The 144,179-nt window shown below is 40.1% G+C and overlaps 1 protein-coding gene across 2 annotated transcripts; it reads left to right on the top strand.

Annotated features, from left to right (window-relative positions):
• The first annotated feature begins 26,493 nt into the window (after positions 1-26,493).
• TMEM250 (transmembrane protein 250) lies at positions 26,494-109,719 on the top strand. 2 transcript variants are annotated; one of them, XM_053696111.1, is made up of 2 exons: positions 26,494-26,537; positions 109,053-109,719. In XM_053696111.1, exon 2 carries the CDS (start codon positions 109,179-109,181, stop codon positions 109,596-109,598), a length of 420 nt encoding a protein of 139 aa, XP_053552086.1. In that variant the 5' UTR covers positions 26,494-26,537; positions 109,053-109,178; the 3' UTR covers positions 109,599-109,719. The 2 variants fall into 2 exon arrangements, with proteins under 2 accessions (XP_053552086.1, XP_053552084.1); XM_053696109.1 differs by lacking the exon at positions 26,494-26,537 and adding an exon at positions 101,074-101,191.
• The last annotated feature ends 34,460 nt before the right edge of the window (positions 109,720-144,179 follow it).

A 144,179-nucleotide genomic window follows, 5' to 3' on the forward strand; every position in this document is an offset into this window, starting at 1 on the left:
TAGATCCTCTTTAAGTTACTCCTCTGAGCACTGCCTTGGTCGTTTCCCAAAAAAGGAGTGGGTCATTATTATGTTATGCGTTAACAGTTTGATACGTCTGCCAGTGTTGTGTTAGGTAACGATATAGGTTGACATCTTTGTATAGATAGTTGGGAAATCTCCATTTGACAGTAGAGGAAGTTTGTTTGGCTGTAGAAATTTGGAGGGATATTGGGGCATGATCGGAAAGGGTGATTGGGTGCATTTTGGTATCTCTGATTCTATTGCATATCTTGGCTGAAACTAGGAACATGTCTATTCTTGAAAGAGTATCTTTGGATGAGGTGAGGCATGTAAAGTCCCTGCTATCTGGGTTTCTTTCCCTCCATATGTCTTTTAGACAAACGGTATTAAGGAATTTGTTAAGGAGTCTGGTTTCTTTTTTATGATATTGGGGTCTTAGAGTCGGTTTCACCCTTCCGGGTCGCTGTCTATGTTGGAAATTGTGTAGTTTAAGTTTTTACGAAACAAAATAGCTACCCCTATAGCTCTACGGGTTTCATAAGAGGTGTGAATTACCTCTGCTACCCACATCTGCTTCAATTTTTGGTGTTCTTGTGTATTTAGGTGGGTTTCCTCTAGTATTGCTATATCAGCTCTTTGTGATTTTAAATAATTTAGGATGGCTTTCCTTTTTATAGGCGAGGTGATACCCCCAACATTCCAAGCCATTATCTTAAGCGTGTGTTCTGCCATAAGGTGGTGAGGGTATAGAACTCATGTAAGCATGGGTGTCAAAGTATCTATTTTGTGGTGTAATAGACCTTACATTTAGATGGAGTGATGCCTTTTTCTTTTTAAATGTGAAGTATATGCCATAAATGAAGGGTTAACTAACTGAGGATCCACCCCTTGGATGAGAACCTCAGGTGCCTGTTATATTGTTTAATTGATATGATTGGTAAGTTTGGTGTGTATATATATATATATGAGAGCTATGATCAGTATGCCTTATATGCCTGATGAAACAGCACTGCAGCTGAGAAACGCGTCGCATGTAAATAAGGAGGGTACATGTATGCCCTACCTTTTGGTTCCTGTTTTTAACCTTTTTTAATGTTTTAATAAATCCAATTTTTAACTTGATATTGGAACTGCTACTGATCATTACTACTAATTCCATCACCTTCTACCTATCATCTACATTGGGATTGATTCTGCATTGTGTGGGAGTCCCTGGTATTACTATCACCACTTGCCCTGACCTGTGGAGCTGCTCTGTTTGGCAGCCTGTTTTCCAGCTCTGGGAGGAGAGAGCTCAAGGTGTTCCTGGTGACACGTCGGATGTTTCAGAAAGCTGGGTTGCTGTTGAGTACCCAGTCTGCGCCTAATAGCACTGTCTGAGTGCTCCACTAAAATGTGAGTACCCTGTTGTGGGTGAACTTAACCTTATCATTGTCTCTAATGGTACACACAAGCGCCTTTCTTTGTTTTCTTTCTCTTCTGTGTCTACCAGTTTAGGTTTGATTTTATTTGCTGGACCTGCTGGGGGTTTTATATACTGTGGGTCTGCACTGAGGGATACCGTAGTGAAAGAAAACTTTTGCCCTTAGCAGGCCCTTACTCCACGTGTGAGAGTCCAATTGAAAATTGCCCCCATCCGACTCCTTCCAGAATACTATACAGTTTCTACCGCCTTGGATGTAAAAGAGCTGCAACATGTAGTTGTCTGTCTTGGAGGTCGTCTGTGCTGCGTGACATTATTACCACCTGAGTAGTAGTTGTAGCCTAGTCGCGGCGTTCCACATGTGTCGTTCCGGTGAGGGAGGCAGATTAGCTTGCCTCCAGCTATACAACCGGGTGATTCCCGGAGTCCCGGTACAGTCTTGCACATAGGGAGGTGTCGCTGGGCTTGTATGGAGCAGCTAGCAATGATTTTGTGGAGGATGAGAGCGGAGCTCTTCTCTCTCGCTGCCGCTTCTTAGGCCCGCCCACCGGAAGTTTCTAAAAAATATATAATTTTAATATTAATAAAATGTTTTAAAATGGTTAGAAGGAATATGGTATAAGGAATATGGGATACACACACAGCTATCAAAAAAATTCGCTCACCATCTAAAATTCCAATGCTTAATTTGGTACAAATTAAAATAGAAAAATTCAGTTTTATTTTAAACATGATGGTTGAATAAAAATGTATTAAACACAAGCCATATTGTAAGAGTTAATTGAGTTGTTTATTTTATACCTGTATATTGTGCATTCATGGTCATTACTTGCATATTGTGTCCTGCTGATCATTACCTGTATACTGTGCCTTCATTGTCATTAGCTGTATACTGTGCCTTCATTGTCATTACCTGCATATTGTGTCCTGCTGGTCATTACCTGTATACTGTGCCTTCATTGTCATTAGCTGCATATTGTGCATTCATGGTAATTACCTGTATACTGTGCCTTCATTGTCATTACCTGCATATTGTGCCTTCATGGTCATTACCTGTATACTGTGCCTTCATAGTCATTAGCTGTATACCCTGCCTTCATAGTCATTACCTGCATATTGTGTCCTGTTGGTCATTACCTGTATACTGTTCCTTCATTGTCATTAGCTGCATATTGTGCCTTCATGGTAACTACCTGCATATTGTGTCCTGCTGGTCATTACCTGTATACTGGGCCTTCATGGTCATTATCTACTATACATATTGTGTTCAGTTGGCCATTACCTGTATACTGTGCCTTCATGGTCATTTGTTGCATATTGGGTCCTGCCGGTCATTACCTGTATACTGTGCCTTCATGGTCATTTGTTGCATATTGTGTCCTGTTGGTCATTACCTGTATACTGTGCCTTCATGGTCACTACCTGCATAGTATGTCCTGCTGGTTATTACCTGTATACTGTGCCTTCATGGTCATTACCTGCATATTGTGTCCTGCTGGTCATTACCTGTATACTGTGCCTTCATGGTCATTACCTGCATTTTGTGTCCTGCTGGTGATTACCTGTATACTGTGCCTTCATGGTTATTACCTGCATATTGTGTCCTGCTGGTCATTACCTGTATATTGTGCCTTCATGGTCATTACCCGCATATTGTGTCCTGCTGGTGATTACCTGTATACTGTGCCTTCATGGTCACTACCTGCATATTGTGTCCTCCTGGTCATTACCTGTATACTGTGCCTTCATGGTCACTACCTGCATATTGTGTCCTCCTGGTCATTACCTGTATACTGTGCCTTCATGGTTACTACCATATTGTGTCCTGCTGGTCATTACCTCCATTATGTGTCCTGCTGGTCATTACCTGTATACTGTGCCTTCATGGTCATTACCTACATATTGTGTCCTGCTGGTCATTGCCTGTATACTGTGCCTTCATGGTCATTATCTGTATACTGTGCCTTCATGGTCATTACCTGCATATTGTGTCCTGCTGGTCATTACCTGTATACTGTGCCTTCATGGTCATTACCTACATATTGTGTCCTGCTGGTCATTGCCTGTATACTGTGCCTTCATGGTCATTACCTGTATACTGTGCCTTCATGGTCATTACCTGCATATTGTGTCCTGCTGGTCATTACCTGTATACTGTACCTTCATGGTCATTATCTGTATATTGTGTCCTGCTGACCATTACCTAAATAGTGTATCTCACTACCTATTACCATCAATATATGTCTTTTTGGCTATTACCTGTATATTGTATCATGTTGGCCATTTCCTGTATAAAGTTTCTCTCTGGCTATTGCTTACTTTCATTACTGTGCTGGTCATTACCTGCATACTGTTCCTTAATGGCCAATACCTGTATACTGGGTCCTGCTGGCTATTATCTGCTCACTGCATCCTGCTTACCAGCTCCTTCCGAAATGTATCCCACTGCCTGCTACTAGCATACTTTGTCTCGCTGGCCATTACCTGTAAGCTTTGCCTCGCTGGTCATTACCTGTAAGCTGTGCCTCGCTGACCATTACCTGTAAGCTGTGCCTCGCTGACCATTACCTGTAAGCTGTGACTCGCTGGCCATTACCTGTAAGCTGTGCCTCGCTGACCATTACCTGTAAGCTGTGCCTCGCTGGCCATTACCTGTAAGCTGTGCCTCGCTGGCCATTACCTGTAAGCTGTGCCTCGCTAACCATTACCTGTAAGCTGTGCCTCGCTGACCATTACCTGTAAGCTGTGCCTCGCTGACCATTACCTGTAAGCTGTGCCTCGCTGGCTATTACCTGTAAGCTGTGTCTCACTGGCCATTACCTGTAAGCTGTGCCTCGCTGGCCATTACCTGTAAGCTGTGCCTCGCTGGTCATTACCTGTAAGCTGTGCTTCTCTGGCCATTACCTGTAAGCTGTGCCTCACTGGCTATTACCTGTTAGCTGTGCCTTGCTGGTCATTACCTGTAAGTTGTGCCTTGCGGATGGATAGATGATAGATAGATAGATTGTTATAATATATATATATATATATATATATATATATATATATATATATATATATATATATATATATATATATATATATATATATATATATATATATATATATATATCAGAAAGATAAATAGATAGATATAAGATAGATATATACAAGATAGATTAGATAGATAGATATAAGATAGATATTAGATATGATAGATATATACGATAGACAGATAGATATGGCAGAAAGATAGATTGATAAATAGATAGATAGATATAGATAGATAGATAGATAAATAGAGTGAAAAATCTCAAAATAAGTAAAATATATGAATCCCCCATATGTTTGCTGATTGCACCACCTTGTGGCAGAATGTGACAATTTCATCTACTGTTTCATTCAATTACGCTCCTGCAAACTAAAACACTCCCAGGCTAAGTGGATGTACCTATTAAGCACAGTGTTCAGGTTTAAGTCCTTTAGTTTATGAAATCTATGCACACTATAGACAAAGACTTGCAGACAGAAAACAGTATAGCAAATGCAGTTTGTATGCAGACACTGGCCATGACAGATAAACAGGTCAGTGAGGATAAATAACTGGTATGTGGGGTCATCAAGAGGGCGGTAGGTTATTTATTTACATGTTATTGATTCCCTATCTTTCTTCACTCACTCCCTATTCATTATTTTCCCCTTTATGTCTCTATTTCTATTTATCTTATAAGATTTGCCTCCCCTTTCCTCCTATTCACTTTTTTTGCTGTATTCACTCCTATTTCTTGATTATATCTCTATAACCCATTGCATGACCTAGATGCAGCAAGCACATGATCTCATTGGTATAAAGCAGCATTGTGTGTAGTAGATCTTCCCTCACCTGTGATACAAACTTCCACGAGACGTGCATTTTATAGAGAGGAACTGCTTGGTCAACAAAGCTTCTGACTGACTACATTGGCTTGGCCTAATTCAGAATGATAAAAATACTAAAAAGTTAACAATGAATTTATATTAATAAACTTACTTTGTTCTTATGGTATTCTTTGTTAAAGAGTATACTTAGATAGGTAGAGTGCATGTGTCTGGAGATCTATCTGGCAGCAGTTTTGCAAGAAAGCTTTCTAACACTAGATGGCAGCAGAGATTTTACATTATTACATATTTGTGCAATACTGCTGTCATCCAGTGCTCCAGACAGGTGCATGACCCTGAGCCTACTTACTTGTCAGCTTAGGATATCAAGATCACAAAGTAAATCTGATAATAATAATGGATCAAAAAAAAATCTGTGGTTTCCTGTTCCTTTAAGGTTAATTGACCATTGCAATGTTTCTTTAAAGGATAACTGCATCTGTAGGAATTTTAAGAGTGTTTTTTTTTTAACCATATAGAAGCTACACACATTTTGCTCTTGTTTTTATTTGTCAATATAATCTGTAAATGGGTATAAAGGTTATGAGAAACGAGAACTGAAAACACATCTGCATATGTATGTGTTATTGCAACTGTTTATTTCTGTTTATCATATTGTTATACACATACGGCTAGATTTAGAGTTCTGCGGCCAAAGGGGTGCGTTAGCTACACGTGCTTTTTTTCCCCCGCACCTTTTAAATACCGCTGGTATTTAGAGTTCACAGAAGGGCTGCGTTAGGCTCCAAAAAGAGAGCGTACAGGCATATTTACCGCCACTGCAACTCTAAATACCAGCGGTGCTTACGGACACGGCCAGCTTCAAAAACGTGCTCGTGCACTATTCCCCCATAGGAAACAATGGGGCAGTTTGAGCTGAAAAAAACACCTGCAAAAAAGCAGCGTTCAGCTCCTAACGCAGCCCCATTGTTTCCTATAGGGGAAAAAAAATATGTCTGCACCTAACACCCTAACATGAACCCCGAGTCTAAACACCCCTAGCCTTACACTTATTAACCCCTAATCTGCCGCCCCCGCTATCGCTGACCCCTGCATATTTTTTTTAACCCCTAATCTGCCGCTCCGTACACCGCCGCAACCTACGTTATCCCTATGTACCCCTAATCTGCTGCCCCTAACACCGCCGACCCCTATATTATATTTATTAACCCCTAATCTGCCGCCCCCAATGTCGCCTCCACCTGCCTACAATTATTAACCCCTAATCTGCCGACCGGACCTCGCCGCTACTATAATAAATGTATTAACCCCTAAAGCTAAGTCTAACCCTAACCCTAACACCCCCCTAAGTTAAATATAATTTAAATAAATTATTCCTATTTAAAGCTAAATACTTACCTGTAAAATAAATCCTAATATAGCTACAATATAAATTATAATTATATTGTAGCTATTTTAGGATTAATATTTATTTTACAGGCAACTTTGTATTTATTTTAACCAGGTACAATAGCTATTAAATAGTTAATAACTATTTAATAGTTACCTAGTTAAAATAATTACAAAATTACCTGTAAAATAAATCCTAACCTAAGCTACAATTAAACCTAACACTACACTATCAATAAATTAATTAAATAAAATACCTACAATTATCTACAATTAAACCTAACACTACACTATCAATAAATTAATTAAATACAATAACTACAAATAAATACAATTAAATAAACTAACTAAAGTACAAAAAATAAAAAAGAACTAAGTTACAAAAAATAAAAAAATATTTACAAACATTAGAAAAATATTACAACAATTTTAAGCTAATTACACCTACTCTAAGCCCCCTAATAAAATAACAAAGCCCCCCAAAATAAAAAAATGCCCTACCCTATTCTAAAATTAAAATAGAAAAGCTCTTTTACCTTACCAGCCCTTAAAAGGGCCTTTTGCGGGGCATGCCCCAAAGAAAACAGCTCTTTTGCCTGTAAAAATAAACACAATACCCCCCCCAACATTACAACCCACCACCCACATACCCCTAATCTAACCCAAACCCCCCTTAAATAAACCTAACACTAAGCCCCTGAAGATCTTCCTACCTTATCTTCACCACGCCGGGTATCACTGATCGGTCCAGGCTCCGATGTCTTGATCCAAGCCCAAGCGGGGGCTGAAGACGTCCATCCTCCGGCTGAAGTCTTGATCCAAGCCCAAGCGGGGGCTGAAGACGTCCATCCTCCGGCTGAAGTCTTGATCCAAGCGGCGGCTGAAGAAGTCCATCATCGGGCAGAAGTCTTCATCCTATCCGGGCAGAAGAGGAGATCCGGACCGGTAGACATCTTCATCCAAGCGGCATCTTCTATCTTCTTCCATCCGATGACGAGCGGCTCCATCTTCAAGACCTCCGGCGCGGATCCATCCTCTTCTTCCGACGTCCTTTAAGGGACGTCATCCAAGATGGCGTCCCTCGAATTCCGATTGGCTGATAGGATTCTATCAGCCAATCGGAATTAAGGTAGGAAAATTCTGATTGGCTGATGGAATCAGCCAATCAGATTCAAGTTCAATCCGATTGGCTGATCCAATCCATTGTCTACCGGTCCGGATCAAGACATCGGAGCCTGGACCGATCGGTGATAACCGGCGTGGTGAAGATAAGGTAGGAAGATCTTCAGGGGCTTAGTGTTAGGTTTATTTAAGGGGGGTTTGAGTTAGATTAGGGGTATGTGGGTGGTGGGTTGTAATGTTGGGGGGGGTATTGTGTTTATTTTTACAGGCAAAAGAGCTGTTTTCTTTGGGGCATGCCCCGCAAAAGGCCCTTTTAAGGGCTGGTAAGGTAAAAGAGCTTTTCTATTTTAATTTTAGAATAGGGTAGGGCATTTTTTTATTTTGGGGGGCTTTGTTATTTTATTAGGGGGCTTAGAGTAGGTGTAATTAGCTTAAAATTGTTGTAATATTTTTCTAATGTTTGTAAATATTTTTTTATTTTTTGTAACTTAGTTCTTTTTTATTTTTTGTACTTTAGTTAGTTTATTTATTTGTATTTATTTGTAGGTATTTTATTTAATTAATTTATTGATAGTGTAGTGTTAGGTTTAATTGTAGATAATTGTAGGTATTTTATTTAATTAATTTATTGATAGTGTAGTGTTAGGTTTAATTGTAACTTAGGTTAGGATTTATTTTACAGGTAATTTTGTAATTATTTTAAATAGGTAGCTATTAAATAGTTATTAACTATTTAATAGCTATTGTACCTGGTTAAAATAATTACAAAGTTGCCTGTAAAATAAATATAAATCCTAAAATAGCTACAATGTAATTATTTGTTATATTGTAGCTATATTAGGGTTTATTTTACAGGTAAGTATTTAGCTTTAAATAGGATTAATTTATTTAATAAGAGTTAATTTATTTCGTTAGATTTAAATTATATTTAACTTAGGGGGGGGTTAGGGTTAGGGTTAGACTTAGCTTTAGGGGTTAATACATTTATTAGAGTAGCGGTGAGGTCCGGTCAGCAGATTAGGGGTTAATAATTGAAGTTAGGTGTCGGCGATGTTAGGGAGGACAGATTAGGGGTTAATACTATTTATTATAGGGTTATTGAGGCGGCAGTGAGGCGGATTAGGGGTTAATAACTTTATTATAGTAGCGGTGAGGTCCGGTCGGCAGATTAGGGGTTAATTATTGTAGGTTGGTGGCGGCGACGTTTTGGGGGGCAGATTAGGGGTTAATAAATATAATATAGGGGTCGGCGGTGTTAGGGGCAGCAGATTAGAGGTACATAGGTATAATGTAGGTTGCGGCGGTGTGCGGTCGGCAGATTAGGGGTTAAAAAAAATTATTAGAGTGGCGGCGATGTGGGGGGGCCTCGGTTTAGGGGTGCATAGGTAGTTTATGGGTGTTAGTGTACTTTAGAGCACAGTAGTTAAGAGCTTTATGAACCGGCGTTAGCCCAGAAAGCTCTTAACTCCTGGCTTTTTTCTGCGGCTGGAGTTTTGTCGTTAGAGTTCTAACGCTCACTTCAGCCAAGACTCTAAATACCGGCGTTAGAAAGATCCCATTGAAAATATAGGATACGCAAATGGCGTAGGGGGATCTGCGGTATGGAAAAGTCGCGGCTGGAAAGTGAGCGTTAGACCCTTTCCTGACTGACTCTAAATACCAGCGGGCGGTAAAAACCAGCGTTAGGAGCCTCTAACGCTGGTTTTGACGGCTAACACAGAACTCTAAATCTAGGCGATAGTTTTTAGGCATTTTTATCTCCAAATCTAATTAATAAAAGTCCACAATTCTATAAGAACCATCTCCTTGCCAAACATGATTTGCAGTAGTTTTGGCTATAGCTTTGACTTAAAAATAACATTCTCCTATCTCCTAGATCAAAAATGTAAAGCTTAATATGTTAATAACTCAACAATACTGAACTAATTTACATCAAAATTTCAGAATTTGCAGAGATAGGGGTGCCAAAGCTGTTAAACGTATTCTTCTAGTCTAAAGTTACAAAGGTTAGAGCTGCATTGCAGGTAAGCAATATATATTTACAGTTTAGACCCACAGCCAATTGTATAACACAAAGGCACATTTCTAATGAGTTACATTGTTGATATTTTACATCAGACATTTGATATATGGAGGATCATGTAGCATATTATTTTTATGAGAATCTCTACTCCCTGAAAAAAAAAACTTAAATGTTTTTAATTTAAGACAAAGGGGCCTATTTATTGTGCGAGCGGACATGATACGATGTAGCGTATCCTGTCCGCCCCACATTGATAAATGCAGACAGCATACGCTGTCATCATTTATTATTGCACCAGCAGTTCTTGTGAACTGCTGGTGCAATGACGCCCCCTGCAGATTCGTGGCCAATCGGCCGCTAGCAGGGGGTGTCAATCAACCCGATCGCAGCCTCAGAGCAGGTGGATAAGTTATTGAGCAGCGGTCCATTCGGAGCTTGATAATTCGGCCCCAAAATATTGTCATAGAATTACTTGCTCATCAGTTTTATTTATCTAAACTTGGTCCACTGGACTCAGGGGTATATTTAACATATGTTTGTGAACTGCTGGTGCAATGCTGCCCCCTGCAGATTTGGGTGTCAATCAACCCGATCGTATTCGATCGGGTTGATTTCTGTCCGCGGCCTCAGAGCAGGCGCACAAGTTATGGAGCAGCGGTCTTTAGACCGCTGCTTCATAACTTCTGTTTCCGGCGAGCCTTCATACGGAGCTTGATAAATCGGCCCCTTAATATTTACTATTTTCTTCCTAATGGGAAAGAGTCCACAGCCGCATTCATTACTTATGGGAAATAAGAACCTGGCCACCAGGAGGAGGAAAAGACCCACCACCCAAAGGCATAAATACTCCTCCCACTTCCCCTACCCCCCAGTCATTCTTTGCCTTTTGTCCCAGGAGGTTGGCAGAGATGTGTCAGAAGTTTTGTTTTAAAATTATTTTACTTTTATTTCTTTTTCATATGTCTCTTATAGAGGGTGCTACCTTTCGACATGGGATGGGAGTTTTAAGTAGTCCTGTCAGTCTCTCGTGAAGGGCCTGGGCGAAAGTGAGAGTCCGGAGATGCAGTGGGAACTTCCCCTGCGACACCATCCCGACCCGTATTCACAGCTCTGTTTCAGCACTTGGTGTTGCCGAACTTCGTTTCGCTACATGCTGTCTTCTCTCAAGTCCATGACGGAGACAATGCTACTATTCGTCACACTTGAAGGGCCGTGTTCCTGTTCCATGGCGTAGATTCCGGTAAGATCATTTAATTTTATTCCGTTAAGTATGGGCCTCGCTGAGGCACCTTCTGCTCCGATCTGGGAATCATGGAATAATTCCTCCTTAGGGTGGATTAGTGAACGGGGAAGGTTTTTTTGTTTATCATGTTTCTTATGTGATTCAACCTGCTTGTGTATGTGCATAGTTGCTCTGCGGCCGAGACATATGCCTATGTGGCACATATTGGCTTGTTCTTTTGGTTGTGCCTATTTTATCAGACTTGCTTAACTTTTTCTGTGGGCCTAGTTTTGCTGCCCTTTAGTGGCACGCTTTTTGGGATTTTGCGGGGCATCTGGTGACCAGGCGCGTTTTTACGCTTGGTTGGGTCCCCTTCCGCATTCCTGGTGACGGGGGAAAGAGTCGGATACGCTGAGGTCTGGTCATAGGAGGTGGTGAGTGCCCCCAGCCATTGTGGGTGTCAGGTGCCAGTCGCTTTTTGTAACGCAATCTCTGTTTATCTTGTGCAGTCTTCAGCCATGGAGGATTCCAATGCCGGGACTATTTTTATATCTGATTCTGAGTCGTCCTCGGATGAGGATTGTAATTCTGAGTCGTCCTCGGATGAGGACCGTAATTTGGCCCTGTTGTCGCAAGTCTGCCAATCTTTTCTCACATGCCTGGATAGTTTGCCGGGTCCCTTGGGCTCAGGGGACCCTGGGCCTTTCCGAGCCATCAGCCTCTGGGGGCTCTGCTCCTCAGGAGGCGCCTTCCCAATCGCATACTCCTTTTACTGTTGAGGTTGGCCCCAATGTTAATGTCCCCTCTGCGCAGGGTGGATTGTTTCCCCCGGAGATGGCGGGACATTTTCAATTTAATATTTTAATGGTGCTGATTCGCTTGCAGGACCCTGAAGTTTCCTTGCAGTTATGTGCCTGCCTATTCCGGGTGTTCAGACCGTCTATAATATTCCCTCCGGCAGTGTTTGTTCCCCCTTGTTGTTCTTTTTGGTATAGGATTGTGCGGCTGCGTGTCCTATTACGACAACTTTTTGACTTATTGGGGGATCCTTTCCTTTATGGTCCGAGGACTTCTCAGTTCTCGCAAGGTTCTTCGAGATAGGCTAGAGGGGATGTGTCTCTCCCCGGTCGGTCTACTGTGAGCTTTCCCAGTCTTTTTTTCTGGAGGTTACGGTTTCCGTTTGGCAGGTCCTGTGGAGACATAGTTCCTTCTGGGCGGATGCCTGCGGGTGCCCTTGTTTTTCTTTTATCCAGCCCGTATTATTTTTCTTTCTGTTTTCCCTATGGGAATTCTGGGATTGCTTGATTTAAGTTCTTCTATGGAAGTTGTTTCCGGATATCTTCCGGAGTTTGTGTGTGACCAGTTACTTGTTAGTGATGCATGTTGTGCCTGGCTGGTCCGGCAGGACCTACTGATTCTCTTGTTCAGTTATTTGTTTTTATTACACTATCTTCTGGACCTTTGGATCTGGATGTCGGAAATGCTTGGGCTGGCCCGTGTCAGTCCGCACCCGACGTCGGGACCGGTGGTATCTCACCGCGTCCTTTCACATCCCTGATCAGAGGGATGTGGTCCTTACCTTGTGGAGTGGTTATGTCCTTTTGAGCTGCTGTTGATGGTTCTCCTAGAGTCTTTGCCATCGTGTAGTTTAGGCTGTCATGCGGAGGTGGCCAGTGTCCTCTACCTCCGCCCCTGGGAGCTTTTTAGGTTCCGGTGGGATTTTTGATTGACTTCTCCGGTGTTGTCACTGGTGCCCTGGTCGTCTTTATCGCCCCTTGGGGGTTTGGGCCCATGGTGGGCTCTGTTCTTGGAGTCCTGTGCCTCGAGGCTACTAATTAGTTTTTATTTTCCCTAATGGACTTGTGCTGCAGGTGTTTTTCGCAGTATCTCTTGTGTCCTTCTTGGATTTTGATTCAAGGTTCCTTTTCCTCGTTGAGATAGCCTGACAGCTGGTCCGGCTTGGGGCGTGTTGCCTTGGGGGCTGAGTTATGGAAGTCTGGTTTCCTCCTTTATAATTCCGTCATGGATCTCGGGGGGAGAGTCTAGGGTTCTGGCAGTCTAGCTCTATCCTATCTGTATGTCCCTGTTATGCCCTTGGGATTTGGGGTTGGGTCAGGATGGGTCCTATTGTCTCCCTTTTAGGGAGTCTGGGGTATTTTCGGTTTGTGGAGGATGGGCTCTGGGCCTTTTTGTTAAGGGGTTCCCTTTTCTTATTCCTCTTTCATGTCTAGGACTAGCTGTAGCTCGGTTTGACCTCTTTTTCCCCTTTGCACGGCGCATGGGTTGGGCTTGTTGGTCGCCTTGCTACTTGTGTTAAGGGGGCTCGAGCGGTTGCTCTCAGTCTTGGCCCTTTTGTTGGGTTCTGGCCTGGGAGGTCTGTATTCCTTTCTGTCCTAGGATTTGCGCTGGTCACTCAACTCTTTGGGCGTTCTGTGCCTGTACAATCATTTGTAAATTGGTTGGGTGCCCGGGGGACACGTGCTCCCTGTCTCACGTTTTTCTGTGGGATGCGTGTCTTTTGGATTAGCTTTGCTGCCTAGTAAGCGGAAGGTTATTTTATTTTACCTTGTCTGCTGGCAAGCTATTGAGCCTAGGTGGCCTAGTGGTTAGCTTGTCTGTCTAGCAAGCTGCAGTTCTTGAGTTTGTACTCAGCTGCGATTACTTGCTATTTTATATCTGATGCCTGTAGGCTTGCCCTTAGGAATTGTGTCCTCAGGTCTCTGGGGTTTTCCCGGGGTCTGGTCACTTTTCTCAAGCATGTCTGGTGGTCCTTCCCTTCCTTTTGTGTAGGGGTGGGGTTCTGTTGGTCAGCTATTTTGGCCTACGGTTAGCTTTGCTACCCAGCTTGCAGAAGGTTGCTGTTGTCTCCAGGGAAACTGTTGCTCCTTGAACGCTAGCATGCACTTTAGGGTCCCTTGTGAGGTGTTTTTCTGAACCCTCTGGGGGAGTTGGATCCTTGGCATCTCTTTGTTCAGAAAGGTTGATTCAGGAAGGATGTTCCACTGTTCTGCGGTCTATAGTGGTGTAGTGTTCTGCACAGTTTCAGTTGCGCAGGAGCGGGATGTTTCGTATCCATTTTCAGATGGGGGCTCAGCTTATTTTTGTGCCACTAGATTTTGTCATCCTTTTCCTGTCTCTCTCCTGAGCTTTTCTCCGGCTACGGAAATTTTTCCTTGCTTGTGAGGCATCCTCAGTCTCTTGTGGTCTGGGGTATGGGACTTGGTCTGTTTTCCCCTGCTCACTGGGGCGGAGGGTTTTCTTTCACATCCTCGTTTTAATAGTGACGGGTGCTCACGCTGTCTCGCTGTTTTTGCGTTTGTTGGTCCTTGAGATTTGTTTGCTTCTCTTCTGGTCCTTTCCTGACTTTTCATATAGTATGTTCTGGTGTAGCCTACTGAATGGCTCCGGGTTGTCTCCTCGTCACCCTGGACATTGTTCCTTTTCTTCTGTCTTGTATCTTCCCTCTGGGAATTTTTAGTAGGGGTTCCCCCGCTTGGTTGAGGGGCTGTGGTGTGGTTGTTGCCCCTGACAGATGCTGTCTTTGAGGGGGTGCTCTCGGTTGGGCCCACTCATGGTTCTATCTAGGTTCTTTGAACTGTTGGTAGATTTGTGTTTCTGGGACCGCTTTTTTCAAAATGTTTGTTGATCACTGTTTTGGACGAACTGGGACTTTGTTTACTTGGGAATGTGTTTTTAGGTTGGTGCCTTTATTGGTCCACCTCTTACCCTCCCACTTTGGCATTCTGTGTCCTCTTTGGCTTGGGTATACATTTCCCATAAGTAATGAATGTGGCTGTGGACTCTTTACCATTAGGAAGAAAAACATAAATTATGCTTACCTGATAATTTCCTTTTCTTCCGTGGGAAAGTGTCCACAGCCCCCCGCCCGCTTTATTTTTGAGGCGTTGTTGTTTTTTATCTTCTGGCACCCTTTCCCCTTGATGCTTCTTCCACTGTTCCTTGTTCCTCGGCTGAATTACTGGCAGATAGGGGAAGTGGGAGGAGTATTTATGCCTTTGGCTGGTGGGTCTTTGCCTCCTCCTGGTGGCCAGGTCCTGGTGGCTTTACCATTAGGAAGAAAAACATAAATTATGCTTACCTGATAATTTTCTTTTCTTCCGTGGGAAAGTGTCCACAGCCCCCCGCCCGCTTTATTTTTGAGGCGTTGTTGTTTTTTATCTTCTGGCACCCTTTCCCCTTGATGCTTCTTCCACTGTTCCTTGTTCCTCGGCTGAATGAGTGGCAGATAGGGGAAGTGGGAGGAGTATTTATGCCTTTGGCTGGTGGGTCTTTGCCTCCTCCTGGTGGCCAGGTTCTTATTTCTGATAAGTAATGAATGTGGCTGTAGACTCTTTCCCACTGAAGAAAAGGAAATTATCAGGTAAGCATAATTTATGTTTTTCCATTACAAGCTAGTCATTGTTTGTTGACTATAGCATATCGGCCCCAAACTGGCCTCAGCAGGGGTAATAAGATAATATACTACAAAATTATGCAAGCTGCCTAGCAAAATGAAAGTTACCCAACTATAGGGTTAATCACAATCTATCATCTTAACGCTCCCGAAAATGCTTTCTAATTACTGGCCGAATTTGTATCTGAGTTTCTCTGGTGATCAAAATGCTCTATCATATTGTTTGTTATAAAACGAAAAAAACTATTAAACTTGTAATATGGAACAAGTATTTGTGATCGTGAGTTCAATAATATATGCACTTTTGTGAAATCATTTTGACTTAGCCTGCATCATGGAGGCTGGTCCCCTATAAAAGCGGTTCACGATTGTGCAATCTCATTTAAATGTCTCTTAGAAAGATACTAAGCAGCAAGGAAGCAAAGTTGCAATTTACAAGTGAAAATTCTTTAAAAGAAGATAAATAGATGAAAAGCACAAAAGCGCAACTACGATTCAAAGTAGCATAAAAGAACTTTTAATATCGCTTCTCATGCAGAATAAGAAATGCACTTACAAGATAAATATAAAACCATTCATATTAATGGGTTACTCGTTTCGTCCTCACAGCTAAGGAAAGTCTACAACTACGAAAGTCCACTACTCTGCAGTCACTATTTCACCGATTTTTCCCTTAATCTGTTTCCTCTATGCAACCGGCGTCTGCTTCTGAAACATCCGCGATCCCTAGTAGGAAGTTGCGTAGGTGGTGAAGTCAACAGGTGTGATCACGTGGACCTTCCACATTGACAACCATACACACCAGTCACAACAGGACTCCTCACCTGGAATACCACTGTTAGCAGGCTTGAAGACCAGTGTCAAAGTGCAAGGGTCCACCTGATCACACCTATTGACGTCACCACCTACGCAACTTCCTACCAGGGATCGCTGCAGTTTCAGAAGTAGATGCTGGTTGCATGGAGGAAACAGATTAAGGTAAAATTGGTGAAATATTGATTGTAGATTGGTGGACTTCGGTAGATGGAGACTTGAGTAACCCGCTAATACGAATGTTTTTTTATTTATCTTGTAAGTACATTTCTTACTCTGCATGAGAAGCGATATTAAGTTATTTTATGCTACTTTGAATCGTAGTTGCGCTTTGGTGTTTTTCAGCCATCTCCTTTCCTGGTAGAACTTGTGGAAGTGGATCTACCTTACTCTAAGTGGTATTTCTTTTCAGAAAAACTTTGGACAATCAATTGAAAAATGTTTATATATTTCTATTGTGTGGGATATCCAGATTGATTATATTTTGGTTGATTTTTAGCACATACTACATATTTGTGTATCTACGTATGCCTATTACTGTGTATTGAATGGTTTATACAGGATTTTAAATAAGCATTTATATTAATCCTTTCAAAGTAGTAGTTCAAGTTCCATTTTTTTGGTTTTTGAGCACTTGAGAATTTCTCTGTTTCTTTTTAAAGAAGATAAATAATGGAAGTTTAAAAGAATCTTTGTGAAAGTTGCCAAACACCCACAAAGCAATAGAAAGCAGTGCATACTCTACCCATCCAGATAACATAATAGATGCACTTAGTTGGGTTAGCAGTGGTGCGGTTGGAAACGGATTACAATAGTTAACACTTAAAGCCGCAACTAAGCAAACTCCTTTAAAAACACCTGTACAGTTTGTGACAATCACATTAGTGTGAGTGAGAAATACAATCAGATATGAAATATGAAATCACACCATGGGGTCAATTTACTAATGTGCGAGCAGACATGATACAATGTAGCGTATCATGTCTGCTGCAAATCGATTATCATTGCACCAGCAGTTCTACCGCCCCCTGCAGATACGTGGCCAATCTGCCGCTAGCAGGGGGTGTCAATCAACCCGATCGTATCTGATCGGGTTGACTTCTGTCCGCCGCCTCAGAGCAGACGAACAGGTTATGGCGAAGCGGTCTTTAGTTTCCGTACGGAGCTTGGTAAATTGACCCCCATATGTTGATGTACAGTAGGTGTCCTGAAATGAGTTTTCCTGCAGATCCCGTAGTTGTGCATGATATTATGTAGTCATCACATTTACATATCTATATATCCACCCTGTTTACTGTATGCAGCCTCTACCATAGAGATACATGTACCTCTAATACATCATATGTTGACAAAAACCTGTAGAATGTCTCCAGTGGCCATTTCAGAGTGTTTAATATAGATGCAAGCTAAAAGAGTGCTTGGAAATAGCTGTGAAATAGTCTAACAGGTGCCTGAAAAGCCCTCTTGAGGACTAGAGGTACCAAATTCAATTAGCCAAAACTGAAGTTGAAAAGTAGTTGTAAAGTAAGCCGACAAGCTGTTTACGAGTATCAGCCATTGTGATCGCGACAAATCCAAAAGTAGCCTTTTCGGGACAAAAAACGTGGCTCCCAATAGATTCTGATCGAGGCCAAAAATGTACAACCACCCCTCTGTATAATGAATGTGAAATTGGGTAATTTCTTACACTTTTGATATTGTTTCCAATATATCTTTATTATATCAAGTCAATTACGAAAATAGAAAGTATTTTTTTTTTTTTTTTTTAAATATTTTTATTGAGGAGAGAAAACATACAATATTTATAAACAGTATGCAATATAATATCTACATTTTATAGCAAGAGTGAATATTTTGCTTTAGAGTCCTCATTTTCCTTCCCCGTCTGTAATATATTAGGTCACTCTTGGACCTTTCAGGTGATATAGCTAGAGTCCAGGGGATATTATGACGCAAAGAACAAAAAGTATCTTACATTGACAAAATCATTACAAGTATGACATTAACAAGTTGTATTCCAGATACTTAGACCTGAGCTGAACATAATGTATGGGCATAACATCTTGACACATTCTATTAACCATTGAACAGCTTCAATATAAATTTAATACAATAGACTATTGTGACCTGGTAGTGTAAAAATTAGAAACTGTGCCTACTGTATTTATCCTAAGAAAGTTGTACAAAACCCTTTGGAAAAAACAAAACTTCCCTTTTATGCAAGTTTATCTGTGGGGTCAGTCTGGAGGTACAAATTGAGGTACCATATTTGAAGAGAATGAACATTAAAGGAAAAAGAGAAAGGTGGTTAACTATGGGCGGTTTACTATCCTATTAAAGTTTATGTATGTGCCTAAAGTTGATAGTGTCATCATGGATGCCAAATGCTATGTGCATTGTGTCTGTCTCGCGGTCCCGGCCGCGGACCGCCCGACAAGACAGTTTATGTGAGTCTGCACTACCTGATGACTTAGCTTTTCGTAGGGTCTAGTGCCTCTCCTTCTATATGACTTGAGCAGTGTCTGCTTAGGGGCCCCCCCTTAACCCCCACGACACACACCTATTTACCTAGTTTGAGGAAGGATGATAACACTTCACCCAGCAACATACTATTTGAAAACTCCCATTAAAATAAATATATGTGATACAGACATCCCACTGGTGGTTCTACTTTCCTTTAACTAATTATTGTGCATATGAAGCTATAGAGGGTTTATGTACATAAGAGTTGAAGTATGCTGGTTATATCATATAATGCTGCATGAACGAATTTGAGCCCTATGTGCATAATGAATAACATTCCTAAACAAAACATCTACAAAGAGAACCATATTCTCAAACAGAACAAAACTTTCTTTAACTTAAGGCATAGTAAGATCGTAATATTTAGCTATAGTCCTAGTGGACTTATCCCTGCTTGACTCTTACAGAGGTTGTTAGGTAACAGCGAGACCCCCTATTAAATGTCCTGCCTTTGATCTTGATCCCGGCGCGGCCAGAGTAATGCTGAAGTGCTTACCCAGTGGGCCTGTTCGGTAGCTGGTTCTTTGATCGCTGTGCGATGCTCCATTTTGCAAGGTATATGTAACGGTACCAACCGGATACCAAGGGTTAACACCAGGGAACAATGTCCTGCATAGGGAATCAGCAATTCACAACCCAGCCAGTTTTCAGGTTTAAACAGAATGACGTTTATTAAAAGGCTATGCCTAGTATTTATGCAGGTTTGACCCCCCCCCAGATCGGGGGGGTTGAAAGAATGCTGTACATTAGATGAAGGGAACACACCCTTGACATGATACAATAGATTTACCTTGCTTAAGCTGATAACAATTTAAACACAAGACACATTTGGCTTTTCTTATCACCTAAGCATTTGCTCTCTGAGGGTGATTAAACAATGGACTGTTTATCAATAACATTAATGACAGTGCACAATAGCTGAGGCTAAAGCTGAACACAGTTAACTCTTTCAGTGCTGACAGAAGGGTCTGTCACATCTACATAGCACAATATACAGCCTATAGACAACCTTTCTTACGTTATAGTCCAGAAGTGGCTAGGTTTGCCACAATGCTCCCCCAGAACCAAGCCGGCATACACAGTCTGATCCCAACGGATCGGCTTGGGGATGTCCGGGGCAACAACTTTCGGCTCAAGTAAGCTACGGGGTGTTCTCCGCCATCTGCTCCAACTTGGCTCAGTACTGCCCCCACCCCAAACATGGAAGCGTCTCTTCCCGGAGGGACTGGGCTTGGGTAGTCACAGGGTTAACATCAGCGGGATCCATGGGAGCATAGGCAGAAACAAGGGGGGCCAAGTCATTTCCAAGGAGAACATCAGCAGGTAAGTCCTTCTTGACCCCCACATTCACAAGTCTAGCGCCCACTCCCCAATCCAAATGTACCCTGGCAATGGGTAGGCGGAACACAGTGCCCCCTGCTACCCTCACAGCCATAGTGTCTCCAGTGTGCTGTTTCTCAGACACCAAGTTCTTTTGAAGCAAGGTCATGGTAGCACCAGTATCCCGTAGACCACTGACCTCCTTCCCATTCACTTTAACCCGCTGCCGGTTATTCCGGTGGGCAGCTTGCACGGGGTCTGCTTCATGTAGGCTGCCCCAGCATTCTGGCGCCTCTACGTAGCGGGCCGCAGGCTGAGGATTATGTGGGATTCCGCCGGCGGGTCTTCTCCAGGACTGTGCTTGATTTGCTGCGTTTAGGGGACACTCTGGTCTTTTGTGCCCTAGTCGCTTACATCCAAAGCACCGAATAGGTTGTGAGTAGCCCCGCGAATTGAACCGGCCTCTCTGAGGGTAGTTTGTGGCCGGAGGCCGTGTGGTATAGCGGTGCGCCGGGGGTTGGTAACTGGCAGCTGCTGGGGTGACTGGGGGTCTGTACTCCACTCTAGCAGTGGGCAATCGGTATACTGCTCCCCCTGCCCCTCGTACTGCCACGGATCCGCCAGTGGGTGCTGTATCCGGCACCAAATGGGGAGCTATCAGGGTTAAAGTAGCTCCCGAATCCCGAAGTCCCTGGACCGACATCACCTCATGCAGAATTCCCAGGGGTTCCTCGGCTTGGGTGCTCAACACCTCATGAGCGGCTGGCTCCGTTTGGTAATGGTGAGCAGCCGCCCTTGGGGCCTGGTTCTGTCTGACCTGGTTCCAAGCTTGTCTGCTCCGATTTTGGGTGCACTCACGTGCCATATGTCCCCACTGCTTGCAGGTGTGGCATTGTATATTAGCCCGTCCGTTGTTAGGCTGTAGTCCATGGTGCCTCCTGGCATCAAAATGCTGGTCTGCTAATCTGGCTGCTTCGGTTAAGGTGAGGGGTTTTCGATCTCTCACCCATTCTTGGGCTTCTGGGGACAAGCCGTTAAAGAATTGCTCCAACAGCATCAGTTGTCGCAATTCTTCCATGGTGGTAGCTTGGCTGGCCTGTATCCACCCTTGAGATGCTTGATCCAGCTTGTGGGCCCACTCTGCGTGTGAATCTCTTTCTGGCTTGCGCAGGCCTCTAAACTTGCGCCAGTATGCCTCTGAGGTAATGGCATATCTTTCCAAGATCGCTCTTTTCACTTTAGCGTAATCCTTGCTGTCCTCCCTGGGTACAGCGCGATACGCTTCCGCTGCCCTACCAGCTAGCTTGCCTGCTAGCACCGGCACCCATACGGACTGCTCCAAATCATGTAACTCCCACAGTCTCTCAAAATCCTGTAAATACCCATCAATCTCATCCTTCTCCTCACAAAACATTTTAAATGCATGGTATGGGATTTTGGGTCTTACTGGGTTGCTGAGTGCGTCCAAAATGGATTCTGCTCGGGAGGATGCATTCCGCGGACTGTGTGCCATCACGTACTCCTGCACATCTGCCATTACCACGGATAGCATATCCCGTGGTACAGGTTGGGGTAAAAATTCCAGCCTGGTCCTCATTTCCCTCTGGTATAGGGTCTCCTCCATGGCTGCTGGAGGCGTAGCGCTGCGAGCTCTGTCTCCCTCCATCAGCTCAGCAATTAATATAGCCTTGGGTTTGCTGCTGCCTATCTTTCCCCTGGCTTCTAGCAGTTCCTTTTACGTTTGTCTCTTTAGCTTAGAATAATCCATCTCCATTCACTTCGGTCCCTGGTACTCCTTCCATCTTAGTCAGTATTGTAGTAATCCCCCTCTTCCTGAGGTTACTGGCTTGTGTAGTTGCTCTTCTGGGCGATAACGTTCATTCCGTCGCTTGCCACCAATTGTAACGGTACCAACCGGATACCAAGGGTTAACACCAGGGAACAATGTCCTGCATAGGGAATCAGCAATTCACAACCCAGCCAGTTTTCAGGTTTAAACAGAATGACGTTTATTAAAAGGCTATGCCTAGTATTTATGCAGGTTTGACCCCCCCCAGATCGGGGGGGGGTTGAAAGAATGCTGTACATTAGATGAAGGGAACACACCCTTGACATGATACAATAGATTTACCTTGCTTAAGCTGATAACAATTTAAACACAAGACACATTTGGCTTTTCTTATCACCTAAGCATTTGCTCTCTGAGGGTGATTAAACAATGGACTGTTTATCAATAACATTAATGACAGTGCACAATAGCTGAGGCTAAAGCTGAACACAGTTAACTCTTTCAGTGCTGACAGAAGGGTCTGTCACATCTACATAGCACAATATACAGCCTATAGACAACCTTTCTTACGTTATAGTCCAGAAGTGGCTAGGTTTGCCACAGTATAGGTCTTGGAGATTTCTGGAGAATCACCGTTTAGTGAGGGATTTAGGATCTCTGGAGACACGGACCTTCCGGAGTCACCCCCCAGGCCCAGAGGTAACCCCAGCGGTCCCGGCCAGTGCCCGCTCAGGTGTAATAGCTGAGCTGTCATCGTGCGATAATAAGGTGGCTCCTTCGCGCCTTCTTAGCGGCCTCCGCCACCGCTACTCAATGCTTCTATTTTACCAGGCGCCATCTTAACTTGAAGGCCATGCTGTTTTAGCCCGTCTCTCCGCGCCGGGAAAAGCCGCTTTGCACCAGGAGAGCCCCGCTAAGCTTTGTCTGCCCAGTCGTTCTGCTCTGTTGGTAGAGATGTGTAAAGTAGAGTATCAGCTCGTTGAGAAGGCTCCCTCTTTATCTGAGTGCTAAGGGTTTCAACTTTCATGGGCCTCGTGTAAGATTCAGGTCTGTGGGCAATAGTTTGCTGCGTAGTTTTCATCGTTGATATAGTCTGTGGTAATCTATCTATAAGAAGCTGCAGTTCACTCTCAGATAGCGCTTTCTCAATGAGAGGTTGGAAGAGGCTCTCTAGCCTTGTAAGAAATACGTCCCATTTGTCTAGAAGGGGATTACCTCTCATGGTAGTAGTTATGGTGTTCGGCAGCCTTTCTATCTTCTAATATTTTGCATAGTTGTCCACTGTCAACAGCAATGTTGTATAAAGTTACGAGCACTCTCGTGTGTCAGCAATAAGTAGTTGTATGAACAGCTCTGGTCAAACACCCCAGAGAAGCTGGGGGGGAGGCGCTACCTGTAAGTTTGCCACGACTACAGGCCTCAGGTGTCCTTTTCCGACCCTGGGGTCATTAATACAGCAAACAAGTATAATTTTTGTTAAAGTTCAGTAATATTCACGAATCCAGTCGTGTGGGCTCTTGATGCTGTGTAAATCAAGCAATAACTGGCATATTATTAGCTCTTCTCCCAGGAGCACTAGAAAAATGCGACCGCTCAGAGTCACTTCATGGACACGCCCCCGAAAATAGAAAGTATTTAACAAAGCAGGTTATAATTTGAAACATTACATTTTTGCCTGACATATTAGATGTCTAAACTTTAGAAATCTCTTATTTTGTCATTGCACAAGCTATGAACTATCTGTACTGCAAAATAAATGTTTTCTAAACTCCATATTTTTCATGTGCAAAAGGTTTAGGCTGTGTTACATTTTGTGGTCATTTTCAAATGCTATTGTTCTTTTATATTTATAACTTAAATCAGGGCTCAAGTCTTACAAAAAAATAAATGTGGGAACTCACCAATACATCCTTCAACCCCCCCCCCCCCTCACAATTAAAGGGCCATAATACCCAATTGTTTAAACACTTGAAAGTGATGCAGCATAGCTGTAAAAAGCTGATTAGAAAATATCACCTGAACATCTCTATGTAAAAAAGAAAGATATTTTACCTCAAAAGTTCCTCAGTAGCCACCTCCCACTGTAAAGGATTTCTAAGCAGCATTTTAGTGTGTCTGTCCTGGGACATCTGAAGGGACTAGCATTGTGCACTCTCATATTATTTCACCAATCAGGTAAAGGAAGCTTACTATGGCTGCGTTCGGGCAGCGCTCCAAGCGAACTGGAACTCGCTTGGAGCGTTTTTCTCACACTTGCAAGTGAGATGGCTGGCGTTTTTTGAGCGCTCTGGTGTTGTAAGTCCCAGCGCTTCCAGTGTGCTGGAAAAGCTGGGACTTTTCAGAGCAAGCTCAGACGCTTGGAAACATGGCAGCCTCCACACACATGTTGCTGTGGAGGCTGCCATGTTATTTATACATATATAATATGATTTTTTCTGAGCTCTAGAGAATGTAGCCCATTTCTTTTCACTTCATACGTAGCGTATGAAGTGAAAATAAATGGGCTACATTATCTAGAGCTCACAAAAAATCATATTATATATGTATATCACAAAGACCTGACGTTCAAGCATTATGTGTAATTATCTGTATTTCCCTTTTATTTCATGAGTATTTCCCGATCGTTGTGTGGGCGGGTTAAAGATGTGTTGGCGGGGTCCCGGAATTGCCGATTTTGATCCCCACCCCAGAGCCAAGAATGATTTCCCCAGTCTCTCTTCGCAAACATCGCAACTCTGACCCACCTCTATTCAGTGCAGGATAAGCTATAGGGGCTGAGCTGAGAGCAGCTGAATGGAGGTGGGTCAGAGTTCCGTTGTTTGCGAAGAGACTGGGGAACTCATTCTCGGCAGGCACTGGCAGCCCAGCAACAATACAAGGGAGCTTAGTAAAAACGTTCGCATGCGCAGTTCATTATTGTGCATGCAAACGTTTTTTCGAAGCTCCCTTGCTTGTGACGTCACCTAGCGCCACGTCATCGCTGGGAGTGAAGCGCTTCCACTTGCTCCTGAGCGCTGCCCGAACGCGGCCTATGAAATCTCATGAGAGTTAAGTCAAATCTCATGAGATCACAGTAAGAGTTCATGACCTCAGCACTGCTGATGCTGATTGGCTGCTGTTCATTTCTTCATTTTTTTTTAATTTTTTTACCTGCAGCTGGGAGCAGCTGAGTATAACTTTTTACACAGAACTTACTCTGTTGAGCTGAGGAAGTTGTGCGGTAAAATATCTTCCTTTTTTACATAGAGATGCCCAGGTGATATTTTCCTGTCAGCTTTTTACAGTTATACTGCATCAGTTTCAAGTGATTTAGCATATGAGTATTATGTCCCTTTAATATAGTTTTATACTTGTTTATTACTTTTGTTTTGTTTTATTTAAATTCCCCCCCTTCTGCCACTTATCTCTCTCCTTGTCCTGGGTAGGTTAAAGGATGTATAAAAAGATATTACTTTTGATACCTTTATAAAGAGTTTGTTGCAATATTGGTTTCTGGGTGAATATAGTATTCATCAGCACCCCAGTAAAATCATAACTGCATGAAACCATGTATTACAGTACCCAGCTGTTCCACATCTTATGAGACTGTCAAAATTTGGGAGCGCAAAATTGAAACCATAGACTGTCTAGCCACACCCTGGAAAGCACTGACTCCTCCCACTGCAGAGCAACACCATTAAAGCACCATCTGTGGCCTAACCTCTGCCCATAATGACTCCGCCTTCAGATACAGTTTAAAGTGCCTCACTCCTGGATTAGAATAATTAAATCTTTGCAGGTATAATATTGGTCTAAATGAAAAATAAAATATAAAACAGTATTATTGCCACTGACTCATATATTTTGGCAATTCCACTTGAACCTTTATTTTAAAAACTATAGAAAACCATTAAAGGAACATGAATAGCATTTTATTTTTTATTTTTTGATTCAGATAGAGCGTGTGATTGTAAACAACTTTGCAATTTACTTCTATTATCTAAATTGTTTTGTTCTCTTGGCATTGTTTGTTGAAAGAGATACCTAAGTAGGCTCAAGAGCTGCTGATATATGCCTCATGTTATTGGCTCACCCAATGCATTAACTAGCTCCCAGTAATGCATTGCTGCTTCTTCAACAAAGAATACCAGGAGAAAGAAGCAAATTAGATAATAGAAGTAAATTGGAAAGTTAATTAAAACTGTATTCTCTAGCTGAATGAAGAAAGAAAAAATGTGGGTTTTATGTCCCTTTAATATAGCACACAGTGTACATATACAATACCAGTCGTTCTGCAAAGTGCACACAGTAAAAGAGAAAGATAACATTACAGGGCAGAATTTGCTCTAAGAATAAAATGAGAGATAAGGAAAATTGCTCAGCCAAAGTAGTAAAGATGACAGTGCAAAAAACAAATAGCATGACTGGTTATAAAAATCGCCATAAAACTGCAATAGTAAATGCCAGACCGTATTACAAGAAAACTGACGGTGCAAAACAATCTGCAATGGGTTGACACACAGTAAGCATTTCAGCCTTTTTAAACAGGAAATCATTTAAAGGGACACTTAACTTAAAAAAAGTCTTCCGTATATAAAAGGGGAGCAACTAAACCTGCAGATTTGCAAGGGGATCTACAGAAATTTGAAAAATGGGCTGGTAAGTAGCAAATGAGATTTAAATGAGACTAGACATAGCAAAATAGCGGAGGATAATGAGTGTGCAACGCAAGGGAGCGGCTTCTATATAGTAGTATATATTAAAAGAGGTACGGATGCATAATTCTGTTGCTGTATAAATCCCTGGTAAGACCTCACCTTGAGTATGGAGACCAGTTTTGGGGACCAATTTAAAAAAAGGACATTGCAGAATTAGAATAAATTCAGAGAAGGTTAGCCAATTTGGGTCTGTTTTCTCTAGAAAAATGCACTTGACAAGTTATATGATTACTTAATATAAATATATTCAACTACAGAGTTGGTGGAAGCACTGTTTATTACAAGGCTGGAGGGAAGGAGATTTAATCTACAGCAACGTAAACGTTTTTTTCATGGTAAGAGCAATCAAATTGTGGAACTCATTGCCTAAGGAGGTAGTGAATGCCAATACCAGAGATACATTTAAAAATGGCTTAGATATACTGTATATCAGGCTAAAATTCAGGGATATGATTTCTTGTGTTAAATGGGTCAGCTTTCTAATTGTTTAAGATCAATTGTCAGCTTCTTTAGCGTATAATATAGTCTCTAGGTTGAACTTGGTGGACTTCTGTCTTCTTTTTTTTTAAATGCAGATCTCTTGCAATACAGTAATTAATTTCTGATAAATATTTTATAAAATGACTTTAAAGGGACATGAAACCCAATATTTTTATTTCATGGTTCAGATAGAACATGTAATTTTAAACAACTTTCTAATTTACTTCTATTATCAAATTCTCTTGGTATCTTTTGTTGAAGTCCCAGATACAGAGTTGGTGGCAGCACTGTTTATTACAAGGCTGGAGGGAAGGAGATTTAATCTACAGCAACGTAAACGTTTTTTCATGGTAAGAGCAATCAAATTGTGGAACTCATTGCCTAAGCAGGTAGTGAATGCCAATACCACAGATACATTTAAAAAGGGCTTAGATATATCTCAGGCTAAAATACAATTTTAAACAACTTTCTAATTTACTTCTATTATCAAATTATCTTGGTACTTAAGCTCAGGCAGTGTGCACGTGTCTGCAGTAATATATACCAGCAGTTTTTTAAGAATGTTATTCATTAGAAAGACCGCTAGAGGGCAGTACTATTTCCTAGCATGCAGTGCTGCAGACACCTATCTAAGTATCTATTTAACAAAGAATAACATGGGAACAAAGCAAATTTGATAATAGAAGTAAATTGGAAACTTTTTTTAAATTGTATTCTCTGTCTGAATCACATAAGAACATTTTTAGGTTTCATATCCCTTTAATGTCCTTTTTAAGATTCTCTGAGTAAAAGCTAAGTGACAAAGCACATTCTATTGTGCACAAATATAGTTATGTGCTGTGACTTAGATGACAGGGCAAACTAAACATATTGCTGAGGGCAAGTACTTGAAATCCTACAACGTAAAAATAATGACTGAGCAAAACATATAAAAGTGTCACGAGTATATCGCTCTCACACGTTATTACAACAGCGTTTATAGAAGAGGAAAACACAGAATAAATGTCATAATGTTTTTTTATAGGTTGTAAAATCTGTGTTGTTATCATGGTGCAAATCCCACAAGCCATTCAGTGGAAGAGAATTTTTTTTTATAGTCTTGTGACATACGGTCACATGCTGAAATCATACAGGTGCATGGAGAGACATCAGAAATGAATCAGTATCTAATCACAAATGATTATTATCATCATTGTAAAGCACCACTGAATTCTGTAAGCACTGTTTACATGAGAAGGGTTACACAATGGTCTACATTCAGGGAAAACCCTTCATAAAACTAATTTCTTGCAGAAAACACTCGCCCCAACTCGAAAAACTGCACAATTCAAGAAATTGGTGCCCGTCCTTCCTCACATCCTTGAGTTTAGAGTTATATTACAGTTAAGGGAGCAGCATCTGTCTTGCAACCGTTTTCTTCTCGGCACATAGAACGAGATCCATTGTGAAGGACACAGTATTATGAAAACAAAATTGAAACATTTCAAACCATATGAAATAAAATGAAAAACAAAACACCCTGGATAATAATAAAATGTAGACAACCTCGTCATCTTTGAAATAGCAAGACACAATACTTCACAGGTGCAACAGAGAGGTTATGTTGCAAGTTTGGATAAAGTGTAGGTAAAAAAATCAAGATCTTGATCACGATCCTAGAATGCCTCTTTTCTGTCTGAGAGGTTTCAGAGGCATTTTTTGCTATATCCAGCCAGATTACTTTTCTATAACAAAACAAACCTGTGGACTCTATTCACAAAGAGATGAATTGCAGGTGAATTGTTGGTGATTTGAAATCTTTAATTAACTATGCATCATGAAGGGTCAAACCCAATGAGTATCTCCTGCAAGAAGAGCTGTGTTAGCCCTATACAATGTATAGTTAAAGTGAATGTTAACTTACAATGTTTCGAAGTCTCCTAAGCATTTATGTACTGTCTCCTAGTGTAACCGCAAAGCAAATTTTAAATATCCAAAATAAGCTTTCTGAAATATAAATAAAATAACTTTTACCCCGTCTGCGTTGAGACTCCTCCCAGACGCTACTTCCTAGTTCAGCACTGTTTGACGTATAGAGCGCTCCCGTCCGCTCTATAACTATCTTTGAAGCACACTCCCAAGAAAAACTTTTTCTGCGCAGGCGCTAATCTACACTCATAAATGAATATTGGATGTATTTTCCTTTATTGCCAATGAGAGCGATATAGAGCATGCGCGTCGCGTGACCACGCATCTGGACTCAATGGAAAATATTAAGTTTAGCGCATGCGCGTAACCAACACGTGACGTTTAAGAAAAGGGGTTGAACGCCCTGGGGGGGGGAACAATGATTGGGAGATAGAAATTACATGAACTGTCAATCAAGAAGGCAGTATGGCGGGAGAAGGACAGGCGCAAAAATAGACAGGATTAAAAAGTAAAAATTGGCATAATTATTTATAGATAAATAAAACGATGAATTAAAGTATACCTCATTTTAATAAAAGATTACTATGGCGTTACCGGATGCACTAGCGTTTACATTCACATTAAAGCTGCATACAATTCACCTGCATTTCTCTTATTTTAGTTGAATTGTACACACCATTAACTATGCAATGTGCTAAGTTACAATCAATTATATTAATCATTGCAGGTAGAAATATAGACAAGCTCACCAAATACAAATGTCCACAGAATGTTCCTGAGTGGGTGCAGACACTTTCAAAGCATACTCCTTGCTTAATAATGCATCATTGGAGAAAGGAGGAAGCTGCACTCATTGGTGGAAAGTGAAAACATCTTTATTAGACCAACAGAAACATTTCAGAGCTCCTGCCCCTTTGCCAAGCTTGAAGAAGGGGCAGGAGACCGAAACGTTGCTGTTGGTCTAATAAAGATTTTTTCACTTTCTAACAAAAGAGTGGAGCTTTCTCCATTTTTGCTGTTGTAATTGTTTTAATCGCTTAGTAAAAGGTTCTCGTTTCATGTGCGAGATAACAGAATTTATACTTACCCGATAAATTACTTTCTCCAACGGTGTGTCCGGTCCACGGCGTCATCCTTACTTGTGGGATATTCTCTTCCCCAACAGGAAATGGCAAAGAGTCCCAGCAAAGCTGGTCACATGATCCCTCCTAGGCTCCGCCCACCCCAGTCATTCGACCGACGGACAGGAGGAAATATATATAGGAGAAACCATATGGTACCGTGGTGACTGTAGTTAGAGAAAATAATTCATCAGACCTGATTAAAAAACCAGGACGGGCCGTGGACCGGACACACCGTTGGAGAAAGTAATTTATCAGGTAAGCATAAATTCTGTTTTCTCCAACATTGGTGTGTCCAGTCCACGGCGTCATCCTTACTTGTGGGAACCAATACCAAAGCTTTAGGACACGGATGAAGGGAGGGAGCAAATCAGGTCACCTAAACGGAAGGCACCACAGCTTGCAAAACCTTTCTCCCAAAAATAGCCTCCGAAGAAGCAAAAGTATCAAATTTGTAAAATTTGGCAAAAGTGTGCAGTGAAGACCAAGTCGCTGCCTTACATATCTGGTCAACAGAAGCCTCGTTCTTGAAGGCCCATGTGGAAGCCACAGCCCTAGTGGAGTGATCTGTGATTCTTTCAGGAGGCTGCCGTCCGGCAGTCTCATAAGCCAATCGGATAATGCTTTTAAGCCAAAAGGAAAGAGAGGTAGAAGTCGCTTTTAGACCTCTCCTTTTACCAGAATAAACAACAAACAAGGAAGATGTTTGTCTGAAATCTTTAGTAGCCTCTAAATAGAACTTTAGAGCACGGACAACGTCCAAATTGTGTAACAAACGTTCCTTCTTTGAAACTGGATTCGGACACAAAGGTACAACTATCTCCTGGTTAATATTTTTGTTAGAAACAACTTTAGGAAGAAAACCAGGCTTAGTACGCAAAACCACCTTATCTGCATGGAACACCAGATAAGGAGGAGAACACTGCAGAGCAGATAACTCTGAAACTCTTCTAGCAGAAGAAATTGCAACCAAAAACAAAACTTTCCAAGATAGTAACTTAATATCTATGGAATGTAAGGGTTCAAACGGAACCCCTTGAAGAACTGAAAGAACTAGATTTAGACTCCAGGGAGGAGTCAAAGGTCTGTAAACAGGCTTGATCCTAACCAGAGTTTGAACAAAAGCTTGAACATCTGGCACAGCTGACAGTCTTTTGTGTAGTAAGACAGATAAAGCAGAGATCTGTCCCTTTAGAGAACTTGCAGATAATCCTTTCTCCAAGCCTTCTTGAAGAAAGGAGAGAATCTTAGGAATTTTTATCTTATTCCATGGGAATCCTTTGGATTCACACCAACAGATATATTTTTCTAGTTACAGGTTTTCTGGCCTGAATCAGAGTATCTATCACCGAATCTGAAAACCCACGCTTTGATAGAATCAAGCGTTCAATCTCCAAGCCGTCAGTTGGAGGGAGACCAGATTTGGGTGTTCGAATGGACCTTGAACAAGAAGGTCCTGTCTCAAAGGTAGCTTCCATGGTGGAGCCGATGACATATTCACCAGGTCTGCATACCAAGTCCTGCGTGGCCACGCAGGAGCTATCAAGATCACCGAGGCCCTCTCCTGATTGATCCTGGCTATCAGCCTGGGAATGAGAGGAAACGGTGGGAATACGTAAGCTAGGTTGAAAGTCCAAGGTGCTACTAGTGCATCTACTAGAGTCGCCTTGGGATCCCTGGATCTGGACCCGTAGCAAGGAACCTTGAAGTTCTGACGAGACGCCATCAGATCCATGTCTGGAATGCCCCATAATTGAGTTATTTGGGCAAAGATTTCCGGATGGAGTTCCCACTCCCCCGGATGAAATGTCTGACGACTCAGAAAATCCGCTTCCCAATTTTCCACTCCTGGGATGTGGATCGCAGACAAGTGGCAGGAGTGATCCTCCGCCCATTGAATTATTTTGGTCACTTCTTTCATCGCCAGGGAACTCTTTGTTCCCCCTTGATGATTGATATAAGCAACAGTCGTCATTATGGAACCTTATGAATTTGGCCTTTGCTAGTTGAGGCCAAGCTCTGAGAGCATTGAATATCGCTCTCAGTTCCAGAATGTTTATTGGGAGAAGAGACTCCTCCCGAGACCATAGACCCTGAGCTTTCAGGGATTCCCAGACCGCACCCCAGCCCACTAAACTGGCGTCGGTCGTGACAATGACCCACTCTGGCCTGCGGAAGCTCATTCCCTGAGACAGATGGTCCAGGGTCAGCCACCAACGGAGTGAATCTCTGGTCTTTTGATCTACTTGAATCATTGGAGACAAGTCTGTATAATCCCCATTCCACTGTTTGAGCATGCACAGTTGTAATGGTCTTAGATGAATTCGTGCAAAAGGAACTATGTCCATTGTTGCAACCATCAATCCTATTACTTCCATGCACTGCGCTATGGAAGGACGAGGAACAGAATGAAGCACTTGACAAGAGCTTAGAAGTTTTGATTTTCTGACCTCTGTCAGAAAAATCCTCATTTCTAAGGAATCTATTATTGTTCCCAAGAAGGGAACTCTTGTTGACGGGGACAGAGAACTCTTTTCTTTGTTCACCTTCCATCCGTGAGATGTGAGAAAGGCTAGAACGATGTCCGTATGAGCCTTTGCCTTTTTACAGGGACGACGCTTGTATTAGAATGTCGTCCAAGTAAGGTACTACTGCAATGCCCCTTGGTCTTAGAACCGCTAGAAGGGACCCTAGCACCTTTGTGAAAATCCTTGGAGCAGTGGCTAATCCGAATGGAAGAGCCACAAACTGGTAATGTTTGTCCAGAAAAGCGAACCTTAGGAACTGATGATGTTCCTTGTGGATAGGGATATGTAGGTACGCATCCTTTAGATCCACGGTAGTCATAAATTGACTTTCCTGGATGGTGGGTAGAATCGTTTGAATGGTTTCCATTTTGAACGATGGTACCCTGAGAAATTTGTTTAGGATCTTCAAATCCAAAATTGGTCTGAACGTTCCCTCTTTTTTGGGAACTACGAACAGATTGGAATAAAATCCCATTCCTTGTTCCTTTATTGGAACTGGGTGTATCACTCCCATCTTTAACAGGTCTTCTACACAATGTAAGAATGCCTGTCTCTTTATTTGGTTTGAGGATAAGTGAGACTTGTGGAACCTTCCCCTTGGGGGTAGTTCCTTGAATTCCAGGAGATAACCTTGAGAAACTATTTCTAGCGCCCAAGTATCCTGAACATCTCTTGCCCAAGCCTGAGCAAAGAGAGAAAGTCTGCCCCCCACCAGATCCGGTCCCGGATCGGGGGCTACTCCTTCATGCTGTTTTGTTAGCAGTGGCAGGCTTCTTGGCCTGCTTACCCTTGTTCCAGCCTTGCATTGGTTTCCAGGCTGGTTTGGGTTGTGAGGCATTACCCTCTTGCTTAGAGGATGCAGAATTAGAGGCTGGTCCATTTCTGCGAAAGGGACGAAAATTAGGTTTATTTTTAGCCTTAAAAGACCTATCCTGTGGAAGGGCGTGGCCCTTTCCCCCAGTGATGTCTGAAATAATCTCTTTCAAATCAGGTCCAAATAAAGTTTTACCTTTGAAAGGAATGTTAAGCAATTTTGTCTTGGATGACACATCCGCTGACCAAGACTTTAGCCAAAGCGCTCTGCGCGCCACGATAGCAAACCCTGAATTTTTCGCCGCTAATTTTGCTAATTGCAAAGCGGCATCTAAAATAAAAGAGTTAGCCAATTTAAGTGCGTGAACTCTGTCCATAACCTCCTCATATGGAGTTTCTCTACTGAGCGACTTTTCTAGTTCCTCGAACCAGAACCACGCTGCCGTAGTGACAGGAACAATGCATGAAATTGGTTGTAGAAGGTAGCCTTGCTGTACAAAAATCTTTTTAAGCAAACCTTCCAATTTTTTATCCATAGGATCTTTGAAAGCACAACTATCTTCGATAGGAATAGTAGTGCGTTTGTTTAGAGTAGAAACTGCCCCCTCGACCTTGGGGACTGTCTGCCATAAGTCCTTTCTGGGGTCGACCATAGGAAATAATTTCTTAAATATAGGGGGAGGAACAAAAGGTATGCCGGGCTTTTCCCACTCTTTATTTACTATGTCCGCCACCCGCTTGGGTATAGGAAAAGCGTCGGGGGGCACCGGAACCTCTAGGAACCTGTCCATCTTGCATAATTTCTCTGGAATGACCAAATTGTCACAATCATCCAGAGTAGATAACACCTCCTTAAGCAGTACGCGGAGATGTTCTAATTTAAATTTAAATGTCACAACATCAGGTTCAGCTTGATGAGAAATTTTTCCTGAATCTGAAATTTCTCCCTCAGACAAAACCTCCCTCATGGCCCCTTCAGATTGGTGTGAGGGTATGACAGAACAATTATCATCAGCGTCCTCTTGCTCTTCAGTGTTTAAAACAGAGCAATCGCGCTTTCTCTGATAAGTAGGCATTTTGGATAAAAGATTTGCTATGGAGTTATCCATTACAGCCGTTAATTGTTGCATGGTAATAAGTATTGGCGCACTAGATGTACTAGGGGCCTCCTGCATGGGCAAAACTGGTGTAGACACAGTAGGAGATGATGTACTATCATGTTTACTCCCCTCATTTGAGGAATCATCTTGGGCAATATCATTATTTGTGGCAGTACTGTCCTTACTTTGTTTGGACGCTATGGCACAATTATCACATAAATTTAAATGGGGAGACACATTGGCTTTCATACATATAGAACATAGCTTATCTGAAGGTACAGACATGTTAAACAGACTTAAACTTGTCAACAAAGCACAAAAAACGTTTTAAAATAAAACCGTTACTGTCACTTTAAATTTCAAACAGAAAACACTTTATTACTGAATATGTGAAAAAGTATGAAGGAATTGTTCAAAAATTACCAAAATTTCACCACAGTGTCTTAAAGCCTTAAAAGTATTGCACACCAAATTTCAGAGCTTTAACCCTTAAAATAACGGAACCGGAGCCGTTTTTCAATTTAACCCCTATACAGTCCCAGATATAGTCTTTGCTAAGACCCAACCAAGCCCTGAGGGGAATACGATACCAAATGACGCCTTCTAAAAGCTTTTTCAGAGATTCTTAGATCCTCACACATGCATCTGCATGCCCTGCTCTCAAAAAAACAATTGCGCATTAATGGCGCGAAAATGAGGCTCAGTCTATGACTAGAAAGGCCCCCTGACTGAAAAAGGTGTCCAATACAGTGCCTGCCGTTTTATAAACGTTCCCCAAGATTATAAATGCCAATTATTAGCCTAAATCTGAATAATATGCACAAATAAAGCAATCGATTTAGCCCATAAAAATGTCTACCAGTTTTTTAGCCCATAATAAGCCCTTTATTCTGTTTGTTTTTGACTAAGAAAATGGCTTACCGGTCCCCATGAGGGGAAATGACAGCCTTCCAGCATTACACAGTCTTGTTAGAAATATGGCTAGTCATACCTTAAGCAGAAAAGTCTGCTAACTGTTTCCCCCAACTGAAGTTACTTCATCTCAACAGTCCTATGTGGAAACAGCAACCGATTTTAGTTACTGTCTGCTAAAATCATCTTCCTCTTACAAACAGAAATCTTCATCCTTTTCTGTTTCAGAGTAAATAGTACATACCAGCACTATTTTAAAATAACAAACACTTGATAGAAGAATAAAAACTACATTTAAACACCAAAAAACTCTTAACCATCTCCGTGGAGATGTTGCCTGTGCAACGGCAAAGAGAATGACTGGGGTGGGCGGAGCCTAGGAGGGATCATGTGACCAGCTTTGCTGGGACTCTTTGCCATTTCCTGTTGGGGAAGAGAATATCCCACAAGTAAGGATGACGCCGTGGACCGGACACACCAATGTTGGAGAAATCATGTATTGCGCGCTTCACGCAACTATAGATGTGAATTTTGAACATTATCTCCCCTTCATAGGCCCTTTGTCTATGAGTCTGGGCAATTATTTCATATTGGATGTTAAAGGGATACTAAACATGGTTTCTTTCATGATTCGGATAGAGCAGTACTTTCAAGCAACTTTCTAATTTACTCCTGTTATCAATTTTTCTTCATTCTCTTGATATCTCTATTTGAAAAAGCAGAAATCTATACTTACGAGCCTGCCCATTTTTGGTTCAGAACCCTGGGTAGCGCTTGCTGATTGGTAGCTACATTTAGCCACCAATCAGCAAGCGCTACCCAGGTGCTGAACCAAAACTGGACCAGCTCCTAAGCGTACATTCTTGCTTTTCATATAAAGATACCAACAAAGAAAAATGTATGTTACGGTTGCCTCCAGGCTGGCTGGAAGTCGGACCGTAGAAAAGGATGCTCCTAGCGCTCACCACAGGAGCAGCAGCACCGTGGACACTATAACTACTGCGTAGCCACCATCAGTAATGCAGACTCTATGAACCACCGCTGCTGGGCTGGTATCTTGCCATCTGCTCTGCGCCCTGGACCTATGACCAGGCTCCAGTAGGTGAACCTCTTCCTTCTGTAGCAATCCCTGTAGCTAAGGGAGTATGAAAAGCATAGCAATCCCTGTAGTGATATAGCTGTCCCCTACAAACATGAGTCAAAGCTGCAAGTTAGAGGGTCAAAATAGGTCTGATGTGCTGGAGCACACAGCCTGCTTTTTATTGAGGTTACATGCAAACAGGACACTCTCAGGGGGAGGCATAAAATCCCCCATCACACATTTGATATTAGATAGAGAGACACTCCCTTTGACAGGCCACAACATTACTTCAGCAGATAACAAGTTACACACAATAAAACAATGCAGTCCACCCTATCACTAGCAGTCTGATTAGACAATGGTAAGGTTTATCACTAAACCTAATTAGAGCTGATCCCAGCAGGGAAGCAGGGCAATTTTACATTTAAAGGACCAGTTACAAATAGCAGTTTGTAACATATCTCACCTTTTGGAGGGAGACTAACCAGGCACCTGACCTTCTGTCGGTCAGTGCCTAAGTTAGTCTCGCAACCCACACACAAATAAACATTAGCAGCAAAGTAGCCCCCCCACAATAAGTAGTACTGGCCTGTAGGTTCCAGGTTGTAGGATGAAAGTGTAGCATCCTCGGCCTTCCTGGCGCAGCTGGGCAAATAGCTGATGGTACTTGGGGGGCAGAGGCCAGCGGCACTCTGCCCTGGTGCCAGCGCTTCTGCTGGGGTGAGGGGTTTGCAGGCCAGTCCTGTAACAAGGGGGTCTGTAGGGCAGAGGCCAGCAGCGCTCTGTCCTAATGCCAGCTCTTCTGCTGGGGGCATTGGGGCATAGTCCTGCCCGGTGGCAAAGGGAACGTGGGGGTCAGTGGGGGTTAACATCTCCACTGTTAACCCTGGGCCCAAGTTAGGAGCTGGAGAATGGAGACTGGGCTCCCAATCCACTGCATCTCACTCTGCTGATGGTGGACAGGAGCAACTGTCTCTGCCCCCTGTGCTGTAAGTGCAGAGACCACGGTCCCATCTGCACGGTTGTGGGGCTTACTGTCTCCCCCTGGTGCGTTAAGCTGCCGCTGGGGAGAGGGGGTAACAAGCTCCTCTCCCATACATACTTCCAGCCGCTGGGGAATGGAGTCTGGGCTCACAATTCCCTGCATATTCCTCTGCTGCTGGGGGACAGGACCAACTGTCTCTGCCCCCTGTAACTCAGCCTGCCGCTGGGGAATGGAGTCTGGGCTCCCAATTCCCTGCAATTCACTCTGCTGCTGGGGGACAGGACCAACTGTCTCTGCCCCCTGTAACTCATTTTCTCGCTGGAGAGCAAGTGTCCATACCCCCAAACTCCACAGTTGGCGCTCAAAGGCTCGTGCCGCTTCGTTCTCAGTAGCCAATTTTCGGATGATTCGACTGACTACCTCCTGTGCAGGGTCTGGACCATATCGGACTAGCCGCCTCTTTACCTCTGGAACGAAATCAGCGCCCTCATAGCGACGGATCAGGTTGAGGTGCTCTTCACAGGGTTCTGACCAGTGTCTTGTCAGCTCCATGCTGCTGTAGGTAGGGACGCTGCGCAGTGGCTAGCGTTGCCCTCAATAACTCTCCTACGATACCAGTGCTGTTGGGGTGCTGCTCCTTGCGCTAGGACGCTATCCCACCGCTGCCGCCAAATGTTACGGTTGCCTCCAGGCTGGCTGGAAGTTGGACCGTAGAAAAGGATGCTCCTAGCGCTCACCACAGGAGCAGCAGCACCGTGGACACTATAACTACTGCGTAGCCACCATCAGTAATGCAGACTCTATGAACCACCGCTGCTGGGCTGGTATCTCGCCATCTGCTCTGCGCCCTGGACCTACGACCAGGCTCCAGTAGGTGAACCTCTTCCTTCTGTAGCAATCCCTGTAGCTAAGGGAGTATGAAAAGCATAGCAATCCCTGTAGTGATATAGCTGTCCCCTACAAACATGAGTCAAAGCTGCAAGTTAGAGGGTCAAAATAGGTCTGATGTGCTGGAGCACACAGCCTGCTTTTTATTGAGGTTACATGAAAACAGGACACTCTCAGGTGGAGGCATAAAATCCCCCATCACACATTTGATATTAGATAGAGAGACACTCCCTTTGACAGGCCACAACATTACTTCAGCAGATAACAAGTTACACACAATAAAACAATGCAGTCCACCTTATCACTAGCAGTCTGATTAGACAATGGTAAGGTTTATCACTAAACCTAATTAGAGCTGATCCCAGCAAACTTGTATTTAGAATTGAACAAAATTAACTCTTAATGGCACACAATGAAACTGAACCAAGTGGGAGAAAGCCAGGGACAAGTCACCTCACAGGTCTGAGGACACAGTCCCAAAGGCGCATTGTTCACCAAAGTCACAACATGTCCCCAGACGGTTCCCAAAGGGCCACACACACCCAACAAAAGTTAACATACTCTCAGGGGCACAATCCTCCAGGGGCCACAGTCATGAGGAAGGAGGCTGGCAAATAGGCCTCTCCAAAATCCAGGGAAGCAGGGCAATTTTCCATTTAAAGGGACAGTTACAAATAGCAGTTTGTAACAATGTATAAAAGGTGTAAATTAGAAAGCTGCTTAAAATTGCATGTTCTATCTGAATCATGAGAGAAAAAATTTGGATTTAGTGTACCTTAAAAGAAATGTGAAACCAAGAATTTGACTTTCCTGATTCATTTTTGAAAAAAGAAAAGTCACTTTTCAGGTAGGTAGGGTCAGGAGTGTCCACCTATCTGGAGCACTATATAGCAGCAGTTTTGTAGAAATACTTCTAAAAATGTTATACATTTGCAAGAGCATTAGGTGCTAGCCATGCCGTGTTCCAGACACGTGCACACTACATACTCAGGTATCCTAGTCAACAAAGAATACCATGAGAACGAAGCAAATTTGATCATAAAAGTAAATTGGAAACTTATTTTTAGAACTGTATGCTTTGTCTGTATCAGGAAAGAATGACATTTAGAAAGTATAGGAACACCTGTTTTTGTAAAATAATAATAATTTAAAAAAAAATACATTCTTTATGTTTAAATTATTTTTATTGATTTTATAAATAAAAGACAAGACAGAAATCAATTGGAATGAATACAACATAGGTCTTCGTAATTCAACCATAACAAGAAAAACGGATTGGTCAATGCAGATGACGTCATGTGGTATAGTGCCTGGGTTTCTGAACTATTCCAGACTTCAATATGTATCATCTAACATTTATTCAGAACTAACCTGGGATGCTCTGCATAGCCCCATCTACATTCCCACTTCTATTTGATCTTCCAAGCCGTTCATCATTGTAAGAGGTGCCTAGGGTATCAGGTCCCCTATTAACCCTTGATACTAATAGTTAGATAATAAGACCAAACCATCTTGAGAAGATATAATATTAAGACCAGATAACTATAAGTTCTTGTGTCAAGAAAAAGGAATAAGAGGTAGGGTAAGAAGAAAGATGAAGAAATAGAGAGCGATAGATATAGAGTGTAGTTATACCCGTTGTTTTTGTTTATGATTCTAATCAGGTAGTCCGAAGTTATATCGGGTAAATACACGGAGAGTAAAGCATAAGACAGAAGGCAAGAAAGGGTAAGACAAGGTTAGATTAGGACATCCGGGCCCCCCCCCCCCCTCCTGATCAATGTGGTTACTATGTTCTTTGTTTCTGTGAGATCTCAAGAAAAATAATTATATAGCTAAGTTCTTGTTTAATGTCCAGTAGAACCAGACTTTCTCAAATTGTGCTTGTGTATCTAGGATGTGTGATGCAGACTCATACATACGATGGGTTAGCGAAATTTTCTTCCTCACTTCCTCCCATGGGGGGGCATTCGTTTTCCAGTATTTTGCAATACTCATTCTAGTCACCGTACAGGTGATCTTAATGAAGGTGTTTATGTATTTATTGAATCGGGGCAGGGGTTCGTGGAGGAGTGCTTGTGCCGGACTAAGTTGGATCCTCTCCTCTAGGATCGTACCCAGAAGGGAGGATAGATGGGCCCATGTGGGCTGGATTATATTGCAGTCCCACCACATTTGGCTGTATGAACCGATTTCCCCACATCCTCTGTAACAGAGTCTATTGTTGGTGAGGGACATGTGTTGAGTTCTAATCGGGGTTAGGTACCATCTATACATAGTTTTAATAGTGTTTTCTCGTAAGTTTGCGCTTAAAAGGCCCGAGCAGGCTGAGTGGAATGTTTCATCCCATGCGTCTTTGTGTTTGTTTATATCTAGGTCAGCTTCCCATGTTGTGACTATTGTGGGTTTAGTAGCATTGTTTAGTGCTTGAATCTCTAGGTACAGTCTGGAAAAAGTCTTTTTGGGTCTATATGTCGATCGTATTAAGTTTTCTGTGGCCGTGAGTGTGTTGGATCTATTTGGTTTCAAATATTGTTGAATAGCTAAATTAACCTGGAGATACTGGAACCATAAAAGTTTTAGTGGGGCTAGTTGTTCCTGAATTTGTGTGAATGTCTTAGATTTACCCCCTTCCAGCCAGTCTGCTACCCTATACAGTCCCTTGTTTGCCCACTTATCCACTACAGTACGGACTTCGCTAGAAAGGAGGCATCTGAGTGGGTACATAATTGTTTGAGTAGGTAATATCTTCTGTTGTTTTGTTAGTAGAGACCATAAGTGTTTAGTGTGATCCAGTATGTGTGAGCGATATCTGTTGGAGGTGTGTCCGGGGTGAGGTTTTTGCCATAAAATGTCATCTGCATGAGTGGATCCCCCTAGATCGGCCTCCAATTTGGTCCAGAGGACCAGTTTCTCTCTGATTCCTAGGAGTAGTGTTTGTGCTAGTCTTGATGCTCTATAATATTCTAATAGGTTGGGGGCTCCTATTCCTCCTAGTGTCCTGTGTTTTGTAATTAATGAGGTTGGGATCCTGGCTGTTTTCTTCCCTCTAATAAACGCAATTAGTTCCGCTTGTAGCTTTTTTAAATCTAGTGTCGGGACCTCTATGGGAAGTGTCCTGAAAAGATATAGAAGGCGGGGTAAAACAGTCATCTTTACTGTCGCTAGTCTGCCCATCCACGAAAAATTATATGTCTTCCACTTGTTCAGATCTTTCCTGGTATTTCTATATATGACTTCATAAAATATATTTATATAATTGGTTGATTTGGGGAGTCAGATGGATCCCCAGATATTTAAGGGAATGAGTGGTCCAGGAAAGGTCGAAATTGGATTCTATTAATTTTTTGGTGTGTTGTGGGAGACCTAGCGACATCGCTTCACATATATCAAGGTTAACTTTATAACCTGAGATCTGGGAGAATTCCTCTAGGGTTTTATATAAATTGGGTAGGGGGATGAGAGGTCTAGTTAGTATAAGTAAAATATCGTCTGCGAAAAGTGTTAATTTATATTCTTGGTCTTTAATCGTGACTCCTGAGATATCTATTGTCTGTCTAATTTTGGCTGCTAAGGGCTCTATGCAGAGTGCGAAAATAAGGGGAGACAGGGGGCACCCTTGCCTTGTGCCATTTAATATAGGGAATGAGTTAGATTTATAACCTGATATAGAGACCTGAGCTGAGGGGGTTGAGTAAATCATATTTAATGCTTTGATAAATGCACCTCCGAATCCCATTCGAAGTAAAACTGCTTTCATGTAGTCCCAATCTACTCTGTCGAATGCCTTCTCCGCGTCCAACGAAAGGAGCAGAGAAGGCACTCGATTCACTCCTACATAATCTATGATGTTCAGAAGCCTACGTACATTGTCAGGAGCTTCCCTATCTTTGACAAAACCCACCTGGTCTAAATGGATTAACTTTGGTAAGATGACTTTCAACCGATTAGCCAGGATTTTAGTAAAGATCTTTAGATCCTGATTGATAAGTGAGATAGGTCGGTAACTAGAGCAAAGTTTGTGATTTTTCCCAGGTTTCGGTATTACTACTATTCTGGCTTGCAGAAGGTCGTCCGGAATGGTATGGCCTTCTAGTATATAATTGCAAAAATCAGTGAGGTGAGGTACCAGTAATCCCCTGAAAGTTTTATAATATTCACTGGCGAAACCGTCTGGCCCTGCAGCTTTCCCTGATTTGAGGTCTCTTATAACGCCTAAGACTTCCTCTCTGGTCACCGGGGAGTTTAAGCTATCTAAATCTTCTTCCGAAAGGGAATTTAGCTCTGTCTCCTCCAAGAAGTACGCAGTCTGAAGGGCTACCGACTGTGTGTGTGATACCTTATTTCCGTCATAAAGTTTCCCATAGTAGTCCGCGAAGGCCTCCACTATGTGTTGGGGGTGAGATACCGAAATGCCAGACGGGAGTAATATGGACATAATGGTGGAAGCTTTGCATCGTTCTCTTAATTTATGAGCTAAGAACCTATCCGGTTTATTGGCATATATGTAATATTGTGTATCAAGCTTCTGAATTGCCCTAGTGGAGTGTTCTTTTAGAAGATTAGCTAAATGCGATCTTTTTGTTTCTAGAGAGGATAATATGTCCTTTCTATGAGTAAGTCTGTGCCTGGTTTCTAGATATCTGATTTCATTGTGGAGTTGTGAGAGTAGTGTTCTATGTTTTTTGTTTCGTATTGCCTTTTCTCGGATAAGAAGACCCCTGAGGTATGTTTTGTGAGCTGCCCAGGGGGAGATAGGATTAGTCGTGGATTCTTTATTTATGTCCCAGAATTATTTTAATGAGTTGTGTGGGGTCATATGTCCATGTCCGGGTTCTGCCCATGTCAACAAATCCGTCCAGGTGCAGCATCAGCACAGAATGGTCGGACCATACACAAGGGTGGATTGTCGACCTGTTGTAGAGGGGTTGTAAAACTTGGCTAGTGTAAATATAATCTATTCTGGTGTATTGTCTGTGCGCTGAGGAGTAGAATGTGGTATCTGATGTCTGTCCATATAGCGTGGACCAGGAATCTAGTAATGTATGTGAGGTCAGGTGGTCTTGTATGACATTAACTAGTCTGTTGTGTCGGAGCTGTTTAGGTGATAGTTTGGTGTCTGTATCTGAATGTTTGGTCATGGTGATATTAAAGTCTCCTGCTAATATTATTTTGTGTTGAGACCAGCTAGTAATCAAGTTGGATATGGTCTGGAAAAATACATGTTGATTGCCATTGGGGGCGTAAACATTGCATAGGATGACATCCGACTCCTGTAATCGACCTTTAACAATAACATACCTCCCTTCTTTGTCTGCTACAGTGGATTCGTGTTCAAATGATAAGTTAGAGTGAATCAGGATTGAAACTCCTCTTTTTTTGGAGTCTGTGGTTGCATGATAGTGTTGGGTGAAGTGCTTAGCCCAATATTTTGGAATAATGTTTTGAGTGAAATGTGTTTCTTGGAGGAATATGAGGTTAGCTCCTAGATGTAGGTATTGGGACATAGCTGTGCGTCTTTTTACATTAGTGTTTAACCCTCTCACATTGTGTGATATGAGGTGTATTTGGGGGGTCATCTCAATGCTGTGTTAGGTATTTTTGACGACATATGTTCGTGTATAAATGTCTGCAATACATACATTTCCGGTGAGATCACATAGTCGGGATGCAAAAATACATTCTTTAAAGGGACACTGAACCCAATTTTTTTTTTCATGATTCAGATAGAGCATGCAATTTTAAGCAACTTTCTCATACTAAAAGGCAAGGTTAAAGGGACAGTATATACCAATTTTCATATAACTGCATGTAATAGACACTAATATAAAGAAGAATATGCACAGATACTGACATAAAAATCCAGTATAAAACCATTAAAAACATACTTAGAAGCTCGCAGTTTAGCACTGTTAAAAAGGTAGCTGGAACACCCACTGCAAGTGGGAAATAGCAGACAATCCCCCATTTCCCCTTCCTCTGCATATGAAAAGACTCTTTAAACAAACAGGAGCAAGCTGGTGGAGGTAGACAACAGTATTCTCCTAAAACTTTGGGGCTTGGTTAGGAGACTGAAAATCAGAGCAATGTTATTTAAAAATAGGCAAAAAACATAATTTATGCTTACCTGATAAATTCCTTTCTTCTGTTGTGTGATCAGTCCACGGGTCATCATTACTTCTGGGATATAACTCCTCCCCAACAGGAAATGCAAGAGGATTCACCCAGCAGAGCTGCATATAGCTCCTCCCCTCTACGTCACTCCCAGTCATTCGACCAAGAATCAACGAGAAAGGAGAAACCAAGGGTGAAGTGGTGACTGGAGTATAATTTAAAAAATATCTACCTGCCTTAAAAAACAGGGCGGGCCGTGGACTGATCACACAACAGAAGAAAGGAATTTATCAGGTAAGCATAAATTATGTTTTCTTCTGTTATGTGTGATCAGTCCACGGGTCATCATTACTTCTGGGATACCAATACCAAAGCAAAAGTACACGGATGACGGGAGGGATAGGCAGGCTCATTATACAGAAGGAACCACTGCCTGAAGAACCTTTCTCCCAAAAATAGCCTCCGAAGAAGCAAAAGTGTCAAATTTGTAAAATTTGGAAAAAGTATGAAGCGAAGACCAAGTTGCAGCCTTGCAAATCTGTTCAACAGAGGCCTCATTCTTAAAGGCCCAAGTGGAAGCCACAGCTCTAGTAGAATGAGCTGTAATTCTTTCAGGAGGCTGCTGTCCAGCAGTCTCATAGGCTAAACGAATTATGCTACGAAGCCAGAAGGAGAGAGAGGTAGCCGAAGCCTTATGACCTCTCCTCTGACCAGAGTACACGACAAACAGGGAAGACGTTTGTCGAAAATCCTTAGTTGCCTGCAAGTAGAACTTGAGGGCACAAACTACATCTAGATTGTGTAGAAGACGTTCCTTCTTTGAAGAAGGATTCGGGCACAGAGAAGGAACCACGATCTCTTGATTGATGTTCCTGTTAGTGACTACCTTAGGTAAGAACCCAGGTTTAGTACGCAGAACTACCTTATCTGAATGAAAAATCAAATAAGGAGAATCACAATGTAAAGCTGATAACTCAGAGACTCTCCGAGCCGAAGAAATAGCCATTAAAAATAACACTTTCCAAGATAACAACTTTATATCAATGGAATGAAGGGGTTCAAACGGAACTCCTTGTAGAACGTTAAGAACAAGGTTTAAACTCCATGGCGGAGCAACAGTTTTAAACACAGGCTTGATTCTAGCTAAAGCCTGACAAAAGGCCTGGACGTCTGGATTTTCTGATAGACGCCTGTGCAACAAGATGGACAGAGCTGAGATCTGTCCCTTTAATGAACTAGCCGATAAACCCTTTTCTAAACCTTCTTGTAGAAAGGACAATATCCTAGGAATCCTAACCTTACTCCAGGAGTAACCTTTGGATTCGCACCAGTATAGGTATTTACGCCATATCTTATAGTAAATTCTTCTGGTAACAGGCTTCCTAGCCTGTATCAGGGTATCAATAACCGACTCAGAAAAACCACGTTTTGATAAAATCAAGCGTTCAATTTCCAAGCAGTCAGCTTCAGAGAAGTTAGATTTTGATGTTTGAATGGACCCTGTATCAGAAGGTCCTGTCTTAGAGGTAGAGACCAAGGCGGACAGGATGACATGTCCACTAGATCTGCATACCAAGTCCTGCGTGGCCACGCAGGCGCTATTAGAATCACTGATGCTCTCTCCTGTTTGATTTTGGCAATCAATCGAGGAAGCAGCGGGAAGGGTGGAAACACATAAGCCATCCCGAAGTTCCAAGGTGCTGTCAAAGCATCTATCAGAACCGCTCCCGGATCCCTGGATCTGGACCCGTAGCGAGGAAGTTTGGCGTTCTGGCGAGACGCCATGAGATCTATCTCTGGTTTGCCCCAACGTCGAAGTATTTGGGCAAAGACCTCCGGATGAAGTTCCCACTCCCCCGGATGAAAAGTCTGGCGACTCAAGAAATCCGCCTCCCAGTTCTCCACTCCCGGGATGTGGATTGCTGACAGGTGGCAAGAGTGAGACTCTGCCCAGCGAATTATCTTTGATACTTCCATCATTGCTAGGGAGCTTCTTGTCCCTCCTTGATGGTTGATGTAAGCTACAATCGTGATGTTGTCCGACTGAAACCTGATGAACCCCCGAGTTCTTAACTGGGGCCAAGCCAGAAGGGCATTGAGAACTGCTCTCAATTCCAGAATGTTTATTGGTAGGAGACTTTCCTCCTGATTCCATTGTCTCTGAGCCTTCAGAGAATTCCAGACAGCGCCCCAACCTAGTAGGCTGGCGTCTGTTGTTACAATTGTCCAGTCCGGCCTGCTGAATGGCATCCCCCTGGACAGATGTGGCCGAGAAAGCCACCATAGAAGAGAGTTTCTGGTCTCTTGATCCAGATTCAGAGTAGGGGACAAGTCTGAGTAATCCCCATTCCACTGACTCAGCATGCACAATTGCAGCGGTCTGAGATGTAGACGTGCAAAGGGTACTATGTCCATTGCTGCTACCATTAAGCCGATCACCTCCATGCATTGAGCTACTGACGGGAGTTGAATGGAATGAAGGACACGGCATGCATTTAGAAGCTTTGTTAATCTGTCTTCTGTCAGATAAATCTTCATTTCTACAGAATCTATCAGAGTCCCCAAGAATGGAACTCTTGTGAGAGGAAAGAGAGAACTCTTCTTTTCGTTCACTTTCCATCCATGCGACCTTAGAAATGCCAGAACTAACTCTGTATGAGACTTGGCAGTTTGAAAGCTTGAAGCTTGTATCAGAATGTCGTCTAGGTACGGAGCTACCGAAATTCCTCGCGGTCTTAGTACCGCCAGAAGGGCACCCAGAACCTTTGTGAAGATTCTTGGAGCCGTAGCCAATCCGAATGGAAGAGCTACAAACTGGTAATGCCTGTCTAAGAAGGCAAACCTTAGATACCGGTAATGATCTTTGTGAATCGGTATGTGAAGGTAAGCATCCTTTAAATCCACTGTAGTCATGTACTGACCCTTTTGGATCATGGGTAAGATTGTCCGAATAGTTTCCATTTTGAACGATGGAACTCTTAGGAATTTGTTTAGGATCTTTAAATCCAAGATTGGCCTGAAAGTTCCCTCTTTTTTGGGAACCACAAACAGGTTTGAGTAAAACCCTTGTCCTTGTTCCGACCGCGGAACCGGATGGATCACTCCCATTAATAACAGATCTTGTACACAGCGTAGAAACGCTTCTTTCTTTATCTGGTTTGTTGACAACCTTGACAGATGAAATCTCCCTCTTGGGGGAGAGAATTTGAAGTCTAGAAGGTATCCCTGAGATATGATCTCTAGCGCCCAGGGATCCTGAACATCTCTTGCCCAAGCCTGGGCGAAGAGAGAGAGTCTGCCCCCCACTAGATCCGGTCCCGGATCGGGGGCCCTCGATTCATGTTGTCTTAGGGGCAGCAGCAGGTTTCCTGGCCTGCTTGCCCTTGTTCCAGGACTGGTTAGGTTTCCAGCCTTGTCTGTAACGAGCAACGGCTCCTTCCTGTTTTGGAGCAGTGGAAGTTGGTGCTGCTCCTGCTTTGAAATTCCGAAAGGGACGAAAATTAGACTGTCTAGCCTTAGCTTTGGCTTTGTCTTGAGGCAGGGCGTGGCCCTTACCTCCTGTAATGTCAGCGATAATTTCTTTCAAACCGGGCCCAAATAAAGTTTGCCCTTTGAAAGGTATATTAAGTAATTTGGACTTAGAAGTTACATCAGCTGACCAGGATTTTAGCCACAGCGCCCTACGTGCCTGAATGGCGAATCCTGAGTTCTTAGCCGTAAGTTTGGTTAAATGTACTACGGCCTCCGAAATGAATGAATTAGCTAGTTTAGGACTCTAAGCCTGTCCGTAATGTCGTCCAGTGTAGCTGAACTAAGGTTCTCTTCCAGAGACTCCATCCAAAATGCTGCCGCAGCCGTAATCGGCGCGATGCATGCAAGGGGTTGCAATATAAAACCTTGTTGAACAAACATTTTCTTAAGGTAACCCTCTAATTTTTTATCCATTGGATCTGAAAAAGCACAGCTATCCTCCACCGGGATAGTGGTACGCTTAGCTAAAGTAGAAACTGCTCCCTCCACCTTAGGGACCGTTTGCCATAAGTCCCGTGTGGTGGCGTCTATTGGAAACATCTTTCTAAATATTGGAGGGGGTGAGAACGGCACACCGGGTCTATCCCACTCCTTAGTAACAATTTCAGTTAGTCTCTTAGGTATAGGAAAAACGTCAGTACTCGCCGGTACCGCAAAGTATTTATCCAACCTACACAATTTCTCTGGTATTGCAACAGTGTTACAATCATTAAGAGCCGCTAAAACCTCCCCTAGTAATACACGGAGGTTCTCCAATTTAAATTTAAAATTTGAAATATCTGAATCCAATCTGTTTGGATCAGAACCGTCACCCACAGAATGAAGCTCTCCGTCCTCATGCTCTGCAAGCTGTGATCCGACATGGCTCTAGTATTATCAGCGCACTCTGTTCTCACCCCAGAGTGATCACGCTTGCCCCTTAGTTCTGGTAATTTAGCCAAAACTTCAGTCATAACAGTAGCCATATCTTGTAATGTTATCTGTAATGGCCGTCCAGATGTACTAGGCGTCACAATATCACGCACCTCCCGGGCGGGAGATGCAGGTACTGACACGTGAGGCGAGTTAGTCGGCATAACTCTCCCCTCGCTGTTTGGTGAAATTTGTTCAATTTGTACAGATTGGCTTTTATTTAAAGTAGCATCAATACAGTTAGTACATAAATTTCTATTGGGCTCCACCTTGGCATTGGAACAAATGACACAGGTATCTTCCTCTGAATCAGACATGTTTAACACACTAGTAAATAAACTTGCAACTTGGTTACAATCTTATTTAACAAAAACGTACTGTGCCTCAAAGAAGCACTAAACGATTAAATGACAGTTGAAATAATGAACTGAAAAACTGTTATAGCATCAATCCTTGAAAACAACACAACTTTTAGCAAAGGTTTGTTCCCATTAGTAAAGTAACAATAATTAAATTTGAAACGTAAAAATTACAGAGCAACGTTTTTAATCACAGTCAATATATAAGTCTCACAGCTCTGCTGAGAGAATCTACCTCCCTTCAAAGAAGTTTGAAGACCCCTGAGTTCTGTTAGATATGAACCGGATCATGCAGGAAATACAAGAGTAACTGACTGGAAATTTTTGATGCGTAGCAAAGAGCGCCAAAAACGGCCCCTCCCCCTCACACACAGCAGTGAGAGAGAAACGAAACTGTCACAATTAAAACAAGCAGCTGCCAAGTGGAAAAATAATGCCCAAACATTTATTCACTCAGTACCTCAGAAAATGCAAACGATTCTACGTTCCAGCAAAAACGTTTAACATAATAAATACCTATTAAAAGGTTTAATGTACTTTTTACAGAGTAATTCCAGTGAAGTACCATCCCCAGAATACTGAAGTGTAGAGTATACATACATGTTATTATAACGGTATGGCAGGATTTTCTCATCAATTCCATTCAGAAAATAAAAACTGCTACATACCTCAATGCAGATTCATCTGCCCGCTGTCCCCTGATCTGAAGCTTTTACCTCCCTCAGATGGCCGAGAAACAGCAATATGATCTTAACTACTCCGGTTAAAATCATAGTAAAAAACTCTGGTAGATTCTTCTTCAAACTCTGCCAGAGAGGCAATAACACGCTCCGGTGCTATTGTAAAATAACAAACTTTTGATTGAAGTTATAAAAACTAAGTATAATCACCATAGTCCTCTCACACATCCTATCTAGTCGTTGGGTGCAAGAGAATGACTGGGAGTGACGTAGAGGGGAGGAGCTATATGCAGCTCTGCTGGGTGAATCCTCTTGCATTTCCTGTTGGGGAGGAGTTATATCCCAGAAGTAATGATGACCCGTGGACTGATCACACATAACAGAAGAAATATACATTTTTTAAGAACAAATCTGTATGGGCTATATAAATAGATCATCTATAAACATTTATGCAAAGAAAAATCTGGTGTGCAATGTCCCTTTAAATATTGAGTGCGAATTCTATAAATTATTGAGGCTAACAATGCTTACATTGATGATGAAGAATAGTGCTTATGGGAAAAATACATTTGACTCTTGAGAAGGATGAAATGTGTTTTTTTTCTGGCTTTCTTGACAAATATTGTAACAAGTTCAAAATATATCCTGTTATAGGAAAGGAGATTGGAAATTAACCAATACCTTTATCTGAATTTGTAATGTGTGTGTGTATATATATATATATATATATATATATATATATAAATATATATATATAAATCCCATGTGTATCTGCACTCACAATGCCGTGTGGTCAGCAACCAGGGTGCCAAAGTCAATTTTCAGTGTAGATATCTTCAATAAAGGACTGCACTCACTGGATTATGATAATTTATAGGTTTAATACAAAAGTGGTAACGTTTCGAGGGTTCACAGACCCCTTCCTCAGACCCAATGACTGGTTGGGTCTGAGGAAGGGGTCTGTGAACCCCCGAAACGTTACCACTTTTGTAATAAACCTATAAATTATCATAATCCAGTGAGTGCAGTCCTTTATTAAAGATATATATATATATATATATATATATATATATATATATATATATATATATATATATATATATATATATATATACTTATAGAGCTGTGAAACACTTACTCAAAAGGTTACAGAGATAAAAATGTCAACATTAAAATGTGCATAGGAGGGTTTGTATTTTAAATAGAAGCATGTTTGCAATAGACTTCCATTAGCAAAAATGCTTCTAGTAAAAGTTATTACTGTTTTTATGCGGCATATGCACATATGCTGTGAGTGCACCAGTATTCAAACAGCCCACCTTATCAATTGCTTGTATGTTATTGATGCAATACACACAACTGTCAGCTGTTTAAATAGACATGGTGTTTGAGTTCTTTGTTAAAGGAGCAGCAAAGCACTACTGGGAACAAGTTGAACACATCGGGTGACAAGAGGCATATAAGGCAACCACCAATTACTAGCTAGCTCCCAGTATGCATTGCTACTCCTGGCCCTATATAGGTATTGTTTTCAACAAAGGATACCAAAAAAGGAAGAAAATTAGATAATAGAAGTACTTTGGAAAGTTGTTTAAAATTGCATGCTCTATCTGAATCCTGAAATAAAAATTTGGGTTTAATGTCCCTTTAATTCAGACTTTTCTGTCCCTTTCAGCAATAAAACCTGCACTTAAACAAATTAGGCAGTTGTCGTCCAAGAATGTCCCGGACAGATTGGGTTTCCATTTGTGAGTTTTGGTTTGAAGCTGAGTTAGGGCCAGACAAGCAATGTCCGGGTTTTGTGGCAAACAGCCACTGCCAAAAAGGTGACCTTTGTGCATTTGCAACATACTGCATATGTCTACAGCTATTTCTCTCTTGCTTGTGTGTTTTTTTGTGGTAATGTGTCTGTGTGTGTTAGTGTATGAGAGTATGAGCGTGTATGAGTGTGTGTGTGTGAGAGTGTGAGAGTATGAGCGTGTATAAGAGAGTGTGTGTGTGTGTGAGTGTGAGAGTATGAGCGTGTATGAGTGTGTGTGTGTGTGTTAGTGTATGAGAGTATGAGTGTGTATGAGTGTGTGTGTGAGAGTGTGAGAGTATGAGCGTGTATGAGTGTGTGTGTGTGTGAGAGTATGAGCGTGTATGAGAGAGTGTGTGTGTGTGTGAGTGTGAAAGTATGAGCGTTTATGAGTGTGTGTGTTAGTGTATGAGAGTATGAGCATGTATGAGTGTGTGTGTGTGTGTGTGAGTGTGAAAGTATGAGCGTGTATGAGTGTGTGTGTGCGAGAGTGTGAGAGTATGAGCGTGTATGAGAGAGTGTGTGTGTGTGTGAGTGTGAGAGTATGAGCGTGTATGAGTGTGTGTGTTAGTGTATGAGTGTATGAGCATGTATCAGTGTGTGTGTGTGAGAGTGTGAGAGTATGAGAGAGTGTGTGTGAGAGTGTGAATATCTCTGTGTGAGTTTGTTTACGTGCTACATAGTGTACTATGTGCTGTGCACGGCGCAAAAGTGTTTGAGTTTGACCTGAACTAAAGGTGACAACCTTAACCAGGGCCCTGTTGTATAAATTCTAGGTATGTGCAAAATTCGTCATCTGGATGTTTCTTTGTTAAATGAATTCCAAATATGGCCGCAGGTAGCATCATTAGTATTTAATGTTGGTGAAACCCAAAATGTTTCTTTCATGATTCAGACAGAGCATGCAATTTTAAACAACCTTCCAAATTAATTTTGTTATCTAATTTGTTCTTTCTCTTTTTATTCTTTATTGAAAAGCATACTTAGGTAGGTTCAAGAGCAGCAACTACTGGGAGCTAGCTGCTGATTGCTGGCTGTACATCTATGCGTTTTGTCTTTGGCACAACCAGTGTGTTTAGCTAGCTCCCAGTAGTGCACTGCTGCTCCCTCAACAAAGAATACTAAGAGAATGAAGCAAATTTGATATTAGAAGTAAATTGGAAAGTTATCTAAAATGGTATGCTCTATTTGGTTCCTGGAAGAAAAACATTTGGGTTTCATAACAGCCACTCACAGCCATATTTGGAATTTGTTTGACAAACAAATATCAGAATAATGAATTTTGCACGTACCCAATCAATTCCATTGTGAAGTATAATTGTATTGTACCACATACAGAAATGGCCGCACTGAAATATTGTGGCACTATACACATAAAGAACAATAATAATTTAAACAAATACTCTCAGAGACTGTTTTATGATATTGTTCTACCTTTAAACCCTACAAAACCGGTTAACATTGTCCCTTTAATGTGCTCCGCAACCGGAAAAAAATAAAATGATTTCAACAAACCCAAGCCGAGTCATAAATCCGATAATGTGACAAGGCAAAATTGGGTCTTAAAAATGAAACAAAAGTGTAATAAAGTGCTAGGCTGTAAAGGTGACAGTGCAAAAATAAAGCTGAAGGTTATCAAACACTTAAACTGCACCTGTAAATAGTTTGCAATAAAGAGAAAAGAATGATACTGCAAAACAGATCAGATTGGTTAGTCACGGCTGGAGTCAGCAGATTTTACTGTGTGTGTTTTTATACAAAGCTAAAATATGTTAGTATATAATGTTAAATAAGGGTGTGTCACAACCTGAAGATAAAGCAGTGCGTTAGGAAAGAAGTTCCTCTGTATTTTATCCATTATATTGGCAAGTGTTTGGGTTAGGTTTCTAGAAGAAGTATAAAAATATATTTTTATTTTTATTTTCATCTTTTACATCCATGTGGAAATAAATATATAATTGCAAATAACCAAGGCACTTGCAGGGCTTTTTATTCCTGTGACGTTTCTGGGGCGCACAGAATATACAGAATCTCCTCCCGGGGAAGGGGGTTTTGTATACCCCCAAAACATCACAGGAATAAAAAGCCCCCCAAGTGCCTTGGTTATTTGCAATTATATTAGCAGGCTTGCACCTGGGCACTTATCTTCTACATATAAGGAAGGGTGTTTCCACTACATATTGGATTATATATATATATACTGTATATACTGTATATAAAAAACATAGGAATGGACCACACTCACAGACTGGACTGGGTACACATCCTAAGCCACAGTAAACTCCACAGCCCTGAACACTAACAGACAGCTGCAAAGTTCCCAGCAACCCAGGCAGTTAACCCCAGAGCAACCTGGGTGACAGGACCGCAGGGAAGCATTACAAACATTATCAACACAACACACAGAAAACCTGGCACTCTCCAGCAGATTCACAGTAATGTATAAAAGCAAAACTAGGGGGAAGTCAGTTACATTGGCGCCAAAGGATCAAGCCCAGGACCACGACAAGGTCTCCCCCTTTCTGGGACCCTAAACCAGCACCCACACAATGCATACTTCCAAACAAACCAACTGGGAACCTCCCAGGGTGACACAGGCTTTTGTAACCTCCCCTATGTAAATACAAAACACAGGAATAGACAGCACTATATATATGTATGTCTGTGTGTGTACATAAAACACGGAAGGGGACTGCACTCTCAGACTGGACTGGGTACACATCCTATGACCCTGCAACATGCACAGCCCCGGGTGCTCAATAGCACTCACAGGTAGCTTCACCGTCCCCAGAGTCCCAGGCAGTTAACCCCAGACAAGGCCCATAGGGAAACAAAATAAAATAATACAACACACAGAGGAAGTCCAGCACTCACTTGCAAGCTCTCAGTTAAGATTAAAAGCAAAAATGAAAGAGTTACTGCATCTGGCCAAATGGGACAAGCCCAGGTACCACATCAAGATCTCTCCCCAAACCTGGGTCCCTATTACAGCCAAACAATGCAAGCTCTCAATCAAACAAACTGGGAAAAAGTGTCTGTGGCACTAAAGGAGCATGAGCAATCAAAGCCATGATACTAAATATAAATTGAAAGCACTTGACCAAAGCAAGTTAAAGTGATAGTAAACGCTCCCCTTTATAAAATCAGATCCGGAATGTTAGGGATATTTTAGATGGAGTTTAATTCATCAGTTGTAATGATTTTGCGCTATAACTTACTTTTTAATATAGATATGAAATTCAAACACCCGCGCTCTAGCTACAACAAAAATGCCATATGGGGAACGTGCTGATTGGACAACAATTCAAACCTTTAGCTCACAGAAAAATTGACTTTTGAAGTGGGCAACGGAGCGCAGGGAATTTGAATTTATATTAAAAAGTTATGTTTTTAAAAAGGGGAGAGTTTACCATCACTTTAATTATATATTAAGAATTCAAAAAAAGGCACTTACTAATACTAAGTTTTTAAAGTATATTATACCATCACTTAAGTAAAATTATAATCTGCCTGATCTTTCCCAAACATGAAGACATAGGGGCCAAATTATCAAGGGACGAATGGCCCCTGTTTCCCGCGCAAGCCTTCAGGTTTGCCGGAAACAGCAGTTAAGAAGCAGCGGTCTTAAGACAGGGGCATCTCGCCATAATGACCGTCACTCTATTCTTACGCTGTCGCAGCTAGGACCCAGACCAACCGCCAGCTAGGATGTCATTACCCACTCCAAAACTTAAGGGCCCCTGGACTATCGAGTGCAAAATTTACCAGTCTGGACTAAATAACTAAAAGTAACGCCTGGCTAAAATTACCAAGGAATAGATCAAGACTCTCATCGGTCAAATGAAGCCCCTCAAGCCGATACAGTTTTTTTCCTCTCAGTTCCTTAACCCTTTGAGCGCTAATGACAGCTCTGAGCCGTCAGAGTTTCTCACTCTGGTGCTAATGACGGCTCAGAGCATTCTCCCACCTTGAGGGAGATCTGGGGGCTCCTAACCGCTACTACCCCGGCGATCGTGCCTGTAGAGTGACAAGCATCACGTGATGCGTGATGACGTCACGCGCAATGACGTGATGACATCACCGCACAACTTTATTTATACTTAACAATGTTAAGTATAGGAGGAGGGGGCATGCTGCTTAAAAGCCTGTATCTCAGGCATCTAAGCAGCTACAAACCCACTGTTGGAAAGGGGGTCTGTAAAAAAAAAAAGTCAAAAAAATGTTTTGCAAAAATGAAAAAAAAAATGAAAATATTAGCACCCAGATAGGAAAGTGCTTAGCATTCAAAGGGTTAAAAGCTTTACCCAACTCCCTGTTAATTTTCTTTGTCATGGCCCACCATATGCCGCCACTTCAGTCTTGGAACTACGTTTGATCATCCAATCAGTGGCATCCAAGCATTCACCCACCAGACGTTAGAGATCATAATTTTAATTAAATCTAGGGCCGGGACTGAACACAAATTATTGCCCCCCAGGTGGATAAGAATAATAGTTGGGTGGCACCATCTAAGATGGGTGTCTTGGGGCAATGAGGAGAGCTAAGCCCAAAAAACACCCCTGTGCCCCAGCCAATGCACTGAAGCTCTGGAAGGGTAAAATCCTAGCTGTTTACCCGCAGGAACAGATAACGCTCTAATTTGACGCCCAGTGGATGAACGAGTGGCCGGCTATCCAAATCATTGCATGGGCCACGCCCTAACCCTATAAAACAAAAGGTGATCAGAAAAAGAACTAGTACACAAACACATTAACAAGACTTTATAGCTGACACAGGTCTAAGCCGCACTAGAAACCACCAGACACCTCACAACCACTTAAAGGGACATTATACACTAGATTTTTATTTGCATAAATGTTTTGTAGATGTTCCATTTATATAGCCCATACAGCTTTTTATATTTTTTTTATAGTTTTGCTTATTTTTAAATAACATTGCGCTAATTTTCAGATGCCTAACCAAGCCCCAAAGTTTTAGGAGAATTCCGACGTATACCTACTCTGGCTTGCTCCTGTTTGTGTAAAGGGTCTTTTCAAATGCAGAGGAGGGGGGGGGGGGTAGTGTCTGCTTTTTGTTGCTACTGAAGCACTTGCAGAGGGTGTTCCAGCTAACCTTTTTAACAGAGCTGAATTAGGAGTTTCTAAGTAAGTTTTTAAATGATTTTATACTGGGTTTTTAAATCAGTATCTGTGCATATTATTCTTTATTGTAGTATCTATTACATGCAGTTAAATTAAAAATTATTTATACTGTCCCTTTAAGCTCACATCTCAGGCACTGGCCTCACATACATCTTAAATCTAATGGACTGCCAAAGGCCAGAGGTTTTATTCTATCAGGCGACCATTATCCAACCCAATTCAGCCGCGCTAGTTACTGTTCCTCTTCTAAAAAAAAACATAATTTATGTAAGAACTTACCTGATAAATTCATTTCTTTCATATTGGCAAGAGTCCATGAGCTAGTGACATATGGGATATACAATCCTACCAGGAGGGATACAGTTTCCTAAACCTCAAAATGCCTATAAATACACCCCTCACCACACCCACAATTCAGTTTAACGAATAGCCAAGCAGTGGGGTGATAAAGAAAGGAGTAAAAAGCATCAACAAAGGAAATTTGGAAATAATTGTGCTTTATACAAAAAATCATAACCACCATAAAAAGGGGTGGGCCTCGTGGACTCTTGCCAATATGAAAGAAATGAATTTATCAGGTAAGTTCTTACATAAATTATGTTTTCTTTCATGTAATTGGCAAGAGTCCATGAGCTAGTGACATTTGGGATATCAATACCCAAGATGTGGATCTCCACTCAAGAGTCACTAGAGAGGGAGGGAATAAAAATAAAAACAGCCAAATTCTGCTGAAAATATTAATCCACAACCCAAAAAAATAAGTTTATTTTCATTTTTGAAAGAAAAAAAGTTAAATCAAAAGCAGAAGAATCAAACTGAAACAGCTACCTGAAGAAATTTTCTACCAAAAACTGCTTCCGAAGAAGAAAATACATCAAAACGGTAGAATTTAGTAAATGTATGCAAAGAGGACCAAGTTGCTGCTTTGCAAATCTGATCAACTGAAGCTTCATTCTTAAAAGCCCACAAAGTGGAGACTGATCTAGTAGAATGAGCTGAAATTCTCTGAGGCGGGGCCTGACCCGACTCCAAATAAGCTTGATGAATCAAAAGTTTCAACCAAGAAGCCAAGGAAATAGCAGAAGCCTTTTGACCTTTCCTAGGACCAGAAAATAAAACAAATAGACTGGAAGTCTTCCTGAAATCTTTAGTAGCTTCCACATAATATTTCAAAGCTCTTACCACATCCAAAGAATGTAAGGATCTTTCCAAAGAAGTCTTAGGATTAGGACACAAGGAAGGGACAACAATTTCTCTACTAATGTTGTTAGAATTCACAACCTTAGGTAAAAATTGAAAAGAAGTCCGCAAAACTGCCTTATCCTGATGAAAAATCAGAAAAGGAGACTCAGAAGAAAGAGCAGATAACTCAGAAACTCTTCTAGCAGAAGAGATGGCCAAAAGGAACAACACTTTCCAAGAAAGTAGTTTAATGTCCAAAGAATGCATAGGTTCAAATGGAAGAGCCTGTAAAGCCTTCAGAACCAAATTAAGACTCCAAGGGGAAGAAATTGATTTAATAACAGGCTTAATACGAACTAAAGCCTGTACAAAACAGTGTATATCAGGAAGTATAGCAATCTTTCTGTGAAATAAAACAGAAAGAGCGGAGATTTGTCCTTTCAAGGAACTTGCAGACAAACCCTTATCCAAACCATCCTGAAGAACTGTAAAATTCTAGGAATTCTGAAAGAATGCCAGGAGAATTTATGAGAAGAACACCATGAAATGTAAGTCTTCCAAACTCTATAATAAATCTTTCTAGTGACAGATTTACAAGCTTGTAACATAGTATTAATCACTCCTCTATGACTTAGTACTAAGCGTTCAATTTCCATGCCTTCAAATTTAATGATTTGAGATCCTGATGGAAAAACGGACCTTGAGATAGTAGGTCTGGCCGTAATGGAAGTGGCCAAGGCGGGCAACTGGACATCCGAACCAGATCCGCATATCAAAACCTGTGTGGCCATGCTGGAGCCACCAGCAACACAAATGATTGTTCCATGATGATTTTGGAGATCACTCTTGGAAGGAGAACTAGAGGCGGAAAAAATGTAAGCAGGATGATAACACCAAGGAAGTGTCAGCGCATCCACTGCTTCCGCCTGAACATCCCTGGACCTGGACTGGTATCTGGGAAGTTTCTTGTTTAGATGAGAGGCCATGAGATCTATCTATGGAAGACCCCACATCTGAACAATCTGAGAAAACACATCTGGATGGAGAGACCACTCCCCTGGATGTAAAGTCTGGTGGCTGAGATAATCCGCCTCCCAATTGTCTACACCTGGGATATGTACCGCAGAGATTAGACAGGAGCTGGATTCCGCCCAAGTAAGTATCCAAGATACTTCTTTCATAGCTTGGGGACTGTGAGTCCCACCCTGATGATTGACATATCCAACTGTTGTGATATTGTCTGTCTGAAAACAAATGAACGGTTCTCTCTTTAACAGAGGCCAAAACTGAAGAGTTTTAAAATATTTATTGGTAATCTCGCCTCTTGAGATCTCCAAACCCCTTGTGCTGTCAGAGATCCCTAAACAGCTCTCCAACCTGAAAGACTTGCATCTGTTGTGATCACAGTCCAGGTTGGCTGAACAAAAGAAGCCCCTTGAACTAAACGATGGTGATCTATCTACCATGTCAGAGAGTGTCATAAATTGGAATTTAAGGATATTAATTGTGATATCTTTGTATAATCCCTGCACCATTGATTCAGCATACAAAGCTGTAAAGGTCTCATGTGAAAACGAGCAAAGGGAATTGCGTCCGATGCTGCAGTCATGAGACCTAAAACTTCCATGCACATAGCCACTGAAGGGAATGACTGAGACTGAAGGTGCCGTCAAGCTGCAACCAATTTTAAATGTCTCTTGTCTGTTAAAGAGATGGATACTGAATCTATCTGGAAACCTAAAAAGGTGACCCTTGTCTGAGAAATCAAGAAACTTTTTGGTAAATTGATCCTCCAGGTTAGATAAAATTGTGTGTAACCCTGCGCAGGATTTTCTAAAATACCAATATGCCAGTAGGTAATGGAGAACCCCTGTCTCCACAAGTGAAATAGAAAAAATAAAAATAACTACCTTAAAAAAGATAAGAAATTTTAAAACCTCTGGCGCTACAAAAAAAGTTTTTTGTTGCTAAAATTGGAAAATAGAAAAAATGGATGAATGTGATATGACCTACTTGGTTAAAAAACAAAAATTAAAATATCCTTTGGTCTTAGTGACAACTTAAACAACGTATGCTTTATGTGCAAAAAATATGTTTTTATTACATAAAATAAATGGACAAAATAAGAATGAAAATAAAAAATATAAAAAATATGTATATGCAGATAAAAAAAATATATAGCTGATCAGCTAGTACAATTAAAAATGAATAAGTGCAGTACCAAAAAATAATAAAAATAAAATAAACACAACAGAAATATACAATAGGACTTGATCCAAAGAGAGTTCATAAGCCTTCAAGGGTTAATATGGATTAGATCCAGATCGGAACGAAATCAGAGACTCCTTCAACAGCTGAGAATGTCGAGTGCCAATTGTAGCTGGAAGGGAGCTGAAATGACAATGAATCCAAATCAAAAGAACAGCAGAGAACCAAAATTGAGGTGTTCAATTTTACTTACACCGTGTTTTGGTCTCTGCAGCAGCGGTCAGACAACAGTGGAAGCGGATGTTTCTTTAATATAAAAGCCGATGTCGAATAACTGCTCCACTCAGGGATTCTCACAGTATCGAAGCCGGTCTGTAATGACTACGTCACGTAACGTCAGAGTGGGCGGAGCAACGCGTTTCAGCCCGTTCAGGGCCTTTGTCAAGCTCCAGAAGAGAGTGTAGTAGGTCCTTTTATACCTATAGCTTTTATGTTGATTGGTTGAGTGCCATAAGTAGGGGTGTCTTGCAATTTAAAGACAAAGTTAGTAATGGCAGTTTAAGTAACATTATATATGTGTATATGTCGTGATATATGCAAACATATATTATATAATATTGCGATTGGTATAATTCCCCCTATTTTTAATATAATTACTTTTATACGTATAGGTCTATTTAGTGTTTTTAAAGATGTTTTTATAAAGATTTTTTATATATATATAGGTTATTTTTATAAATAGTTTTTTAACGAGTAATTTGATGCACTGTGATTTATTTATTTATTTATTTGTTCTTTTTAGTAATAGCTCTTTGGTCTTGGTGATAACAAATTATGTATCGCTTCAGAATCATGATCATACAACACTACATATTTTTGTTTTAACTTTTTACTTTTTGCAGCTGTCCTTTTCAAATTGATCGCTACTATTGTATATAAATACTAATTGAGACAGATAAGGTAATATGCTGTATAGCAACAAATTTGCATTTATGTACTATGTACCATTATTTTGTTATTTTGTTACTGTTTGATCGCACACTGCCATTACTAACTTTGTCTTTAAATTGCAAGACACCCCTACTTATGGCACTCAACCAATCAACATAAAAGCTATAGGTATAAAAGGACCTACTACACTCTCTTCTGGAGCTTGACAAAGGCCCTGAACGGGCTGAAACGCGTTGCTCCGCCCACTCTGACGTTACGTGACGTAGTCATTACAGACCGGCTTCGATACTGTGAGAATCCCTGAGTGGAGCAGTTATTCGACATCGGCTTTTATATTAAAGAAACATCCGCTTCCACTGTTGTCTGACCGCTGCTGCAGAGACCAAAACACGGTGTAAGTAAAATTGAACACCTCAATTTTGGTTCTCTGCTGTTCTTTTGATTTGGATTCATTGTCATTTCAGCTCCCTTCCAGCTACAATTGGCACTCGACATTCTCAGCTGTTGAAGGAGTCTCTGATTTCGTTCCGATCTGGATCTAATCCATATTAACCCTTGAAGGCTTATGAACTCTCTTTGGATCAAGTCCTATTGTATATTTCTGTTGTGTTTATTTTATTTTTATTATTTTTTGGTACTGCACTTATTCATTTTTAATTGTACTAGCTGATCAGCTATATATTTTTTTTATCTGCATATACATATTTTTTATATTTTTTATTTTCATTCTTATTTTGTCCATTTATTTTATGTAATAAAAACATATTTTTTGCACATAAAGCATACGTTGTTTAAGTTGTCACTAAGACCAAAGGATATTTTAAAAATTGATCCTCCAACCATGTTTCCTGAAGAAACAACACTAGTTAATTTGTGTGAGATTCTGCAGTACGTAAAGACTGAGCTAGTACCAAGATATCGTCCAAATAAGGAAACACCGCAATACCCTGTTCTCTGATTACAGAGAGTAGGGCACCCAGAACCTTCGAAAAGATTCTTGGAGCTGTTGCTAGGCCAAATGGAAGAGCAACAAATTGGTAATGCTTGTTTAGAAAAGAGAATCTCAGAAACTGATAATGTTCTGGATGAATCGGAATATGAAGGTATGCATCCTGCAAGTCTATTGTGGACATATAATGTCCTCGCTGACCAAAAGGCAGAATAGTCCTTATAGTCACCATCTTGAAAGTTGGTACTCTTACATAACAATTCAAAATTGTCAGATCCAGAACTAGTCGGAATAAATTTTCCTTCTTTGGGACAATGAATAGTTTTGAATAAAACCCCAAACCTTGTTCCTGAAGAGGAACTGGCATCATTACCCCTGAAGACTCCAGGTCTGAAACACACTTCAGGAAAGTTGGGATTTGCTGGGATACGTGAGAGAAAAAAATCTTCTCACAGGAGGTCTTACTCTGAATCCTATTCGATACCCATGAAAGACAATGCTCTGAATCCATTGATTTTGGACAGATTTTATCCAAATACCCTTGAAAAACCTTAATCTGCCCCCTACCAGCTGAGCTGGAATGAGGGCCGCACCTTCATGCCGACTTAAGGGCTGACTTAGGTTTCCTAAATGGCTTGGATTTATTCCAATTTGAGGAAGGCTTCCAATTGGAAGCAGATTCCTTGGGGGGAGAATTACGTTTTTGTTCCTTATTCTGACGAAAGGAACGAAAACGGTTAGAAGCCTTAGATTTTCCCTTAGGTTTTTTATCCTGAGGCAGAAAAACTCCCTTTCCCCCAGTGACAGTTGAAATAATAGAATCCAACTGAGAACCAAATAAATTATTACCTTGGAAAGAATGAGATAGTAATCTAGATTTAGATGTTATATCAGCATTCCAAGATTTAAGCCACAATGCTCTTCTAGCTAATATAGCTAAATACATGGATCTAACATCAATTTTGATAATATCAAAAATGGCATAAAAAATAAAATGATTAGCATATTGCAGTAAGCGAATGATGAAGGATAAGTCAGAATCCAATTCCTGTTGCGCTAAATTCTCCAACCAGAAAGTTGATGCAGCCGCAACATCAGCCAAAGAAATTGCAGGTCTAAGAAGATGACCTGAATATAAATAGGCATTCCTTAGATAAGATTCAAGCTTCCTATCTAAAGGATCCTTAAAGGAAGTACTATCTTCCATAGGAATAGTGGTACGTTTAGCAAGAGTAGAAATAGCCCCATCAACTTTGGGGATTTTTTCCCAAAACTCTATAGATTTTGCTGGTAAAGGATACAATTTTTTAAACCTTGAAGAAGGAATAAAAGAAGTACCTGGCTTATTCCATTTCTTAGAAATCATATCATAGCCTCAGGAATAGGAAAAACCCCTGGAGAAACCACAGGAGGTTTAAAAACAGCATTTAAACGTTTATTAGACTGAACGTCAAGAGGACTGGTTACCTCAATATCCAAAGTAATTAACACTTCTTTTAATAAAGAACGCATATACTCTATTTTAAATAAATAATTAGATTTGTCAGTGTCAATGTCTGAGGAAGGATCTTCTGTATCAAATAGATCCTCATCAGAAGAGGATAAATTATTATTTTGTTGGTCATTTGAAATTTCATCAACTAAATTAGAAGTTTTAAAAGACCTTTTACGTTTATTAGAAGGTGGAAATGCAGACAAAGCCTTCAAGATAGAATCAGAAACAAATTCTTTAAAATTTACAGGTATATCATGCACATTAGAAGTTGAAGGAACTGCAACTGGCAATGTACTATTACTGATGGATACACTATCTGCATGTAAAAGTTTATCATGACAACTATTACAAATGACATTCGGCGAAATAATTTCAACAATTTTACAACAAATGCACTTAGCTTTGGTAGAACCAATGTCAGGCAGCAATGTTCCAGCAGAAACTTCTGAGGCAGGATCAGATTGAGACATCTTGCAAAATGTAAGAGAAAAAACAACATATAAAGCAAAATGATCTATTTCCTTATATGACAGTTTCAGGAATGGGAAAAAATGCAAATAGCATAGGCCTCTGATAGAGAAAAAAGCAAGAGGCAAACATCAATGGGGTATTGAAATAATGAAAAGTTTGGCGCCAAGTATGACGCACAATGTAACGTAAAGTTTTTTGGCGCCAAAAATAACCGGAAATGACACACTCGCGTCACTAATGACGCAACCGTGTGAAAGGTCTCGGTGTCAAGTATGACGCCGGAAATGACGAAGTTGCGTCATAGACGTATTTTTCTGCGCCAAAAATATTTTCGCGCCAAGAATGACGCAATAAAGTTTAGCATTTGACGCACCCGCAGGCCTAATGCCGCCCGCAATTTGCAAGAAGTAGTCAATTGAAAAAAGACTAAACCCCAGGTAAGAAAAACATTTCTTTAAAAGATGTTAATATTTCCCAAATATGAAACTGACAGTCTGCAGAAGGAAATACATGAACCTGACTCATGGCAAATATAAGTACAATACATATATTTAGAACTTTATATAAATGCATAAAGTGCCAAACCATAGCTGAGGTGTCTTAAGAAATAAAAAACATACTTACCAAAGACACCCATCCACATATAGCAGATAGCCAAACCAGTACTAAAACAGTTATCAGTAGAGGTAATGGTAAATTGAGAGTATATCGTCGATCTGAAAAGGGAGGTAGGAGATGAATCTCTACGACCGATAACAGAGAACCTATGAAATAGACCCCCGTTAGGGAAATCATCGTATTCAATAAGTGATACTCCCTTCATGTCCCTCTGACATTCGCTGTACTCTGAGAGGAATCAGGCTTCAACAATGCTGAGAAGCGCATATCAACGTAGAAATCTTAGCACAAACTTACTTCACCACCTCCATAGGAGGCAAAGTTTGTAAAACTGAATTGTGGGTGTGGTGAGGGGTGTATTTATAGGCATTTTGAGGTTTGGGAAACTTTGCCCCTCCTGGTAGGATTGTATATCCCATATGTCACTAGCTCATGGACTCTTGCCAATTACATGAAAGAAATAAGGAGCCACACTCACTGTCCTGCCAAACACTCTATGAAACTGGAACCATGTCAAAGGAATGCAGTCCTGATGAACTATCATTTGCTCATAATCGCCCCTCCTGTGCTGCAAACAGCACAAAAGGACAAATCACACTATCGCCCACAGCGGGGAAATTCAGCCACACCCCCTTAGATTCCTGGTCCGTCTTAGAACATTGAATGTTAAGCAGCACTGCATTCTCAACCACGTGTACATGAACAAAAAGCACGCACTAAGACAAACTGTCTATTGGGTGCCACTAGATTACCTAGGCGCAGTGTTCGATGGAAATCGGCGAACGCTGCATGGAACAAAGCCACCTCATAGGCAGAAGTACATATCTGAATATCTGATCCAATGCACTCATCAAAGCCCTCAAACGAGGTAACATAATTGTCTCCCTAGTGTCAGATGCCCGGACCTTATTGCGAGCCCAACCCCGCAACACTTGTCAAACCAGAAAGGAATTACCATAATCAGGGAGCCTATAACGCTTGTCAAAGAAAGTCATAGCTGAATCATGTCCGCCCAGGGTTTAATAAATAGACCCCTTAGTGTCTATAAAACTATGGGAGCTGCCATGTTGTAACTAAGGTAACCTTCTGTGCTGTGGCCAATTAGGGGCAGTTATAAATAGGTCACTAGAGTATGCAGCCAATGACTGTGAGGAATATAACAGTGTTCTCACTTCCATTTCTAACAAGAACTGAAAAGCTCACAATTTCAGATTTAAATTATAGGAAAAGGGGACAAAATAAAGAATGAAAGTATATTGTAGCTTTATATATATGTATGTATATATATATATATATATATATATTATCATTTTATATTACTGTCTCAGTATTTAATGTCCCTTTAGTGTTTGATTTCTGTTTTTTCACACACATGATAGAAAACTTTTCAGTATAACGTCCCTTGAAGTTATCATGTCCTAAATATTTGAATTTGTTTTTTAATTAAACTGCATAAGCAACCAGTAAACATACTGACCCCAAACCATAACAAATGTGTTGAACAAAGCATGATCACTGATCTTCGCCTCATTTAAGCTCCCGGGTCTTATACATACAAGCCACTGCCAGATAGCTCAATACTGCAGTAACACAGTTTGTTACTTTTCCGCACCAGCACTGAAACAGTTAACATTCCTTAATGTACACTGAGCCTAGTAATTTATCACTTCTGAGACTGCAAGCAAATCCTCTGTTGATTAAATTAATAAATGCAAGCCCAATCTAACACGAGTTAATTGGAATGATTTATTTAGACCTGACAGTTTTATGCATGTTTGATGAAGTATTATGAAGTTTGTTTTTGATTTTGCATAATTTAAACTTGAAATTGTGAGATGGGGTCCCATCAGATGTTGACAAACATAAATAAGGTCTATTCAGACGCATGTGTTTATGATTTATTTGCAAGTGCAGTATCTTCATGAGTTTAGTTGCACAGCTGCCATCGTGACAAATTTACCTAAAACAATCTTTTGAAACCTTCGGTTCACACAATAAATCTTGAAAGTTCTGAAATGGCTTCAACTTAGTATTTATTGAACCACAAATGAGATAGAAATGTGTCATTCTATACATTTTCTGTATGTACTATAAAATATATTGGATGGCATATATCATATCTTCTACATTGAGTTGGCTCACATTCTGAAAAATCTGAAAGGTAAATATTTAAAGAGACAATGTAGTGCAAATGTTTAGAAGACATCATTTTAGTACTGCTAACCAACAACGGCGTTAAATACATGGTTAAAGTTCTACTCAGGTGCAACAGTCAACTGCAAGTCACGAGCAGTCAGGGTCAAGCAACTGCCGCTGCTGATTGGCTCATTGGTTGTGTCTACTTGATATCAGCAGTTCTCTGCAGCCCCTGGGTGGGCCTTTAAACATGTGTTTAACTCCTATAAAGGCTGTGTTTACATAATTGCCAATAATGAATTATTCAGCAGCTGTAAACTGTAAGATTTTCCAATTTAACAGTTAACGCCTTTCAGCACTTTACATAGTACAGATTTTATTTTGTTTTACAAATATGAAACAGCGGTTTAGGATTCTGGTCTCCCACTGACATCTATGGGAACCGATAAACGATAATTTGTAACAGGTTTACACTGCACACATTAACGTTTAATGGCTGCCAAAATTTGACCAAAAATTACATAATAAAAAAAGAAATGGGAAGGCATAAAGATAAGCCACAATTGTGTGCTAAAATGTTTAAAGGGCCAGTAAACCTAGCAAATAATGTTATATAATTCTGCACATACAGTAGTGCAGAATTATATAACATTAGCTTAGCGCCAGATTTCTAAAGTAAAGGGTTAAATAGATATCTTGCAAAAAAACAGAACGTCGCTCCTGGCTCTACTGAGCGGGTCTGTTATCTTCTCCTAGGCGCATCTGGGCACGTTGTCTAATCACAGCAGCCAGCCCGATCGCGCTATTAAACTCAATGTAGCTCGCTCCCGCTACCAGACCAGAGTGGGAGCGAGCTACATTGAGTTTAATAGCGTGATCGGGCGCGCTGTGACTAGACAGCGTGCCCGCAATGCGCTTTGGAGAAGAAAACAGACCCGCTCAGTAGAACTAGGAGCGGCGTTCTGTTTTCTTTGCGAGATATATATTTAACTATTCAGTTTAGAAATCTGGCGCTAAGCTAATGTTATATAATTCTGCATTATTTGCTAGGTTTATTGGCCCTTTAAAGAGACACTGAACCCAATTTTTTTCTTTCGTGATTCAGAGAGAGCATGCAATTTTAAGCAACTTTCTAATTTATTTATTTATTTTATTCCTATTACCACATTTTCTTCATTCTCTTGGTATCTTTATTTGAAAAGCAAGAATGTAAGTTTAGATGCCGGCCCATTTTTGGTGACAACCTGGGTTGTTCTTGCTGATCGGTGGATAAATTTACCCACCAATAAACAAGTGCTTTCCAGGGTCTGAACCCCAAAAATAGCTTAGATGCCCTTCTTTTTCAAATAAAGATAGCAAAAGAACGAAGAAAATTTGATAATAGGAGTAAATTAGAAAGTTGCTTAAAATTTTCCATAAGACTGAAATATATTGGGAGGCCGCAAAGGCGTGCCTCAGGGGTGAGATAAAGGCCTTTATGGTCAAAAGGAAAAGAAAGTTAAAAGCAAGGGATCTTCAATTAACTAATGCATTGAAAAATAAATTCAGAAAATATATTGACAATTCTAGTAGAGAGAATTGGACTATCTATCAGGAGGCAAAGAAAGAGAGAGAGATATTTTTAATACAAAATCAGTAACAAGAGGAGCTTAAAAATAAAGCTATATTCGGTACTTTCTCTCCAACTATTTCGAAAAGCAAAAGGAAAAATAATTATATCGGTTCGATAGTATCTGAAGGTCAAAAATACAACACCCCAAAGGATATTAATAGACAATTTTATTTATTTTTTCAAAAGTTATATGCCCCTGTTGAAGTTAACCAGGAGACGAAAAGTAGGTTCTGGAATAGCATTAAGACGCCAAAAATTTCCGAAGCACAGTTGAATATAATAAACAAAGAGATCACAATGGAGGAGGTTTTAAAAGTTATTAAAGAATCAACGTTAGGGAAGGCCCCAGGCCCGGACCAACTTCCCATTGAATTTTATAAAGTACTTGCAGAAGAGATCGCCCCCACACTGACTAAATTGTTTAATAATTATTTTCTCTTGCATTCTAAACCTTCCCAAACTTTCACGGCCTCCAATATTACACTCATCTTAAAGAAGGATAAGGATCCTAATTCATTTGATGCATACAGACCAATTTCTCTCCTCAATAATGATTATAAGATTTTAGCAAATATATTACCTTCCCGTCTTAAAAAGATTATAAGAGATGTGATTCATCCAGATCAAATTGGTTTCATACCAGGGAGAACAGCACAGAAAAATATAAGAAAGGCTATGATGCTGATCGAATACATATTAGAATCCCATAGGACAGGGTCAGATACAAAGCAAGATTTTGCCTTTCTGACAGTTGACGCAGAAAAAGCCTTTGACTCTGTCCTATGGGATCACTTATTTACAACATTAAGCAACTTTGGCTTTTCAGGACATTTCTATACATATCTCTCTCTATTATATCAGAATCCCATCTCATGCCTCAGTATAAATAATATTCTATCTCCTCCTATAACTCTATGTAAAAGAACGAGACAGGGGTGTCCCCTTTCACCCCTGTTATTTGATATGGCTATAGAGCCCTTAGCTATAAAGAGTAGAGAAGTACTAGAGGGCATTAAGATAAAACAACATAAGATGATATTATCCCTCTACGCCAATGATATTTTATTTTATATAAGGAATTCTAAGAAAAATATTCCAATCTTAGTCGATCTATTAGCGGAATTTAGCAACTTTACTGGTTATAGAGTAAATATATCTAAATCAGAGATTCTGTGGATAATTAAAAACAGAAATAGTCTTCTGGAGAATCCCTTTAAACTAACCGATAATTCTATTAAATATTTAGGAATTAATATTTCTAGAAATCCAGAAGAATGGTATGACATAAATTTTACCCCTATCTGGAGGAAGTGTCTCTTTGAGATGCAGAAATGGAGTAGATTACCACTGTCAATTTCAGCAAGGATTGCATTAATTAAAATGCGAACTCTCCCAAAAATCTTATTTGTTATTCAGAATGTCCCTGTATTTATACGGAAGGTCGATATTAAAAAATTTAATGCAGGCTGCTCGCTTTTTTTGTGGGCTTCTAAAAAACCGCGGATTGCATTAGCCAGACTAATGCATCCAAAAGAAATGGGCGGCTTTGCCTTTCCAAATCTGGTAAAATATAATATGGCTTGTCTGGCCAGAATGGCTAACTGAAGCCAATCACGTTACCAGCTTAGAGATTGAGGAGAATATAATATCCCCCTATGCGCTGAAAGCAATATTACATGTCTCACACCATTCAAAGGTTCGAAAATTAAAATATACAATTAATAATGTAATTACAGCTTGGCTTAAAATTTGTAAACACTTAGAGATTAGGCATACCCTCTCTAAATATTTACCTATTAGAGGAAATCCGGATTTTGAAAGTGGCTGTACATCTTCTGCTTTTGGGAAATGGTCAGCAAATAATTTGATTTTTTTGCGTCATATGGTGGATCCGCTCTCTAAACATATGAAATCATTTGAAACTCTAACTAGAGAATTTAATTTAGATAGGAAATCATTTTTTGCTTATCTCCAAATTAGGCATTTTTTCTATAATCAAGAGGCCTCAGAGGGAGATATCTGGTCATTAGGCCCACTAGATTCCTCTATAAACATGTTTTCCACTGGAAATCATTCTATCTCATATATGTATTGATTGCTTGTGTCTAAGGATGCAGAGGCAAGAATAAATAGTCTTTTATCTATATGGCAACAAGATTTCCCTGAAGTAGATCGAGAATACTTTCAAAAGAGCTTCAATAGGGTTAGGAAGTTCTCAAGTAATATGGCAATAAGAGAATTGCATCTGAAGCTCCTAAATAGAGCCTATCTTACCCCTAGCAGGTTAGCCAAATGGAAAGGGAGTATGGCCTGTTATAGATGCAGATTTCCCTCTGCTAACCTTTTTCATATGTTCTATGCCTGTCCAAAAATAATTAAGCTATGGAAACAGGTGGCATTTTGGCTGAACAGATTTTTGGCGGCCAGTATAACACTCAAGCCATTATATATATTTTTCCTGGTACAAGATCAGGTTCAAAATAAATCCTTGATTAATACAGTAATCCTATTAGTGAGACAGATGATTCTAAGAATGTGGAAAGACAAAAACACCCCAAGCATTGCTTTTGTCATCTGCAATATTCAATATCAAATGCTGTTAGAACAGCAAGATCCACTAATATTTGAGGAAAATAAAGTTAAAAAGTATTTAGTAAAATGGGAAAAAGTCATTTTAGGTCAATCTAAGGAAGTTCAGCTACAAATATTAATCATCAGATTTTCTACAACTAATACTTTCAGATAGATATCCTGAATTCTGGAGACAATCTCTCTCCTAGGTATGGGTGAGAGGGGGGAGAGGGGGGGGGGGGTGGAGGTTTGGGAAAGGTTAAGTTTCCTTCCTTACCCCCTTTTTTTTTTTTTTATGTGTGATAATATGAGATAGGATCTTCTTTCCCATTATTGATACTGGAAATTGTATTGAATATTGATGTTATTTTCTCATTGTATGATGCATTTTCTGCTGAACATAACAAGGTTCTCTTTGATGATATATTGTATTTCTTTTTGTTTATGTATGATTTTTTTTTTTTTTTTTTCTCTTTTTTGGTTGTTGTCTATTGAAGAAAATATAATAAAAAGATGATTCAAGCTAGAGTAGAGGAAAGGTGATACAAGCTAAGATAAGGGCTCAGTAGTAGAATGGGCTTTTGTATTATTTTTTGTCTTTTTGATGCGGAGCTGTGTCTCCATGAGAGTTATAATATGATATGGCGCTGTGCCTCCACAATCTATGCTCACATTTTTTTCCTTTTCTTCTTTATTTGTCCGATTTGTTTTTGTCCTTTCTATGTATTGTTGGAAAAACTAATAAATAAATATTTTTTTTTTAAAAAAAAAAGAAAGTTGCTTAAAATTTCTGCTCTATCTGAATCACAAACGAAAACATTTGGGTTTAGTGTCCCTTTAACAAAAAATTATTATTTTTTTGCAGAATAAAAAGACATTAATTTCACACATTAATGTAAGCTTTAAAGGCACATTAAAGACTAAGGGGCATATTTATGATTGTGCGAGCGGACATGATCCAATATAGCGGATCATGTCCGCTGCACATCGATAAATGCCGGCAGCATACGCTCTCGGCATTTATTACTGCACCAGCAGTTCTTGTGAACTGCTGGTGCAATGCCGCCCCCTGCAGATCGGGTTGATTTCTGTTTGCCGCCTCAAAGCAGGCGGACAGGTTATGGAGCAGCGGACCGCTGCTTTATAACTTCTGTTTCCGGCAAGCCTAAAGACTCACCGGAAACACGTGGCATCAAGCTCCGTACGGAGCTTGATAAATATGCCCCTAAGGGCTAGCTTACGAGTGGTGCATTAACAGTCACAAGCTAGTGAAAAGGGGTTTATTGTAGGTGTTTGCACGCGTCAGGTTTTCTGCTCATATTACAAGTTAAAAGAAAACGCGATCACTTGAGCGCAATAGCAATTTACGCTGGAATAATTACCACATTCTCAGAGCTCTGGTTAACTGTTTCGTGAAACGAAAAATTGTCACAAAAACAAATAAAAAATACATTACAAAGTACACTTACACTCATAATAACACCATCGCATAAAAATGATTTAATTAAAAATATTTTACAAAAAAGGTATAAGGGCTCAAAGATATGAGGTCTCTGGTGTTAGAAAAAAAAGGCTGGCAAAGGGCTTTAACATAGAGATACATACATATACATGTCTAAAGATATACTGTTTGTATGTTTATATGTGTGTACATATGTATTTATGTATTTACAGACAAATATACATATAAATAAATAAAAACATATTTAGACATGTAGATAGGTATGTACATATGTATTTGTGTATTTAAATGTGTATATTTGTATTTACAGACACATATAAATACATATGCACACACATATATACACATATAAATACATATGCACACACATATAGATATATATATATACACATATAAATACATATGCACACACATATAGACATATACACATATAAATAAATAAATATGCACACACATATAGACATATATACACATATAAATACATATGCACACACATATAGACATATATACACATATAAATACATATGCACACACATATAGACATATACACATATAAATAAATATGCACACACATATAGACATATATACACATATAAATACATATGCACACACATATAGACATATATACACATATAAATACATATGCACACACATATAGACATATATACACATATAAATACATATGCACACACATATAGACATATACACATATAAATACATATGCACACACATATAGACATATATACATATAAATACATATGCACACACATATAGACATATATACACATATAAATACATATGCACACACATATAGACATATATACACATATAAATGCATATGCACACACATATAGACATATATACACATATAAATACATATGCACACACATATAGACATATATACACATATAAATACATATGCCCACACATATAGACATATATACATGTAAATACATATGCACACACATATAGACATATATACACATATAAATACATATGCACATACATATATATAAAAGTACTATGGAGCTCTTTGCTGTCAAGAAGATGAAAACATGTAAAATTATATTTATGCAATATTCATATTTAATAAAGTATTATTCTGTGTATTTACTGTAAATATTTTACACTCTAGTGACCTATTTATAACTGTCTCTAATTGGCCACAGCAGAGAAATTAAAGGGATAGGGAACCCCAAATTTATCTTTCCTGATTCATTTAGAGCATGCAATTTTAAACATTTTTCTAATTTTCTTCTTTTATCAATTTGTATTCATTCTCTTGGTACCTTTTTTTGAAAAGCAGGGACATATGCTTAAGAGCCGGCCCATTTCTGGAGCACTATATAGCAGGAGTTTTGCAAAAATGTTATCAATTTGCAAGAAAACTAGACGGCAGCACTATTTCCTGCTATGTAGGGCACCAGATGCCTACCTAGGTATCTCTTCATCACCGAATATTAAGGTAACAAATCAAATTTTATAAGTAAATTAAAAATGGCCTGCTCTGTCTGAATCACAAAATAATGTTTGGGGTTTTATATCCCTTTAGCTTAAGTTACAACATGGCCGCACCCATTGCTTTATAAACACTAAACATTTACACTTGTTTTGTTAATATTTAGGCAACTAAAGGGACACTGTACCCAAATTTTTTCTTTTGCAATTCAGAAAGAGCATGCAATTTTAAGCAACTTTCTAATTTACACCTATTATAAATTTTTCTTCGTTCTCTTGCTATCATTATTTGAAAGAGAAGGCATCTAAGCTTTTTTTTGGTTTCATTACTCTGGACAGCACTTTTTTATTGGTGGATGAATTTATCCACCAATCAGCAAGGACAACCCAGGTTGTTCACCAAAAATGGGCCGGCATCTAAACTTACATTCTTGCATTTCAAATAAAGATACCAAGAGAATGAAGAAAATTTGATAATAGGAGTAAATTAGAAAGTTGCTTAAAATTTCATGCTCAATCTGAATCAAGAAAGAAAAATTTTCGGTACAGTGTCCCTTAATGAAACTTTAAAAATAAATGTTATTCTCAGACAAATCTTTTCTTTGAATGCATCATTCTATGACTATATATTTCATAGAACAACGCGTTGCTGTTGTTTTTAATTTGGAATAAATTTTATCTTACTTTTTAACTCTCCATCTGCTGCATCATTTTGGCTTAGGCCAATTATATTTTATCACCATATATTTGGAGCTTCTGGATCTTTGGTGTGAGCTATTTTTGACACTGATTTGCTCCCACGATACCACTTTTGGGCTTCCCTGGACTCTCCCTGGTGAGACGAGGAATTCCATCTGACGACACACTTCAACAGGGGTCTACCGGACGACGTGTGGTTCCGGACTGCGAATACTGCACATTGGTGCCTTATACTGTGTGAGTAGGATTCTTGTGATCCAATTGTTGCCCTAATCTACTTTTTGTGATATGCACCATGTGGCGCCCTCTATTCTTTCCTTCCTAAACTTTAAAAATACATGTTATTCTCAGACAAATCTTTAATTTGAATGCATCATTCTATGACTATATATGTGTATATATGTATTTATATGTGTATATGTATTTACAGTCATATATACACATAGAAACACATAAATATATATTTATACATATATAGACACACACACACACACATATATATATATATATATATATATATATATATATATATATATATATATATATATATATGTGTGTGTGTGTACATTAGCGCCTTTGCCGTTAAGTAGATAAAAACATGTAAAAAACATATTTATCCAATATTAATTTTGAATAAAATGATTAACTATGTATTTACTGTAAATATTTCACATTCCAATGTTCTGTACATAGCAGAATATGTTTTATGTATTTATATATATATTTATTTTAAAAACCATCAGATATATGTAGAAATATTTAATTATGAATGAATAGAACATATTCCGTTACGTAAAGAACATTGGAATATGGAATATTTATATATTCATGTTAGCGCTAATGAGAATGAGGTGCCTGCGAGAGACTCCATTGACTTCTATGGGGGAATACATGCACATGCACGCAATATTCTTAGTTCAGATTTTTGTGCTAGTCAGGTTTCTGCAAAAATCTTAATTCTAGCGGAGTCATCACTATAGCGGAAATGCAAAATACTCCTCCACTTGTACTCTGGCCCTTAAATTTTCACTCCTAAAGGGTTGCCAAAATACCCAAAAATACCCAAGCAGTATCGCTGTCACCATTTCGATAAATAGAACTCTGTCTGAAACCACCTTAGATAATAAACTCCCTTCACCTAACCTCACTCCAAACATAGGGGCATATTTATTAAGCTCTGTATGGAGCTTGCAGCCCTGTGTTTGTGGTGAGCCTTCAGGCTCGTCAGAAACACAAGTTATGAAGCAGCGGTCTAAATACCGCTGCTCCATAACCTGCTTTGAGGAGGCGGACAGACATCGCCGAAAATCAACCCGATCCAATACGATCGGGTTGATTGACACCCCCTGCTGGTGGCCAATCTTTGCAGGGGGCGGCATTGCACCAGCAGTTCACAAGAACTGCTGGTGCAATGATAAATGTCAACAGCGTATGCTGTCGGCATTTATCGATGTTCGGCGGACATGATCCGCAATATCGGATCTTGTCTGCTCGCACATTAATAAATAGGCCCCATAATCTGAAATATGAAAATTGAATTTTGCCTTTTAAGTTTCTTTATGAAAATGAATTCATAAGCTGGATGTTGCAGTGCGATTGATCTAAATAAGGATGTAATCGCACAAAACTTTATTTATTTTAACTAAGGAATCAGTTAAGATGCATAGGTTTTTTTAGGCTATATGATTAATACTGGCTGGGGGAAATGGGAAAATTATAGTGATGAGCGAATATCAGAATTTTAACATTCAAATTGTACAGCTTAAGTTACCCTTGACATTTGGGGGTCAAATTATCAAGCTGCTGTTGCTCCATAACTTGTCCGTCTGCCCTGAGGCCGCGGACATCAATCCGCCGGATCCTATATGATTGGGGTGATTGACGCAATCTGCAGGGGGCAGTATTGCACAAGCAGTTCACAAGAACTGCTTGTGTAATGATAAATACCGACAGCGTATGCTGTCGGCATTTATCGATGTGCGGCGGACATGATACGCTGCATCGTATCATTTCCGCTCGCACATTAATAAATTGGCTCCTATGTCTGACTTTCCAATGGTTTTGTTCTGCGTTTCCGATATTTATATGGAAGGAATATTAAAATTTAAATATCATGAATAATATTCAATAGTGTACGTTAATATTTTAATTGTTAACACAATATTAAAAAGTATAACATCCATCTTGGAAGCTGGTGATTCAACAGTAAACTCGAAACCTCGGTTGCAATCACAACACATTTGAGGTGGGATTGAGTAGAAGAAGCTTGTAGTGAGTTGGGTGTCGATGATAGAGTGGGCGTAATTGGCAGTGGCTTGGGTGGTAAACGGGGCCTTTTATACGTTTTTGAGGAGCTAGAGGAGGATAGTAAATATAGCTCCAAAACCATGACAGTCCTGAATAATGCGAGATTATAGTTTGAATATAATATTTAGCACAAAAGTAACACTTGTTAATTTGCATAAACTAATGGTGAATGTTTCGCAAGCATGTGGTATATGTTTATTTAAGTGGACAGTAAAGTAAAAATAAAACTTTCATGATTCAGAAAGAGCATGCAATTTTAAACAACTTGCCAGTATACTTCTTTTACCTAATTTGCTTCATTCTCTTGGTATCCCTTGTTAAAAAAGCATATCTAGGTAGGTTTAGAAGCAGCAATGCAATACTCGGAGCTAGCCTCTGATTGGTGGTTGCACATACATGCCTCTTGTCATTGGCTCAACTTGCTTCCAGTTGTGCATTGCCGCTCCTTCAACAAAGGAAACCAAGAGAATGAAAGAAATGTCATAATAAAATAAAATTGGAAAGCTGTTTAAAATTGCATGCTGTATCTGAATCATGAAAAAAAAAAACTGGGTTTCATCAGGTCTCTTCACATTCACCATACCCTTAGGGCAAGACCAGTGAGTGCTTTGTTCCACAGCTACTATCTACCTGCCTCTTAGCACCCTGGCATTTGAATACAGTTAGTGTGAGTGCACTTAACCTACCTCATATATATATATATATATATATATATATATATATATATATATATATATATATATATATATATATATATATATATACATACAGTGGGGGAAAAAAAGTATTTAGGCAGCCACCAATTGTGCAAGTTCTCCCACTTAAGAAGATGAGAGAGGCCTGTAATTTTCATCATAGGTATACCTCAACTATGAGAGACAAAATGTGGAAACAAATCCAGACAATCACATTGTCTGATTTGGAAAGAATTTATTTGCATATTATGGAGGAAAATAAGTATTTGGTCACTTACAAACAAGCAAGATTTCTGGCTCTCACAGACCTGTATCTTCTTTTTTAAGAGGCTCCTTTGTCCTCCACTCATTACCTGTATTAATGGCACCTGTTTGAACTTGTTATCAGTATAAAAGACACTTGTCCACAACCTCAAACAGTCACACTCCAAACTCCACTATGGTGAAGACCAAAGAGCTGTCGAAGGACACCAGAAACAAAATTGTAGCCCTGCACCAGGCTGGGAAGACTGAATCTGCAATAGGCAAGCAGCTTCGTGTGAAGAAATCAACTGTGGGAGCAATAATTAGAAAATGGAAGACATACAAGACCACTGATAATCTCCCTCGATCTGGGGCTCCACGCAAGATCTCACCCCATGGGGTCAAAATGATCACAAGAACGGTGAGCAAATATCCCAGAACCACATGGGGGGACCTAGTGAATGACCTGCAGAGAGCTGGACCAATGTAGCAGAGGCTACCATCAGTAACACACTACGCTGCCAGGGACTCAGATCCTGCAGTGCCAGACGTGTCCCCCTGCTTAAGCCAGTACATGTCTGGGCCCGTCTGAAGTATGCTAGAGAGCATTTGGATGATCCAGAAGCGGATTAGAAGAATGTCATATGGTCAGATGAAGCCAAAGTAGAACTGTTTGGTAGAAACACAACTTGTCGTGTTTGGAGGAGAGAGAACACCATACCTACTGTGAAGCATGGGGGTGGCAACATAATGCTTTGGGGCTGTTTCTCTGCAAAGGGAATAGGACGACTGATCCGTGTACATGAAAGAATGAATGGGGCCATGTATCGTGAGATTTTGAGTGCAAACCTCCTTCCATCAGCAAGGGTATTGAAGATGAAATGTGGCTGGGTCTTTCAGCATGACAATGATCCCAAACACACCGCCCGGGCAATGAAGGAGTGGCTTTGTAAGAAGCATTTCAAGGTCCTGAAGTGGCCTAGCCAGTCTCCAGATCTCAACCCCATAGAAAACCTTTGGAGGGAGTTGAAAGTCCGTGTTGCCCAGCAACAGCCCCAAAACATCACTGCTCTAGAGGAGATCTGCATGCAGGAATGGGCCAACATACCATCAACAGTGTGTGACAACCTTGTGAAGATTTACAAAAAACTTTTAACCTCTGTCATTGCCAACAAAAGATACTTAACAAAGTATTGAGATGAACTTTTGATATTGACCAAATACTTATTTTCCACCATAATTTGCAAATAAATTCTTTCCAAATCAGACAATGTGATTGTCTGGATTTGTTTCCACATTTTGTCTCTCATAGTTGAGGTATACCTATGATGAAAATTACAGGCCTCTCTCATCTTCTTAAGTGGGAGAACTTGCACAGTTGGTGGCTGACTAAATACTTTTTTTCCCCACTGTATATATACACACACACACATACATATACATACATATATATATTATTATACATATATATTATTTACATATATATATATATATATATATATATATACATATACACACACATACATATATATTTTATATATATATATATATATATATATATATATATATACATACACACACACATACATATACACTGTACATACATATATATATATATATTATTATACATATATATTATTTATATATATATAAATATATATATATATATATATATATATATACATATACACACACACATACATATATATATATATATATATATATATATATATATTATTATACATATATACAGATGGCCCTCGTTTTACAACGGTTCAATTTATACCGTTTCAGAATAACAACCTTTTTTCCAGTCATGTGACTGCTATTGAAAAGCATTGAGAAGCAGTGCATTTATTAAAATAGCCAGTAGGTGGAGCTCTCCGATTGTGTTGCAGCAAAGCCAAGCAAGCTGAAATTAATCAGTTTAACCAGACCTGAGCTATCCAGCAGATTTCAAAGGAACAAGATCTTCCTGTCTATAAATCAGTCCAGATTGGAATGCATAGAAAGAACTGTTTGCAGAAAAATGCAAGTGAAGTCTGTGTTGTGTGATTATTTAATTAGGTTTATAATGTTGTTTAGCAAATGTTTTTGTTCATTTAACTTAGTTTAATTATATATTCTGTGTTGTGTGATTATTTTATTAGGTTTATAATGCTGTTTAGCATTTAAAGTCTTCATTTCAAAGCTTTAAAAATAATGTATTAGTTGTTACTTATGACAATTTTGAGAGGGGCCTGGAACCTATCTCCCTCACTTCCCATTGACTTACATTATAAACTGGGTTTCAATTTACAACGGTTTCGATTTACAACCATTCCTTCTGGAACCTAACCCCAGCGTAAACTGAGGGCTACCTGTATTATATATATATATATATATATATATATATATATATATATATATATATATATATATATATATATATATATATATATATATATATATATATATATATATATATATATATACATATACACACACACATACATATATATACATACACACACACATACATATATATATATATATACACACAAATACATATATATCTATATATATCTATCTATATATATATATATATATATATATATATATATATATATATATATATATATATATTTATATAATCGTCCAAACAAAATGCACTTGCAGGTCTTTGTAAAGTAAAACAAACTCTGTTTATTGGAACGTTTTCAGGGACATCATCCCCTTCATCAGCATATGTCCCTGAAAACTTTCCAATAAACAGAAGATTTGGACGATTATTCATTGCATTCTTGCACCTAGGCGGATGTCCATAGGAGGGTAACACTGTAAACTGGACGGTATATTATATATACACACATACATATATATTATTTTAGAGTCCAGTAGATGGTGCTGATTACCTTTATGTAGTTAAACAAAATGTGAATTCAGTCATCATTACTTGGAGTTTGGCTATGGGCATTTTAAACACTGGCAATTTCAATCTGAAAGGACATTAAAGTATTTTTTTCTATGTTGCATCAAAGAGAGGTCATTTTTAGAGTTTTGACAGCCAGTAAGCAATCAGTCCTTAAAGGGACATGAAACACTTTGAAATGGAAATATAAAATGATATGCACTTTTATATATATGTATATAAATGTATGCATATGTATTTAAAGGGACATTAAACCCACATTTTTTTCTTTCATGATTTCGAAAGAGCATGCAATTTTAAACCACTTTCTAATTTACTAATATTTTCTAATTTGCTTCATTATCTTGATATCTTTTGCTTTAAACCATATCTAGATAGGCTCAGAAGCTTCTGATTGGTGGCTGCACATAGATGCCTTGTGTGATTAGCTCACCCATGTGCATTGCTATTTCTTAAACAAAGGATATGTAAAGAATGAAGCAAATTAGATCATAGAAGTAAATTGGAATATTGTTTAAAATTGTATTTTCTATCTGAATAATAAAAAAAATGTGGGTTTAATGTCCCTTATAATAATTAAATACATATGTACACACACATATTTAGACATGCATATGTATGTATCTCTTTCTTAAAGCCCTTTGCAGTGTTTTTTTATAACATCTGATACCTCATATCTTTGAGACCTTATAACTTTTTAATGCAATATTTTTATTTACTATTTTTTTATCAAATAGAGTTATTATGAGGGTAACTGTACTTTTAAATGTTGATGTGTTTTGTGACTTCAGCAAAGTATATCAATAGAATTAACCACATTTGATAATCAAAGTAAAATGGAAAATCGTTTAAAATTGCCTGCAATGTTCTGAATCTGAATCCTGAAAGAACAAAAATGGGTTTCATATTTCTTTAGTAGGTCCCATAGGATGTAACCTGTAGTGTACTGCAAACATTTAACAATAAATGCTCTCAGCGAATTAGAACATTATATTTTGTATCAAGACATAAAGGCCCCAAGTTATCAAGGTCTGTCGGACCTCGCTGAATACGGCGAGCAATGTGCTCACCATATTCAGCATTGCACCAGCAGCTCACAAGAGCTGCTGGTGCAACGCCGCCCCCTGCAGACTTGCGGCCAATAGGCCGCCAGCAGGGGAGTGTCAATCAACCCGATCGTACTCGATCGGGTTGATTTCCGGCGTTGTCTGTCCGCCTGCTCAGAGCAGGCAGACAGGTTATGGAGCAGCGGTCTTTGTGACCGCTGCTTCATAACTGCTGTTTCTGGCGAGTCTGAAGACTCGCCAGAAACACGGGCCGTCAAGCTCCTTACGGAGCTTGTTAAATAGAGGCCAAAGAATTTACTTGACGTGCAAAAATGAATACTTTATTATTCAATTTGTAAACAAATAATATAGTTATCCTCTTTCTTTGGCAATTATTTTGATCTGACACCAGATATTTGATATCAAAAGTTCAATATAACATATCTAAATAGCTGATTTCTAAGTATTAATAGGGCTGTTTCTCAATGTATTAGTATACTGTAATTAAACCTTCTTTACTAAGTGTGTTACAGTATGATGAGCTTGTTTTTTTTACGTCATATATGAAAATATGAGGATTTTTAAGTTTACATTTATGCAGTGTGGGTTACATTTTCTAAGGAGGCTTGTCTGTTTATACGGGTAGCGGTCATATTATAGATAGTTAGACCATTATAGCACTGACAAATGAGTCAAGTAGGCAACATAACTGCTAGGGGGTTTTGAGTGATCCAGTTGCTGCTATGGGTTTTTGGGTGATCCAGTTGCTGCTATCATTGACAGATTATTTGTGTCCTCATATATAAATATGCAAACATATTTATTGCAGATATGTGCAGAACATTAGACCATTTAATAGTTTTAGGTAGGAAACCTTTTAATATGTCATGGGGACTTGGAAATCAGGCAAAATCTTCTATCTATGATTTATGGAAGCCTTATTATTCTATAGTAGTTCTGCTTACATACAAATAAGAACCAGTGTAAGTAGGAGTGGACTAAGCGCTAATAGATATTTGGGCTTAAGCTTACTCACAGGCTAGTCTCCTATCGGGCTAACAGAGGATGGAATACAATGAAGAAGAGAGTAAGCGCTAGAAGCTTAAAAGGCACAGGACTGGATGATTGCTAAATACTATAAAATTGTTTTAAAAATGTTTAATACATATAATATATATAACAATACTGCAACAATGTAAAAAAGATTATGTGCATAGATCCATGACTGTAGCTTAAAAACATACAAACATTATATAGATATATAGAAATGTATAAAATAATGCTGTGTTCTAAAAGTAAAGCAGATGTTAAACCAACTTGTGGTTGATAATGGTGATAAATGCGAATGATGGATAAAATCCAGTAGAATCACAATAAAAATCTAAAAATGTTCACAACAATGTTCACAACAAAGATAAAACCTGTGATGTGGTTTTAAAGAACGTGATCAAAAAGGTATGTGAGGTCCAAAATTTTTTTGGATAGTGCAAAAAATGAATATAAAATGAAAAATGTGGTACATTCAAGAGTTTCTGATACAAAGTCAAATTGTGATGAATCCTCCAATGGTGTTGTGAAGAAGTGCTAGGTGTAAAAGGTAGATCCAAAAACCAATGTCAATTATCAGGTGACACGCCGTTCCCTGCTGACTCACGGCCAATGGGCCGCCAGCAGGGAGGTGTCAGGGCAGGCGGACAGGGTTATGAAGCCGCGGTCTTTAGACCGCTGCTTCATAAGTTGTGTTTCTGGCGAGTTTGAAGACTCGACAGAAAGACGGCCCTTCAAGCTCCGTACGGAGCTTGATAAATGGGCCTGTATGTGTCAACGCTCACGGAGTGGACACTACCTACTGTTTATATGCTTTGTTTCCTCTGTCTACACCAGGGGTAGGAGGGATAAAATATCCCGGGCCCCTGAGATTATTATATATTGACTAAAGTCGAAAGTTTTTTTATAGGGGTGGGAGGCGCAAAGGCCCCGGTCCCCGGCTTTAGACAGTAATTGAACCATTTAAAGACGGACTTTGGACTCTCTGTTTGTGACTGACAGTTTTAACCAATACCTCTCAGGCATACCCCATTTGGATACCTTCCCGTATCTAGGATTTTATTTTGTTAAATAAATGTTTACACTTGACTGATATGTTATTCTGTAGGATGGTAACAGAAATGCATACCTCCCAACATTTCAGAGGGACACCCTCACGCACTAATTTACATATATTTATATATATATGAAAAAAGGAGAATATCTGCGCTCAGGGGTGTGCAACTGGAAAATAAGGTATGTACCTTGACACAAGTGCGCATCAATTGTATTAATTATTCTTACATATGTATGTATAGTATATTATGTAGTAATACAATATATATGTGATGATACAATATGGATGTGATAGAATAAAAGTATCACTGAGATACAAGCCTAGTCCAGCGCAGTAAGTCTTTTAAGCCTGTGGGCTGTATACAACAAAGTCAGTTTATGACAGATCTTGCAACAGTTCCCAAGTGCCTGTGTATTCTTTGCTGCTTCTTCTGATAAAGAGAGAGTCCTCTTGAACAAGTGGATCCTCCCAGTGGGTGTCTGAAACAATAAAGGATAGAGAAGCGCACAAGAAAGGCACCCCTAGTGAAGCCTGTTTGTACCAATAATGTGGACAGTACAAAATAAAAATGAACCACTCACGTGATTTAACCTCATTCGTTATGAGGTATAGATAAGACACTTGTTATAGTTGTTATAGTCGATGTCTCCTTTTGCTCTCCCTTTTCACCTTCCCACTCTGATCCTTCAGTTCCTGGATGGTCTCTGTATCTCCAGACTGTTGGTGTGAAACTTAATCCACTATCAGTGCCAGGATGCGTGTGGGGTATACAGGGGCAAGCATGAACTGTAGTAAATGAATTGTATTTAAAAGTAACAAGTTTATTTATACAATATCAAGTAAACACACAAATAAATAATGAATAATAAAAAGCCAGATGGTATGGCTATAGTAGAGTATGCAGCACGAACGGATGGGGCCAGTATATGTTATTTATACTTAACACTCCCTCCGTTATTGAGCTGCTGATAGTTTGTGGAAAACTAGGCCCACTCCACACCTGGGAGCACTTAGACACAATCACACAGCTCTGTGTGATACAATGTACTGTATACTCCCGGTGTCAATCAAGTTTAGGGCCGTACGTGTGGCGGGGGCGGAGCCTTACGCGTTTCGCAACAATTCATGTACTACGGTTCATGCTTGCCCCTGTATACCCCACACGCATCCTGGCACTGATAGTGGATTAAGTTTCACACCAACAGTCTGGAGATACAGAGACCATCCAGGAGCTGAAGGATCAGAGTGGGAAGGTGAAAAGGGAGAGCAAAAGGAGACATCGACTATAACAACTATAACAAGTGTCTTATCTATACCTCATAACGAATGAGGTTAAATCACGTGAGTGGTTCATTTTTATTTTGTACTGCCCATATTATTGGTACAAACAGGCTTCACTAGGGGTGCCTTTCTTGTGCGCTTCTCTATCCTTTATTATTTATATATATATATATATCTATATATATATATATATATATATATATATATATATATATATGGACAAAGTGGGGGTATATTGTAGGGGGTAAAACCCTACAAAACCTAGTTAGCGCAGGAAGTGGCTTAGGTTGCAGGGTAGGTAGGGGATTCAGTAGTGGCAGCCGTATATCTCAAAGAAAGGGGGGATGTCCTGGGATATCCCTCCAGTGGTAGAAATAGAGAGTGAGGGGTTTAGAGAAAAGCGCCTCTATAGGAATCTATTCCCACATTCCCTGTATAGGTTAATATACAAGCAAAGTTGTTTAGTGTAAAAAATGTGTACAAGATTGGAATTTGTGCTGTATAGAATTCCAACTAATAATACAATGTTATATTATAGTAAACACTAATTGTAGTTGGTACACTCAATTGTGTGAGTTTTGCATATGTTCCATATAAATCACAATAACAAGGTAGTCCAGCCACAAATTAAATGTGGAAGAATAAATGCTGCAAATGCAATAAAGCTTAACACACTCTATCCAGTAGGTATTGCACTTACTAGAACAAACCTCAATCGTATGAGGTAAGTTGCCGCCTCTTGTAAGTGAAAAACTTCAGGATTCCAGTAGTGTGGGTAGATATTTGGCCGTCTGTGTCTTGCCTTCTCCTCTCAGAGTATGGATTCTGTATGCTTTATCTTTTCCTTCTCCTCTTAGAGTATGGATTCTGTGTTCTGTGTCTTTGCCTTCTCCTCTCAGAGTATGGATTCTGTGTTCTTTGCCTTCTCCTCTCAGAGTATGGGTTCTGTATGATGGTGATGGAATTTCTCCAAGTTCCCCGCAGTGTTTATATGGAAATAAAGGCAGAAGAGAAAAACATAGCGTAAAATCGTTTTTATTTAGATAAAAAGTAATATAAAAAGTGGCCACTCACATGTTCAATCCTCAAACATATGAGGTATGTAAAAGACACTCAGTATTAACCTGTGTTGTTCCCCTTAAAGGATCTGGTGTGCAAGTGTTTTTCCTTTTAATTTCACGGAAAATATCTTACAAAGATGTTTAAAACCACAGATCCAGTGGTGTCCGTTTTTTTATAGTCAGGTAATACAGCGTGGTAAAAGCAATAGTATGTACAAAGTCAAGACGATGAACTAATGGAGTCAAGATTGACTCCCAAAACAAACAAACAAAGTCTTGTAGTGAAATTCCCTTACGCGTTTCAAAGCCTCTTATTGTGCTTCTTCCTCAGAGGGTGAATAATCTGGGTCTATACTTTCTGTTCATAAAAGCCGGGCGGCGGCACGCCCCTCATGACAGATTCCGTGATATCATTGGTTAGAGTTAATGTCTATTACTAAGCTTTTCCTGTTTGTGTCGAGTTGCGTAATCGACGTGTTCTATGATTGGCTGAATAGTGTGGGCAGAGTAAAGTAACGTTAACGTATACTCTGTGACGTCACTCGTAGATTTAGATAGTTTCAGTTAACGTGGTTACCATGGTGACAGGTAAATAGTCTCGTATCAATACAGTACTTAAAGGGTATTATTATGTTTCTTTTAGAACGTGCTGCATTGATACGGTCGTGCTGTAATTTATTAATTTCAGATGTGGGAAGTAGTTTTAAAATTTAGCAAAAACAATAATTTTTCGATACTCTATTGTTTTAAATCTGTATAAGCAGCTGGGTGGCTTTTCTTTTTGTTAAGACAATTTAAAAGTACACACATTAAAAACATATAAAGCATTTCTGTTCACGATCAAGGATGAAATCATGTTATGAATTTCGTCCTGTTGAAAATTTGTATAGCTGCAAATTGTACATATACATTTATTTATTTATTTATATTCTTGTGACCAAAATATCCTGACTATTAGGTGTTTATGGTTTTGTTCACACAATATTTTTATGTATAAAACAAGAATCCTTGGTTTGTTATTAGGATCCCAGGTGTAATCAATGTGTGATCATATATTTTTTGGTATTACCCAGAAAGTAATGTCTATTAAAAATATGTCCCTTAGGGATTAGACATTATATAAGTTAGGATTACATATTTTAAAGTGGAGTATATATATATATATATGAGGACATATTGTGAGTTATCTGTGAAGGCCAATTGGCGACGTTAAGTTGAAAGAAATGTAAATTACTTGTGTTATTTTGTATTCTTATCATGTATTTCAGTATGGTCAATAGGTAATGTTTTTTCCTATGCATATATGTAAGTGCTTCATTAAACCATATTCAAGGTATTAATTTAAATATGATTCTGATAGTTTGAGTGATTGTTGAAGGGTGTTTATAGTGTTTCTTCTATTCAAGAAATGCTGCAAGATCAATGTCCTTGTTTAGACCCCCTGGACTCATAGTTCCAAATTGATGGATCCAGAAGGTCTCTCTTTTTCTCAAAAAGAGTTCTCTGTTTATTCCCTCTGGTGCCTTCTTAATGTGTTCTAAAACGGTACCTTTCAAGCTGGTAGGGTCCTTATCATGGAAGTTTTTAAAATGCAGTGGTACACTATGGTTCTTTTCCCCTCCCTCAATGTTCCTGATATGTTCTAACAATCTTTTTTTGTATGGTCGTGTAGTTCTCTATGTATTGTAGATTGCAGCTGCATTCTAATAAGCATACTACATAATCAGTCCTGCAATTAGTCAGTGTAGTCAGATTTTGTGTTTTTTTAGTGGCGGTTGACACTATTTGTTTAGTTGGTTTGCTACCGCTGTAATGATGTGAGCATGCTGCACAGTTAAGTCTGTTGCATTTGAAAAAACCAATACTCTTAGTTCCCAACCAATTGTTAGTTTTTTCTTTTTCTTTTTTCTTTAGTTTACTGGGTCCTATAATAGATTTTATGTTTTTGTTTTTTCTGTATATTATACGTGGACATGTTCCCCCAATTTCCTTTAGTAAAGGATCCTTTGTTAATATATGCCAATGTCTTTTGAGGATCTTTTCTATTTCTCTGGCCCCAGTACTGTACGTGGTTATAAAGGTGACTCCTGGATTAAAGTTTTTGTTATTTCTATTCTTATTATTACATAACATTTTATTCCTATCCATCTTTTCCACTTTGGTGTATGCTGCTATTAGATCTTTCTCCTTATAACCTTTATGTAATAGTTTTGCTGTGAGGCTAGTAGATTCTTCCTTGAAATCACTATTTTTTTAGCAATTTCTTTTTAGTCTCTGATACTGTCCAAATGGTATATTGTTAATCCATTTAGGATGGTGACCACTCTTGGCATTAAGATAGCCATTGCTATCTGTTGGTTTCTTGTACAGTTTACTTAGAATTATGTTGTTTTCTGAGAATAAAATTAAATCAAGAAATTCTATCTCCTCTCTGTTGCTTTTGTCTGTAAATGTGAGGTTGAAATCATTATGATTAATGTATGTCACAAAATCTTTTAGTTCCATGTTGTCCCCACTCCATATGACAATGATGTCATCTATGAAGCGGGCCCATGTCACTATTTTTGAAATGTATGGATTGTTATTCCAAATAAACGTCTCCTCCCAGAGACCCATGTACAGATTGGCGTAGCTTGGGGCAAATTTAGTCCCCATCGCTGTCCCGCCAATCTGTACATAGTAGTCCTCATTAAATTTAAAATAGTTTCTTTCAAGAATGAATTTGATTGATTCTTTGATAAATTCTTTCTTCTTTTCATCTAAATCTGTTATTTTGTTTAACCAGTATTTTATCGCCTCTATCCCTTTACTGTGGGGTATGTTTGTGTACAGGGCGCTTACGTCTAATGTGAGCCATTTGTAATTATTCTTCCATTCCACTTTACTCAGTTGCTCTATAATATGTGGTGTATCCCTGATGTATGCTTTTAAAGTTGGAACCAAAGGTTGTAGGTATGAGTCTACATATTCAGAAAGTTTTGTTGTTAAAGAACCTATTCCTGAGATTATTGGTCTTGTTTTATACATAAAAATATTGTGTGAACAAAACCATAAACACCTAATAGTCAGGATATTTTGGTCACAAGAATATAAATAAATAAATGTATATGTACAATTTGCAGCTATACAAATTTTCAACAGGACGAAATTCATAACATGATTTCATCCTTGATCGTGAACAGAAATGCTTTATATGTTTTTAATGTGTGTACTTTTAAATTGTCTTAACAAAAAGAAAAGCCACCCAGCTGCTTATACAGATTTAAAACAATAGAGTATCGAAAAATTATTGTTTTTGCTAAATTTTAAAACTACTTCCCACATCTGAAATTAATAAATTACAGCACAACCGTATCAATGCAGCACGTTCTAAAAGAAACATAATAATACCCTTTAAGTACTGTATTGATACGAGACTGTTTACCTGTCACCATGGTAACCACGTTAACTGAAACTATCTAAATCTATGAGTGACGTCACAGAGTATACGTTAACGTTACTTTACTCTGCCCACACTATTCAGCCAATCATAGAACACGTCGATTACGCAACTCGACACAAACAGGAAAAGCTTAGTAATAGACATTAACTCTAACCAATGATATCACGGAATCTGTCATGAGGGGCGTGCCGCCGCCCGGCTTTTATGAACAGAAAGTATAGACCCAGATTATTCACCCTCTGAGGAAGAAGCACAATAAGAGGCTTTGAAACGCGTAAGGGAATTTCACTACAAGACTTTGTTTGTTTGTTTTGGGAGTCAATCTTGACTCCATTAGTTCATCGTCTTGACTTTGTACATACTATTGCTTTTACCACGCTGTATTACCTGACTATAAAAAAACGGACACCACTGGATCTGTGGTTTTAAACATCTTTGTAAGATATTTTCCGTGAAATTAAAAGGAAAAACACTTGCACACCAGATCCTTTAAGGGGAACAACACAGGTTAATACTGAGTGTCTTTTACATACCTCATATGTTTGAGGATTGAACATGTGAGTGGCCACTTTTTATATTACTTTTTATCTAAATAAAAACGATTTTACGCTATGTTTTTCTCTTCTGCCTTTATTTCCATATAAACACTGCGGGGAACTTGGAGAAATTCCATCACCATCATACAGAACCCATACTCTGAGAGGAGAAGGCAAAGAACACAGAATCCATACTCTGAGAGGAGAAGGCAAAGACACAGAACACAGAATCCATACTCTGAGAGGAGAAGGCAAAGACACAGATCACAGAAACCATACTCTGAGAGGAGAAGGAAAAGACAAAGCATACAGAACCCATACTCTGAGAGGAGAAGGCAAAGAACACAGAATCCATACTCTGAGAGGAGAAGGCAAAGATAAAGCATACAGAATCCATACTCTGAGAGGAGAAGGCAAGACACAGACGGCCAAATATCTACCCACACTACTGGAATCCTGAAGTTTTTCACTTACAAGAGGCGGCAACTTACCTCATACGATTGAGGTTTGTTCTAGTAAGTGCAATACCTACTGGATAGAGTGTGTTAAGCTTTATTGCATTTGCAGCATTTATTCTTCCACATTTAATTTGTGGCTGGACTACCTTGTTATTGTGATTTATATGGAACATATGCAAAACTCACACAATTGAGTGTACCAACTACAATTAGTGTTTACTATAATATAACATTGTATTATTAGTTGGAATTCTATACAGCACAAATTCCAATCTTGTACACATTTTTTACACTAAACAACTTTGTTTGTATATTAACCTATACAGGGAATGTGGGAATAGATTCCTATAGAGGCGCTTTTCTCTAAACCCCTCACTCTCCATATATATATATATATATATATATATATATATATATATATATATATATATATATACATACATACACACACACACACACACATATATATATAAATATATATATATATATATATACACATATATATAGAGTAGAGGGTTTTCTGATAGCGATTCCAAAGGCAGCGATCCAAAAACATGGAGTGAAAAAAGGAAAAAATATTTCCTGTATTAGTACTGTGTTTGTATGGAACAAATAATAAATAATACTCGCTCACCTGTGGTAAATGATGAGTTGAGTAGTAAAAGAAATGTTTCAGTTTCAGATGTATAATCTCCAGTTTTTGACCTCCATACGTTTTTCTTTTTCCTTCTTATGATGAGCCTTCTCAATCTCTAACAGTGGGTGATTTGAAGGTTTACAAATTTATCTAGAGCTTGGCCAGAGGAATATTAATTTTTTTTATTTTATTTAGCATAGTAAAAAATAAAAAATTAGATAGTCTCACTGTGGTTTAAACATAAACCTTAAATTTAATTTAAGTTTAAAAGTCTAAATAAGTAAAGTAACTATCGCTACAATGTAGAGTGCCGAGCGGCTAACCGGGACATCCGCAAGTGACGTCCCGAATGAGCGTCACGTGATCATACGCATTTCGTGAGCATCTGTGCTCACTTCGTCTGATTTTGCAATACTACAGAGTGCTTATATAATCTTTCAAAGTACAAAATGGATTTCTGTGTTAAATTTATTTTTGAAACTTCCTAGGAGGCAAAATAATATTTTGCTATAAAAAATAACTATATATATATATATATATATGAGAACAAAAAGGAGCAGGGTGGCGCAGAAAACCAAAAGCTAGAGAACACAGTCAATATACAACTATGTAAAAACAGAACAGCAAATATGATAAAATATAGTATATAAAATATAGATAAAAGAACATCAAATACATAAAACAGATAAAAGACCATATATATCAAAGGGAAATATAAGGTGCATGTAGAATAGGCCTAAGCCCAATAAATAGTCTCAAATAAGTTAATCAAGTGCACACCAAATGTGGAGAAAAAACAATCTTCATGCGATAGTCCCCTAGTGGATGTACACTTACTTCCAAGGACCTCAATCAAATGAGGTAAGAATGTAGCACTTTCATAAATAAGCGGGGCACCTCCTGTAGAATGGATGGGATACGATAACTGTGGATCTCTTAGTGTATACTCTTCGGTATCTTGGAAATTATATGATAGTATAACCTATCCCAGAAATCCTGTAGTCATCCGAAATAAGGAAGACAGTTCAAAGTACAATCAAAGGCTCCAGATAAGCAGAAGCACAGTTCAATCCAAAACCATAGACAAGCAGTGCGCCTTCCTTAAATACCTTACGCGTTTCGAAGGGGTTAGTGATTTAGATTCCCTTCTTCATCAGAGGTCTGGAGCCTTTGATTGTACTTTGAACTGTCTTCCTTATTTCGGATGACTACAGGATTTCTGGGCTTCAGCTTGTACTTCTTTTATGTGCTAATACCATACCTCATTAGTTGAGGTTTTTAAATGTGAGTGTAACCTATAATGTGTCAGTCTATGTTCTATTAAAGCAGTTTTACACTATGTTTGCTTTTCTGGTTCTTTTTCTATGACACTTATACTGGAACTGGAAGCTACCACTCATTAAAGAGAGCACAAGGAGTCTGGGAAGGTTATACTATCATATAATTTCCAAGATACCGAAGAGTATACACTAAGAGATCCACAGTTATCGTATCCCATCCATTCTACAGGAGGTGCCCGGCTTATTTATGAAAGTGCTACATTCTTACCTCATTTGATTGAGGTCCTTGGAAGTAAGTGTACATCCACTAGGGGACTATCGCATGAAGATTGTTTTTTCTCCACATTTGGTGTGCACTGGATTAACTTATTTGAGACTATTTATTGGGCTTAGGCCTATTCTACATGCACCTTATATTTCCCTTTGATATATATGGTCTTTTATCTGTTTTATGTATTTGATGTTCTTTTATCTATATTTTATATACTATATTTTATCATATTTGCTGTTCTGTTTTTACATAGTTGTATATTGACTGTGTTCTCTAGCTTTTGGTTTTCTGCGCCACCCTGCTCCTTTTTGTTCTCATTTCCTTTAGAGGGGTGATAGGTGCTGGATATAATATATACATTGTGGCATAATAATATCTTGATAGTAGCGCCTAGGAGTGATCCAGTGGATTCTTTCTACTGGCTCATTTTCTCTTTTGTTCTCATATATATATATATATATATATATATATATATATATATATATATATATATATATATATATATATATATATATATAATCTTTAACATTCATTATGTAAATGCCTGTCACTTACTGCAATATTTGTATTGTATTGGTTTGGAAAAGAAACCACATGACAAACCTTTTTATGACCTTAGCCAAAGACAGAACTAACGTTTACAAAACACTTGTCGACTACAGAGTAAAGCAGAGAGGAAAAATGTATATTTATTCCAGATGAAAGCTGCCAGTCACGTATACATTACCATCACTATGTGTATATTCTGTCATTCAGTGGTTATTATAAGTGTTTTGCATGAAATGGGGTACTTATACAAAATTATGGCCAAGGAGAAAAAGCATCAACTCACACATTTTAGGACATATTAACATGAAAGTTGACTTTTTTTAATATAATTTATTACATTAACGAAGCCCATGGAGTGGTTGCCAATATAAAGAAAATAACAGGTGTGACATGAATTTCAACAAGGGGAGTGAGTCCTAAACCGCTGCGCTGGTACTGGTGGCCATGAAAAAAAAATCAGACATCTAGTTGATCAACAGCGTGAGCCACCGGACCCCTAGAACCACTCTATATCGGTCTCACAGAACTTAGCCACTAGCGTACCCATCTCAGTAACCTGAGCAACCACGTAGAGACACTGTTCTGTTGAGCTGACTGAGACACTCTGTCACTTTGTTGCAGAGCCCACCGCATATGCGCATCACAGAGTGCAACGCTCGGCACTTCAAATAGAGACCAACGGTTTTGCCACTTGCAACCACGTGATTCAAGCCAATGGACTTCAAAGTCCGGTATTGCACATTATTATATATGTCAAGTGACCATGCAGTGATGTAACAGGGTAAGGAGGACAATTAGAAAGTTGTTTTTAAAACAACAACAAAACTCCACAGTCGGGGCAGGGGACAATGCAGAACAGACAGCACGCTCAGCGGGACAGAGCTCTCAATTCGGGACTGTTCCCCCGAAAATCGGGACAGTTGGGCGGTATGTTTAATGTCTTGTAAGTACAAGGTATTTACTGTCCACAAAACTCAAATTCAAATCCTGAGTTTAAAGTGCTTATATGTTGGGAATAGATTATTATAATGCCATGAACTGCTTTGGTCTGGTAATATCTATAGAGCTATGGCTGAGCCTCAGGATCATGTCAAGTGATTACCTCTGGGGTTACGAGCCATACTAATTAGCATATGTAATTGTGCAGTGTAGCTAAGAAACTACAGGTGCTAGGTCTGTCATTATTTAATAGTAGATTCCCCACATCTAGAAGCCTTAATGTCTGTATCAATTGATTATAGTTTATCTGAACAATACAAATAGGGTGTCCAGTATTTTGGCAGGCTGTCCAGTACAATCTGTTCAAAAATACTGGACACTTAAAGGGGCAGTAAACCTACAAAATAATGTTATATAATTCTGCACATAGTGCAGAATTATATAACATTATCTTAGCGCAAACTTTATGCAACATAATATTGCAGCTAAAATTTGATTATATAAGAGGATTTTTCAGACCGCCGCTCTTGCTCTACTGATAGCGGGAGCGAGCTACATTGAGTGTAATGGCGCGATCGGGCCGGGCTGTGACTAGACAGCTGCCAAGATGCGCTCAGGGGGAAAACCAGACCCGCTCAGTAATGCAAGAGCGGCGGTCTGAAAAATCCTCTTTTATAATCAAATTTTAGCTGCAATATTATGTTGCATAAAGTTTGCGCTAAGATAATGTTATATATATAACATTATTTTGTAGGTTTACTGCCCCTTTAAAGACCCCTGCCAGCTAAATTTAAAGGGCTTTCTAGGACTTTATGCATTAGAAATATGGCTCAAAAAGAAGTTACACTGTGCATTTTCTATTATATGTGTTTCAGGCAACCATGGGGGTGTTCAATCATTGCTGGGTGTTTACTTCTGGCAGTCAAGGGGATCACATCACTACTTTGTACATGTGTTACTGGCAACTGTCATGAGATGCAGGACATATGCAGGACACAGCAATGATGGTACAACTCTATTTTATTACAGAGCATAGCAATACACATCCAGACAGGTTGATTGTACTAAACTAACTGCGACACCGACACCGGACCTAAGCCCCGCCCACATGCTAGTGACATCACATCCTGCTATCATCACATCTTCCCCTTTTTCAAAGACAAAGCATACATTCGCATATATTAAATAACAAAGTACACCAACAGGGTATACAACAACATTTTGTTTTAGAACATTATAAAAACAGATAGATTAGAAAACATGAACAAATAAATTACATCCTGACTTGGACATCGGGGTAGACTACCCTAGTCCACAGTGACCATGGGATTATTCTGCCCATACCTCCGGTCACTGTTCTAGCTAAAGTCAGTCCCTGTATCGGGCCGGAAGCCTCACCACTCTTCCGCTTGATGTAACTTTGCATGAACTGTCCTCTGATACAGAAGATGGTGAACAAGAGTCTGCTGGAGGCAAAGATATATCCCCGCTATGATCTTGCTGAGGGGAAGGCACCTCTCTTAGAACAGGGGATCCCACCGGCGGTGGTACTGAGGTATCCGGTTCCAGACTCTCAGGTACAGGCTGAAGATGTCTTCGGTTACGGCGTGTAACCGTCCCTCCCTCTGTAAGGACTGTGTAAGACCTTGGTTCTGGAGAGCGGCCCACTACCGTAGCAGGCGTCTTCCATTTCTTCTCATCATCCAGTTTAATTCTGACACTTTGGCCCGCTTTCAGTTCCTGTAAAGGCCTGACAGAATGTCTCCTGTCGTAGAAGAAACGATAACCCTTTTTGGCCTCTTCATCCCTCCTAAGGACTTCGTCCCGAGGAACAGGGCCAGGCGGCTTGAAGACACCCACTGAGGGTAAAGTGGTGCGAATCTGGCGTCCTAGCATCAGCTGTGCCGGGCTAAACCCGGTGGCTTGAATGGGCGTCGCCCTGTATGACAAGAGGGCTAGGTACGGTTCAGATTGCTTTAGAATGAATTTTGTTGTTTGAACTGCCCTTTCAGCCATTCCGTTGGCCTGCGGATAATGTGGACTTGACGTGGAATGTACAAAATCATATTCCCTGCTGAAAGCACTGAACTCTGTAGAAGCGAACTGCATGCCATTATCACTCACCAGCTCCATTGGAATGCCCCAGCGGGCGAACAAGCTCTTCAGGCGAATGATAACGGCCTGACTTGTGATATCATTCAGGGGTGCTATTTCCAAATACCTGGAATAGTAGTCGATAACAACAAGAAACTTTTTCCCGTGCAGTTCGCACAAATCAGCAGCTATTTTCTGCCACGGCCCCGCAGGCAGCGGAGTAGACATTAAGGGCTCCCTTCTCTGAGTAGGCCGGCGTTCCCGGCAAAAGGCACATTTAGACACGTGATTTGCAATGTCGGAGCTGATCCCAGGCCACCACACAGCTGTAGCTGCTCTTTCTCTGCACTTTGTAATGCCTAAGTGGCCATCGTGAATCCTGTTTAACATCTCCTTCCTCATGCTGACAGGAATTACAATACGGTCTTGGAACAGCACCAACCCCTCCAGCTCCGTGAGCTGCGACCTCTCTGGCTGGTAAGCATTTAAAGACATCCAGGCTGCCCGGCTCTCGGGCCAGCCATCTCTTATGTACCTTATAACTTCTTGCAGATCTGTGTCCAAATATGTCTCTTTCTTTATCTCTTCCAGTTTCCTTGAAGAAATGGACTTAGAGGCCAGAACTGAATCAACATACACTTTTACATCCGACTCTGTGGAGGATTCTTCAGCAGCAGCCAGCGGGAGCCTGGACAGTGTATCTGCCACAACCAGCTGCTTCCCCGGCACATGCACTGCCTGAACATTGAACCTGAGTAGTCTCATTAAAAGTCTCTGGCATCTCAAGGGTGTTTTGTCGATGTCATAAGAATTGATAAGAGGGACTAGCGGTTTGTGGTCAGTTTCCAGACTAAATTTCTCCAAACCCACTAGATAACGCTGAAAGCGCTCACAGGCCCAAACTGCAGCCAGGCACTCTTTCTCAATTTGAGCGTATTTTGACTCCGCAGCCGTCAGTGTGCGGGAACAGTAGGCGATGGGCTGTAGTTTGTTGTCATTCAGCTGCAGGAGTGCAGCCCCCAACCCATAACTGCTTGCATCAGCACTAACCACAGTCTTTTTTGAAGGGTCGTAGAACCCCAGCACTGGGGCAGACCCCAGCAGGGACTTAGCATGCAGGAACGCTTTTTCTTGTGAGGGTCCCCAGACCCAGGCAACATCTTTCTTAAGCAACTCTGTGATAGGGTGCAAAACTGTAGATAAATCTGGAAGAAACTTGCCCACGTAATTTACAAGGCCCAATATCTGTCTCAGCTCATGTACATCAGAAGGGCTTTTCATCTGTTCGATAGCCTGAATTTTCTCGGGGTCCGGCTTGATGCCATCCCCGTTGATGACATGCCCAAAGTAGCATAATTCAGTTTTCCTAAAATGACATTTTTCTTTATTCAGCTTCAGCCCAGACTCTTTGATAGCCTGCAGCACACAACTCAAACGCTGATCATGCTCCTCCACTGTAGACCCATACACTAGAATGTCGTCCATGACGACTGCTGTGCCCACGTGGCAACTCAGGAGAGAACTCATTTCCCTTTGAAAGATCTCAGGAGCGGAGGATATCCCAAAGGGAAGTCTGCAGAAGCAGAACCGACCTACCGGAGTGATAAAGGTAGTCAGTTTGCGGCACTTTGGATCCAGGGGGATCTGCCAAAAGCCGCTAGAAGCGTCTAATGTGGAAAAGAACTTCGCCCCAGCCAACTTCGGGGCTATATCTTCCAATGTCGGCAGCACAAATCTCTCCCTCTTCACTGCCTCATTCAACCTTTTCAGGTCCACACAGATGCGCACCTTTCCGTTTTTCTTTGCAACTGGAACAATGGGGGCACACCAATCAGTTGCTTCAACAACCTCTTCAATAACCCCCATAGACTTCATGCGCATGAGCTCTTTCTCCACTTGAGGCATGAGCGGGAACGGAATTCTACGAGGAGTAGAAATACTGTACGGGACTGCGTCACTTTTAAGTGCTATACGGACAGGTTTGCAGCTCAGTAGGCCCAACTCGCCAAACATATCTTCAGAGATCTCATTCACTCTGGCCACGAGGCCCAAGTCACAGGCTGCTTTTCTGCTCAATAAACTGTTAACACACTGACCTCGGATCACATGCACCCACATGGTGAACTTCCTTTGTTTGTACTCACAGCTGGCAAGAAATTTCCCCACACAATCAATGCGGCCACCAGGACTATGAACATTTGTAGTAACCTTCGCCAGCTGGGGCTGTCGAGGCAGTTTCATAAATTCAGCAAAAGACATTACAGTGATATCTGCTCCTGTGTCAATCTTAAAATCAACTTTGGCTCCCATTACAGTAAAAGTAACTTTCCAATCTTCCTCTGAGCTTGTCCGTTCCACAACAGACCCCACAAAAGACACTTCCTGACCCTCCTGGTCACTGTCCACCTGCATCTCCTTAATGTATTCAGTTTTACACACCACTTCAAAATGGCCTATTCTGTTACATTTTCTGCATCTTTTATCTCTGGCCGGGCATATAGCACTCTGATCATGAGCCCGGTAGCACCGTGTGCATCGGCCATGTTGCGCCCATCCACTTCTAGGCCTTTCCAGTACTTTAGATCTACCGCTCACACTGTGCCTTTCACTAGTAATTTTCCTAGACTGTTGCACTTCATCCACAATACTCTCAGACCTCAGATCAGCACTTTGCTTTTTCACCAGTTCACTCTGGCGGGCCATCCTAATAGCCCCGTCTAACGTTAAATCAGGCTCTAACTGCAGCTTCAGGGAGACTTCAGCATCTGCAATTCCAATAACTATTCTGTCTCTGATTTGCTCTTCTTTAGCAACACCAAACTCACAGAATTCAGCTAATTCATACAGGCTGCGCACAAATGACTCCACAGATTCTCCCACACGCTGATTACGTTTGTGAAAACAAGCTCTCTCATGAATCACATTTCTTTTGGGCACAAAGTGGGCACTGAGTTTATCCATAACTATATCAAAGTTAACTTCGTCCCCTTCTTGGAAAGTAAAAGCATTGAACACTGGCTCTACATCTTTCCCCATAGAATATAAAAGAGAATTAACTTGTACTTCACCACTCTCCTTGTTCAGTTTGGATGCAATCCTGAAGCGCTGAAACCGCTGACGCCATGTGGGCCAAGCTGCAGGCTGAGAAAAGTCAAAAGGCTCAGGTGGGGTAAACTTTGACATCGTCATCATCAGAAACAGAAGCGTAGTCCAGAACTTCTGACACCATGTCATGAGATGCAGGACATATGCAGGACACAGCAATGATGGTACAACTCTATTTTATTACAGAGCATAGCAATACACATCCAGACAGGTTGATTGTACTAAACTAACTGCGACACCGACACCGGACCTAAGCCCCGCCCACATGCTAGTGACATCACATCCTGCTATCATCACAGCAACCAAGGGGATAAAATGACTGCTTGTTGTGAAAAATATATGTGGTGGGATCAAGGGTGGGGCTGTGAGGCCTAAGGTTGAGCTTTTGGAGGGACATTGGGGCCAATTTATCACGCCCGAATGGGGCGTATACCCCTGTTTCTTAAGACTGCTGCTCCTTAACTCGTCCGCCTCCTCTGAGGCTGCGGACATCAATCTGCCAGATCGAATATGATCGGGTTGATTGACCCCCTGCTAGCGGCCGATTGGCCGCAAATCTGTAGGGGCGGCATTGCACAAGCAGTTCACCAGAACTGCTTGTCCAATGTTAAATGCCAACAGCGTATGCTATCGGCAACTCGGCATTCAGCGATGCAGGGCGCAAATCATGTCCGCCCAGGGTATAAATCTACCCTGTCCCCATTGTGTGAACCCAGCTACGTCCCGTCACGTGCCTAGTCACCTTTAGGTCGTAAGGTATTTTTATGGAGCACAGCTGGCAACCCTATCAGCAAGCCAAGAATCATACATGGTTGTCAGCCAAATAGTGAAAGCAAAATGAGAGGGGGACATAAAACTTGGGGTTAGCAAGTGAACAATCATACATGTTATCAGAAACAGGCAAGATCAGGCAGATGAGAGTGGAACACATAGGATATGGCAGATAATAACATGGGCAGCAAAAAAAGATAATTAGTGTGGTAGTTTTAATTATGCAATTAGGTTGGAATAGGGCCAAAATAATTTTCTTTGAAATAATATTCACACTACCTCACAGTTTGACTTGACAGCTCTAATATTTACTCCATCAAAGAGGCAGTTAATTAGAGTAAATATTATGGACATGTTATTAATATGTGTGGGTGTTTTTTTTTTTATTTTTTTTATTTAAAAAACAATACACTTCTGTTAGCAATTAAACTGAGCTTTAGTTTGCTTGAAAATTTTCCTATTTATATCAATTTAGTGCCAAAGCATTTTTTAATAGGAAACGGTAACCATGGTAACGAGACTTCCATCTTGGTTCCCAAGGATATAATAGGAGATTTCTATTATCGCGAGAATACATCCCGGAACTAGGAAGCACGACACCGGCAGCTGGAGGGGGGCGTGAACCGGACTGGCATCGGCTGGTGATGGAGGGGAGAGTGGTATTGGGAGACCGGTATTGGAGGAGAAACGCAAGGCCCAGCTGTGAGTGTTGTTTGTATACTACTGTGCGTATGTCTGAGGCCGTATGTGTTTGACACCTGTGTAACCGAGAGGATGTTTGTGAGCGATAATATGACAACACAAAATTGAAAAGAGACTTGACTGTCATGTGACTGAGAAACTGAATGGGAGGATTAAATGTCACTCAGTACGTAGGTAGTGATGTGACTGAGTATATGTAGGTAGCTAGTGATGGGACTGAGTATATGTAGGTAGGTAGTGAAGGGACTGAGTATATGTAGGTAGGTAGTGATGGGACTGAGTATATGTAGGTAGCTGGTGATGGGACTGAGTATATGTGGGTAGCTGGTGATGGGACTGAGTATATGTGGGTAGCTGGTGATGGGACTGAGTATATGTGGGTAGCTGGTGATGGGACTGAGTATATGTGGGTAGCTGGTGATGGGACTGAGTATATGTAGGTAGCTGGTGATGGGACTGAGTATATGTGGGTAGCTGGTGATGGGACTGAGTATATGTAGGTAGCTGGTGATGGGACTGAGTATATGTGGGTAGCTGGTGATGGGACTGAGTATATGTGGGTAGCTGGTGATGGGACTGAGTATATGTGGGTAGCTGGTGATGGGACTGAGTATATGTGGGTAGCTGGTGATGGGACTGAGTATATGTGGGTAGCTGGTGATGGGACTGAGTATATGTGGGTAGCTGGTGATGGGACTGAGTATATGTGGGTAGCTGGTGATGGGACTGAGTATATGTGGGTAGCTGGTGATGGGACTGAGTATATGTAGGTAGCTGGTGATGGGACTGAGTATATGTAGGTAGCTAGTGATGGGACTGAGTATATGTAGGTAGCTAGTGATGGGACTGAGTATATGTAGGTAGCTAGTGATGGGACTGAGTATATGTAGGTAGCTGGTGATGGGACTGAGTATATGTAGGTAGCTGGTGATGGGACTGAGTATATGTAGGTAGCTGGTGATGGGACTGAGTATATGTAGGTAGCTAGTGATGGGACTGAGTATATGTAGGTAGCTAGTGATGGGACTGAGTATATGTAGGTAGCTAGTGATGGGACTGAGTATATGTATGTAGCTAGTGATGGGACTGAGTATATGTAGGTAGCTAGTGATGGGACTGAGTATATGTAGGTAGCTAGTGATGGGACTGAGTATATGTAGGTAGCTAGTGATGGGACTGAGTATATGTAGGTAGCTAGTGATGGGACTGAGTATATGTAGGTAGCTAGTGATGGGACTGAGTATATGTAGGTAGCTAGTGATGGGACTGAGTATATGTAGGTAGCTAGTGATGGGACTGAGTATATGTAGGTAGCTAGTGATGGGACTGAGTATATGTAGGTAGCTAGTGATGGGACTGAGTATATGTAGGTAGCTGGTGATGGGACTGAGTATATGTAGGTAGCTGGTGATTGGGACTGAGTATATGTAGGTAGCTAGTGATGGGACTGAGTATATGTAGGTAGGTAGTGATGGGACTGAGTATATGTAGGTAGCTAGTGATGGGACTGAGTATATGTAGGTAGCTAGTGATGGGACTGAGTATATGTAGGTAGCTAGTGATGGGACTGAGTATATGTAGGTAGCTAGTGATGGGACTGAGTATATGTATGTAGCTAGTGATGGGACTGAGTATATGTGGGTAGCTGGTGATGGGACTGAGTATATGTAGGTAGCTAGTGATGGGACTGAGTATATGTAGGTAGCTAGTGATGGGACTGAGTATATGTAGGTAGCTAGTGATGGGACTGAGTATATGTAGGTAGCTAGTGATGGGACTGAGTATATGTAGGTAGGTAGTGATGGGCCTGAGTATATGTAGGTAGCTAGTGATGGGACTGAGTATATGTAGGTAGGTAGTGATGGGACTGAGTATATGTAGGTAGCTAGTGATGGGACTGAGTATATGTAGGTAGGTAGTGATGGGACTGAGTATATGTAGGTAGGTAGTGATGGGACTGAGTATATGTAGGTAGCTAGTGATGGGACTGAGTATATGTAGGTAGGTAGTGATGGGACTGAGTATATGTAGGTAGCTAGTGATGGGACTGAGTATATGTAGGTAGGTAGTGAAGGGACTGAGTATATGTAGGTAGTTAGTGATGGGACTGAGTATATGTAGGTAGCTAGTGATGGAACTGAGTATATGTAGGTAGCTAGTGATGGTAATTTGAATCATGCAAACACTTGAAACTGATGCAGCATAGCTTTAAAAAGCTGACTAGAAAATATCACCTGAACATCTCTATGTAAAAAGGTAGATATTTTACCCCAAAATGTCCTCAGTAGACCCATCCCATTGAAGAGAGACTTTAAGCAGCCAATCAGGATGCTAGTCCCAGGACTTATAAGGAAGTGTGCATCTGTTATGTGCAGACAGTCATGTTATTTCCCTTCTCAGTTTACTATGAAATCTCATGAGATCATAGTAAAGCAAAGTGTGACATCAGCACTGTTAAAACTGATTGGCTGCTGACAGTAGCTGTAGGTTCAGTTCAAGTATTCAAAGAGCATTTACTCTTGTGAGCTTGAGAAATTTTGAGGTCAAATATCTAACTTTTTTTTATTAAAGATGTTCAGGTGATATTTTCTTTTCAGCTTTTTACAGTTATTCTGCATCACTTTCTACGGATGTAGCCTATAGGAATTATGTCCCTTTAAGAACTCTTAAAGGGACATTGAACCCAATTTTTTTCTTTCATGATTCAGATGAAGCATGCAACTTTCTAATTTACTCCTAATTTAAAATTTTATTTGTTCTCTTGCTATCTTTATTTGAAAAAGAAGACATCTAAGCTATTGTTTGGTTCAGACCCTGGACAGCACTTATGGGTCGGCATCTAAACTTACATTCTTGCATTTCAAATAAAGATTCCAAGAGAATTAAGAAAATTTGATAAGTTGCTTAAAATTGCATCCTCTATCTGAATCACGAAAGAAAAAAATTGGGTTCAGTGTCCCTTTAACCCCTTAATGACCGGACCATTTTTCAATTTTCTTACCCTTAGTGTCAATAGACCTAAAAAATAATGTGCAGAATTATATAACATTATATTAGTGGTATCGTTATAAAACTTAATATTGCCTTTGAATTTTTTGTAAATATGACAGTTTCTCAGACCCGCTCTCTGTACTCTGCTGAGCGGGTCTGTTATATTCACACAGCGCATCGGGCCAGCTGTATAGTCACAGCCCGGCCCGACCGCGCCATAACACTAAGTGCAGCTCGCTCCTGCTCTGTCTGACAGCAGGAGCGAGCTGCACTTAGTGTTATGGCGCGGCCCGGCTGTGATGCGCTGTGGAATAGAAACAGACCCGCTCAGCAGAGTACAGAGAGCGGGTCTGAGAAACTGTCATATTTATAAAAAATTCAAAGGCAATATTAAGTTTTATAACGATACCACTAATATAATGTTATATAATTCTGCACTATGTGCAGAATTATATAACATTATTTTTTAGGTTTACTGGCCCTTTAATGACAATGGCTATTTTTACATTTCTGAAGTGTTTGTGTTTAGCTGTAATTTTCCTCTTACTCCTTTACTGTACCCACACATATTATATACCGTTTTTCTCGCCATTAAATGGACTTTCTAAAGATACCATTATTTTCATCATATCTTATAGTTTACTATAAAAAAAATATAAAATATGAGGAAAAAATGGAAAAAAACACACTTTTTCTAACTTTGACCCCAAAATCTGTTACTACACATCTACAACCACCAAAAAACACCCATGCTAAATAGTTTATAAATTTTGTCCTGAGTTTAGAAATACCCAATGTTTGCACGTTCTTTGCTTTTTTTTGCAAGTTATAGGGCAATAAATACAAGTAGCACTTTGCTATTTCCAGACCACTTTTTTTTCAAAATTAGCGCTAGTTACATTGGAACACTGATATCTGTCAGGAATCCCTGAATATCCCTTGACATGTATATATTTTTATTTAGAAGACATCCCAAAGCATTGATCTAGGCCCATTTTGGTATATTTCATGCCACCATTTCATCGCCAAATGCAATCAAATGAAAAAAATTGACTTTTTCACAAATTTTTTCACAAACCTTAGGTTTCTCACTGAATTTATTTACAAACAACTTGTGCAATTATGGCATAAATGGTTGTAAATGCTTCTCTGAGATCCTCTTTGTTCAGAAATAGCAGACATATATGGCTTTGGCGTTGCTTTTTGGTAATTAGAAGGCCGCTAAATGCCGCTGCTCACCACACGTGTATTATGCCCAGCAGTGAAGGGGTTAATTAGGGAGCTTGTAGGGAGCTTTTAGGTTTAATTTTGGCTTTAGTGTAGCAGACAACCCAAATGATTGATCTAGGCCCTTTTTGGTATATTTCATACCACCATTTCACCGCCAAATACGATCAAATAATAAAAAAACGTAACTTTTTCACAATTTTAGGTTTCTCACTGAAATTATTTACAAACAGCTTGTGCAATTATGGCACAAATGGTTGTAAATGCTTCTCTGGGATCACCTTTGTTCAGAAATAGCAGACATACATGGCTTTGGCATTGCTTTTTGGTAATAATAAGGCTGTTAAATGCTGCTGCGCACCACACTTGTAATATGCCCAGCAGTTAAGGGGTTAATTAGGTAGCTTGTAGGGTTCATTTTTAGCTTTAGTGTAGAGATCAGCCTCCCACCTGACACATCCCACCCCCTGATCCCTCCTTGACCCCCCTAAAACAGCTCTCTTCCCTCTCCCACCTCACAATTGTCACCGCCATCTTAAGTACTGGCAGAAAGTCTGCCAGTACTGAAATAAAAATAATTTATTCTTTTTTTTTCTTCTTTTTTTTTCATACAGTCTGCAGTGATTGATCCTCCCTGATGCCCCACCCATACATCTCTCTAACCCTCCCCCTCTACCTATTTGCCGCCATCTTGGGTACTGGCAGCTGTCTGCCAGTACCCAATTTGCCCCCCAAAATAGTTTTTTTTTTAACTTTTTTATATGAAATATTTGTTTTCTGTAGTGTAGCTGCCCCCCCTAAATGATCTACATCCCTCCCCCTCCCAGATCCCTTACTAAAGAACGGAGATCCCCCTGCATCTACATCTGTCTTTTTTTTTTTTCCACTTGCCTGTATATTTTGCGTGCGCACTTGACGCCACCCCCGGCCGCAACCGCCGACAATGACAGATCGGTTTGGGAATCATCAACTAAGGATCTTATAGCCAGAAGCTGCTCCCACCCACCAACGAATGTGTTAACATCAATGGCCGATGCAGAGAGGGCCACAGAGTGTCCCTTTCTGCATCGGTATGTAAAATAGGGGATTGCAGTGATGCCTCAATATTGAGGCATCTCTACAATCCCTTGTAAGCAGCTGGAAGTGATCATGATCGCTTCCAGCACTTCAGACAACAGAGGACGTGCCAGGTACGTCAATTGTCGTTAAGGGAAGTTTTTTCTATGACGTACCTGGTACGTCCTCTGTCATTAAGGGGTTAATCTCTCTTTACAAAGGTTACAGCACACTGTACAAGTGAAGATGACAGACCTGTTTGCAAAATCTTAAAGAAAAAGAAGAGATCATACTCCCTGGTTATTATGGGAACCATGTTAAGTGTTTTGCTGTGGAGAAGAGATTAACTGCTTTAACAGTAGTTCTTTCTTCAGACTACTGGTGTTTGAGAAAATACTCAACTGCTGGCAACAGCACTCTAACAGTAGACAGAAACCTTTGGTAAAAGTGATCATTCCACTGTTTTGGTATTGCACTGCTGTGCGTCACCATTAAGTTTCGTTTTTTAACTTTAAATATTTTTATCACTCCCATCCATAAAAGCGTTCACCGGTCTCTGTTCATAGTGTTTTTATACATACTATGAGACTACTAACAAGAATAGTATACTCCAGTTGAGCTAGAGCGGCCTTTTTAAAATATGCTTTTCCTGTCCCTCAGCTTGGAACAAGGGTCTTATTTCTGGTGAATGCCTACAGTTATGAGTGCTAAGGTAAACGTCACTATGTCTCTATTAGGTTAGTCTGACTTGGCTAGTACCCCTAGTATCCTCATTTTTATGCCCCAATTATCATGAATAATTGTATGGTTTTTAATATATTTGGTTATATCACATTCTCTTTGCAACTTGTAGTCATATTTTTCTTATTGCTGTCACTTGCTAAGTTTTTTCTTAACTAGAAGATGCCCAGCGTGTTGCAAATGCTCTATTTATAATAAACACATACTTTATTTAAAAAAATAAGGCATCTAAGCTAAGGAGCCAGCCCAATTTTTGATTCAGAATCCTGGACAGCACTTGTTTATTGGTGGGTACGTTTAGCCACCAATCAGTAGGCACAACCCAGGTTGTGAACCAAAAATGGACCGGCTTCTAAGCTTACATTCTTGCTTTTCAAATAAAAATAGCAAGAGAATGAAGAAACATTGATAATAGGAGTAAATTAGAAAGTTGCTGATCTATCTGAGCAATGAAAAACAAAAATTGGGTTCAGTGTCCCTTTAAATATTATCAGACATGAAAATGTACCTCACTGGATGTTATAATGTCCAAAATATATTAAGTTTGCACATCGGATTGTTTAAAAGATTGACCCTCCTTCACCAAAGATTGTAATATTTAATTTTTTTTTTTAAATGAAGAAACATTATTTATTTTAGCCAGTTAAAAGTAAAAAGGATCAATTCCTGAGACGTCTTGTTCTGTCCAAAAAAAGTTGAAAATTAAAATGTTCTAATACATTTTAATATTACAATATTGTTTGCATATAACCACGTGCGTAACCCTAGCAAAAGATTTAAATACATAGTTAAAGTTAGCTCCAGAGCTGCAGTACACTACTAGGATTTTGCTGAACACAGCTACTGAGCCAATGACAAGAGGCGTGTGTGTAGCCACCAGCTAACTACCTGATCCTACCTAGATATGTTTTCTAAAAATAATACTAAGAGAATGAAGTACATTTGAATATAGAAGTAAATTAAAAAATCTCTTAAAATTATTCTCTTTCTTAACCACAAATGTCTAATTTTGACCTTCACATCCCTTTAAATAAATAATTCTGCCCCTATGCCACTACAGATTAGGCTACAGGTTTTACTACATATTTAATGCTTTTAAAGGAGCAAAAATAAAGTAAAATCAGCATTTTATATTTTCATTAGAAATAATCAGATGTTTGACAACAGCCTTGAAATACAAATAAATACAACTTTCCAATTTACGTGTTTTATCAAATTGGCTTTGTTCACTTGATTTCCTTTGTTGAAAGGCATATGCGCAGCAGCAGTGCTATGGCTGATTGGTGGCAACACACATTTTTGTCTTGTTAGCTCCCAGTAGTGCATTTATTCGCCTTCAACAAAAAATTCCTAGAGAATGAAGCAAATTTTGAAAAGATTGTTTCAAATTGTACGTTCTTTCCAAATCATGAGTGACTTTTTGGGTTTCAGGTTCTATTAAAGGGACACTGTACCCAAAATATTTCTTTCGTGATTCAGATTGAGCATGACATTTTAAGCAATGTTCTAATTTACTCCTATTATCAAATTTTCTTCATTCTCTTGGTATCTTTATTTGAAATGCAAGAATGTAAGTTTAGATGCCGGCCCATTTTTGGTGAACAACCTGGGTTGTCCTTGCTGATTGGTGGATAAATTCATCCACCTATAAAAGTGTTGTCCAGAGTACTGAAACAAAAAAAAGCTTAGATGCCTTCTTTTTCAAATAAAGATAGCAAGAGAACGAAAAAAATTGATAATATGAGTAAATTAGAAAGTTGCTTAAAATTGCATGCTCTTTCTGAATTACAAAAGAAAAAAATTGGGTTCAGTGTCCCTTTAAGCTTATTTTTTTTTCTCTTTGCAGGCAATAGCCATTTAAGGTTTTTGAACGAACACAGATTTTGGATTCCTTCAGACCCGCAATCAATCGAATGGATGATATGATCCCAGCAAATCCTCCCTGCTGTCTCTACAAACATTGGGCTCCCTGATGCCTGTAATTCCTATTCCTCGTCGTGTTCGGTCATTTCACGGCCCCCACACTACTTGCTTACATTCCGCCTGTGGACCAGTCAGGACCACGCATTTGGTACGCACGAAGTACAACAACTTTGACATCTACTTGAAGTCTCGATGGATGTACGGATTTATACGATTCCTTCTGTACTTCAGCTGCAGCCTTTTCACTTCCATGCTCTGGGTGACGCTCTCTATCCTGTTTTGCCTTCAGTATCTGGGCGTCCGAGTATTCCTGCGCTTCCAGTACAAATTATCAATCATCCTCCTCCTCTTAGGCCGGAGGCGAGTTGACTTTAGCCTCATGAACGAACTGCTTATTTATGGAATCCATGTGACTATGCTGCTAGTTGGTGGACTGGGGTGGTGTTTCATGGTGTTTGTAGATCTGTAAATAAAAGCATGCATATTGAGAAAAACGTTTCCATGGCAGAAACATCATGTGGGCCACTTGTTTCCTTTTTATTCCTCAGTGTAAGAGAAGTCTGTTTTTTAATAAACGCATGTTAACTCTCTTTGGAATGTGTTTGGAGCATATTGTCAGCTGAATACATTTTTTTTTTACTAAATCCAATCATGTCCTCTTTAGTCATGTTATATTTATTTTCCAGTCCTTTTGCTATTTTATAGTTGCATTGTTTACGCGTCCTGCTTCTCCGTACCATATCTTAAAGGGACATGAAACTCCTAATTTCTTTTTTTTCATGCTTCAGACAGAACATACAGCTTTCCAATTTACTTATTTTATCTAATTTGCTTAGTTCTCTTGCTAACCTTTGTTGAAATGCACAGACGGGTAGGAGTAGCAATGCATTACTGAGAAATAGCTGCAGATTGGTGGCCGCACATATGTGCTTCTCTTCACTGACTGACCTGATTGTTCAGCTAGCTCCCAGTAGTGCATTGCTGCTCCTTTACTAAAGGATACCAAGAGAATGAAGCATAATTTACAATAAAAGTAAATTAGAAAGTTGATTAAAATTGTATGCTCTAAAAATAATTTGGGTCTCATACAAATATTGTTGTAGTGTTTTTTGTTTTGTTTTTTTGTCTTGATGTCCCAAGCCAAGAGGATGTCTATTTTTACCAGTGGACATATATAGCCCTATTGAAGATTTATAGTCCACAAATAAAATATTTAACCCCTTAAGTGCCGTGAATTTCAGAGAAAAAGTTGCCAAAAAGACCAGAGAATTTTTCGCATTTTTGCTATCACTCCATTTCAACAGAAAATAGAGCCTTGTTTTATATTTACCTATCCTATTTACCTATATATATTCGTAGAGAACCCAAGGTATTGATCTAGTAACATCTTGGTATATTTTTGGTTGTAAAAGTTTCTATGGGGTCACCTTTGTTCAGAAACAGCAGACATGAATGGCTTTGCAATTTAGTTTTAGACAATTAGTATCCCGCTAATTGCAGCTGCGCACCACACTTCTGAAATTCCCGGCACTGAAGGAGTTAATCAAGTAAGGGTCATTTTAGCTGTAGTATAGAGATTACCCTCCAACCCCCTGATCTCTACCTGATTCTTCCCAAACAGCTCTCTTCCCTCACTCATCCAAACTGGTCACCACCATCTTAGGTACTGGCAGACAGTATGCAGTTTAGATATCCCCCCCCCCCCAAAAAAAAAAAAAACAGCTCTCTTACCCTCCCCCCCCCAAAAAAAACAGCTCTCTTACCCCCCCCCCCCTATCTAAAAAAAAACTGTTGTGTAGCAATTCCCCTCACCCCCGCCCAACCGTTTGTCAACCTCCCTCACCAAAAAAAAACACTTTTCTGTAAGAAGGAAATCCCTCCAAGACCCCCTCCCGCTACGAGATGCCCCCCTTCCTCCCACACCACCCATGGCAGCACTGCAAGCCGATGCAAACAGTGACTTAGAGTCCTATAATGGGAGCACGATCAGCGCTCCCTTACCGCATGAGGCAGAAGGCTGGACGTAGCTGGGCAAAGTACCCTGGGATGTAGTAGCTACGTCTTTGTTGCTTAAAGGGACATGAAACCCACATTTTTCTTTCATGATTTGGATAGAGAATACAGTTTTAAACAACTTTCCAGTTTACGTCCATTATTTAATTTGTGTTCTCTTGGTATCCTTTGTTGAAAAGAATACATAGGTAGGCTCATGAGGTGCTGATTGGTGGCTGCACATATTTGCATCATGTTATTGGCTCAGCCATGTGCATTGTTGCTTCTTCAACAAAGGATACCAAGAGAATGTTGTGTTCTTTATCTGAAATATGAGAGAAAGATTTTGGGTTTCATGTCCCTTAAGGGGTTAAAGGTATTTGTCCCTTTTTTTTTCTGTCATTTAACTCTGGAAATTGTGTGTCTGCCATTACACTGCCAACATCACAAGCCCAATCCTGCTATAAATCTGTCCTCAGCAGTGGTAATAAGATATTAATGCAAGCAGTGTTCCCTCTAAGGCCAGTTTTGTGTGCGGCCCAGCAGTGAAACAGTTAATTAAGTAACCACACCCTGCAATTAGCAAACACTGCACAATGCAGGTGGCAAGGTATGGTTCTCTTGTTAACCGTTTCACTGCTGGGCTGCACACAAAACTGTCCTTAGAGGGAACACTGAATGCAAGTGTTACCAACAAAATAACAGTGGCTTGCTTTGTCTACTCTAGTTACAATTGGATTGGCTCCTACCAATGGACGTAGTGGAGGGAGATTGGTCCTTTAAAAACATTTGCAGCAGTGTGTCAATGTATTCCGATATTTTTATGCTTGGTTATTGTTATTTATTCGCTAGTCTTAGTTTGAAGTCCCTGTTTTAACTTTCACTCAAGGTTTATATCCACGTTTATCTTTTTCTAGATTTGTTGTCCTAAAATATTTGATCCTATTGTTCTGTTGCAGATTTCTGTGTAGTACTTTAGCACATTTCTCTTTTTCTTATTACCCTCAAATCACTACCTCTTAACTTTTTTTTTTTTCTGACTAATAATACGCATTAAAAGGATACAAAAAAAATTAAAAATGTATTTCATGATTCAAGTAGAGAATACGATTTAAAAACAACTTTCCAGTTTACTTCTGTTATCCACATTTATTTATTCTCTTGGTATCTTTTGTTGAAGGAGCAGCAATGCATTACTTGAGAGCTAGCTGAACACATGGGGTTAGACAATGACAAAAGGTATATATGTGCAGCCACCAATCGGCAACTAGCTCCAAGTAGTGCTTTGATGGCTGCTCCTCAGCCTACCTAGTTATTATCTTCAACAAAGGATACCAAGAAAATGGAGCAAATTAAATAATATAAGTACATTGGAACGTTGTTTAAAATACCATACTTTATCTGAATCATGATAGAAACCATTTCAGTTGCATGTCCCTTTTAAGCTTTCAGTTCCATCATTTCTGAAGATAGAGGGCTCAATTTATCAAGCCCTTTGCCTCACTATGACTGCCGGTTCTCACAAGAGAACCTGCAGTCACTATTTATCAAGCCCTTCTCCACCCTATGACTGCCGGTTCTCACAAGAGAACCTGCAGTCACGATTTATCAAGCCCTTCGCCTCCCTATGACTGTGTGAGAACCTGCAGTCACAATTTATCAAGCCCTTTGCCTCACTATGGCTGCCGGTTCTCACAAGAGAACCTGCAGTCACTATTTATCAAGCCCTTTGCCTCACTATGACTGCCGGTTCTCACAAGAGAACCTGCAGTTACGATTTATCAAGCCCTTCGCCTCCCTATGACTGTGTGAGAACCTGCAGTCACGATTTATCAAGCCCTTTGCCTCACTATGACTGCCGGTTCTCACAAGAGAACCTGCAGTCACGCTTTATCAAGCCCTTTGCCTCATTATGACTGCCGGTTCTCACAAGAGAACCTGCAGTCACGCTTTATCAAGCCCTTTGCCTCACTATGACTGCCGGTTCTCACAAGAGAACCTGCAGTCACGATTTATCAAGCCCTTCGCCTCTCTATGACTGTGAGAACCTGCAGTCACGATTTATCAAGCCCTTCGCCTCCCTATGACTGTGAGAACCTGCAGTCACGATTTATCAAGCAGTGCGCAGGCAGGGGCGGGATTTTACGCATGCACAAAATAGTGCTCGTGTGCAATGTTAAATTTCAGCAGCGGATTGCTGCCTACCAGAGAAGAGCTGGGGCGGACAGGGGCTAAAATCTATTCCCCTGTTCACCCTTGCTTGATAAATCGATCCCATAGTCTTCAGGTGTGTATTCCATACTATATTATTAGTAGTAGTATTGCTACCGTCTGCATAGTAAACTTTAAACTAACATTAGTTCCTGCCATTTTGTTCTAATTTCTCTTCCTAATTAATAAATCATTCTGCTGTTTCTTGTTGCATTACTTTATTATTTGTCTACCTGTGCAATTTACTTCCGTTATCAATTGTTCTTCATTCTCTTAGTATCCTTTGTAGAAGGAGCAGCAAGGCACTACTAGAAGCTAGCTGAAAACATCAGTAAACCAATAACAAGAGGCATATGTGTGCAGCCACCAATCGGCAACTAGCTCTCAGCTCCTGAGCCTACCTAGGTATGATTTTCAACAAAGGATGCCAGCTACGCAATTTAGATAGTAAAAGTAAATTGGAAAGTTGTTAAATTGCAGGAAAAAATTTGGGGTTTAATGTCCCTTTAAATAATTTGTAAGTCGTAATTGTTTCCTGTTATTGTTGTACCATAACCGTTTATAGTCCACGTGGGGTAGTTTTCGAAATTGCAGTATTAAACTTTGTTCATAGAAGTATGGTTATATTTTTAACCTCTCTTTCATCCAGCCCTCTAGAATGTTTTTCTTTAAATTGTCATCGTATAGTTTTGTTTTTTAGTAATAAAGTTTTCAGTTTCAAAATCTGGCCTTTTAAAATCTTCTTACACTGAATATTTAAATTATACAATGTTTAAAGCATAAATTTCAATTCCCTTTTCAGAATAATTTTGCTCCAGTTAAACAAATAAATATATATATGAATGCTATAAAAAGCATTTATGTTATAAAAATACAATCTATCCATCTTGTGTTGCTTTAGCTGGTCCCACAGTCTGACAATGTTTATTTAATATTAAAAATAGTCGGTGGCTTTGACTTCCAATCAGAGGTTATTACTGGAGCTGTTATTCTCAATAGGAGTGGGCTGTCACTACTTAAAGGGATATGCAATCCAACATTTTTACTTTCATGATTCAGATAGAGCATGCCATTTTAAACAACGCTCTCAAATACTTGTTTTATCAATTTTTCTTTATTCTATTGGTATCTTTTTGTCAAAAAACAGGATTGTATGCTTAGGAACCGGCCCATTTCTGGAGCACTGTATGGTAACAGTTTTGCAAGAATGTTACCATTTGCTATTGCCTGTCATGTAGTGCTTCAGATGCTTACCTAGGTATCTCTTCAACACAGAATATTATTGAAATGAAGCAAATTTGATCATATAAGTAAATTGGAAACTTTTTAAAAATAATATGCTGTGCCTGAGTCACAAAATATTTTTTTTTTGTTTCATATCCCTTTAATGCCACAATGAAGAGACCAAGACTAAAACACTGGGCATATGCCTAGACTCCCCTACCCTCCGTCACAAAAACAATATTGTGAACCCCCTATTGAGAATAATGGTTCTATCTATAGGGCCTATTGCTGGATTGTCCATGAAGCTGGTTACAGACAGGAAACTATATTGGTGACGTTTCAGGGATAAACCTTCCTCAGACAATCTTTACAGTGAATTTCTTTACATTTATATCCTAAACTTCTCCCACGACAGCCAAGTGTCAACCAATCACGTTCAGAAAAATCCATATCTACAACTAGTGCACATGTGTAGCCTATATGACATCAATAGGCATTTATAGAGTGACAATAATTGGTAGCTATAATGCAAGTAATAGAAATCAAAAGTGTACCTTTTATAGTACTATCTTGTTATTTTTCACTGTGTCAGTGGATTAGTTTCATCTACACTGTTGTCCGGCGTTAAACACCATTTTCCCTTGTGTGTTTGCTTGGTCACGTATTGCTGATGTCATTAGAATGTGACTATGTTTACTAGAACACATCTGCATTGCTAAACCGCAGGTGTCTAGATTACTTGCAGGCATGGTGCCTTGTTCTTTATTGAAGCAGTATTTGACAAAGGTTGAGTTATGATTTCAGTGGATATATATATATATATATATATATATATATATGTGTGTTTGTATATTCTGTTGGAAACATGTTAGAGGTTAGCGAGCGTCTCTTGTTCTTTCTGGCAGTCGTATGTTTTCTATATTCAAGGCTGTCCACTACCTAAGCACTTAATTACATGCTGTCATATTGGATGCAAAGTCATTACTGTAGCCTGAATTATATTGCACCATTCTTTAGAGCACTGGTTTTCAAACCTGTCCTCGGGCCTCCCCACCAGGCCACATTTTGAGGATTTCTGAACTAGAGAACAGGTGAAACAATCAGCTGATTAGTAACTATGGTTATTTTAACAGCTCTCATCCACAGTAATCCTGAGAACCTGGACCGTTGGGGAGGCCTGAGAACAGGTTTGAAAACCAGTGCTTTCGATGGATATAAAACCGTTCTCCTTTAACCCCTTGAGTGCTAATGATGGCTCAGACAAATTTTCTGTCATGTGCTCAGAGCCATCACTAGCACTCTCCCACTTTGAGGGAGATCTGGGGGTTCCCACCGGCTCCTACCCCGGCGATCGGGCCTGCATAGTGACAGGCATCGCCGGGGCTTCACGTTATGCGCGGTGACGTTACGCGTGATGACGTCACCGCGAAACTTTATTTAACAATGTTAAATAAAGGAGCAGGGGTCATGCTACTTAGAAGCCTGTATCTCAGGCATCTAAGCAACTACAGACCCCAAGACCCACCGTTGGAAAGGTAATCACCTAACCTTTCCAAAGTATAAGTCTTGGGGATCTGAAATTAAAAAAATAAATAAATATATTTTTAAAAATATAAAATAAAAAAAACCTTTAAAAAAACTTAGCACCCAGGGGGGAAAGTGCTTAGCACTCAAAGGGTTAATTAAAGTAAACATTAAAATAAACGGATTTGTTTTAAAAACACAAATTACTAGTCTTTTTGCTTTAGACGAGATGATATAAAATGTTCCTCCGGCACTGCAAAATCCCTCATGAGTTTCTAAAAATGTAAAATGTGCTATACTTCTGCAAGGGGTGTCCCCTGCATTTCTGTATATGGAGGAGAGACAAGTCCAGTGCAATATAGCACTGCATGACATGAGAGTTCTGCTGCATTTTCACTTTGTGCTTTCTATTTTATATTACTTTAGGTTTCAGATTACATTTTATTACATTAAAACATTGCAATTTTTAATTTAATAAATATAGATTCTGTATACATCAGTGCATTTAGGATTATGATTTTACAGATTCTGATTCTGTTTGACAGTTTCTATGTAACTTTAACAAATTAGGCTCATATACTATATATTTATATGTATCTTTTACAAATTACATTTCTATTTAAAATAAATGGACAGCTTCATTTTCCCAGAGAACTTCATAATTTTCTATGGGCCTGATAATCAAAGGTTCTCTAGTTTGGAGAGAAATTCTAGTTCAGACGTCACAGGGGCTGAACTAACTGAATTCTATAAGAAAGAAAAAACAGAACCTGGAAGTCCTAGAGAGATGAGAGATTAATTCCATACAAAGTAACAAGGCTCTGGGATACAGACTTTCACAGGGGATATAGAAGTTAACAGGAGAACACCTCAGTTTGCAACAAATAAACTGAAATGTTTTCACTACAGTTTAACTTGCATTTGCTTCTAGTTTATAATATATTTCTTTTTTTGTCAGTTAAATAATAGTATTGTGAATTTTGAGCACACTTAACCTGCATAAAGCTGGTGTGATAATTCAGTGAGACCAGCATGTGTAAACTGCTTACAGTATTTCAGAAGAATTGTCAGAGAGCTTCAGACATAAACCGGGAACTCCCCTGTCCCACATTCTGAAGATGTTTTATTTTACAATAGAGCAAATACAAATTGCAATATAAATTGTAAAGATGCTCATAAATATACAATGTATGATCCTAATTTGTTAAAGTAACACAGAATCTTTCAAAACATAATCAGAATTTGTAAAATCTCTGTTGGTTCTAAATCTAAATGTATTAAAATACAAAAGAGAGAGTGCAAAGCTTAAATGTAATAATATTGAAAAGACCCAATCTGAAGTGTAAAGTAATATAAATACAAAACACAAAGTTTAAGTGTATCAAAACTCTGTCATGTAGTGCTATATTGCACTGGGCTTGTCTTTCCTTCACATACAGAAATGCAAAGGACATCCCCCTTAGACAAGTATCATTATAAATCTTCTTATCTGAGTGAAAAACTTTATGGGGGGCATCTCTCATCTCTCGCGGACTTCAAGGTTCTGCCCTTTTAGCATTCAGTGAGTCTATCCTCTGTGAATTCTGCACTAAAATTTCTGTCCAAGCAGGATGATCTTTTATCATTGGGTTCTAAATGAGCACTTAGAAATTCTCAGTTGATCCACTGCCTAAAGTAGGTATTTCAGAACTTAAAGGGCCACTGTAAGTAAATATTTTCTATGCCTGTTACTAACTAACTACCCCAAATACGCTTTTTATCAATAGCATTTCATTAACATATCTCTACCGTATATCAGAAATCTTGTCTGCAAATTTAATTGTTTTCCAAACCCACTCCGTGGGTATCCTTTGCTCTGTACCAATCCGTTTACAATACCTAGGTTTCAAAATGGCGCTTTAAACACAAAGTTATTGGTTTAAGTATTTTGAACACTCAGTGCTGAAAATAGTGGGCAGGATAACGTGACATCATCGGCAAATAAAAGATATAACTTTTAGAATGTTATGAAACTTCGTTTTGGAGAAAATATAGGTCAGTAGGTTTTAATTAATGTTTATTAACTTTAATATGTTAGTTGTTTAGCTTAAAAATTATAACAGAAAGTAATCCTTTAAGTTCCATTGTCACATGTTTTGCAGCAAAAGTCTTCTGTTACAGTGTTTCTCAACTGCGGTCCTTAACCCCTTTGTGACCACAGCACTTATCAATTTTCTTACCGTTTGGGACCAGGGCTATTCTTACATTTCTGCGGTGTTTGTGTTTAGCTGTAATTTTCCTCTTACACATTTAATGTACCCACACATATTATATACCGTTTTTCTCCCCATTAAATGGACTTTCTAAAGATACCATTATTTTCATCATATCTTATAATTTACTATAATTTTTTTTATAAAATATGAGGAAAAAATGGAAACACACTTTTTCTAACTTTGACCTCCAAAATCTGTTACATATCTACAACCACCAAAAAACACCCATGCTAAATAGTTTCTACATTTTGTCCTGACTTTAGAAATACCCAATGGTTTTTTGCAAGTACAAGTAGCACTTTGCTATTTCCAAACCATTTTTTTCCCCAAAATTAGCGATAGTTACATTGGAACACTGATATCTATATAATAATAATTTGCGATTTATATAGCGCTTTTCTCCCTGTGAGACTCAAAGCACTTTGCAAATATACCAACATAAAGATATAAGAGTTAGGAGTTTCTGAAGGTCAGATAAGCGAACTGAATGCCTGATGGAAGAGGTGGGTCTTGAGCTTTTTTTTTAAAAGTCTGTAAGGACGGTGCCTCTCTGATTGCGCACAGTAAAGAGTTCCAGAAAGTTTGGGCAATGGCTGTGGCCGAATGCTTTGGAGCCTGAATTTGTCCTTATTCTTGCCACTGAGAGGAGGGATGTGTTGGCTGACCTAAGTGAGCGGGATGGGATGTAGGGCAGTCAGGAGCTCTTTCAGGTACTGTGGGCCTTGGTTGTTTAAGGCTTTGAAGGTCAGCAGGCCAATTCAAAATATGTTCGCCATTTAATTGGGAGCCAATGCAGGGAATGGAGAACAGGTGTTATGTGGCAGGAGTGAGTTTGATTGGTCAGTCTGTAGTCCCTGAATAACCCTTCACATGTATATATTTTTTTTTAGTAGTCAACCCAAAGTATTGATCTAGGCCCATTTTGTTATATTTCATGCCACCATTTCTCCGCCAAATGCAATCAAATCTCCTTTGTTCAGAAATAGCAGACATATATGGATTTGGCATTGCTTTTTGGTAATTAGAAGGCCACTAAATGCCGTTGCGCATCACACGTGTATTATGCCCAGCAGTGAAGGGGTTAATTAGGTAACCTGTAGGGTTAATTTTAGCTTTAGTGTAGAGATCAGTCCCCCACCTGACACATCCCACCCCCTGATCCCTCCCTGAACCCCCTCAAACAGATCCCTTTCCTTCCCCCACACCACAATTGTCACCACTATCTTAAGTACTGGCAGTACTAAAATAAAAGGCTTTTTTTTTAATTTATTTTTTCTTTTTTTCATATATATTCTGCAGTGTAGGATCCCCCCTAAGCCCCCAACCTCCCTGACCCCCCCCCAAACAGATCTCTAACCCTCTACCTCTTTGTCACCATCTTGGGCATTGGCAGCTGCATTGCTGCAATACCCTGAAAGCATCTGGAAGCGATCACGATCGCTTCCAATGCTTGAAACCCCAGAGGACATGCCAGGCACATCCTTGGTCATTAACTGACACCCAATGTAGGACGTGCCTGACACGTCCTCGGTCGCCAAGGGGTTAAGTACCCCTAAAAGGAAGGATTTTCATTATATCTTAACTAGAGCACAGGTAAAATAATCATCTGGTCAGTAACCGTGGTTACTAACCTGTTCCCACCCATCAGCTGATTACTTCACCTGTGCTCTAGTTCAGCTATAATAAAAACCTGGCCTGTTGAGGGTACTTGAGGACTGAGGTTGAGAAACACTGCTCTATTGAACATGGATAATAAACTGATTGCAGCTTGAAAGGGAAAACTGCTACTCTGCCTTCCTGTAGAGACCACAGTCCTCTTGGTGGGGCTGTGACAAGAAGTAATAGACACCGCAAATTAAAGGGACATGAAACCCAGTTTTTTTTTCTTTCATGATTTAGAAAGAGCATGCAAACTCTCTAATTTACTTCTATTATCTAATTTGCTTCATTTTCTTGATATCCTTTGTTGTAAAGCATATCTAAATAAGCACAGTAGCTGCTGATTGGTGGCTGCACATAGATGCCTTATGTGATTGGCTCACCCATGTGCATTGCTATTTCTTTAACAAAGGATATCTGAAGAATGAAGCCAATTAAATAATAGAAGTCAATTTGTATGTTGTTTAAAATTGTATTCTCTATCCTAACCCTGAAATAAACAAATTGGGTTTCCCTTTAAGTTAAAAAAAAAGGTAAAATACTTTTAAAATAATGAATACAACATATTGCAATGATTTCTATTTAGAACAACCCACTGATTAGAACATACTGGGGTTTTTTTATTAGAGATTAGTCAACGGCAAAAACACTTTCATAATAACCAGCATTTCTAGTCCCACTAAACATGTTTATCACATATGCAGAGTATACATAGCACTGCATAATCTATTAGTGCTGAGAATCTGTTGGCGCTATACAAATAACTGATCATAATAATATGCAGAAATAGAAAGTCCACACTGTTGATATTAAAGATTTAGTATAATCCTTTCAAATCATAAAAGACATAAAAAGGTGAAAAAAAGAGGTAGATAAGGGATATGGGGCTCTGATTTATGATCTCATTTGAATAGGGATAACCCCAGTTTGTTGTCTCTATGATATTAGTCAAATCACAATCTCACCTGCTAATTATGTAGAGGGAAGTATAAGCCTGATCAGTTGATGCTGTGAAATACAGGTAGCTTATTTAAACAATAATAACTGTATTCCTCTAGGGACACGATTTCAATGTTAAGGTCTAGCCATCCCTGAACTGTCGGGGCTGTTTCTTCCAAAACGATCGCAATGAGTAATCTGGCAGCACTGAGGACAAATTGTGTCAATGTTTTATATCCTTTTAAGATTTCCTACTATTTTCGAAAATACTACATTCATCCGAGGTCTGTTACTTATGTAATCATTCTACAGGGACTGATAAAGTGCTTTTTTGCAATGAACATATATTGACAATTTGTTCAGTCATCTGTTACAGACGATAGTCTTAGACCTACTACCACAATGCATTTGAAAGATTTAGGGGCCGAATTATCCGCCTTTAGGCTTGCCGGAAACAGCAGTTATGAAGCAGCGGTCTAAAGACCTGCTCTGAGGCCGCGGGCATCAATCTGCCCGATGCTATACGATCAGGCTGATTGACACCCCCTGCTAGCGGCCAATCTGCAGGGGGGCGGCATTGCACAAGCAGTTCACAAGAACATTTATCGATGTGCGGCAGACATGATACGCTACATTGTATCATGTCTGCTCGCACTTTGGTAAATTGTTTCCTTAGAGTCTGAGAATGAATATGTGGGTGCAAATTCCAATATCCCTGTTGCTTCTGAACCATCTACAATTTCAGAAATCATAAGAGATATTCAAGAAATTCCTGGATTTAGTTATGGAAATTTAAGCATCTACCTTATCATTGTAGTTTTGGATTAGGTCAACTATTCCAGATAAATTCCCTATTTCATGTGCTGTAAAATAAATTTGTGGAACTTTGTTAAATCCCACGTATTGTAAGATCACCAATCCCATTAGACCCAGTAAGAAGGGAAGTCATTTTACAATACAGAAACAAGCTTTTAAACTTAAAGGTAACACAGGCTGTTCTGGAGACCCAGACCAGACACAGTTTATATTCCCGACTGTTGCATCACGGAAGCCAATACTATAAGAGCCTTAAACAATCATCTGATAAATGAAAATATTCTAGACAGAGATCTGAATACACAGCATTGCCAGTTTGGGATTTATAGACTCTAAGGGCATTCAATATATTGGTCCCATTTATTGCACACATGTTTTAAGGGCTGTGAGTGGGGTACTTACCTTTGTTTCCTCTCCTTGTTGCTTACCATGTGGAGGAGCAGTAGTAGTGTTTTTAGGCAGGGATCTATGCTGCTGACAGATTACTTGGTGCCCCACACAAAATTACTGGACAATCTGAAGGTCACAGGGCACTATGGTTGATTGGGTCAAAAAATGTACTCCTAAAAGCACTACCTTAGTTCCCATTCTTGATCCCTATCCTGTATACTTTTCACACGTAAACAGTCATTTTACCTCTTGGCTGTCAGTAACATAAAAATCAATCTTTTAACAATTTGGTTGCTTGTGACACAAACAGTAAGGATGTGAACGCCTTGACTGCCTCCATATTTGTAATACGTTAAGATATAAGAGGCCTTTTACATTTAGCTAACGCTCTTGTTCTTTAAAAAACGGGACATTTAAGTGTTTAATATTATTGTGAAGATTTTACTGGATAGCCTGTTAAAATGCTGGATTGTCAGGTTCAATACTGGACACCTGACAACCCTACGCACAGGCCAGCGGTGTGTGCATGCTCTGAGAGGCCTCTCTTAAAGGTGAGGTGCCAGATGCATGTTGTGATGCCAGATGTGGAGTCTGCTGCACATCTTGATCAGAGTACTTACCTCACCCAGGTAAGCATTCTACTGGTTCCTTATTTGTTTGTCTATCTACTCCTGGCATTCTTGGATCTTGTTATATTGGTTCCTTATTTTTACATCTTCTCTACTAACATTCCAGGGCTACTTATCTTCTTGCTACTGATCTTTGACCTGCCCGTGTACTTTTTTCCTTTGAATTGATTTTGTACCTTACTTGGGATTTGGAATTCCCTCTTGAAACTGACTTTGGTCTATGCTTACGGATTTATAAGCTTTTTTTGCTCCCTTTAGAAATGCATTTTGACCATAGGTTTTCTCTGGTTTCTCTAGCTCTCTTGGACACAGGCTCCCAGTCCAAATCCACAGCTTACATCTGATTTTCAGCCTCCTTTGCAATTTGGTTGTGAATATTTTTCCCTACAATCTTCGAGCAGATTTAAACTAAGATGCTGATTACCCTAAGCAGGTGTTCAACTTCACAACAGGTGGTCATCATAAAATAATTAGTGATAACTAGATGTAAATTTAATAGAATGCAGTAACAAAATTAAAATATCTCCGTTCTTCAGAAATGTTCCATCTTCTCATTTGAAGGGGGTATATATTTTTTTTTTAGATATTGAACTTCAAACTAATTTATGATTTTTCTTGCATTCAGACCTGGTCATGGGATACTTCTAAATTTGGTATAGGCTGTGTATTGATTTGAAGGTAATCCACATCATCATTTAATGAAGATTACAAATCGTGTACGGGTTTGCTGGTAATCTGTAGGATTGTTTTATGCAGATTATGCTTCACATTATACAATCTGTCTTAGCTTTGTGATTTAAAATTGATATGCAGACACTTGACCCTTTTCCTGGACTGGCCTTGCTTTTGCCCTTGCGGTTCTGCTTACTGTCTGATTTGCACTAATTCCTGTGTATGACTTTAGCTTGTCTGACAACTCTCTTTGACTCTCCAAACAGCCTCTGGAAGCAACATCAGCACAAGAACTGTGTGTTGTGAGCTTCATGAAACGCCTTTTCCTGGCCTAGGAGCTGTGCACAAGCCTCAGATAAACATGTGCAATGAGAAGAATCAGCTTGAGTGGTGCAAAGCACGCCACTGGAAGGATCTGGGAAAGCATGTAGTACTTTGGAAGGATCTGGGTCTTGCAGACTCAGGAGAAAGGGGAATTTTATGGTAGAGAGAATGGTCTGGGGAAGGATTTCAGGGGTTTGGGCTTGGCCCCCTAGTTCCAGTGAAGGGTCCTCTTAATTCTACAGGATACTTAGACATTTTAGACAATTGAGTGATTCCAACTTTTTGGAAATAACTTGTAGAAGGTCCTCTTCTGATCCAGTTTAACTGTGCACAAAGCGAGATCCATGAAGACATGGTTTGACGAGTTTGGTGTGGAGGAACTCAAGTGGCCTTCACAGAGCCCTGACTTCATCCCCATTAAACACCTTTGGGATGAATTGGAATGCTAATTGTGATTTAGACTTTCTTTGTTCAACATCATGTCTGACCATAGGAATGTTCTTGTGACTAAATGAGCAAAAATTCACACAGACTCAATCCAATATATTGTGGAAAGCCGTGCCATAAGAGTTGTGGCTGTTATAGCTGCAAAGTGGGGATCAATTATGTTTCCTGGGTTTTTGAAAGATTTTTTTTCAAAGGATCAGCCTTTCATCCCAGTCTTTAAAATATTTGGTTGGTAGCATGGTTGTTGAGGTTGCAGCAGCTAGATAATCCAGTTACAGTTATTAGGACTTAACTCCAAGCTCATAAAATATGTATTACTGTTAAAATGGTTTATTACCAAATTTGCTATGCTTTTGGAAATTAGAATATCCAGTATACTGCTTCTACATAAAATATTAAGCCGTTCCATGTTTTTGTATACCACCTTGGGATCTTGGAAGCATATTTGGGGCTTTTACATTCTGTTTCCTTATGATATTAATTTCTTAAAACTGTATTTTTGGTATCTGTTACTTTTGCAAGAATAGATTTGGAATTATAGGCATTATTAGTTGAACCATATTTATTGTCTTATCAAGACAATGTGGTACCAGAATTTCTGCCAAAAGTTCTTTCAGACAATCATGGTTCAAAGGATATAATCCTACCTGAATGGTAAAAACAGATGGGCTCTCGGCTCAATCTACCAGGCAATGTCAACTTCATGGGCAATGGATGCAGATTCCAGAAATGCATTATTGTTCCTTCAACCAAGTTTCATGTCCCTTTAATCTAGGTAATATTATAATTGAGGAACGGGTAACCAAACCTTAGGCATATATATATATATATATATATATATATATATATATATATATATATATATATATATATATATATATATATATATATATATACTGGTGTCCATAGAAGATGACTACTTTGTGTACAAAATCTGCATGAGTATATAAAATTACTACTTTTGACAAAAAGTAATATAACTAAATTAAACATGGTTTCCTTTTCACTCTTTGCAGGGAATTCAGTCATGCTTTAAAGGACTGCTCAATGCAGTACAATTGTATAATTAACAGGTGAATAATAAAAAGACAATGATTTTACACCTACTCATAATTTCAAATAAACAGTAGATTTTTTTTTTGACAATTTTTTTTTCTCCCATTTTCCGGTCCCCTATATCATGTGACAGACATCAGCCAATCACAGACTAGTATACGTATATCCTGTGAGATTGTGCACATGCTCAGTAGGATCTTGTTCCCCAGAAAGTGTGTATATAAAAAGACTGCAATATTTGATAACGGAAGTAAATTGGTAAGTGTCTTAAAACTGCATGCCCTTTCTGAATTATAAAAGTTTATTTTGATTAGTGTCCCTTTAAAGGGACAGTATACACCAATTTTCATTTAACTGCATGTAATAGACACTACTATAAAGAATAATATGCACAAATACTGATATAAAAATCCAGTATAAAACCTTTTAAAAACTTACCTAGATGCTCCCAATTTAGCACTGTTGATTAGCTTAGGCAGGGACACCCACTGAAATGGGCTGAGAGAAAACCTTCCCCCCTCTCCTGCATATGAAAAGACCCATTATACAAACAGAAGCAATCAGTATACATCTAAAACGTTTGGGCTTGGTTAGGAGTTTGAAAATCAGCACAATGTTATTTAAAAATAAGCAAAACTATACATTGTTACAAAAACACCCCCAGATGGGCTATATAAATGGATCATCTACAAAACATTTATGCAAAGAAAAATCTAGTGTACAATGTCCCTTTAAGTGATGGTAAATCCAAGCCTTTTTGAAACACTAGGACTTACCAGTGCTTTAAATAAAGGGGACTTTCAGGCATTAAGTATAAAAAACTTCATGCTGAAAGTACCGCAAGTTTATGTGAAGCTGAGCACCTCCGTTCTCCCTCGGCATAAATTCGCTGCAAATTAAGATGCTTTCAGAATAACGTTTTTTTATTCTTTACGACTGAAAATTCCTTTTATTGATAGCACTGGTAAGTCCTAGTGTTTAAGAACGCTAGAATTTACCATCACTTTAACAACATTTTGTTGTATACATGGAATGTTTCCACTACATAGCATCACATTTGCTTGATTCTCATGGTTTTCTTTGTTGAAGATATACATAGGAAATATTGCTGCCATCTAGTGCTCTTGCATTTGGATAACATGCTGCAGACACGTGCGCGTTCCTGAGTTAACCTCTCTGCTTTTCAACAAAAGATTACCAAGAGTACAAAATAATTGATGATAGAAGTAAATTAGAAAGTTTTTTAAAATGACATATTCTATCTGAATCATGAAAGAAAAAAAATATGTTTCATGTCCCTTTAAACTCTCATGATTTAGAGCCTATAATTAAAAACAAATACATCCAATTTACAGAGATTATCATTTTCCATTTTTTTTTCTATTTTGTTATGAAATGTAATTTTTCTCTTGGTGTCAATTGGTGAAATTTAGCTCCTTTCTAAGTCTAGGAGGGCATACTGAGGTAGACTCGGGAGCATGCACAAGTCTTGAGCACCATGTTTAAGACAGTTCTAAACATTGTTGCATATATTGCTGCTATATAAAGCTCAAGACATGCACACTCCTGAGCCTACCTACGTATGTTCCCATGGAATAGAGAGAAGTTTCAACAGGAGAGAACAACAGGAGACAATAAGAGAATGTTGATTTTGGACAATGGTGACATCTAGGGGAAGGGGATCATTGGCTTGGTACCTTTGGTGGCTGCATTGATATGACGTGCCTATGGTTGCTTTCCCAAACTCCCTTTGCAGCTTTTGAAATATTTACTCTGATGACTTTCTCGGGAGAACAAGCAAAACAGGGCAACACACAGATATCTATATCTGTACAGATGTTTGTGTTTTGCACTTTAAGAAATCTGGAGGCAAAATGAGCCGAATGCCTCACTTCACAGCCGTTTTTGGCATCAATTTCACTAATGAATAATGACTGTTGAAATTATGAACATAACTATTAAACAACTCTTGCTTTTGTGCCAGAATTGTGCTTTGTCCCACGTTCCCTAGAAGGCCAAAAAAGCAAATTCTCTTATAGTTTTATAGCATTAGCTTTTTTGGTCTCTCTAGGGAGTGTGGGACAAAGCCCAAAATCAAGAGCGCTTTAATATCCCTTTATGGACTGATCGCTCACTAGCTGGTAAGTAGAACTTCTGGTTTATTGATGGACAATGACAAGCCTCACTAGCATTTATAAACAATAATACAATGCCCTAAATGCCCTTTATTAGATCCATCAAAGGAAAAAATACTTTACTGTCTCTTTAAAGGCACATTTATATATACTTAAAGTAAAAGTGCTTCTTAGTGCTTCTACTCTGCAGATTTACATAATTACCGACAAAACAATAGCACTTTCATTCATGACTTTTTTTTTGCATTACATAAATACCGTTTCTTTCATGTAATTAGCAAGAGTCCATGAGCTAGTGACGTATGGGATATACATTCCTAGCAGGAGGGGCAAAGTTTCCCAAACCTCAAAATGCCTATAAATACACCCCTCACCACACCCACAATTCAGTTTTACAAACTTTGCCTCCGATGGAGGTGGTGAAGTAAGTTTGTGCTAGATTCTACGTTGATATGCGCTCCGCAGCAAGTTGGAGCCCGGTTTTCCTCTCAGCGTGCAGTGAATGTCAGAGGGATGTGAGGAGAGTATTGCCTATTTGAATGCAGTGATCTCCTTCTACGGGGTCTATTTCATAGGTTCTCTGTTATCGGTCGTAGAGATTCATCTCTTACCTCCCTTTTCAGATCGACGATATACTCTTATATATACCATTACCTCTGCTGATTCTCGTTTCAGTACTGGTTTGGCTTTCTACAAACATGTAGATGAGTGTCCTGGGGTAAGTAAATTTTATTTTCTGTGACACTCTAAGCTATGGTTGGGCACTTTGTTTATAAAGTTCTAAATATATGTATTCAAACATTTATTTGCCTTGACTCAGAATGTTCAACATTCCTTATTTTCAGACAGTCAGTTTCATATTTGGGATAATGCATTTGAATTAATCATTTTTTCTTACCTTCGAAAATTTGACTCTTTTTCCCTGTGGGCTGTTAGGCTCGCGGGGGCTGAAAATGCTTCATTTTATTGCGTCATTCTTGGCGCGGACTTTTTTGGCGCAAAAAATCTTTTCCGTTTCCGGCGTCATACGTGTCGCCGGAAGTTGCGTCATTTTTTGACGTTATTTTGCGCCAAAAGTGTCGGCGTTCCGGATGTGGTGTCATTTTTGGCGCCAAAAGCATTCCCTAAAGTTGATGGGGCTATTTCTACCCTTGCTAAACGTACTACTATTCCTACGTCAGATGGTACTTCGTTTAAGGATCCTTTAGATAGGAAAATTGAATCCTTTCTAAGAAAAGCTTATCTGTGTTCAGGTAATCTTCTTAGACCTGCTATATCTTTGGCTGATGTTGCTGCAGCTTCAACTTTTTGGTTGGAAACTTTAGCGCAACAAGTAACAGATCATGATTCTCATGATATTATTATTCTTCTTCAGCATGCTAATAATTTTATCTGTGATGCCATTTTTGATATTATCAGAGTTGATGTCAGGTTTATGTCTCTAGCTATTTTAGCTAGAAGAGCTTTATGGCTTAAGACTTGGAATGCTGATATGGCTTCTAAATCAACTCTACTTTCCATTTCTTTCCAGGGTAACAAATTATTTGGTTCTCAGTTGGATTCTATTATCTCAACTGTTACTGGTGGGAAAGGAACTTTTTTACCACAGGATAAAATATCTAAAGGTAAAAACAGGGCTAATAATCGTTTTCGTTCCTTTCGTTTCAACAAAGAACAAAAGCCTAATCCTTCATCCTCAGGAGCAGTTTCAGTTTGGAAACCATCTCCAGTCTGGAATAAATCCAAGCCTGCTAGAAAGGCAAAGCCTGCTTCTAAGTCCTCATGAAGGTGCGGCCCTCATTCCAGCTCAGCTGGTAGGGGGCAGGTTACGTTTTTTCAAAGAAATTTGGATCAATTCTGTTCACAATCTTTGGATTCAGAACATTGTTTCAGAAGGGTACAGAATTGGTTTCAAGATGAGACCTCCTGCAAAGAGATTTTTTCTTTCCTGTGTCCCAGTAAATCCAGTGAAAGCTCAAGCATTTCTGAATTGTGTTTCAGATCTAGAGTTGGCTGGAGTAATTATGCCAGTTCCAGTTCCGGAACAGGGGATGGGGTTTTATTCAAATCTCTTCATTGTACCAAAGAAGGAGAATTCCTTCAGACCAGTTCTGGATCTAAAAATATTGAATCGTTTTGTAAGGATTCCAACGTTCAAGATGGTAACTGTAAGGACTATCTTGCCTTTTGTTCAGCAAGGGCATTATATGTCCACAATAGATTTACAGGATGCATATCTGCATATTCCGATTCATCCAGATCATTATCAGTTCCTGAGATTCTCTTTTCTGGACAAGCATTACCAGTTTGTGGCTCTGCCGTTTGGCCTAGCTACAGCTCCAAGAATTTTTACAAAGGTTCTCGGTGCCCTTCTGTCTGTAATCAGAGAACAGGGTATTGTGGTATTTCCTTATTTGGACGATATCTTGGTACTTGCTCAGTCTTTACATTTAGCAGAATCTCATACGAATCGACTTGTGTTGTTTCTTCAAGATCATGGTTGGAGGATCAATTTACCAAAAAGTTCATTGATTCCTCAGACAAGGGTAACCTTTCTGGGTTTCCAGATAGATTCAGTGTCCATGACTCTGTCTTTAACAGACACGAGACGTCTAAAATTGATTTCAGCTTGTCGAAACCTTCAGTCACAATCATTCCCTTTGGTAGCCTTATGCATGGAAATTCTAGGTCTTATGACTGCTGCATCGGACGCGATCCCCTTTGCTCGTTTTCACATGCGACCTCTTCAGCTCTGTATGCTGAATCAATGGTGCAAGGATTACACAAAGATATCTCAATCAATATCTTTAAAACCGATTGTTCGACACTCTCTAACGTGGTGGACAGATCACCATCGTTTAATTCAGGGGGCTTCTTTTGTGTTTCCGACCTGGACTGTAATTTCAACAGATGCAAGTCTCACAGGTTGGGGAGCTGTGTGGGGATCTCTGACGGCACAAGGAGTTTGGGAATCTCAGGAGGTGAGATTACCGATCAATATTTTGGAACTCCGTGCAATTTTCAGAGCTCTTCAGTTTTGGCCTCTTCTGAAGAGAGAATCGTTCATTTGTTTTCAGACAGACAATGTCACAACTGTGGCATACATCAATCATCAAGGAGGGACTCACAGTCTTCTGGCTATGAAAGAAGTATCTCGAATTTTGGTTTGGGCGGAATCCAGCTCCTGTCTAATTTCTGCGGTTCATATCCCAGGTGTAGACAATTGGGAAGCGGATTATCTCAGTCGCCAAACGTTGCATCCGGGCGAATGGTCTCTTCACCCAGAGGTATTTCTTCAGATTGTTCAAATGTGGGAACTTCCAGAAATAGATCTGATGGCGTCTCATCTAAACAAGAAACTTCCCAGATATCTGTCCAGATCCCGGGATCCTCAGGCGGAGGCAGTGGATGCATTATCACTTCCTTGGAAGTATCATCCTGCCTATATCTTTCCGCCTCTAGTTCTTCTTCCAAGAGTAATCTCCAAGATTCTGAGGGAATGCTCGTTTGTTCTACTGGTAGCTCCGGCATGGCCTCACAGGTTTTGGTATGCGGATCTTGTCCGGATGGCCTCTTGCCAACCGTGGACTCTTCCGTTAAGACCAGACCTTCTGTCACAAGGTCCTTTTTTCCATCAGGATCTGAAATCCTTAAATTTAAAGGTATGGAGATTGAACGCTTGATTCTTGGTCAAAGAGGTTTCTCTGACTCTGTGATTAATACTATGTTACAGGCTCGTAAATCTGTATCTAGAGAGATATATTATAGAGTCTGGAAGACTTATATTTCTTGGTGTCTTTCTCATCATTTTTCTTGGCATTCTTTTAGAATACCGAGAATTTTACAGTTTCTTCAGGATGGTTTAGATAAGGGTTTGTCTGCAAGTTCCTTGAAGGGACAAATCTCTGCTCTTTCTGTTCTTTTTCACAGAAAGATTGCTATTCTTCCTGATATTCATTGTTTTGTACAAGCTTTGGTTCGTATAAAACCTGTCATTAAGTCAATTTCTCCTCCTTGGAGTTTGAATTTGGTTCTGGGAGCTCTTCAAGCTCCTCCCTTTGAACCTATGCATTCATTGGACATTAAATTACTTTCTTGGAAAGTTTTGTTCCTTTTGGCAATCTCTTCTGCCAGAAGAGTTTCTGAATTATCTGCTCTTTCTTGTGAGTCTCCTTTTCTGATTTTTCATCAGGATAAGGCGGTGTTGCGAACTTCTTTTGAATTTTTACCTAAAGTTGTGAATTCCAACAACATTAGTAGAGAAATTGTGGTTCCTTCATTATGTCCTAATCCTAAGAATTCTAAGGAGAAATCATTGCATTCTTTGGATGTTGTTAGAGCTTTGAAATATTATGTTGAAGCTACTAAGTCTTTCCGAAAGACTTCTAGTCTATTTGTTATCTTTTCCGGTTCTAGAAAAGGCCAGAAAGCTTCTGCCATTTCTTTGGCATCTTGGTTGAAATCTTTAATTCATCTTGCCTATGTTGAGTCGGGTAAAACTCCGCCTCAGAGGATTACAGCTCATTCTACCAGGTCAGTTTCTACTTCCTGGGCGTTTAGGAATGAAGCTTCGGTTGATCAGATTTGCAAAGCAGCAACTTGGTCTTCTTTGCATACTTTTACTAAATTCTACCATTTTGATGTATTTTCTTCTTCTGAAGCAGTTTTTGGTAGAAAAGTACTTCAGGCAGCGGTTTCAGTCTGAATCTTCTGCTTATATTTTTCATTAAACTTTATTTTGGGTGTGGATTATTTTCAGCAGGAATTGGCTGTCTTTATTTTATCCCTCCCTCTCTAGTGACTCTTGTGTGGAAAGATCCACATCTTGGGTAATCATTATCCCATACGTCACTAGCTCATGGACTCTTGCTAATTACATGAAAGAAAACATCATTTATGTAAGAACTTACCTGATAAATTCATTTCTTTCATATTAGGAAGAGTCCATGAGGCCCGCCCTTTTTTTGTGGTGGTTATGATTTTTGTATAAAGCACAATTATTCCAATTCCTTATTTTATATGCTTTCACACTTTTTTATCACCCCACTTCTTGGCTATTCGTTAAACTGAATTGTGGGTGTGGTGAGGGGTGTATTTATAGGCATTTTGAGGTTTGGGAAACTTTGCCCCTCCTGGTAGGAATGTATATCCCATACGTCACTAGCTCATGGACTCTTGCTAATATGAAAGAAATGAATTTATCAGGTAAGTTCTTACATAAATTATGTTTTTCGCCGCATTTAAATGGATATTTTTTAATCTTCTATTCAGCCCGTTGGTGATGCGTCAATTTACTTCCTGGTCACGTTTTTTCAATAGACCAATTGACTTTCTGGCTGATCGGCGGCCAGAAAGCTACGTCACAGCCTGCTCGCAGCCAATGCGCCGAGTGCAATATAAACAAGGTTATGCCTGTCGCGCGTTCACAATTCGCGCATGCGCATACTTGATGATCATTTCTTGCCAAGATTCTCAGTGTCTTACAGGGCTGCTCCGAGTTCAAAAGAAATAACCGATAGTAAGTTATTAATATAATATTTTAAATCAGTGCTCTATATTTTAAATATTTATACTGCCCTCATTTTCACATATGAATAATATTTAAAACAAAATCATTACGATTAGCTCATGCGCAATAGATGCATATATCGTGAACAAGCTTTTAGCCGACGTATAGAGCGGGTGTGACCGCTCTATACGTAATGAATACAAAATACAGGAAGAGGAGGGTGGGAGGAGCAACGGACAGAACGGTAGGGAAATAAAATATAAAAATATAAACTATTAGATTGAAGAAAATAAAAACAAACAAAGCGAAAATGTTATATTAGTGCTATAGATTATGATATGTGGCATAATGATATAATGATATGTGGAAAAATGTACTTTCACTTTAACATACAGCATTTAAGCACTGCATTGTAAAATATCCACATGCAAAATAAATGTTTTAAAATTATTTACACAGTAATTTTGCTAGCATAATTTTCTTTTTTATAACTAAATTACAGGAAACATAAATAATAATATTACAAGGTTTTATGGAGAATTAAAATTTAATTTGGAGAGATGTGTATTTTAAAAATAACATGTCATAATTCTATAATCAAATGTATTGTTTGTTTGTCGAAAATCATACCTAGGTAGGCTTAGGATCAGGACTCGAGCTAGCTGCTGATTGGTGCCTACAAATATCCTCCCAACCATCCCTATTTGAGAGGGACAGGCCCTAATTCTGAGCTCTGTCCCTCTGAGACAGTCATATGTCTCTCTTTATAGAATTTCCTTTAGCCCCTCCCACAGAACACTCAGAAACACCCACAAACTGCCCTGACACGCCCACTATCCACCCATGATCCCTCCTCTCCCAACACAGCCTCACTCACAAAATGGTAACAGGCTCCTATCAACTTACTCTGTCCCTCATACTCAGCCACAAATGTTGGGAGGAATAATATGTCTCTTGTCATTTGCTCACCAGATGAGTTCAACTAGCTCCCAGTAGTTTATTGCTGCTCTGGAATTGACTTTTAACATGTGTTTAATCCCCCAGATTAAAAACATATTTATATGCTAGCAACAGTTTAACAATAAAATACTTGAAACAGATTAGAGCATTTTTTTGAGCACTTTTATATCCCTTTTACGCCCCTTTATTTACTTGATTTTAAACATTTTGGACATTACTGCAACACTGAATCTCTCGGCATTAACCAGAGAAATGAGAATATGGCATTAACAGCTTTCACTTTAAGACGCAGACAGCTGAAGTCTGTGATATAAGCCTGGCTTTTGTTTGCTTCTATCATATTGGGACTGTTGACATAGCAACATTATGTGATTTCCCACTTATTTTACAGACACTGCTTTGTTTGCATGTTTTTTTCTTGCCTTTAAATACAAAGCAAAGGGAACATTCTCTGAGAGTGAACACTGCCAGCTAATTAGGACATGAGATATTCTTTGTACCAAGCTGCCTCTTGAGCTCATTTCTGATCACACCAAAAACCGTCTTTTCCTTTTGTGTCCTCTGCAGGATTCAGATGCAGTAGCGCATTGCTGCGCAGACTACTAACTGGGTGTAAAGGGGTTAACCATGCATTCACACTCCAGCACACATTTGCATAAATCAGGGAACAACTGCACCAGTATTACTAAAATGTAGATATAGTGAGAGAAAAAAATCTTGTGGGATAGTTATCATCATGCAGCCCCTGATAATACTGTGCTGAGTTAACTGCTAATTTATGTCATGTTGACTGGATTGTATCCTGTGCAGGCCAGGGTGCCCTGGCTACCTCTCTGTCCCTAATTTGCCCTCAATGTCTCTCTCCCTCCCTTACCCTGGCTGCCTCTAGCTCTCTCTTGCCCTCTCTGTCTCTCACAATTCTTGCCCTGCCTTGCTGTCTCTATCTTTATCTCCTCCTTGCTATCTCTATCTTGCTGTCTCTATCTCTCCCTTGCTGTCTCTCTATCTCTCCCTTGCTGTCTTTCTATCTCACCCGTGCTGTCTCTCTATCTCTCCCTTGCTGTCTCTCTATCGCACCCTTGCTGTCTCTCTATCGCTCCCTTGCTGTCTCTCTATCGCTCCCTTGCTGTCTCTATATCGCTCCCTTGCTGTCTCTATATCTCTCCCTTGCTGTCTCTCTATCTCTCCCTTGCTGTCTCTCTATCTCTCCCTTGCTGTCTCTCTATCTCTCCCTTGCTGTCTCTCTATCTCTCCCTTGCTGTCTCTCTATCTCTCCCTTGCTCTCTTTCTCTCCCTTGCTCTCTATCTCTCCCTTGCTGTCTCTCTATCTCTCCCTGACTGTCTCTCTCTATCTCTCCCTTTCCCTGGCTGCCTCTCTATCTCTCCCTTGCCCTCCCTGCCTCGCTCTCGTTCCCTGGCACTGGCTGCCTACCCCCCCCATTGCCCTTGCTGCATCTTTCTCCCTTTCCTTACCCTCAATTTCCCTCACTTCCTCTCTCTCCTTCCTTTGCATTTCTCCCCTTCCCTTTTCCTTTGTGCCTCTCTTTCTCTAGCAGTGACTGTTTCTCTCTCCATCCCTTGCCCTGGCTGCCTCCCTTTCTATAGCTGCCTCTCTCCCTTGTACTGGATGTCTATTTCCCTTTCTTACCCTGGCTGTCAACTTTCTTCCCTTGCTCTGGCTGCCTGTCTCCCTACCTTACCCTGGCTGCCTGTCTCCCTATCTTGCTCTGGCTGCCTGTCTCCCTACCTTGCTCTGGCTGTCTGTCTCCCTACCTTGCTCTGGTCGTCTCTCTCCCTATCTTGCCCTGGCTGCCTGTCTCCCTACATTGCTCTGGCTGCCTGTCTCCCTACCTTACCCTGGCTGACTGTCTCCCTACCTTGCTCTGGTCGTCTGTCTCTTTACCTTGCCCTGGCTGCCTGTCTCCCTACCTTGCTCTGGCTGCCTGTCTCCCTATCTTGCTCTGGCTGCCTGTCTCCCTACCTTGCTCTGGCTGCCTGTCTCTCTATCTTGCTCTGGCTGCCTGTCTCCCTACCTTGCTCTGGCTGCCTGTCTCCCTACCTTGCTCTGGCTGCCTGTCTCCCTACCTTGCCCTGGCTGCCTGTCTCCCTACCTTGCCCTGGCTGCCTGTCTCCCTACCTTGCCCTGGCTGCCTGTCTCCCAATCTTGCCCTGGCTGCCTGTCTCCCTATCTTGCCCTGGCTACCTGTCTCCCTATCTTGCTCTGGCTGCCTGTCTCCCTACCTTGCTCTGGCTGGCTGTCTCCCTACCTTGCCCTGGCTGCCTGTCTCCCTTCCTTGCTCTGGCTGCCTGTTTCCCTACCTTACCCTGGCTGCCTGTCTCCCTACCTTACCCTGGCTGGCTGTCTCCCTACCTTGCCCTGGCTGCCTGTCTCCCTATCTTGCCCTGGCTGCCTGTCTCCCTATCTTGCCCTGGCTACCTGTCTCCCTATCTTGCTCTGGCTGCCTGTCTCCCTACCTTGCTCTGGCTGTCTGTCTCCCTACCTTGTCCTGGTCGTCTGTCTCCCTACCTTGTCCTGGCTGCCTGTCTCCCTACCTTGTCCTGGCTGCCTGTATCCCTACCTTGTCCTGGCTGCCTGTCTCCCTACCTTGTCTTGGCTACCTGTCTCCCTATCTTGTTCTGACTGCCTGTCTCCCTATCTTGCTCTGGCCATCTGTCTCCCTACCTTGTTCTGGCTACCTGTCTACCTATCTTGCTTTGGTTGCCTGTCTCCCTACCTTGTCCTGGCTGCCTGCCTCCCTACCTTGTCCTGGCTGCCTGTCTCCCTATCTTGCTCTGGCTGGCTGTCTCCCTACCTTGCTCTGGCTGGCTGTCTCCCTACCTTGCTCAGGCTGGCTGTTTCTCTACCTTTATCTGGCTGCCTGTCTCTCTATCGTGCTCTGGCTGCCTGTCTCCATACCTTGCTCTGGCTGCCTGTCTCCCTACCTTGCTCTGGCTGCCTGTCTCCCTACCTTGCTCTGGCTGCCTGTCTCTCTATCTTGCTCTGGCTGCCTGTCTCCCTACCTTGTTCTGACTGCCTGTCTCCCTACCTTGCTCTGGCTGCCTGTCTCCCTACCTTGCTCTGGCTGCCTGTCTCCCTATCTTGCTCTGGCTGCCTGTCTCCCTACCTTGCTCTGGCTGCCTGTCTCTCTATCTTGCTCTGGCTGCCTGTCTCCCTACCTTGCTCTGGCTGCCTGTCTCCCTACCTTGCTCTGGCTGCCTGTCTCCCTACCTTGCTCTGGCTGCCTGTCTCCCTACCTTGTCCTGGCTGCCTGTCTCCCTACCTTGTCCTGGCTGCCTGTATCCCTACCTTGTCCTGGCTGCCTGTCTCCCTACCTTGTCTTGGCTACCTGTCTCCCTATCTTGTTCTGACTGCCTGTCTCCCTATCTTGCTCTGGCCATCTGTCTCCCTACCTTGTTCTGGCTACCTGTCTACCTATCTTGCTTTGGTTGCCTGTCTCCCTACCTTGTCCTGGCTGCCTGCCTCCCTACCTTGTCCTGGCTGCCTGTCTCCCTATCTTGCTCTGGCTGGCTGTCTCCCTACCTTGCTCTGGCTGGCTGTCTCCCTACCTTGCTCAGGCTGGCTGTTTCTCTACCTTTATCTGGCTGCCTGTCTCTCTATCGTGCTCTGGCTGCCTGTCTCCATACCTTGCTCTGGCTGCCTGTCTCCCTACCTTGCTCTGGCTGCCTGTCTCCCTACCTTGCTCTGGCTGCCTGTCTCTCTATCTTGCTCTGGCTGCCTGTCTCCCTACCTTGTTCTGACTGCCTGTCTCCCTACCTTGCTCTGGCTGCCTGTCTCCCTACCTTGCTCTGGCTGCCTGTCTCCCTATCTTGCTCTGGCTGCCTGTCTCCCTACCTTGCTCTGGCTGCCTGTCTCTCTATCTTGCTCTGGCTGCCTGTCTCCCTACCTTGCTCTGGCTGCCTGTCTCCCTACCTTGCTCTGGCTGCCTGTCTCCCTACCTTGCTCTGGCTGCCTGTCTCCCTACCTTGCTCTGGCTGCCTGTCTCCCTACCTTGCTCTGGCTGCCTGTCTCCCTACCTTGCTCTGGCTGCCTGTCTCCCTACCTTGCCCTGGCTGCCTGTCTCCCTACCTTGCCCTAGCTGCCTCGCCCTGGCTGCCTGTCTCCCTACCTTGCCCTGGCTGCCTGTCTCCCAACCTTGCCCTGGCTTCCTCTCTTTGCATTTCTTTGACTGCTTCCTTCTCTCTCCCTTTCTTGCTCTAACTGCCTGTCCCTCTCTTGCCCTGGCTGCCTCTCCCTCCCTTGTGGTAGCTGTCACTCTCACTCCACTCCATTCCTGGCTGCCTCTCCTTCCCTAGCCGTATGTTACCCCTTACTTCATCTCCCTCTCATTCCCTGGCTGCCTATCCTCCCCTTATTTACCCTGCCGTTTCCCTTCCTTGCCCTGTCTGCTTTACTTTTCAGTAATTCAACAAAAAGACTAGGAGAGGCTAAAGTATTTGTCCCTTACTGTCTTGTCCAACCTACCTTAAAGTTGGCAAATCCTTTCTAGCCTCATAAAAAAAAACTTTGTTTCCTCTATAAAGACATTCTGCTAAGCTAGAGTGATTGTCCATCTTTGTCTCTCCCGTAGGCTGAATGTATTTGTACAAGCCGGCAGTAATATGATTTCCAAAGCCATTCATTACATTACAATGAGCATTGTTCTCTGTTGGAATATTAATGACCACATTTGACTGAAATGCTGTAGGAATATTCATTAAAAAAATAAACGTGAGTGTGCCAGCTATGATGTCATTTCATCAGTAACCAGAGCTCCCCGTGAAAAAAAACAATGACTTGCCATCATGTCTAATGTTTATCGAGCTTACTGTGGCTAAAGTGCTGCAGTCTTTGTCTGAGCCATCCTGTGCCAGAGCCAAAGTCGATTGTGTAGCTATGCACATTCCTTCCTCATTATAACAGTGTAACACGGCAGAGACACCATATGTTCTACCCGCAGCTACATCAGGTTTATGTGAAATCACTTCTCTGTAACACTTAAGAGGGCTGATTTACAGAAAACGAGCCCTAAACAGCCACTCTGCAATAAGTATTTACAGTAATGGTGAACAAAATAAAAATCTACTGAAGAATAGTTCCAACTTCCAATCACATTTAAACTAGAATTTGTATTTTTTGGACAGGTGTATTCCTATAGTCATGGTTTACTTTCTTTTCTTTACTGTTAAGAGGAGAAAAAAATAAAAAAAGTACAATGAAAAATTGAAAATATAAAAGTCATAAAGCTGGGAGAAGTAAAGAATACAATTTCAAACATTTCTAGAAAATTTAAAGACATAGGGTAAGTCACTTGCATGATTCAGATAGAGCATGCAATTTAATGACACTTTTAAATTCAATTCTATTTCTTTCTTAAGATATGGAAAGTCCACAACGTCATTCAATTACTAGTGGAGATATCACTCCTGGCCAGCAGGAGGAGGCAAAGAGCACCACAGCAAAGCTGTTAAGTGACACTCCCAGTCATTCTCTTTGCTTCTGTCAATGGAGGAAGTGAAGTTTGGTGTCTGAAGAAATGAATTCCTTTTTCAGGTACTTTTCCCTGCAAGCAAGGATTTGGGTTTAGTTGAGTCCACATCAATCTCTTCAGTAGAGTAGTGGTTGCTTTTAAGCAGTTAGGAAGTTGTGAGGTAGTCCTTGCTTTGTTTTTGAGTATGTCCTTTCAAGCCTTGTGAGCTGTCTTCCTGCCGGACAGCTAGACTGCAGATAAGTGCTTTTGTCTTCTAGGTCTTTGAGCCTTGCACTTCAGAAGAATATGTCATATGCAGTAGATGGGGACATTTTTAAAATCCTTTATACTGGATTCTCTTTGGCAGTGGGCAGGCACATTACGTATGTTGCGACTAGGGGTTAATCTTCCCTTTATTGGGACGTTTTTCCTCTTTGGGCTAATTTTGTTGAAATGCTTTTTTAGTATGTGTGTGGCTTATGTTTTATACATGGATTTAAGTATAAACTTAAAATTTTCAGTTGGTTTTCTTTGCTTGCTTAGCTAGAACAGACTAACTGACAGACTGCTTAAGTGTGTGTGTAAATTAATCTCTGATGTTGTAGGCAGAGGGAAATGCGCGCCTTTTACTTGCTGCGTAGTTTCCTCTCTCTGCCAGTCATGTGACTTCTCTCTGCTGTTGGATATTCACAGAGCGGAGCGGCATCATTGATTTTGTCTCTTCAGTGTCGATCTACTATAGGTCATTTTAGAGACTTCTGGCAGCCAAATTATATATAAATGTTACGCTAAGGCACCTTAGCCTGTCTGAGGTGTAGGGGGCCTGATTGGTTTATTATTTTAAAGAATAAACAAAGTGGCTGTGGTATTAAAAATTGACAGTGTATTTAAAAAAATTCTACAATTTGGGGATTTTTTTGTAGTATTATGGACATGGACCAAGACTGTGTCTTTGACAAATTCTTGTTATGCCTTGAGGCACAAATTGTTTTGCCTATGCAATTCTGTGCTGCATGCTTAGCTAGAACACTTCAATTTAAAGATAAATTGTTGCCGTCTGAGCCCAATGTCTCTCAGGATGATGCTGTTCAGGCAATGCCACAGCTTAATCCTCAAACGTCCCAAGCCTCTATGGCATCACATACAGTGACCTGCAGTTCCTCTCAGCCTTCTGGAGGAGTTTATTTGCCTGCAGATTTTGCTGCACATGTATCTTCTGCGGTATCTGCGGCATTATCTTCTTTTCCTATGGTGGGAAAACACAAGAGGAAAATTAGACATTCAGATAGTAAGGTTTCTGCTCCACCTACTACTACGCAGGTTGTAATCCCTCATAAGTCTGATGAGGAGGATACGTCGGTAGTGAAATCTCAGATTTGGACAGTATTATTTCTTCATCTGATACTGAAGAAGTACACTTCAGATTTAAGCTTAAACACCTTTGTGTACTGTTACAGGATGTATTGGCTACTCTGGACGACTCTGATACTTCTGTCATTGTCAACCCTAAGAAGTCTAGTAACCTTAATAAATACTATGATGATCCTTCCTCTGTGGAAGTTTTTCCTGTCCCAGACCGTGTGACGTAGATTATTTTACAGGAATGGGAGAAACAAGGGATTCCTTTCTCCCCATCTCCTGTATTCTAAAAGATGTTTCCTGTTGCTGACTCCTTTAAAGATTCTTGGCGCACAGTGCATAAAGTAGAAGGGGCTATTTCTACTCTGCCTAAGAGAACTACGATCCCTATAAAGGATAGCTGCTCCTTTAAGGATCCCATGGACAAAAAGCTGGAAGCTTATTTGAAGGAGATGTATGTTCATCAAGGTCTTCAATGGCAACCTGCAGTTTCTATTGCCACAGTAGCAAGTGCAGCATCTAATTGGTGCGATGCCTTGTCTGAATCAATATTAGTATAGACTCCGTTGGAGGAGATACAAGATAGGATTAAGGCTCTCAAACTAATCAATTCCTTTATTTCTGATGCTAACATGCAAGTTATTAGACTGGGAGCCAAGATGTCTGGCTTCACTGTCCTAGCCCGCAGGGCATTGTGGCTAAAATCTTGGTCAGCTGATGTTACCTCTAAGTCCAAGCTTCTGGCGCTTCCTTACAAGGGTAGGATCTTGTTTGGACCTGGTCTGGCAGAAATAATTTCTGATATTATGGGTGTAAAAGGGTCTTTTCTACTGCAAGACAAGAAGAACAGACTCAAAGGACGTCAAAGTAATTTTGTTCCTTTCGTAACTTCAAAGGTCAAAAGTCTTCCTCTCCCTCTTCCAAGCAGGAGCAGTCCAAGTCTTCTTGGAAGCCAATCAGTCTTGGAATAAGGGGAAGCAATCAAAGAAACTCTCAGCTGAGTCTGTCAGCATGAAGGGTCAGCCCCCCTGTTCGGGATCGGATCAAGTGGGGGGCAGACTTTCCCTGTTTTGCCACGCATGGAGATGAGATGTCCCATATCCTTGGGCTGTGGACATAGTATCTCAGGGTTACAAAATATAATTCAAAACTTTCCCTTCCAGGGGCAGATTCCACCTCTCAAGATTATCTGCAGAACAGGTAAAAAGAGAGGCATTCTTGAACTGCGTTCAGGACCTTTCCTCCCTGGGAGTGATTGTTCCAGTTCCAGTAAGGGGACAGGGTCTAGGATTCTATTCAAATCTGTTTGTGGTTCCCAAAAAAGAGGGAAATTTTGACCCATTTTAAAGTGCCTCAACTAGTTTCTTAGGGTACTGTCCTTCAAAATGGAAACCATTTGTTCCATTCTTCCTTTAGTCCAAGAGGGTCAGTTCATGACGACCATAGACCTAGAGGACGCATATCTTCATGTTCCCATCCACAGGGATCATCGCAAATTCCTGAGATTCGCCTTTCTAGACAAACAATTTCATTATGTGGCTCTTCAGTTTGGACTTGCCACAGCTTCCAGAATTTTCTCAAAGGTTCTGGGGGGCTCTCTTGGCAGTGATCAGGTCTCAGGGAATTGCAGTTGCGCCATACCTGGATGACATTTTGGTACAGGCGCCATCTTTTCAACAAGCAAACTCTCATACAGAGATCTTGTTATCTTTTCTATGTTCCCACTGTGAGAAAAGCTTGTTGCTGCAGGAGCTAATGGCCCTGCTAAATAACCTCAGATTAGCATGGCTCAGCTCCCTGAATGTTGTCTATGTATGCCTGGAATTTCATTAAAGGTACTGTGTGCTAGTTAGCGCTCCTTTTATGTTCTTTTAAATGGAAATTACCTCTGGTGTTAAAATGTCATTTCAGACTCCTATTCAGTGCTTGTTTATTTTCGTATGGAGACCAAAGCGTTCATATTCCTGGCCCATCTTGGCAAAGTTACTGGACCACACTTTCTGTTTTACTCTCCTGCTGAGATATATGTTCTATGGGCTGACTTCATGACTTTTGAACAGTACCTTGACCTACACTATTGATTTGTCCTCCTGCTTTGATACCTGTTTCTGGACTGTACCTCTGGTCTTGTCTCCTGACTTGTCTACAAATTATTATTCAAAACTGCTGACCACTAAACGTTGCTTCTTCTCTACCATACTGGTTGCAGCCACTAAATCAGATAATTTCCTTATTGCCTTATACCAGTAGTGCATTGCTTCTCCTTCAGCAAAGGATAATGAAGCAGCTTTGTAAATGAAAAGTTGTTTAAAGTTGATGTTCTATCTGAATCATGAAAAAAAGGGGTTTTTGTGTCCCTTTAAAGATGTCTATTTCCAAGTGTAATAATCAATCTCCTCTCCACTCCTTTCAAAGGATCTGCTTGTTATCTGCAATTATCGCTTCTTTTACAAAAATTGGATAGTAAGTGGGCGCCTAATAGAAGGAAAATCTAGCAGGAACCTAATAATATATATAAGGGATCAGTTAATAAGATATTAAACCAGGGGTGTCCAAACTTTGCTCTCCAGAGGTTTTGGAACTACATTTCCCATGATGCTCAGCTAGATAAAATGCTGGCTGAGCATCATCGAAAATGTAGTTCCAAAACCTCTGGAGAGCAAAGTTTGGACACCCCTGTATTAAACCTTTAAAACTTTAAAAAAATCCACATCAGTTGATTTTGTAATGCATAAAAGATATATTGATTCTTAAAAAATTATTTATTTGTTAAAAGTGGTTATATTTATAAACCGTTTCTTCTAGAGATACATACAATAAATATATGCTGCAAAAAAATTATTGCTAAAGTGCACACAATTTCACAATGAGTAGAATTTTTAGATGACGACAATTGTTTTGGTGTTTATTCTAACTAATTCTGCAGACAGAAGTTAGTGAGCCGGAAAAGGAGAATCAGGCAATTCAAGCGTCCGAATATATTAGTCAGTATGATAATAGTAGGTCAGTAGCCAGTTCCTCAAGATTAGCACACTATTTAGTGTGTACAAGTTAGTGCTAGATTTGCCTTCTATTAGGCGCCCACTTACTATCCAATTTTTGTAAATCTTGTCTTCAAAGGGTATAGGGGACCCTTTTTGTCTGTGGTGCATTTTTAGCCATATCTTTAGCGCTAGTGGTAAAGTCCTTTTTATTGCATAACTTTAATTATCGCTTCTTTACAGATCGTTACCCCGAACAAATCAACTGCTTTCTCCCTGATTAGCTCCTCAGCGATCATCACCCTTTACCGATCATCCATTTCCTCCCTGTTCACCTTTTATAAATCAGCAGCCCTTACAGATCATCCGCACTATCTCTGATCATTCCTCATAGATTGTCAACACTAGGCTTTCCAGTTGTCCTCCACAAAAATACTGAACAATCTGTAGTGGCTGGACACATTATTAGGTAGGGTCTCATAATGCCCCCCCCCCCCCCA

This window comes from Bombina bombina, chromosome 12 (genome assembly GCF_027579735.1).
Source record: "Bombina bombina isolate aBomBom1 chromosome 12, aBomBom1.pri, whole genome shotgun sequence".
NCBI lineage: Eukaryota > Metazoa > Chordata > Amphibia > Anura > Bombinatoridae > Bombina > Bombina bombina.

What these genes read in the sequence shown, in the direction of transcription:
- TMEM250 (XM_053696111.1), top strand. Translation starts at nt 109,179, where the DNA reads ATGCCTGTAATTCCTATTCCTCGTCGTGTTCGGTCATTTCACGGCCCC.